This window comes from Rhinatrema bivittatum, chromosome 14 (assembly GCF_901001135.1).
Source record: "Rhinatrema bivittatum chromosome 14, aRhiBiv1.1, whole genome shotgun sequence".
Classification (NCBI taxonomy): Eukaryota; Metazoa; Chordata; class Amphibia; order Gymnophiona; family Rhinatrematidae; genus Rhinatrema; species Rhinatrema bivittatum.
Genome location: NC_042628.1, coordinates 3484595 through 3628773, shown reverse-complemented (window position 1 = coordinate 3628773; position 144179 = coordinate 3484595). Strand labels below are relative to the sequence as shown.

Below are 144179 nucleotides of genomic sequence, written 5' to 3'. Positions count from 1 at the left end.
ATATTGACTACTGTTGTCAATTTCTCTTCTAGTGAGGACACTAGAGTCAGCAGGTATTAAATCAATGTGCAATGATGATTCAGACCATGATTGCATAAATTGTTCGACATCAATATCTGGATACACTGATTTGTTTTCTCTCAACCCTACTGTAGTCATTAATTGCTTTGTTAATCTAAATTTAATTTAAAAAATGGTTGAACCAACCTGCACTTTTCACAACTTAATCCTTAATATATCCCTTGACCTCCCCATTTATCAGGGACAATCAAACAATCCAATGATGTGTTAGTTCAGTTACAATTTTGGTCAAATCATGAGCCTCTATCAAAAATGGAAAATCTTCCATATGAGGGTTCAAAACATCATCCATGTGAATATTCACATCATCTAAAATCATGAAATCCATATATTTCAACCACAATGATGTAACCAATTCCAAAATTTCCAAAAAATTACTCTTAATGTTGGGTGGACGGTAAATTAAAACCAAGGCACAGTAATTTAAACCAACAACTAATCCCTCATATCCCATGATCATATTCAATGGAACTTCTGTAACTGGAGATCGTTCCTGTAAAAAACAGCCTCCCCTCCACTCTTTCTTTTTTCTCTGACAGGTTGCACCCAAATAAACCTGGATTTAATAGAACCATGTCATTCTTATTTTCCATTAGTAATGTGCAAAGCGATTCGATTTTATCCCTCACAGAACACGAATTTAAATAAACCATTTCATATGATGGAATCCCTTTTGACCTGGTCCTTACTAACTTTTGAGTAAACCATATAAGAACATGTAAACCATTGTGATGGCGAAACCGAACCATGGTATATAAAACTCGACAACTAAATACATAAATAAGAACATAAGATCATAAGAACTTGCCATACTGGGTCAGACCAAGGGTCCATCAAGCCCAGCATCCTGTTTCCAACAGTGGCCAATCCAGGCCATAAGAACCTGGCAAGTACCCAAAAACTAAGTCTATTCCATGTAACCATTGCTAATGGCAGTGGCTATTCTCTAAGTGAACTTAATAGCAGGTAATGGACTTCTCCTCCAAGAACGTATTCAATCCTTTTTTAAACACAGCTACACTAACTGCACTAACCACATCCTCTCGCAATAAATTCCAGAGCTTTATTGCACATTGAGTGAAAAAGAACTTTCTCCGATTAGTCTTAAAACTAAACTAAATTCACTCTACCTTCAGTGGTATTTAAAAACACGGGGCTGGCTAAATTATAATATTACCTCCTACCTGTAATTTCCAGAATGGAATTAGTCTCACTCATCATAGTAAGATTTTAATTTACATTAACCTGCTGACCTTACCACCTCCACTCGTAGGCTATTCCAGGCATTGTCATCTAACAAGTCTCATACTTAACCTAACAAATAGGTTCCCTCCCATACCTTACAACCAAGCTTTGTAATAACTCAAACCAGAGCGAAGCCAGCACCAGTGGTAGGTGAGGCTGACACTCGGGGCACGGGCCCCGTATACTCAATGCTAACGACGCACCTGATCTAAACAGCAACAGAGCAGAAAAGCCAACCACAAGGAGAAAAATGATCAGAAAAGACTAGTGACACCAGAATAACAATAAATGTAAGAATGCAAAAGCTAATAATAATAAAAATAAATAAATAAGAAATGGTGAAATAAAGTCATACACAAAAATATGAACATCACCCAAAAATTCTAAAGGAACTCTGAAAACGCACATGGACATGGTTCAGCAAATTCTGCCTGCACCAGGGGTTTAAAACATCTGTCGATATAAATCTAAAAATCTAAGGCTTTTCAAGGATAGAACAGACTCCATTTCTAGAAACCTAGAAGCCATTTAAAACAGTAGAACAAACAGAAATTTTTCTTATGTCATTTTGTACTGTTTCATAAACAGAGAAAAATAAATGGTTTTGTGTAATTTCAGTGGTTGCTATTTGCAAATAATACATGCAAGAAAATATGAAGCACAAAGCAAAGCAAAATAAATTACAAAATGAAACAGGAAAGAAGAAACCGAAAACTAAAGGGAAAGAGATGCAAACTATTCAGCTTGCGTGCCCCCAAGCCCGAATAAAGGTTTCCCAGCAGAAGGAAGCCCTCAGAAGCGGACGCCAGGATTGAGCTATAATTGCTTTACCAGGCAGAGGTGTTTGGGAAAGTTGCTTTGCATTAATGCCACGTACACAGCGTTCAGAAGAAACCGGAAACAGCCGACGAGAGAGTCAGCGCCGGACTTATAGAAGCAAACACTTAGCCACAGACTCTGTCCTGAGCATTCTGGGATTCCCAAAGGGAATGAGAGAAGAGCCCCAGTGCCTTCGGCCCATCTCGTTAGCATCGTGCAGTAATAAATTAGTGGTCTAGTGCTGCAAACATTCAAGGACAGCTCTCAGACCCTGCATTGTGGGCCAATGGGATTCAAGGGGGTACTGATTTTTCTAACGTTTGAGGAACTGAAGGAATCCCAAGCTTTTCCTTTTAGTAAATAAACCCAGAAAAGGAGAAAAATACTTGTACATATATTGGACCAAATAAGAGGTGGAATCTTATGAGCAGTAGCACCATTCATCCAGTCTTCAACCCTGGCTACTGGCCAATAATCCAGGCTTCAACTCTGGCTACTGGCCAATCATCCAGGCTTTAACCCTGGCTACTGACCAATAATTCAGGCTTCAACCCTGGCTACTGGTTAATAATCCAGCCTTCAACCCTGGCTGCCGGCCAATCATCCAGTCTTCAACCCTGGCTGCTGGCCAATCATCCAGTCTTCAACCCTGGCTACTGGCCAATCATCCAGGCTTCAACCCTGGCTACTGGCCAATAATCCAGGCTTCAACCCTGGCTACTGGCCAATCATCCAGGCTTCAACCCTGGCTACTGGCCAATCATCCAGGCTTCAACCCTGGCTACTGGCCAATAATCCAGTCTTCAACCCTGGCTGCTGGCCAATCATCCAGTCTTCAACCCTGGCTACTGGCCAATCATCCAGGCTTCAACCCTGGCTACTGGCCAATAATCCAGTCTTCAACCCTGGCTACTGGCCAATCATCCAGTCTTCAACCCTGGCTACTGGCCAATAATCCAGGCTTCAACCTGAGAAGTATGCCTGAAAAGAAGACCAAAATGGAGAAGGAAATCCCCAGAACCCTCTGCGTGTCTTTGGCCTGCATGGACTGAGTGACTTTCTGAGCATGGATATCTGCAGGCAAGCTAACACCAGACAGGTGATGTCTATTCATAGAGTCACCACAGGGGAGCTTCAGGCACTATTCTCAGGAGTTTGTAATCCACACAGTTACAGACCTGTTGATTGTCTTGACCAGTAAGAGTTTACCAGAACAAAGAAAGTCATGGGAAATGGGCTACACATCCTGGGAAGCCAATCAGGGATAGTTAGGGATGATTTAATCATGCAGTTGACATCACAACTTATGTAAATGATCCTTTGGGCTACTGGCCAATCATCCAGGCTTCAACCCTGGCTACTGATTAATAATCCAGTCTTCAACCCTGGTTCCTGGTTAATAATCCAGTCTTCAACCCTGGTTCCTGGCCAATAATCCAGACTTCAAACCTGGCTGCTGGCCAATCAACCAGGCTTCAACGCAGTGTGCCCTGGTGTGGAGAGCCTGCAGCAGGGTAGTGCTCTCTGCACAGTGAGGTATAATACCACCGGTGTCCCAGTGTGCCCTGGTGTGGAGAGCCTGCAGCAGGGTAGTGCTCTCTGCACAGTGAGGTATAATACCACCGGTGTCCCAGTGTGCCCTGGTGTGGAGAGCCTGCAGCAGGGTAGTGCTCTCTGCACAGTGAGGTATAATAGCGCCGGTGTCCCAGTGTGCCCTGGTGTGGAGAGCCTGCAGCAGGGTAGTGCTCTCTGCACAGTGAGGTATAATAGCGCCGGTGTCCCGGCGTGCCCTGGTGTGGAGAGCCTGCAGCAGGGTAGTGCTCTCTGCACAGTGAGGTATAATAGCGCCGGTGTCCCAGTGTGCCCTGGTGTGGAGAGCCTGCAGCAGGGTAGTGCTCTCTGCACAGTGAGGTATAATACCACCGGTGTCCCAGTGTGCCCTGGTGTGGAGAGCCTGCAGCAGGGTAGTGCTCTCTGCACAGTGAGGTATAATAGCGCCGGTGTCCCAGTGTGCCCTGGTGTGGAGAGCCTGCAGCAGGGTAGTGCTCTCTGCACAGTGAGGTATAATAGCGCCGGTGTCCCAGTGTGCCCTGGTGTGGAGAGCCTGCAGCAGGGTAGTGCTCTCTGCACAGTGAGGTATAATAGCGCCGGTGTCCCAGTGTGCCCTGGTGTGGAGAGCCTGCAGCAGGGTAGTGCTCTCTGCACAGTGAGGTATAATAGCACCGGTGTCCCAGTGTGCCCTGGTGTGGAGAGCCTGCAGCAGGGTAGTGCTCTCTGCACAGTGAGGTATAATAGCGCCGGTGTCCCAGTGTGCCCTGGTGTGGAGAGCCTGCAGCAGGGTAGTGCTCTCTGCACAGTGAGGTATAATAGCACCGGTGTCCCAGTGTGCCCTGGTGTGGAGAGCCTGCAGCAGGGTAGTGCTCTCTGCACAGTGAGGTATAATACCACCGGTGTCCCGGCGTGCCCTGGTGTGGAGAGCCTGCAGCAGGGTAGTGCTCTCTGCACAGTGAGGTATAATAGCGCCGGTGTCCCAGTGTGCCCTGGTGTGGAGAGCCTGCAGCAGGGTAGTGCTCTCTGCACAGTGAGGCCGTGAACCTGCCAGGGACCTGCTGAAGTGAGACATCTGCAATAATAAAAAAAAAACAACAACTTCAGTTTGCTATCCTAGTGCCACTTGAATGATTTCTGCACATCAAGCTCTAACCAGGCCAAGACAGAAACTGACCTTCCATGCAGCAGAGTTATGCTGGGATTCATGAAATCTAAGAATCATGAATTAAAGGTCTAATACCCAAGAGTATGCAGTATTCACGACTTTACAGAAAACAAATAAGAAAAAGGACTTCTAAAGCATTCCTGCATAGCAAAGCAATGTTAACCATCTGGGCCATGACTTTAAAGTCTCATAATTAAAGACGTTTCCTCACATCCTAACCATATCCTGCTGCTACATGCTCTCAGCTCAGTTCACAGCGTTTTCTCCTCGGTAGACCCAATCCCATCTGTCCGCAGCCTGTCCTGAATCGCCGAGCTGGCAGAATTCATCCAGAAATCAGCAGATGTCTGCACGTAGAAGAGGAAGGAGGGTACCAGAACTGGTCCGGGACTTCTGAGGCACAGCAGCTGCTATCCAGCACCAAAGTCAGACACAAGGAAATTGCCCCGAGGCGCTCTCTCACTTTCCACGCGTGTCTGTCTGGGGGCAATATCCATTTTGCAGGAGCAGAGAGTCAGCTGGGATTTAGTGTCAGCGAATTAAACAACCCTACATCAGCTTACAAGTTGTCCTGTATGGGGGTCAAACCATCCCACGACCCCAATTTTAAAATGAGTCAAAAACAGATTTTGAAATCCATTTCTTTTAAATAAATCTCTGTGAGCAAAGTTTTAGGAACTCCTGTCAAATTGTGTTTCAGTGAATGGCTAAGTGTACAGAAGCTGACCCAGGCTCTCCCTGGTACAAAGTTAAACAGCTTCCTATCCTCTCTCCCTTCTCCACCTCATTGTTTACTCTCTTCCACCCCCTTCTGTAGCTAGGGGTAGCCCTGAAACCTTAGCAATTTATCCTGCTTTGTATATTCATAGCCTCCAGACCTCTGCTGCTGACACTTACAAGCTGTCTCATGAAAACATCTGCGCACAAGAACCCTTTACAGTCCATTTCCTGGAAGAGCTCCTGAAAATCTCCCTTAAAGCAGGGCAAAAACTCCCGCTGACCCCGGGTCAGAAAGCAGAGCATGCACGCACTTCCTTCCTATTAGAAATGGATCCACATTAACCTTAAGCGGGCGGGATCCATCGTGGATGTCTGCAGACTGCCAGCCACAGAACAGGGATTCTGCCTCACGTTTCTGAGCCCTGTGCTCCCATCTGACTCTAGAAACAGGGAGCCGGGGTGTGCAAAGTCTTAATTACAAACGCAGAAGGAGCATAAGTGGCAGCTGCACTAAAGCAAACAGCCCAAAAATGACAGAAATAGGCCGGCCGGTTTACGCAAGCACTTGCTGGTTTTCAACTGTGGCTTCAGCATCAGACACACTCCTGTGATGTGTGGGGTTTGCTTGAACTTCTGGTCCTCACAGATCGGGACCTGCCTTTGCTGCTTAGGATGGGAATATATTATTTACAATAGAGCCTCTAGAATTCAAATTCCATATTGTAAGTCCACCTCTACATCGGGAAGATGAATGCTGGCACTGAAACTTCCATATTAAGGCTCCCCATAAATGAAAGCTAGCGGGTCTGGTTGCATTAGTGTCCTCAATACAGAGGTGCTATGCTAAAATAAGCAGTGCACTCACTCCACTGCAGTAGATCTCCCTCCCTGCAGTCAGAGGGTAGGGGGCTGAAGTCCAGTGGATTCGTTTGTGCCTTTACCACTATTTGCAATGTTGTTCAAGCTCCTGAATTGTCCTGGAGAAAGGAACCAGGACGCTTAGATAAACAATAGGAATTCACCTGCAGACACTGTGCACCAAGTCATTGTCAGAGCAGATGGTGATTTAGTGGAATTAGTTGCCCCTTTCACCCTGCACCAGAAAGCACCCAACCCCTCAAACCTCCAGGCCAGCCTAAAACCACCAAATCTAGCACCTGACTAAACCTCTCTAACTTCTGGGACCTTCGCTGTAAGGAGTGGAGGTTCTGCCTGCAGATGAGCTGACGGGCCTTGCCTTATCCTTATTTCGCTATGTGACGGCTCGTGCTGTGCATCTTCTGGACTGCATCCCTTTCATTTCTGGCTGAGAAGACTGGCATTCAGCCTATGTACAAACCCAAAATGTAAAGCTGAAAAGTGCTGCATAATGGAAGGGCAAGAAGGAAAAGTCTGTCGTTTTGCGGATGACACTAAAATTGATTTATTTTAAAAAGCTTATGTCCCGCACATTTCTACACATTCAAGGCAGTTAAGGAAGTTAATAACATTCATAATAAAAGTTCAATAAATGTCTGAAACGATTTCACCATTAGAACACAAAATGCATAGGATGATAGTTCCATAAATCCTAGATATTTCTAGCGGCATCACAAACTTTCTAAAGTGTTACCTCGCTGGCAATCCAGCAGATCATTCAGAAAAAGCTCACTTAAACAGAGAGACGGTAACTTTAAAACAAACGTGCATGCGCTCATACATGCACATAGGAGCACGCAAGCAAACATACGCCCACCGCAACTCCATCATTGCTCTCTGCTTCAATGGCAGGGGGAAAAGAGGAAAAGGGGAATTCGATTCAGTCAGCAACCAATAAGGACATTGAATTGTACAATCTGGGAAAACAAGCATGGGGTACCTTGCTGATATGGCGGTTACTACCCTTAACCAATAAGCCTTAAACTTGTGATGTAACTCCAACATTGCTCTCTGCTTCAACGGCAATGGGGAATTGGATGGTGACTTGTATGGGGCGGCAGATACTACCATAAGCTTGCTGGACAGACTGGATGGACCATTGGTCCTTTCCTGCCGTCATTTCTATGTTTGGTTCAAGGGATGAGCAGTCTCTCAGTAATCACTATCCTGCTGCATCTCTATTTTTAAAAAAGCAGTAAAAACGTACTATTTTGAAAAAGCATTTGGGGACCTGCAGGAACAGATTTTACTTGGAAAGAGGTAGTGATGAGGTGTGCAGGTAATGATGTTCAGGTGATATGATTTGTTTTATCTTCTCAGTTTTTAGACGGCAGTCTCTGGAGGCAAATCAATCATTTGTAATGCTTAATGTTTTTATATGCTTCATTTTAATATTTTTATGCATTTTATTTATTGTATGCTGTTTATTATTGTTCTTGTTATTCACCTTGAGCACATGGATATTTGCGGAATATACGTTTTTTAAGTAAATAATTAATAAATAAATAGTTAACCACTGAGAATAGTTCCCTAGGATCATTACCTGCTGAGTGGATTTTTTTTTTTTAGCTTTATTAACCATTGAGGAATACTGGGATCGAAGTTGTGTATACTTAATCAGGAAAGTTTGGGTGTTTGTAAGCATTTAATTCATTTGAGTGCCAGGGGGCAGATCTGCAGCAGAGTAGAGAGAATGAAAATTGATCTAAGAAAGCTTGAGGCGTGGTCAAGGATTTGACAGCTGGGATTCAAATCCCAGAAGTGCAGAGTCCTGTACTGGGGGTGCGGTAATCCCAAGGAGCTGAACGTGAAGGGGTGGGGGAGGGGGTGTGAACGATTAATGAGCATGGACTGAGAGATTTCAAGGTGGCAAACGAATGTGGTAAGGTGGTGGCTAAGTAAGAAAGAGAGCAATAACAACCATCAGGAAAAGGGAAGTGATAATGCCCCTGTACGGGTCAGTGCTGAGGCAACACCTGGAGTATTGAGTTCAGTTCTGGGCCCCATATCTCAAAAAGCAGAGCGACAGGATGGAAGTAATCCAGAGAGAGGCAACCAAAACGGTGTGGGATCTGCACCAGAAGATTTAGGAGATGAGGCTGAAGGACCTAAATCTGTATTCCCTAGGGGAGAGGAGGGTCAGGGCAGAAATGATACCCGAAGGGTATAAATGATGCATGGGACCCGAGCCTTTTCCAGTGGAAAGAAAGCTGTAGGCTAGGGGACATAAAATGAAGCTCCAAGGGGAATAACTCAGGAACAATGTCAGGAAATATTTCCTCATACGCACAGCATAAATTATATCTCAAAGACCTTCATAATAGGCATAAGCAGCCTTCATTGCCTTATCATTGGTCCAGTCCATGTGATGGTATTATATCATCTTTTTATAATTTTTAATTTTGTGCAAGAAAAACCAGATACTTAGCTTTCAGATTAGTCTCAGGAACCAGTTAAACTGCAATGGTGGCATAGCAGAAAGAAACCCCAACACCATCCATGTTTCGAATAAAAATTCTGCATCGGGGTTAAAAACACAAGAACATAAGAACGTGCCATGCTGGGCCAGACCAAGGGTCCATCAAGCCCAGCATCCTGTTTCCAACAGAGGCCAAACCAGGCCACAAGAACCTGGCAATTACCCAAACACTAAGAAGATCCCATGCTACTGATGCAATTAATAGCAGTGGCTATTCCCTAAGTAAACTTGATTAATAGCCGTTAATGGACTTCTCTTCCAAGAACTTATCCAAACCTTTTTTGAACCCAGCTACACTAACTGCACTAACCACATCCTCTGGCAACAAATTCCAGAGTTTAATTGTGCGTTGAGTGAAAAAGAACTTTCTCCGATTAGTTTTAAATGTGCCCCATGCTAACTTCATGGAGTGCCCCCTAGTCTTTCTATTATCCGAAAGAGTAAATAACCGATTCACATCTACCCGTTCTAGACCTCTCATGATCTTAAACACCTCTATCATATCCCCCCTCAGTCGTCTCTTCTCCAAGCTGAAAAGTCCTAACCTCTTTAGCCTTTCCTCATAGGGGAGCTGTTCCATTCCCCTTATCATTTTGGTCATCCTTCTCTGAACCTTCTCCAGTGCAATTATATCTTTGAAAATATACTTTGGCTATTACAAAATACAAGTAATGATGCAAAGGTGACCAATATCACCACATCAATTAAATCTGAATTTACAAACATGATGGGTTACGTAGAAGTCACGCTTAGCAGATTACATACTGCATTCACATAATGTAGAATTATTATATATTATAGAAATGCTCAGGCCTCCCTCGGGCCCATTGATGTTGGCTTGGCCTCTGTGGGCCCAGGTGGACACTGCTTCCTGGCTGAAGAGACGAAGATGCGGTGACAAGAATTGTACACAGTATTCAAGGTGCGGTCTCACCATGGAGTGATACAGAGGCATTATGACATCCTCTGTTTTATTCATCATTCCTTTTCTAATATTTCCCAACATTCTGTTTGCTTTTTTGACTGCTGCAGCACACTGAGCCGACGATTTCAATGTGTTATCCACTATGACACCTAGTTCACTAGGATTGTCTGCATTTATTAATGATCCAACAACTCACCAATCCATTGCCAAACACCTTCAAAGGCTCATATACCTTGATTGTACTGATCCCGTGGCTTCCCTGAGTTTTGGGTTATATGAGAAGAGAGGTTTGGGAGATAGTGGGTTACAAGGATTTATTTATGTTAGGATGTTATTGATTTTGATTTGTTATATTACTTTTTTTATATATTGTATATTTGACATATTATGTTTTATATATTTATTGTATTTTTGTAGCACATGTTGAGTGCAGGAATTCCTGCAGAAAGTTGTGGCCCAAACCTAACGTAAACCAATGGACGGCAGTGTGAAGTGGCCCGGCCCAGAACCTCCGTAGCATAGCCGTCACCTCCTCTAGTTGTAAATGAGGCGAGTCAAATGACACTCTCATTAAACCCAAGGAATTGTGACTAAGTAGGAGGTCAGGATAATGTGCATCTTCTGCTCCTTTCCCTCTCTTCCTGCAAGTTAATCTCCACTGACAGTGAGCACTGCCCTCTGCCTGCGGGTTTGACAGAGGTCACATGACAAGGGAGGCGGTGATTGACAAGGTCACATGATCTCTCCCTGACCCTGCCACAAAGCCTGACTGAAAGTGATAGGTGTGGGGCCTGCAGGAAGCCCTCTAGGCTTCTGGGAGCTGCAAATCTCTCTTGTGGATTACATAGTAACATAGTAATGTTGGCAGAAAAAGACGAAATGGTCCATCCAGTCTGCCCAGCAAGCTTCTTAGGTAGTAAGTGCCGCTCCATGCAGGCTACCCCCAAGCTTTATGTTACGGTTAGCAATATTAATTATGGTGCAACTCACAGGGCCAAATGAGTTTTCACATTTTGAGTCTATGGTGAATAAGCTGCAACACATCTGGCCCCCAGAGCACCTGCATTTTGGGATTCTTCAGTGAGAGGCAGGGTGCAGCCCTATCTCTGAGGCTTTGCAGGTCATTTCTATCGGTCCTCATAAGCCTGAGTTTGGGTTTCATCACTTATCCCAAGGGGACCTGGTGCCACTGTTTCTAAGATTACTCTGCCGTAAAAACACAACATCACTTTTTCAGAAGCCTGTCATGTAACTTCTTAGGGAACAGATTGCTCTCATGGGATCCCAGCACTGTGTTATTTTTCCTACAGACTAGAGACTTCATCCGGGGAGAAACCTGCAGAAGGCTGCAGCCCTGACTTTCAACAACTGACATTAACACAAGCAAGTGAATCCCACAGTATTTTCCTCTCTGGGGAAATTATTGTGGCTTAGTAAATAAACTCCTAAATGAAGGGTGAAGTAACGTGTCCAAAGCTCTCCTGACGAGATGTCTGCATGGCCTCCAGAGCACGCTGGAATTTACATTGATCCTAAATTACTGTCCCAGATGTGGGGAGCTTCCAGGAGAGAGTGCGCCCTGTTTGGTAAGGTAGATCACTGGTTATAGATCTTCTGTCCCAGATGTACAGTCTCCAGCAGGGAGTGCGTCCTGTTCAGTGAGGTAGACCACTGGTTATAGATCTTCTGTCCCAGATGTACAGAGTCTCCAGCAGGGAGTGCGTCCTGTTCAGTGAGGTAGACCACTGGTTATAGATCTTCTGTCCCAGATGTACAGAGCCTCCAGCAGGGAGTGCATCCTGTTCAGTGAGGTAGACCACTGGTTATAGATCTTCTGTCCCAGATGTGGGGAGCCTCCAGCAGGGAGTGCATCCTGTTCAGTGAGGTAGACCACTGGTTATAGATCTTCTGTCCCAGATGTGGGGAGCCTCCAGCAGGGAGTGCGTCCTGTTCAGTGAGGTAGACCACTGGTTATAGATCTTCTGTCCCAGATGTGGGGAGCCTCCAGCAGGGAGTGCGTCCTGTTCAGTGAGGTAGACCACTGGTTATAGATCTTCTGTCCCAGATGTACAGAGTCTCCAGCAGAGAGTGTGTCCTGTTCGGTGAGTTAGACCACTGGTTATAGATCTTCTGTCCCAGATGTGGGGAGCCTCTAGCAGGGAGTGCATCCTGTTCGGAGAGGTAGACCACTGTTATGGATCTTCTGTCCCAGATGTGGGGAGCCTCCAGCAGGGAGTGCGTCCTGTTTGGTAAGGTAGATCACTGGTTATAGATCTTCTGTCCCAGATGTGGGGAGCCTTCAGGAGGGAGTGCGCCCTGTTTGGTAAGGTAGATCACTGGTTATAGATCTGTCCCAGATGTGGGGAACCTCCAGCAGGGAGTGCGTTCTGTTCAGTGAGGTAGATCACTGGTTATAGATCTGTCCCAGATGTGGGGAACCTCCAGCAGGGAGTGCGTCCTGTTCCGTGAGGTAGACCACTGGTTATAGATCTTCTGTCCCAGATGTGGGGAGGCTCCAGCAGGGAGTGCGTCCTGTTTGGTGAGGTAGACCACTGGTTATAGATCTTCTGTCCCAGATGTGGGGAGCCTCCAGCAGAGAGTGCGTCCTGTTCGGTGAGGTAGACCACTGGTTATAGATCTTCTGTCCCAGATGTGGGGAGCCTCCAGCAGGGAGTGCGTCCTGTTCGGTGAGGTAGACCACTGGTTTTAGATCTTCTGTCCCAGATGTGGGGAGCCTCCAGCAGGGAGTGCGTCCTGTTCGGTGAGGTAGACCACTGGTTATAGATCTTCTGTTCCAGATGTGGGGAGCCTCCAGCAGGGAGTGCGTCCTGTTCGGTGAGGTAGACCACTGGTTAGAGATCTTCTGTCCCAGATGTGGGGAGCCTCCAGCAGGGAATGTATCCTGTTCAGTGAGGTAGACCACTGGTTATAGGTCTTCTGTCCCAGATGTGGGGAGCCTCCAGCAGAGAGTGCGTCCTGTTCAGTGAGGTAGACCACTGGTTATAGGTCTTCTGTCCCAGATGTGGGGAGCCTCCAGCAGGGAGTGCGTCCTGTTCAGTGAGGTAGACCACTGGTTATAGGTCTTCTGTCCCAGATGTGGGGAGCCTCCAGCAGGGAGTGCGTCCTGTTCAGTGAGGTAGACCACTGGTTATAGGTCTTCTGTCCCAGATGTGGAGAGCCTCCAGCAGGGAGTGCGTCCTGTTCAGTGAGGTAGACCACTGGTTATAGGTCTTCTGTCCCAGATGTGGAGAGCCTCCAGCAGAGAGTGCGTCCTGTTCAGTGAGGTAGACCACTGGTTATAGGTCTTCTGTCCCAGATGTGGAGAGCCTCCAGCAGGGAGTGCGTCCTGTTCAGTGAGGTAGACCACTGGTTATAGGTCTTCTGTCCCAGATGTGGAGAGCCTCCAGCAGAGAGTGCGTCCTGTTCAGTGAGGTAGACCACTGGTTATAGGTCTTCTGTCCCAGATGTGGGGAGCCTCCAGCAGGGAGTGCGTCCTGTTCAGTGAGGTAGACCACTGGTTATAGGTCTTCTGTCCCAGATGTGGAGAGCCTCCAGCAGGGAGTGCGTCCTGTTCAGTGAGGTAGACCACTGGTTATAGGTCTTCTGTCCCAGATGTGGAGAGCCTCCAGCAGGGAGTGCGTCCTGTTCAGTGAGGTAGACCACTGGTTATAGGTCTTCTGTCCCAGATGTGGAGAGCCTCCAGCAGAGAGTGCGTCCTGTTCAGTGAGGTAGACCACTGGTTATAGGTCTTCTGTCCCAGATGTGGAGAGCCTCCAGCAGGGAGTGCGTCCTGTTCAGTGAGGTAGACCACTGGTTATAGGTCTTCTGTCCCAGATGTGGAGAGCCTCCAGCAGGGAGTGCGTCCTGTTCAGTGAGGTAGACCACTGGTTATAGGTCTTCTGTCCCAGATGTGGAGAGCCTCCAGCAGAGAGTGCGTCCTGTTCAGTGAGGTAGACCACTGGTTATAGGTCTTCTGTCCCAGATGTGGAGAGCCTCCAGCAGGGAGTGCGTCCTGTTCAGTGAGGTAGACCACTGGTTATAGGTCTTCTGTCCCAGATGTGGAGAGCCTCCAGCAGGGAGTGCGTCCTGTTCAGTGAGGTAGACCACTGATTATAGGTCTTCTGTCCCAGATGTGGAGAGCCTCCAGCAGGGAGTGTGTCCTGTTCAGTGAGGTTGACTGCTGTTTGTGCTCATTATTGTGGGTGCTGTATCCTGGGTAATAACTTGCTGCTTGTTTTCTGCACCTGCAATAATTATCAGTGGTGGAGGAAAATCAGAGTTGAAAGCAAGTTTATTGCCAGGCCTGGATTTCCCCCCAGTAGGCAGAGTAGGCACTGGAGAACTGGCCTGAAAGGGGCACCTCTTCCTCCATCCAGACCAGCAGTCTCTCATGGGACCTGCTCCCTTAAAGGTCAGGAGTGGATCCGTGGCGTTCGGAGCAGCCCTGCACCTTTTTGATGGAGATATTCACCTCAGAAAGAAGCCCCCCCATGGAGCAGGAGGAGATGCCTCTACCTCCACCACATTCCTGACAGGGTGAGACCCCTCTCCCCCACCGGGACACTGACAAGGGAAATCCAAACCTGCCTGATTTAAGGAACTGGAAATATTTTGCTTACTTTTTTTTTTTTTTAAGACCCTGAATGCATTAAAGGGTGATAAACGCTCATCTCTCCTATCCTGATCAATACTGGATCAGATTCTTGTCCCATAGCAACAGAATGGGAAACCGCCCTATGTCCCTTTGAATCACTGGAACTGGGACTCAGCCCAGATTTCAGTAATGGCCGGAGCACAGCGGATTGAAGCAAAATGCTTTTTTTGTATCTAGATATTTGCAATGTGATTGCAGCCTGCATGTCAGTGGTGTGGGAGGCGGGCCAGGGTCTCCCTCCCTTTCTGTCCCTGGAGTGGCTCCCAGGAGCTCATTCTCTGGCCGGCTCTCATGAAGGGCCAGCGTGGGCCGGGTAACCCCACAAGTGGCTCTTCACTAGTGCCATGAATACCAATCTCTGACCTCCAAAGCCAGGATGGCAATTAGTTTTAGCAAGGGTTTGTGTAACACTTCAAAAGTCTTAATCCCCGCGTTGAGCGCTGGCAAAGTGTTTTCCAGGACCTATTCAGCGCCCTTAACGCGACTCCAAAGCCAGCTTTCAATACGTTTCGGATGCTCTAAATGGCAGAGTCTATATGGCATTGTGTGGCTTTCCAAAGCCCGGGCTGACACAGAAACCCAGTGCGGCTCCCATTCAGAAGGCAGACACAGCCCGGCTTCAGACCGGGCCCTTCCGCTTTGCATATCAATATGGCTGCGCCTGAATGTAACCACTCATCTGATAAATGGCCGAGCACTAACAGCCCTTCCCGCTTTCACAGGCACTTGGGAAACTTTAAAGCCCTTTGCAGAGGATAATTTGGTCGAATGTCACGGCTGGAAACAAAACCTAAACAAGTGGTGAGCACTGAGCAGTCCATCACCTCGCGCTGCCTGGGAGGCTGGCGAGAGGCCCCGGCAGCTCGCGCCGCCCCTTCCTGGGGCTCTGGGTCCACGCTGCATTCACACATGAGGTGCGAAAGAGAAAGGGAGTAGCCCAGTTCATTGCAGCAGTGTTGGGGGTGGGGAGGGGAGCTGTATAGAGGGGTTAAACAACGCCGGTGCAAGAGTATTTGGTGCCCTTGCCGAACCTTGAGTCACCCACACCCTCGCCCAACTTACCTACTGGAGGCAGCTTCAGCACAGGGCTCCCTCCTCCAGCACAGCACTCCCTCCTACCAGTGCTCCCAACTCCAGTGCAGTGCTCCCTCCTACAGCACAGTGCTTCCTCCTACCAGCGCTCCCAACTCCAGTGCAGTGCTCCCTCCTACCAGTGCTCCCAACTCCAGTGCAGTGCTCCCTCCTACCAGTGCTCCCAACTCCAGTGCAGTGCTCCCTCCTACCAGAGCTCCCTCCTCCAGCACAGCACTCCCTCCTACCAGTGCTCCCAACTCCAGTGCAGTGCTCCCTCCTACCAGAGCTCCCTCCTCCAGCACAGCATTCCCTCCTACCAGTGCTCCCAACTCCAGTGCAGTGCTCCCTCCTACCAGAGCTCCCTCCTCCAGCACAGCACTCCCTCCTACCAGAGCTCCCTCCTCCAGCACAGCACTCCCTCCTACCAGTGCTCCCAACTCCAGTGCAGTGCTCCCTCCTACCAGTGCTCCCTCCTCCAGCACAGCGCTCTCTTCTTTGGCAGTATTGGCTTTCCCCTCTGGGCCTCCTGCTGGCAGGATTTTGCTGCCTCCAAACTTTTGGCGCACTAGGTGACTGCCTAATGTGCCTAATGGAAGCAGTGGCCCTGGGGTTTAGCTATGTCACTGCATCTGGTGGCCACATGTGAGGGCAGAGCTTTGCCACTGTATCTGCAGCTGTATACAAGGTTTCAGGTTATGTCACCACAGCTATAAGCTGTTTATAGGGGTATGAGCCATGGCACTGCAACTTATTACAGACTGATTGCTTATTTATTTACTTGTTTACTCTTAATTACCGTTCTTTTTGACTATTTTTCACTCAAAGCAGGTTACAGTGCCTTTAGCCAATTTGGGTGCTAAAGGTATTAGACATCCTGAATAGTAATTGTGGAAAAGTAAAAGCAACTTAAATTCTACAGAAGGCACATTTGTGAAAAGTAAATACATTAAACTTTTGAATGCTCAGCTAAAAAGACACTTGATGTGTTGTTTGTGGTCTAGCCATTGATTTCATGTCATTGCGCCCTTTGTTATGCAGTAAACAGATCAGTCTCCTGTCTGAAGCAGGAGGGGCCCTGCAGGAACTCTCGGAAGCAAGGAAAGATGATTCACTGGCAAACAGAGCAATAACAACTCCAATTTCATCATCGGAGAGAGAAATAACAAGTGGGAAACTGTGAAGTGAAAATGTCAAATAGCATTGCAGAGAGTTCAGGGAACACACAGAGTGCCCCCTGTAATGCTGGCTCTGATTATTAACCATGCAGAGTACACAGGGCATGTACAGAGTGCCCCTGTAATGCCTGCTCTGATTATTAACCATGCAGAGTGTGCAGGGCATGCACAGAGTGCCCCCTGTAATGCTGGCTCTGATTATTAACCATGCAGAGTGTACAGGGCATGCACAGAGTGCCCCCTGTAATGCTGGCTCTGATTATTAACCATGCAGAATATACAGGGCATGCACAGAGTGCCCCCTGTAATGCTGGCTCTGATTATTAACCATGCACAGTATACAGGGCATGCACAGAGTGCCCCCTGTAATGCTGGCTCTGATTATTAACCATGCAGAGTATACAGGGCATGCACAGAGTGCCCCCTGTAATGCTGGCTCTGATTATTAACCATGCAGAGTGTACAGGGCATGCACAGAGTGCCCCCTGTAATGCCTGCTCTGATTATTAACCATGCAGAGTGTACAGGGCATGCACAGAGTGCCCCCTGTAATGCTGGCTCTGATTATTAACCATGCAGAGTATACAGGGCATGTACAGAGTGCCCCTGTAATGCCTGCTCTGATTATTAACCATGCAGAGTGTACGGGGCATGCACAGAGTGCCCCTGTAATGCCTGCTCTGATTATTAACCATGCAGAGTGTACGGGGCATGCACAGAGTGCCCCTGTAATGCCTGCTCTGATTATTAACCATGCAGAGTGTACAGGGCATGCACAGAGTGCACCTGTAATGCCTGCTCTGATTGACCGTGCAGAATGTACAGGGCATGCACGATGTGCCCCTGTAATGCTTGCTCTGATTATTGGCCATGCAGAACACTCAAGATGTGCTCTCATAATGTTTGCTCTGGTTATTAAAAGGACAGAGTATATAGGGCATGCAGAGAAAGCCCTTTGTAATGTTTGCTCATGCTGTGCACAGTGTACACAGCATGCATGGTGTGACCTCTGTATTGTTTGCTGTGATTATTAGCAGGGCAGAGTGTACATGGCAGGCATGTTGTGCCCTCTGTAATGTTTGCTTGGATTATTAACCATGCAGAGTGAGCAGAGTACGCATTGTGTGTCCCCTGTAATGTTTGCTCTGATTATTAATAGGACAGAGTATACAGAGCACACAGAGAAAGCCCTCTGCAATGTTTGCTCTGATAGTGCACTGTGTACATGGCATCCACAGTGTGCCCCCTGTATGCTTTGCTCTGATTATTAATGTGCAGAATGTACACGGCATGCATGGTGTGCCCTCTGTAATATTTGCTCTGATTATTAATGTGCAGAATGTACACGGCATGCATGGTGTGCCCTCTGTAATGTTTGCTCTGATTATTAATGTGCAGAATGTACATGGCAGCCATGGTGTGCCCTCTGTAATGTTTGCTTGGATTATTTTCCATGCAGAGTGAGCAGAGAGCGCACTGTTAGGCCGATGCAATATAGTGCGCTCTGCTGAGTGCATGGCTTTACATGCAATTGGATGTGCGTTTTGGACGTGCATCCATAACCCCCCCTATGCAATACGGGGAGTAGCGCATCCATAATGCACGTCCAAAGCACCGCAAAGCTAATGGTGCTCATAACATGTAAATTCCATGTAGATGAGGCTATTAGATAATCCCTGCAATTCAAAAAATTTCCTGTACAGTCAATGCACCCATTGCAACGTGACAAATTTTACACCAGCTCGGGGCTGGAGTAAAGGAATTCAATGCTCAGGGGCTCATTGGAAAAAACAAAAAATCCTGCTTTGTCGTGATACTAAGCAGGAGGAACCACAGAAAACAGATCCAGTTAAAAAAATAAGTCTTGAAAAAAATTCTGGGCGCCCAATATACATGCACAAGATACACAGTCCAGGCGGGAGAAAACGGACACTCGTATTAAGCATTGGTTTTCCAAACCCGCACTGACAGCCACCTCTCCTGTGCACCTGATGCTGAGTGTAATGCCTGCTCTGATTATTAACAGGGCAGAGTGCACGCTGCATGTATAGTGCACCCTCTGTAATGCCTGCTCTGATTATTAACAGGGCAGGGTGCACGCTGCATGTATAGTGCACCCTCTGTAATGCCTCCTCTGATTATTAACAGGGCAGAGTGGACGCTGCATGTATAGTGCGCCCTCTGTAATGCCTGCTCTGATTATTAACAGGGCAGAGTTCACGCTGCATGTATAGTGCATCCTCTGTAATGCCTGCTCTGATTATTAACAGGGCAGAGTGCACACTGCATGTATAGTGCGTCCTCTGTAATGCCTGCTCTGATTTTGGGCCAGAAGGATTCTGCTGCAAGCCCTGTGAATAGATCATCCCCAGAGATGGCTAAGGGGAGAATTGATAGAGGTCTGTAAAATAATAAATGGAACGAGTAAATGTTAATCAGTTGTTTTCTCTTTTGAAAAATACAAAGACCAAGGGACACACCATGAAGTTACTGGGTAATGCATTTAAAACTAATAAGAGAAAATATTTTTTTTACTCAACGCATAATTAAGCTCTGGAATTCATTGCTGGAGGATGTGGTCTTTTTCTGCCATCATTTCCTATCTCTGGGAGTCCCGAGGTTTTCTTCTGGCTCTGGTACAACCAAAGTCCATAATTTTTAAAGGATGGCCTGTAGAGGGCAGTAGCATTGTCATAAGACTCTGGTTTACCCATTTATTTTATTAAAGCCTAAGAAAAATAATGAGAAAATAGTTGTGTTTTTAATTAAAAGTACCACAGAATAGCCTGTGAGAATCCCACAGTTTCTACATATGTTACTGGACACTTTGATCTTCTAATAAAAGAGAATTCATAAAACATCTCATATGCTACCCTTCTAAAGGATAGCCCCCACCCATCCCTTCCCCTCTAAACACTCAACTGGCTTTTGTCATCACAGCTCCTGGGGAAGGAGAGAGGGAGTCATGGTCAGTAAGTACAGACTGCGTGCGTCTGTGCCACTGCAGTGGCTAAAACAGAAAGGAAATCCTCCAGGTAGCTGCAGGCGAAGGTTAAATCCTGACTCAGCTGGGAGATGAAAGGAGCAGAAGGGCTGAAATTAAAAAATACACTCAACCACCTCTGAGATTTTAATCCTCTCATGTAACCTCTCCCTTCCCTTAAATGCTCTGGGGCAAAATGAGGGAGGGCCGATAGCAGAGGCTGTATCTGCTGGTATGCGAGGACCTGAAATAGTAAAAAGCTCATTTTTTGTCCTAAATTTGCATTCGTATTTGTCTATTGAGGTGTGAGGACTGATTTTGCTAGGGGAAAGTGAATGTTTAAAGTTTTGCTAAAAGTGTTTGCTGGATTGACTTAACAGTACGCATGGATAAAACTTAGTTTCAAAAGGGGATTGTTTTGCTGTACGAAGGTGTGAGAGCTGTTTCCTACTGGAGTAGTGGTCAGTGCTGTTTGATTTTAATACCCATGCTCCCCATCACTCACCCAGCCCAGTCACATTTTTTGATTTGCATATTTATTTATTTATTTATTTATTATTTTTATTATACCGAGTTTCATGATAAGAATCACATCAACCCGGTTTACAATTAACATGTGTGTGGAGGCAGGGAGTAACATAGTGATAAACATTTCCCAATTCAACATTAAATATAGTGTGAAACTTAAAAAATATTAAAACAATAATTAGGACGTGAGAAAGTTACAAAAAACAGGGAATAATAACTAGGACCAGAAAGGGGGAGGGAATTAAAAAAGAGAATATTTACATTTCAGCCAACTGTTTCCAAATTAATAAATATGTATAATGTTATAAGCAAAAGATGTGTTGATGGGTTGAAGTGTGGAGAATTTAATCCAGTTCTGGGAAAGCTTTTTTAAAAAGCCAAGTTTTTAGTCTTTTCCTGAAAGTATGAACGCATGGTTCTTGTCTTAAGTCCGGTGGGATAGAGTTCCAAAGGGTTGGACCTGCTGATGAGAGAGCTCTAGAACTGTAGGATTGCTATTCCAATTAGGAGGGAAATTATTCACAAGTAGGGTTTACATCACAAGGTGAGAAATTAACTCTGCCCTTAGCAATTGACTAATTGTAGTCCTATCGCAGGTCACTGAGAAACTAAAATAAAATACATCAAATAAATTTAAGGGACTTTAAATTGGATTAACAACACTGAGATGCAGCAGCAGGATTGGGGCTATCCAGTCTTTTGTACTGAGTGTGACATATATAATTATAGAGAGGAGATTTTCAAAGACACAGTAGAGCAGTTCAGTCAGGAATGTGGATAGCTGGGTGGTTGGTGGGCATGAGGATCGCTTGGTAACTTGCCTGCCTGCTCCAAAGGTGGCGGACCTCACGCATCACCTAGATAGGATTTTAGACAGTGCTGGGGAGGAGCCGGCTGTCGTGGTACTTGTGGGTACCAATGACATAGGAAGGTGCAGAGGGAGGTTCTGGAGGCTAAATGTAGGCTCTTAAGTAGGACATTGAAATCCAGGAGTTCCAGGGTTGCATTTGGAGAGAATGTTATGGAGAGAACAGGCCAGGGTACAGGTTATATCAGCATGACAAGGCCCACAATGGGGAGGAGAGCTGGTAGTGAAAAGGTATTTCGATGGGGAGAAGGCAGGGGGCATGGCAGAAGCAGTGGCAGCAGACGGAGGCAGGAAAGGTGGTAGGGAAGAGGATGCTGGAGATGGGGGAATGGGAGGGTAAGAGGCTGAAGGTGTTGCTCTAGGATCGAGCATTTAGTTTGCAAGGCAATGTTATGGGGCTGAGATCTGAAAGTATTCAAAATGAGAGATGTGCATTTATTCTCTAACAAAATGAAAACTGCATTGGAAAACCTTTTTACTAGAAAATGAAATGGGAAAAAAAAAAGGACAAACGTCAGCCCCCACATTCCCAATACCCCTCAGACATTTTCAAACTGGACCCAGCAGGTGGGAGGGGCTGGGGATTGCTCCTGCCCCATTTGGATTCCTGGAACCCCAGGGTGGGGTAGGTGGTGTCCAGGGAGGGTGGGGGATAGGGGAAGGCACTAGGGGGTGCAGTGAGGTTTCGGGTGGAGGGAGGGTCCTTCCTTTTGATTTTTCCTTTCATTCGCTTATCTCATTTTGAATAAATCAAATGAACAAAAATAATCATCAAATGAAATGATAAAGACAAATGAAAGGAAACCCTTTATCTGTGTAAGAACAGAGAGGGAGGAAGTCTGGGGATATGGGAAAGGCGGGCTTGGTTTTTTATTTTGGAGATTATGCCTTATTGTGTATCTTATTTTAAATGTAATCCACCCTGTGAGGTAACTCATTTTAATAACTCAATAAGAAGTTGGAGAGAGGACCCTCACTATGCACCCCCCACCCCCTGCTTATCCACACAAAGGACTGGGGGCAGGGATAGACACCTTTATCCGTTTTTATCCAGGGCACCATTTGCCCTAGAGCCGGCCCTGTCCTGACCTGTTCTTTCCATCTCCTGGGGGGTTGCTGTCCACTTCAGCTCCATGACCTGATCCCAGCCACAAGGAGAACGGTACCAGCAGCCTGGCGCTTCTTTTAACTCGCTCCTCCTGCTACCGAGGCCCTTCAGCTCTTTCAGCCCCGCAGGGCTCGGTATTGAAGGCGCACCCGGGGCTTGAAACAACTGGTGGCAGGGGCAGCCCCTGCTGGCGGGGGCAGCCATGGAAGAGGCAAGGCAGGTGAGACTGGATAGGGCCAGCAGACCTGTACTAGTAGCGCTGGGGGAGAGGAGGGTGCCAGCAGACCTGTACTAGTAGCGCTGGGGGAGAGGAGGGTGCCAGCAGACCTGTACTAGTAGCGCTGGGGGAGAGGAGGGTGCCAGCAGACCTGTACTAGTAGCGCTGGGGGAGAGGAGGGTGCCAGCAGACCTGTACTAGTAGCGCTGGGGGAGAGGAGGGTGCCAGCAGACCTGTACTAGTAGCGCTGGGGGAGAGGAGGGTGCCAGCAGACCTGTACTAGTAGCGCTGGGGGAGAGGAGGGTGCCAGCAGACCTGTACTAGTAGCGCTGGGGGAGAGGAGGGTGCCAGCAGACCTGTACTAGTAGCGCTGGGGGTGAGGAGGGTGCCAGCAGACCTGTACTAGTAGCGCTGGGGGAGAGGAGGGTGCCAGCAGACCTGTACTAGTAGCGCTGGGGGAGAGGAGGGTGCCAGCAGACCTGTACTAGTAGCGCTGGGGGTGAGGAGGGTGCTTCCGCCGTGGTGATGCCCGGGCGCCCCTCGATCACAGGAAGGTTCCCTTCACTGCGCGAGCCCCAGTGCAGCTGCACCAGTTGCCTTCCTGCCGCAGCCAATGAGAACACTCAATGTCTGTCTAGACAAGGCGAGAAGCTGCAGTAGCAGCAGCGGCCATAAGGCGTCAATAACTTATTAGTGCAAAAGATGATACTGTCACCTTGTGGCCACTTGGGCAGAGACCACAGGAGGATTACTGTAATGGGCATTATACATCGAAGTGCAGATCTGCTGTGGGATCCTGCCAGGTACTTAGGACCTGGATTGATACTGGGCTTCATGGACCCTCGATCTGATCCACTATGGCAACTTCTTCCGTCCTTATGTTGTGCTGATGCAGCCTGTGTGGCCTGACATGTTCAATAGTTGTTACTATTAACATTGCGCCTTGTACAGTGACAGATAACTGATTGGTTCATGTTGTCAAGATACTTTGTAAAGAGATTAAAACTGATTCCTCCTGAAGTTCAATTAAAGTGTGGTGTCTGGGGATCCTGCAGGAGGTGTGAATGGCTAATGAACAAGACAAAGAAAAGCCACTGATCAGATTCTGATGATTAGAGGCTAATGAGGCATTTCTTTTTAATTACAGGGAGCAGGTTAATTAAGATGGAGCTGCTCTCCCCAGTGTCTGCGTTTTGTTGCAGGTGGGTGATAGCTGGAGAGGTAAATTAACCTTGGGCTTTGCACCATATCACAATTAAGGCTGAGTCTGATTTAGGTCCCACTCTATTCTCATCAAGGTCTGTTGGTGCGCAGTGGCTCTGGGAGGGGAGAGATGATATTCGTTAATATACCTCAGACGTTCCTCTGCTTGGAAGCAACCAGAGGGGATTACTCCACTTTTCAGACCCATCCTCTGTGCAGAAATCAATGCCTTTACTTCTTTCCCTTTACAGCAGAAACTGAACTTCAAGCTTTTCAACTTCACAGCCCTACAGCAGAGAGCTGGATACATTTATATTTGATTTGTTTCCATGTATTTACTGTTCATGTATAGGCAGGGCTGGTGAAAGCCTATTTGGCAACCTAGGCAAACCTTGGGTTATTCAACCCCCCTCCCCCAAATTTGTCCATTAGCAGCAGCTCCAGCACAACACTTCCTCCTACCCAAGGCAATGGCTCCAGGACTGCACCTCCTCCTACCCACAGCAGGCACATGCTGTATCCCTGTGACTCTGCATACAATGTACCCATCCCAGACTTGTGCTGTATCCCTGTGACTCTGCATACAATGTACCCATCCCAGACCTGTGCTGTGTACCTGTGACTCTGCATACAAAGCACCCATCCCAGGCACGTGCTGTGTACCTGTGACTCTGCATACAATGTACCCATCCCAGGCACGTGCTGTGTACCTGTGACTCTGCATACAATGTACCCATCCCAGGCACGTGCTGTGTACCTGTGACTCTGCATACAAAGCACCCACCCCAGACATGTGCTGTATACTTGTGACTCTGCATACAATGCATCCACCCCAGACTTGTGCTGTAGACCTGTGACTCTGCATACAATGCATCCACCCCAGGCATGTGCTGTGTACCCATCACAATCTGCAATATACTTATGCCAGGAATGTGCTACCTACTTATGACTGTGTACCGTGTACTCATCCCAGTCACTTGATGTGTCCCCATAACTCTGCAAGCAGTGCAGCCCAGGTGCATACTGTGTACCTGTGACTCTGCACACAATGTACCCATCCCAGGCACATGATGTGTACCTGTAACTCTGCATACAAAGCATCCATCCCAGACTTGTGCTGTAGACCTGTGACTCTGCATACAATGCATCCACCCCAGGCATGTAATGTGTACTTTTGACAGCACACAGTGTTGTCAGTCCAGGCACATGCTTTGTACCCATCACAATCTGCAATATACTTATGCCAGGAATGTGCTACCTACTTATGACTGTGTACTGTGTACCCATCCCAGTCACTTGCTGTGTCCCCATAACTCTGCAAGCAGTGCAGCCCAGGTGCATACTGTGTACCTGTGACTGCATACTCAATCCAGACACATGCTGTGCACCTGTGACAGACCAGATCTCAATGATATACAGTGACTCAGTGGGGAAGGATACAATGTGACCAGGTAGGCAGTATGTAAGCAGAAGTGACAGAAAAGTTAGAGTTTAATCATCAAACTATCATTTCCTGACTGAAAATAATTTGGCTTTGTCCATCAGACCCTCTAAGAAGCTCTAATTCACACTGGAGATACTGGAAAGGAAAATGATTACAGCAGACAAGCATGGACTCTTCTCCTCCACAAATATTTTGTTTATGATGGTAAATGACTCCAGGATATTGATTAGGAAGTTCGAGGTTATGCATGAGATCTCAGCATCGGTGTCAGCCTCGGCGCTCCTCAGAGTTCACCGGCACAGCACAAATGTGGCAATGGTGCGATCACCTCTGCAAAGCACAAAAGTGATCTTATGAACCCAGAGTTAGTTGGAAAATTACCCTAATCCTCCTCCTCACAACGGACCCAATATAAAACTGTGTGTCTGTCGTTGCTGCCCAGGAAACCCTGAAATGAGCAATCCAGGCAATGTCAGTATTTCCATCCAAGTCCTGCGTCCTTGCACTCAGTCTATAAACAGCCACACAAAGTTGTGGGCAAGCAACAGAAAAGCACCCTCAGGACTACCACAGAGCGGGAAGCAGGCAGAGAGGAGGAGAAGTGGGAGGCAGGTTGCTGGGCTATTGCAGCAGGAAGGGAGACGTTCTTCACTCTCCGCTTCTACCGGTCCCTCTTCACCAGTGAGCAGAAGAGCCTGAGCCTGGCAAACGCCCAATGTGCAATGCCAGGTTCAGGCCTGAAATGTGCAATAGCGCCAGCATTGCTCTGCTTGTGCCACTTGCAATAGTGGGGCAGGCGTGAAGAGAGTGAGAGGAGTCCAGGGAGGATGGGGAGAGGGGATTTTAGTTTGGTTTTAAATGAAATTAACAGCATTTTGTTCATTTTCCTTTGTTTTGTTTTCAAAAGAAAATGAAAGAAATGCACGTCCCTAGTTTGCAGAAGGTTTGCTCTTCTTCGGGTCAGGAAATAGGATTCATTTTTACCTGTGGAACATGGTGCATGTGAGTAATAGCCGACGTCCAGCTCCGAGGCAGAGCTTCCTTGTGTAACCACAGAGGCTCAGGCACTGCCACCATGTGCAAAGCGTCGCGCTGAAGCCTGATGAGAGCCACGGGAGGCCTCCCATCCACTGACCGGCCCCTTCTTAGGTTTTCACTGCTATTTTCTTTCTGTTCCATTAAACATAAAACTGCTTCTGTCAGTAAGAGCTTGCCGGACAATTAGCATCTTGAGATATTGCATGAATTATGGAAAAATAAAACATTTCCACCAGCGGGTCAGCTGTGATTTTCCACGGGCATTCTTTCATGGTCAGCACCTGCTGGAACTAACAGCTAAAGGAGCAGTTTAAAAAGTTTCTTTTAAACTTCATTTGCTTAGTGACTGCTAGGTGCTGGGTGATTTCCACTCTCTCATGTTAGAAGCCAATGCCTTTGGCTTAGGCCAGGAGTGGCCAACTCTGGTTCTCGACAGCCACAAGCAGGCCAGGTTTTCAGGATGTCCACAACGAATATGCATGAGATAGATTTGCAGGCACTGCTTCCAATGTATGCAAATCTACCTCATGCATATTCGTTGTGGACATTCTGAAAACCTGGCCTGCTTGTGGCTCTCGAGGACCGGAGTTGGCCACCCCTGGCTTAGGCAATTGCAGGAGAACTTCTGGCAGCAGGTGCTCTTCCCTCCCTCAGCTCCAGCAGCTCCAGTCAGCATCCATCTTTGTAAAGTGCATGGCCAAGGAGCTGCTGATGCACTGAGCAGGAAAGGACGGATTGTGGGCTTGTCCCAGAGCAGCACCACCATATAGAGACTGAAATGTCAGCCATAACAGGTGGTGTTCCTCTCTTGCTCCTGGCCTGGATCCCTTCACTCTCGTACACACACGCACCATTCTGGTTAATGCAAATTAACAGAATTTAAATAAAAGATTATCTGATTTTTTATTTCTTTTTCCATACTTTATCTCTATGTGTTTTAGTGCGCACTGTCTCTGGTTATAACAGTAAGGAAAGGGTCAGAGATACCCCCCGCCATCAGAACCTGCCCTCCAGGGGCCGCCTGGCCAATGCCTCTGCCCCAAGGTCGGAGTCTCTCTCCCGGAATGGACCCATCCCCACCAGGAGCCCCTCAGTCCCACCCAAAGTCCTTCCCAGTCATCTGATAAAACTTCATGTTGAAGGGTCTGTAGAACTCCTGGAGGCGCTGAATGACTTGTTTCTCAATTTTTGGATGTGGTCTCCCTTTGGATTTGCCCAGACAGCGAGGTCTGCTGCTCCCCTCAGGCTTCTTCAGGCAGGGAAAGCCCTTTGTTTCATTGAAGTAGAAATGTTTATCTGTAATGACCCTTTTGAGACCCAGAAACTCTTGAACACGACCCATTTCCCCAGCTGGGTCACTCACCAGTCTCTCCCCGCTGACAAAAAGAAATCTGGAGAGAGGGAAATATTGTAACCAGTTGTCCAGATGCTTGGCATAAATCCCAATGCGAATGGCACTCCAGGAAGTGTCAATGAGGCCCGTACTAACGTTTTTGAAGGCCAGCGCTTGGAAAGTGGGAAGCGTGGGGGTTTTGGAGAGTGTCTGGGTGTAGTCGGATATAGCTCTAGTAACCGGATTCCGTACCACGACTATCAGCTTCGTCTCTCTGGACATGTTGTAAATGCGCTTTGGAGCTTCCTTGGTGACAAAGTAGCTCGGTGTTTTCTCCATGGTAATTTGCCCGTCCAGTGTTCTGGGCATCAGGCTCCTGCAGAAAGGGGGAGGCATGCTTAGAATTACAGGAAGTGGTCCACTTTGATTTATTTCATGCAGCGCTATGATCACATTTAATAAATAACAAGCATTATTCATTGTAATCTTTTCTTTATCTCACGCAGTGTTGTGCACACTCAGAGTACTCTATAAATAATACAAGCTTTATTCATCGCGATCTGTTCTTTATCTCACGCAGTGCTATGCGTACTCAGAGTACTCTATAAATACCAAGCTTTATTCATCGCGATCTGTTCTTTATCTCACGCAGTGTTATGCACACTCAGAGTACTCTATAAATACCAAGCTTTATTCATCGCGCTCTCTTCTTTATCTCACGCAGTGTTATGCACACTCAGAGTACTCTATAAATACCAAGCTTTATTCATCGCGCTCTCTTCTTTATCTCACGCAGTGCTATGCACACTCAGAGTACTCTATAAATACCAAGCTTTATTCATCGCGATCTGTTCTTTATCTCACGCAGTGCTATGCGTACTCAGAGTACTCTATAAATACCAAGCTTTATTCATCGCGATCTGTTCTTTATCTCACGCAGTGATATGCACACTCAGAGTACTCTATAAATACCAAGCTTTATTCATCGCGATCTGTTCTTTATCTCACGCAGTGATATGCACACTCAGATTACTCTATAAATACCAAGCTTTATTCATCGCGCTCTGTTCTTTATGTCACGCAGTGTTATGCACACTCAGATTACTCTATAAATACCAAGCTTTATTCATCGCGCTCTCTTCTTTATCTCTCGCAGTGCTATGCACACTCAGAGTACTCTATAAATACCAAGCTTTATTCATCGCGATCTGTTCTTTATCTCACGCAGTGATATGCACACTCAGATTACTCTATAAATACCAAGCTTTATTCATCGCGCTCTCTTCTTTATCTCACGCAGTGATATGCACACTCAGATTACTCTATAAATACCAAGCTTTATTCATCGCACTCTGTTCTTTATGTCACGCAGTGTTATGCACACTCAGAGTACTCCATAAATACCAAGCTTTATTCATCGCACTCTGTTCTTTATGTCACGCAGTGCTATACACACTCAGAGTACTCCATAAATACCAAGCTTTATTCATCGCACTCTCTTCTTTATCTCACGCAGTGTTATGCACACTCAGAGTACTCTATAAATACCAAGCTTTATTCATCGCACTCTGTTCTTTATGTCACGCAGTGCTATACACACTCAGAGTACTCCATAAATACCAAGCTTTATTCATCGCGCTCTGTTCTTTATCTCACGCAGTGTTATGCACACTCAGAGTACTCTATAAATACCAAGCTTTATTCATCGCGCTCTGTTCTTTATCTCACGAACTCGTGGCTGTCAGTGGGTTCAATAACCGACGCCGGTAAAATTGATCGTCTGCTGTCAAACCCGCTGACAGCCTCCGCTTCTATCAAAAAGGAGGCGCTAGGGACTCACTAGTGTCCCTAGTGCCTCCTTTTACCGCGGGCCCTCATTTGCATACAGGCCAATACTGAATCGCGTGCCCAGGACACTGACCTGTGCATGTGTCGGGAGAGCGGACGCTCGCCAGCTCTCCTGCGACTTTTACTGTTTCGTCCCGTTTGTAAACTAAATGTGCTTCAACATCCTGAAAGCAGAGATCCTCATAAGAACATAAGAAGTTGCCATACTGGGTCAAACCAAGGGTCCATGAAGCCCAGCATCCTGTTTCCAACAGTGGCCAATCCAGGCCATAAGAACCTGGCAAGTACCCAAACACTAAGTCTATTCCATGTTACTGATGCAATTAATAGCAGTGGCTATTCTCTAAGTAAACTTGATTAATAGCAGTTTATGGACTTCTCCTCCAGGAGCTTATCCAAACCTTTTCTAAACGCAGCTACACTTAAGTGCTCTAACCACATTGTCTGGGAATGAATTCCAGAGCTTTTTATTTATAAAAGGGCCGCATATATGTTAGGTGGTTAATAATTGTAGCGTGTGTGTAATAAGCTGCAGTGCATGCGTGGGGGCTGGAGGATTTATGCACTTATCTCACTTATGGATACACTTGTGCCGACTCCAGCCCCTCGCCCAAAAACCGTAGACGCAAGGGAAGTCAGATTTAGTTTCCGTGACTTGATTGGCAGTGGTAAATGTGTGCGTACATGTTTGATGACATTCGCACGCACTCCATTTGTAAAATATGTAAATGTGCGCCTTCTTCCGAACCTCATCCCCGGATGCCCTTTACAGGGGCGGCAGCCAACGTGCACGCGTCTTCCCTCTGTTCCGAAAATTCACTCACCACGCGCAGAGGCTGCCCCCGTGTAAGTGGTTGAAAATCCCCCTCCCCCAGCCGCTGCCGCTGCTCCCCATGACACGCCCCCTGCCTTTCATGTCCGGCCCGAGCTGCTCTCGCTTCTCTCAGTTGCCACAGGATCAAAGGCTTTCCTGCCCACCCTTTTCCTCTCAGCTTTGGGGGCTGTTGCTCTTATTCTGTGAAACTAAGGGCTCGGCCTTTGCTGGGCTTAGGGAGGGTCTTTTCAAAGGCAATTTTTTTGGGAGAACTGTAGAACTCCACACACTCACTGCACGGGTGGGGGCGGGGGCTTTTTCGATTTTATAATGCGCGCAGATAAATTCTCAAGCAGCAGGCGGAACCGTGCGCGCGTAGTTTCGCGTGTAATTGCGTTTGGAAGATTGGTGTCACTGATGGGGGCATCTGCAGTGTTGCAAAATGTCCCCCCCCACCACCTCTGTAAGTGCTGCTAAGTGTGCGAGAGGATGAGCTGTGACCCTGCAGGAGAGCAAGGCTCACAGGCCAAGCTGAAAGTCCTCTGCTGGCCTCAGCCAACTTCTACCTGGGCATAAAGGTTAACAAATCCTAACAGAAGATAGATCCGATGAAAGCTTTGTTGGATTAACTTAAGACAGGTCTGAGCAGCTTCCTTCCTCAGGCTAGGACCCTCACCCACCATTTATTACAAGATAAAGGAGTTTGCAGGGGTGCAGAGTTCCTTTTCCTGTCTCCTCAAAACTAATCACCTAGCTAATGGGAATTAATTGACGAACTTCAGAACCATCGTTGGCACAACATTTTCCCTCTTTTAAAAAGGGGGTTCCTGAAATGTGGCTCTTGTGTAAAGCTTCCCTCTTCAAGTACCTGTCCAGAGCAGAGGGGCCACTGTCACCTCCCTTCCCAGGCCCCATTCTGTGGCGACCCAGCAGGGTGAGCTCCAGGGCTACGGCAGGAAATCCTAGGACAGGTAGCAGCAGCAGCGTCAGTGCCAGCCTGACAATAAGCCTCTCCAGTGATTGGAGCCTTCCCAATTCCTGTGCTTTGTTGCTGGACTGATTTGGGTGGAGCTTCCCGAATAAGAAAAGTGTCCCAAAGTCTCAGGACTTTTTCCATGCACTTTGCAGAGCAGCCTTCTCTCCCTAAATCTCTGGCTACTTTAGAACTGTTTGCAAAACAAGGTCATAACCGTGCAAGTGTCAGAGCCCGCCCTGAGAAATTCTGGGATGCAGAAGGCGGGAAGGGGAGGGCAGGGCTGAAGGATTGCGATGATCGGATATGGCGCAGGCGCTCCTCGGTGCTCTCGCCATTCCCTGTCCCTGGAAAGAACACGAGGGTTGTGGATGCGTTGGAAACGAAACGAAATGAAAGAAAAATGCATGAAGTTTATTTCAAAGGCGGCCTCCACTGGCAATGCTTTTCACTCCCTGTTCTTCATGGGGCAGGGGTCCCCTGCAAAGGGCTCTGGGAGGCTGAGGCCGGCGCCTCTGCTTCATCGCACTCTGTAAATGTTTCATGATTGCGCAGTCGTGTGAGCCACATGGAACATTTGTTTCAGATTTTGCGGAAGGTGCGAAGTTTTAAATAATGAATTAATAACTAAGCGTCTGCCACAGCAAGCGGTGCTGGCCCGAGCAATCTGCACGCCAGCAATGAAGAACGGTGCCAGCCTTGCGCTACCAGCGCCATCGGCAATTGGCTCACCGGTGGGGCAGGAGTGTTTGGGGATCACTCCCGCCCCGTGACGAAAATTTCAAGCAACAAAGAGTGTAAGAGGGCCTGGGTAGGGGCTAAGAGGAAGGGATCGTGGAAGGGGCAGGAGCGAGTTAAAAACAACATTTTCCAGCAGTGGCAGGCATTGCTTTTATTTTGCTTTGATGGCAGCCTCAGCTCAGGTATTTTAGGTGCTTGTGGTACTTGGTACTGCAGGTTGAATAGGACTGCTCCCTATCTCATCCCTGTCGGCACCACAGGCTCATCACCTGGTTTGGGCGTTGGGCTGTGTGGGAAAGGTCTGCAGATGGCCCAGCTGTGTGAGCGCAGGCAGGAATTGCACCAAAATATATTCTGTACCTAGCTTTGCTTCTTGCTGTAACCAAACGCTCTTTCATAAGGTTTTTTTTTCCCCCTCACATACAGAACTGGGAAGAACTGCTGGGAAAATCAGACTCACAGTGTTTAGTATAATGCCAGGGAGTTAGAAAAGGATGCATGTGCTCCACAATCCTCTACAACTACTCAATCAGTGGCATTAAAACATAAGAGAAAAGCGTGGAAGCGAGAGCAAGAAAAGAGTGCTATGTCCATCCCTCGTGCTGCACTAGTGAAGCCCCCGCAGGACCTCCAGCAGGAAGGAGTCTTCTGTCTCCTCTTCCATGCATCCAGCAAGCCCTCCTCCCCCTTCAGCTCCCTTTCATTAGAGGAAGGTGAACATTTCATGCAGGCATTAAACCTTTCGGGTCATGCACTTGCCAGCGCAGTGCACCTCTCTCCGGTCCCTGCGGCTTTCCTAAGTCATTCCTGCCAGAGCAAACAGATCTATAGAGCCCAGTACAATATTTGCTGAAATAATAAGACTTGGATGGATTTTTGTGCCACTGGCAGGAAGGAGAATGTCTCATGTTCAGACTTCCTGCTTTTCAAAGGTAATGGCACTGAAAAGAGACCCCACAAAGAGGAGGTGGGTGAAGCTGGGAAGTGGTGACGGGGGCTTCAGGAAAAATGCAGCACACTTCCTGAATCTCACATCAGCTCCAGGAAGCAAGGTGCAGGCCCAAAGGATGGGAGAAAACGCAGGAGAAAATGGTGGAAAATGAAGAGAAAGAATGAGGCACCTGCCTGGTGCCTTTTCTCTCTCTTGCCTCTCAGTATCTGAAGCAAGCATCACACTTACAACATTTTCCTAATCTGGGGGCCTCCTGTCCTGATCCAGACCCCGACTCTTCCAAACCGAGTCCCTGGTGGTGTTTAACTCCGGATCACACAAAGTATCTCATAAAAAGAAGCGGAATGGCAGCCTCGCCTAAAAGGGGAGTCAGCGCCTAATGACGAATCCTTCCAGCACCTGCTCAGAAGGAAGCGCAGCAGCGTCATCCCAGCACCTGCTCTCTCATCAGCCTCTAACCTGGCTCACAGGGAGCTGGAAACCCTGCACACATTGGGGATTAGTGCTTTACAATCCCCCCCGCCGAGACAAACTTAGTCACCTGTGTTCTGTTTACCTGCAAAATGTGACTGAGTAACCACAGAATGAGCTGGAAACCGAGTCAACATGCGAAGCCACAGGAAGGAGCCCCAGTGTCAGAGAACAGGAGCGAGGTCGCCCAGCGGGGCAGAGGAACATCAGAACGAGTGCGTAAGCCACAAATTGGAAAGGAAGCAGCCCACCAGCTGGTCTGATACTTTGGAAGCTTGTGTGGGCTCCATCCATCAAGCGTCAGAGCTCTTTATCTCCCGGGTTTTCGCAACAAGATATACTGCAGCATTGCAATGCATTCCCTTGCAGAGCAGCCAGGCCAAAGGATGATTAAAAGCTACATCTCCATTTCCCAAACTATCAGCGCAGCTAGTGACAGATACCAAAATATTTCTAGTCTCAGTGTTTCGCTAGGGCTAGGCTTTCCCTTACGATGGGTTGGGCCCCTGAATGGGGTGGCAGGTTCCTCAAGTGGCTATGTTTTCTAAGGATGTGCATTCGTTTCATTCGTTTAATTCATTTCATTCGTTTCGTATTACATGTCATTTGTTTCATTCGTTTAATATTTGTATAGGAAACGAATGAAACAAATGCACATCCCTAGTGTTTTCCAGGTGCCAGCAGCAGCAGTATGATTAGTACAGGTCAGCGCACACTCACAGGCCCTTGCACGAGCTTCTGTACTAACAGCAAGCCCTACACGAGGAAAGATCAGAGCTTGCACTGCATCGCGGGGCCCCGTGCTGACTCTCATTACTAATGCTGTTGCCACTTGCAGATCACCACCCGGCTTGGCACCAGCCACGAGCAGAGAGGAGGTGGAGATTGCCACTGCTCCTACCCTAGAGAAAAATGTTGTCCCCGTCAACAGCCTGTCCTCTCGTCCCACCAGCTGTCATCCAACTTTGGCCCAAGGCCCAAAGGAAATTGTTGCTGCTGACCCTGTCCAGAGGGATTTTTGCAGAAAGGAGGGATGAGATGCAGGAGGTTTTTGATGGTTGGATTAGGTGGACAGGAATTGGCTGTGGAGGATGAGAGGGAGAATGAGAGAAGGTTGACTGAGGGATTTTAAGAGGAACTGGGGGAGTGAGAGGGTATCAGCTGGTGGTGTCTGAGAGAAGGAGGTGAGAGAGGATGAGGAGGGAATGGGGGAGACAGAGGGGAAATGACAAAGGATAATGTGGGGGCTATAAGAAGGATTTGGGAATGAGGGGATCAGTTGGAGGATGCAAGAAGGGCTGGAAGAGAAAGAGGAGCTGTGGGATGTAAGAAAGGATCAGCTGGAGGGGCAGAGGTTTAGAGAAGGGGTGGGTTTGAGAGAAAGGACTAATAGGAGAGGGGGGAGGTTGAGGGTGCAGGGAGGGGGAGAGTGGAGTGATTGTTGGACAGGGACCAGACCCTGATAATGTGTTTTGCTTGTCTTCTGGGGTCGTACTGGCCGTGCATGGGCTCCGCTTGCCTCAGAGTCTGGGAGAGTGTTCCTTCTTCTAGCACACAATGACTTTGCTGCATTTTCTTACACACCCCAGACCATGCACAAGACAAGAACAGCGCTGAACTCCACTGGCAGAGAGGCAGCAGGTTGTCAAAGACAAGACTTCAATTACCCAAGTGGGTGGCTTCAGATGATGTCACGAGAAACATCAGAAAATGTCAACCAATACAGCCATCATATTTCACTAATTCAACACCTAGCAACTATACAAATGGTACTGAGCAAGTTACAGTTCTGAAAGTTTAGTTATGGGTTACCAAGAAAAATACCTGGCCAGTTGCAGCTCCTCAAAAAACAGGGCTAAGTTATTGGTGAATGGAAAATCAAGGGGCCACATGATGCTACTTTTGCAGGAAATCTAGGGGCCACATGATGCTACTTTTGCAGGAAATTGAGGGGCCACATGATGCTAGTATTGGAGGAAATCTAGGGGCCACATGGTGCTACATTTGCAGGAAATCTAGGGGCCACATGATGGTAGTTCTGGAGGAAATCTAGGGGCCACATGATGCTACTTTTGTAGGAAATCTAGGGGCCACATGATGGTAGTTCTGGAGGAAATCTAGGGGCCACATAATGCTACTTTTGCAGGAAATCGAGGGGCCACATGATGCTAGTATTGGAGGAAATCTAGGGGCCACATGGTGCTACATTTGCAGGAAATCTAGGGGCCACATGATGGTAGTTCTGGAGGAAATCTAGGGGCCACATGGTGCTACATTTGCAGGAAATCTAGGGGCCACATGATGGTAGTTCTGGAGGAAATCTAGGGGCCACATGATGCTACTTTTGTAGGAAATCTAGGGGCCATATGATGGTAGTTCTGAAGAGAATCTAGGGGCCACATCATCTAGTTTTGGAGGAAATCTAGGGACCACATGATCTAGTTTTGGAGGAAATCTAGGGGCCACGTGATGCTAGTTTTGGAGGAGCTGCACAGTTGTCTGATGGGCAGAAGAATTCAATTTAAATGACCCGCTACTCCCCTTCACGTATTTTGAGATTGTCTCAGCAAGCGATATTGCCTGATCCAGCTTTAAAGCAGAGCAAGGTGCTGAAGATGAGTAAGAAAGCTTCTTCTCTACTAGAAATGGGATTGCAGCCATGTTGTTTAGTGTTTTGCTTTTCATGCAGTATTGTGGTTGATTGGAGTTTGTGAAGTTATCAGTTTTTCAATATATCCAAGGCTTAAGGGATTTACGCTGGTTACGGATATGGTTTCTGTGCTGTTCTGACAGGTATAATGAGGGATTTTAGATCATGTTCTGGTTCTATGGATTTTATTACTGTTTCTTTCAGGTTTTTATTGTATTATTTATTTTGGCATATTTTTAGTTATTTTCAGGATAAAGAAATATTGTAGAACTGGTTCCTTTTTTTCTTAAATTGAGCATTTGGTCCGTGTATATTCTGAAATGCAATTTGTTGTCATGTATAGGCTTTATTTGTATTTTCATTTTTGGTAACATGCTTAGTGTGAAGTTATATTGAATAAAGCAGAATATTAAACTTAAGTAAATAAACTAGCAGATGATAATAGCAAGGAAAAGCTTCGGTAGTGAAAGGTTTTATATCTAGAGCTCATGATAAAAAAGGAACTCGATTTAATTTTTAGCAGAGGACTTGAGCAGGACTGAAGAACATTTTTCTATTTCTTATAAGATTTTATTTTATAGTCAAACCTGGATTTAGGCACAGGTAACGTAGGCAACTGCTTTCAGCAGCCAATTTTCATAGGTGCCGGAGCACAGCACCTGCCGCCGTGCCTTCATCTGGGCCCTGCTGCCACGGCAGCGCCTCTGGTCCAGAAGAGCAGCACTGGTCCTACAGCAGCAGTAGCACCGTCCAAAGACTGATGCCCTGCCCCCTTGTCCTGCATGGACTTCTCTTTAAACCTGTGCGCCAGAGGACCAGCGGCAGAGGGTAAGCCAGAAAAGGGGAGGATTTGGGTAGGGACAATGGATGGCGAGGTCTCCTCACCTGTTCTATGACTTCTAGTGGAAAACCCCTCCTCCACCCACCTTCCAATTACTCCGGGGACCTGGAGACCCCCTCCCCACTGCCTATGGATGCCCCTGCTTTAAATCTGACCCTGAATATAATACTCTGTTCTATGACACAGAATCATTTTACCATAATGTAAATTATGGTGCAACTGCACTCAGAGTACTGTGTGCAGTTCTGGTCACCGCATCTCAAGAAAGATATAGCAGAATTAGAAAAGGTACAGAGAAGGGCGACCAAGATGATAAAGGGGATGGAACAGCTCCCCTATGAGGAAAGGCTGAAGAGGTTAGGACTCTTCATCTTAGAGAAGAGACGGCTGAGGGGAGATATGACAGAGGTCTATAAAATAATGAGTGGATCAGATAACCAGGGAGCCCTTATTTATCCTTTCCAATAATGCTAGGTCTAGGGGACACGCCATGAAGCTAATAGATATAACACTTTTAAAACAAAGAAAGACATTTTTTCACTCAGTGCACAATTAAGTGGTCAAATTTGTTGCCTGAGACTTTTAAGACAGGTTTGAACAAGTTCCTGGAAGAAAAGTCCATAAACCATTAGCCACTGCTTATCCTTGGAAGTGAGATACAAGGAATGGATTTCCTCTTTGGATCTGCCAGGTGCTTGGGACTTAGACAGGATGCTGGGCTCAATGGACCTTTGATCTGACCCCGCTCAGCACCTCTCATGTTTTTTAATCAGGAATCTTTTATCAAGTGCTGTAAGGCACAGCAGTGCTTTAAAAGTCAGAAGGGGCTTGCTCTGCTTTGACATTATCAATGATTTTCTGGAGACTGAAGATAATCATAAAACCACTTGGGACAATGAAAACCCTAATTTATAGTTTCCAGTCAAATGAAAAGAGTCCCAAGGAAATTAATTTCAGCAGCTACTGAAATGTCTGACATGCAGATGCATTCACTGCTAAAATCAAAACCAAAGGAGCCCTGCATAGAGGATTATTTACGACGCATTTTTCCATGGGTGGTCTGAATGGTTAATGATAACAATGTTCCAACATTCCCCTAAATTCACTCCCATTCCAACAAGAAATGCCGTTCATTTTTAACTCACTGCCAAGCCATCATCTTCCGTAGGGGAAGGGAATCTCTCAGAGGCTCCGCAGAGTCTCCAAGGTGCTGCCAGTGGAATTCAGAACCGGACTCAGTCCGACTCAACAGCGAGGCGGAGAATTAATGCCACACCACAAAAGCAAGAAGAGAAACAGGGCGTGATCCCTGCTGGGCATCTTACCTTCAACCACTCTAATGCTAAAAAAAAAGCACCCATGCTGCTGACACTTTTGTCTGCTGGCCACTGGGCAGCTAGCAACGTTAGCCAGGTAAACATATGTGGCTGACTTTATAGGGATATTCAGCAGCACGGGGTTAAGAACGTAAGAAATTGCCATACAGGGTCAGACCAAGGGTCCATCAAGCCCAGCATCCTGTTTCCAACAGAGGCCAAACCAGGCCACAAGAACCTGGCAATTACCCAAACACTAAGAAGATCCCATGCTACTGATGCAATTAATAGCAATGGCTACTCCCTAAGTCAACTTGATTAATAGCAGGTAATGGACTTCTCCTCCAAGAACTTATCCAAACCTTTTTTAAACCCAGCTACACTAACTGCACTAACCACATCCTCTGGCAACAAATTCCAGAGTTTAATTGGAGTGCGTTGAGTGAAAAAGAATTTTCTCCGATTAGTTTTAAATGTGCAAATGCTAACTTCATGGAGTGCTCCCTTGTCCTTCTATTATCTGAAAGAGTAAATAACCGATTCACATCTACCCATTCTAGACCTCTCATGATTTTAAGGATCTCTATCATATCCCCCCTCAGCCGTCTCTTCTCCAAGCTGAAAAGTCCTAACCTCTTTAGTCTTTCCTCATAGGGGAGCTGTTCCATCCTCTTTATCATTTTAGTCTCCCTTCTCTGAACCTTCTCCAGTGCAACTATATCTTTGAAAATATACTTTGGTTATTACAAAATACAAGTAATGATGCAATGGTGACCAATATCACAACACCAATTAAATCTGAATTTACAAACATGATGGGTAACATAGAAGTCACGCTTAGCAGATTACATACTGCATTCACATAGTGTAGAATTATTATATATTATAGAAATGCTCAGGCCTCCCTCGGGCCCATTGATGTTGGCTTGGCCTCTGTGGGCCCGGATGGACACTGCTTCCTGGCTGAAGAGACGAAGATGTCTTTGATGTAGCAGAGGAGCTGAGTCACGGGGCTGAGTTATTATTATCAGCAACTCCTGAAGTACATTTCTCACTCTCATTTTATCCAGTTTTATACTGCTTTATGCAAGGTAATAGCAGGAACTTTTGCACCATAATGCCACACTTCCATGTAACTATCCAACACTGCACTGTCAGTCTCAAAGTGATGGGCCTTTATTATCTCTGCCTCAATCACACCAAATTCTCAGGTCCTTTATGGATAATTACACTACAGTATTTCACATTTTCATTAACTCTGTAATACTTTCCTCTAAATTACCTCCGTTAATTATTGATAACCCTTTCTCCTCAGATCTAGATTAAACTGGCCAATGAGGGCCAGACTTCCATTATGCTCCACATTAGTGAGAGCCCTGGAAACTTTAATTAAATTTAGTTAATTCTCATTAACCTTAACGGAATGTCTTTGGAATGCTAAACACTGCCTACAGGTACCAAGCTAAAAATCCAAATGCCAGAGCAGCAAGAATTCAGCAAAGAAGGATAATGCCCCCGAGGAAAAGGGAAGCATTTTTACCTCCCTTTTAAGGTGATGAATTTTGATAATTAACAAATAGTAAAATCCTTCTTTCTGGGTTGGCTCCAGACAAGGATTGAGCATGTGATTATCTTTGCAGTCAGGGCCTTTAAGAAGTCTAGAAAATAGTATTGCAATTGTTATGTCCAAGTTATTCTAAAAGAACTGTTTTGTCCTGGATATTTTCTCTGTTGACCTCTGCCTTTCTTGGCATGTTTGCTCTCAGAAGCACTTGGACTGCTGTTATGCTACATAAGAACATAAGAAACTGCCATGCTGGGTCAGACTAAGGGTCCATCAAGCCCAGCATCCTGTTTCCAACAGAGGCCAGAACCAGGCCACAAGAACCTGGCAATTACCCAACACTAAGAAGATCCCATGCTACTGATGCAATTAATAGCACAGGAGAGTGCCTATGACTAGCAGGGGAGAAGAAAAACAACCAATAAGGGCTGAATAACATAGTCTGGGTAAAACAAATAAGCATGGGTGTAGCTTGCTTATTGCGGCGGTTACTTCCCCTACTACCCCTAACTAATCAAGCTTGATATTTCACTTGGATGCACCTCCATCACTGCTCTCTACATTAATGGTGGGGGTGGAAGGGAAATAGAACCAAAGAGCTAAGAGAAACAGATAAGTATGAGAAAAAATGTGTGAAGCTCGCTGGGCAGACTGGATGGGCCGTTTGGTCTTCTTCTGCCGTCATTTCTATGTTTCTATGTTTCTATGGAAATAGACAAGACAGAAATTCATAAGGAAAGAATTGCAGAGCAATTCTTATGAGGCACTTTCTCACAACACTGATTTCTTGGGACCTCCTCATCTGCCTGTACAATCTGCAGTACTTAGAGTGGCCACAAGGTGTCAGTATCATCTATTATAATTAAAAGATACGTCCACCTTTTGGCCAGTCCTGGTACTGCAGCTGAAAAAAAGTGATTCCCCCATCCCCTAATTTTCAGCTATATACAAAAGTTTTCTGAGAAAGCATCATTCCAGTTTCTAACTTTTCTATGCATCTTCCTATCCTGAACATATGGTTGCTGTAGACTGAATAGCTTAAAAGATAATGTGTGCACAGGAAAAAGTGTTTTTCCCCAGTATCTGACTAGATCATCAAGTTTTCTGGGAAACCGTTATTCCAGTTTCTAGCTTTTATGTATTTGTTTTATTATATCTATACCCAAAAGATAGCTCTAAGCAGCTTACAACAATTTTCAAAAGACATGTTATAAAAATAATGAGACCAAAATTCAGCACCATTTGTCAGACCATCCCACCATGCTGTCCAGCCACTTTTTATCTGACGGGGGGGGGGGGGGGGAGAGAGAGAGAGTTTCCAGGGAAGAGTCAACTGCCCAGCTAAGTTAGCCAGATACACGTTGGGTTTCAGCATTATCCAGGTAACTTTAGAACAGCCAAAAAGGTGATCTAAAGTTAGCCAGCTAAAATTATCTGGCTACCTTTACGATAACCAGGGATATTCCACACCTCAGCTGTGCTGCTGAATATCCCTACAAAGTCAGCCACATATGTTTACCTGGCTAACGTTGCTAACTGCCCAGTGGCCAGCGGACAAAAGTGATTGCAGCATGGGTGCTATTTTTTAGATTATTCTTTATGAACCCCAATAAATTCCATAAAATAATGCTTAGCTACACAGTATTCATCAGTCAAATACCTTCTCTCACCAACAAGACAGACCTGAACACATTTATACTTAAATACCTCAAAATAAAATGCGGTGAGATAATCTGCACACAGACAGAAAAAAGCTCCAGAAAATTACTTATTAGCTCCCCTCTAAATGTAGCCTCAATCATTGTGGCCCCTGGGATGAATTATTATGACCGTAATACAGCACCACTTTAGCTGTTTGAGAAAATTCACTGTGTAGGGCATGACAGCATCCACCATGACATAACTTCAGATCTGATGATCCACTAACAGTGTGGAGGGGAAGATTTCAGACAGCAGAGAAAATCGCAAATTATGCTGAGTTAAGTGCCGTATTAATGCGCTTACATTTTCTAAAAGCAAACGATTTGGCAAAGAGGGTGACTGGCCAGAAGTGCGACACATACGATAAGGGCAGTTGCTATTACTACTCATGCATGTTTCATAATTTTCTCACTCCACCAACTTATCTTCAATAATAAGTGAAAGAAAACGTGTTTATTTGCATTGATAAAGGACATTTGGAGAATACGTTTTGCCCCCAGATTTGAACTGGTGGCCCAACCCAGAATCTGTTGCATCAAGGTAGAGAATTGCTGAGCTTGTCAGTCAGGAGGAAGAGAATCCAAGCGTGAAGACCATGAAGCACTGTGCCTTCTGCCTTCAGAAATCTAGCTCGTGTGTGTCTAAGGATGTCCTCACCAAAAGCGTCAGCAGCATGCGTGCTGTATATAGGATCTTATAACAGGAAGTGAGGCCTTATCTGTCATCCTTATCTCTAGTTCTGTGTCCCTGCTCTAACATAAAATTCCGGCGTACAATCGCGCCTAGAAACGTAGAGACATGATGGCAGAAAACGCCCGCGTGGCCCAAATGGTCTGCATTCTGCACACATCTACAGCAGAGAGATTCACGACCATGAAAGAGGGAGCGCAGACAAGAGCAAAGAAACTGAGGAAGGAAGCAAGCCAGAGTGAGCTGGAAGAGAGCAGGAAAGCACAAGAAAAGGAGAGAGTGACTGAGACGAAAGCGCGACCTGTCAAGGCACTTTATTTATTTATTTATTTATAGATTCATCATTATAAAGCCATGTTAAATGACAAAGACAAGGCAGTCAAACAGAAATATTTCTACAATAGAATTACTTAAAAAGGAAAATTACACAACAAAAAAATACATAGCCTTAATCCATACTATCAGGGGGAGGAAATACAGGCATAAAGGCAGCATAGCAAAGAAGAATCTGTACGCAGAAACATAATTGCGATTCTGTGGGCACTGAAGTTAGAGATTTCTTCTGATCTAAGAAAGAACGGAATTGTTCAGGAAAAAAGAAATGATATCTATTACCAGCATAAGTGACAATACATTTACACGGGACTCTAAGCAAAAAGGTAGCTTCCAAAGACAAAACTTCCCGACGCATAGCAAGGAATAATGACCTTCTCTCCTGAGAGATTTAACAACATCTGGATAAATTCAGATGCAGTTCCCATAGAAGAGAGCATGAGCTTTGCAGAAATAAAATTTCAAAATCATATTTAGATCTTGCTCAAAAACAAAAGAAACCAAAAGAGTCTTCAGCCTCTTGGATGGAGCTCTCTAGGATAGCAGACACATCCAGTGGTGAATCAGAAACCAAGGGTCGGCCAGTCCCCTCTCTTCTGCGGGAGTTTACCAATAGGTGGACAGGTTTCATCAGGCAATCCTAGAACTTCAGTAAAATATTTCTTCAGAGTTTCTTTCACTGGAATCCCTGGCAACTTAGGAAAGCTTAGAAAGCGCAAGTTCAGACGCCTTGAAAAATTCTCAAGCTGTTCAGTTGTCTTATGAATAGCATTTTTATCTTGTATTAATGCAGCGTTGACACGTTGGATATCTTGCACTTGCTTTTCTACGTTAGCCACCTTGGGGCCTTTGTGAGTGGACTCCTCGGAGCTCAGAAACTGATTTCACCAACAGACCAATGTCCGAGGCACGGTTAGTTATAGCAGAGCCCACCCGCACCAAAACAGACCGTAGGGTATCTAGAGAAACGTCAGCTGTTCTTCTCAGGGGTTGTAAAGGGCGATTCAGGAAAGAAGAACCAATCTTGAGCTGCAGTGCTCCATGGAGAGAGGTCCAACAGCAACATCTCTCCATTTCCTCCAAAACTGCTGTTACCTGAGCCAGCCAGGTCTGCTCTGCCGACAGCTCCTCCCACCACGGCAACAGCCACATCATCTTCCTGCGACGGCCTCGGTGCTGCACTATCGGAGGCGCCCGGCTGGGGTGGAGGAAGGTGCTCGGGGGGACTAAGAGAAACGTCCAGCGGATCTCCCCCTTCGACCATCAACCAGCTGAAGACCAAATCTAGTGTGTGCTGACCAGGGATAATCAGAGGCTCGGAGGGGGGAACTGCCTGGGCTTTCCTTTTTGCTTAGGTGGCATAACAAAGAGAAAGAAATTGCAAAGGTAAAACGCTGGCACACTCGCAGCCTAGCAAGCTGCCATCTTGGCTCCTCCCCTCATGTCAAGGCTTTTCACATAGACACACAACTGGAGGAAACTCGCTGAGGCCAAATTTCAAAAGCCCAGGCCAGAGAGAGCTTTCTGAAAGTTGCCCACCCGAAACCTTCCTAAAGTACGTGTGGGTTTCCACGGTGCACATTCCTTTCTCCAGGTTAAACGGGAGGAGTTCTGGGCCCATGCACGTTGCATTTTCACATGAATGCTTGCTAGTTTCCAGCACAACGTATGCGGGCTCCACTCCGCCACCACACAATTTTCAAAGGGAAAGTGCGCACAGACGTCCCCCTGGGACAACCTCAGCCGCAGGCTTTGAGAATTCCTCCCTTAGTACCGCGGGCCCAGAGAGAGAAAAAGGCTTCCTGGTTGCAGAATAACCAAGGCGGTAACCACACAGCCACTTTCATATTCAAAACAGTGAACAATTTATTTTCCCAGAAGTCTGCATCAATTGGGTTTCTCAGGGCCAGGAGTTCAGCTCCATTACAAGAACAATTGATTTCACATCACAAAGCCTCATTACTGCTAAAATGCATGGGCCTGCTTTGATGTCTTTTAATGGAATTGTGAAGAATGCCCAGTTTGATAAGGTAAACCCATTTTATTTCTTAAGAGGGGAAAATCACAGTTCCTTCTGTTGTGCCATTTTTGGAAATTAAGCGAGTGAAGCTCTGTAGCAGAATCTGCTCTACAGCAAGGCCAGCCGGGCAGAGGCAGGATTTTGAAACGTTGAGAGCCCGGGGGCACTCAGACTCTTTTTAGTGAGTCCCAGGGGGATTTTCATGTGTTGATGTTCTGCAGCTGACATCAGACAAATGTAAGGATAAGTGCAATCCCTATCCCAACTCCTTCGAAGGGACAGGGACTCATGTGAGAGATCATGGGCCATATTTCAGCTCCCATGCTCCCGGGTTCTTCCCTCACAGGGAAAGGGAAAAGGGGTTGTCTGGAGGCCCTCGGCAGGAAAAATACACCACCACTACAAGTAACCCCTCTTCAAGGGTGTGCTGAGAAGGCAGAGCTTCCAGACAAAGTCTCGCTAGCCCTGATGGGGATTATCTGATGAGACACAGAGTGCAAGAGTTTCTCTGTTCTTCAGTCTTTAAGTGAGCAGTGTCAGAATGAATCAGATGGGACACTCGGGATGGGTGTGAAGAGTTACTGCGAAGCTTTGTCAATGGTTATAAAGAGCAACATCTGGAGAGCTATGCAGAGCCAGAGCCAGGCAATTTGGCACATGTGGTCACCCCCAGACCCACCCACTCTTTTCCAACAGTCTCCTCTTAATCTCTCAATCCCCCACGCAGCAACCTCAGCCCCAGCCACCCTGTCCCAGTAATCCCCACTCTCAAGCTTTCCCCTAGAGAGATCAGTGCACAGTTTCGAGCCAATAACTGAAAAAGTTCTCTTTCTAGTTTCTTGTACATGTAACTCACTAAAAGAAGGAATCACCAAAACATTCTCCTGAGAGGATCTGAGATCCCCAGAAAGGACATTGGCAAACAAATACTGGACAAGATACCTAAGTGTCCAGCTTTGTGCAGACCGGTAAATCTGCATCTCTTCCGGGCAGTATCGGAGCCCTGCGGACCCTTTCCTGCAAATAACACCAAAACGTCTTTTGGCCTCAGCTTTTAGTTGAAACAACAGCTAATGACCGATTTAGGATATTTCCTTCCCCCACCTCCATCCCCGAGAAGGTCAGACAGCAGGGAGCAGAAAGTGGAAACTCAGGGGTAGATTCTGCACAAGAATTAACAAGTTCTGGAGCAGACTGGCAACCCCGCCATCCTTGGAGAAAGCTATCAAATTCCTGGAGGAGATCAGCCGTGGCAAGGAAGAAAGATGCCTTTTCTTGTTCTATAAAGTCAGTGGATAGTACTAGTAGGGAGCTCTTTAGGGTTGTGACTCTCTAATGCTGGGTCAGCAAAAGAAAGAAAGTACAATTGGAATACTGACTTCTTTAGAATTTGTGGATTTCTTCAGGGAGAACTTTGCTGGTCTCAAATTGAATTTAAGAGGTGTTGGAGTATACCAGCCCGTTATGGATCCAGAGAAGAGGGGGTTTGGTGGAATTTAAACAAATTGAAGCATCTGTTGAAGAGTAGGGAGAAGACCAGATCCCTGTCCTCCTGGATCAGTGGCGGATTAGAGTGGTTGGTTAATATGGTCTGCAAGTCCTTGAGTGAGGGTTATCTCCCAGAAAGTCCTAAGCAATCACTAATTACACCATTATTAAAGGATCCGCAATTAGATCCTATGATCTGTGAAACTTGTAGGCCTATTGCTCATTCACCATTTGTGTGAAAATATCTTGGAGAAGTTAGTGGTGACTCAGATCTCTGCTTTTTTGGAAAGTAATGGTAGTTTGACCGATATTCAATCAGGCTTTAGAACAGGACACAAGAGTCCAACAGTGGCAGGATCCCAAATAGTGGACAGATCCCATGCTGCTGACACCCAGGGATAAGCAATGGCTATCCTCAGGTCTACCTGGTTAATAATGGTTTATAGATTTCTCCAGGAATCTGTCTAAACCTTTTTTAAACCTAAACATGTTAACTGCATTTACCATATCCTCCAGCAATGAATTCCAGAGCTTAATTGTACATTAAGTGAAAAAGGGTTTTCTCCAATTTGTTTTAAATGTGCTACTTAGAAACTTCATGGAGTGACCTCTAGTCTTTTCATTCTTTGAAAGAGTAAATAAATTATATGTATTTACCCTTTCTACTCACTCATGATTTTATGGATCTCTGTCACATCAATCCTCAGCCGTCTCTTCTCCAGGCTGAACAGCCCTAACCTCTTCAGCCTTTCCTTATAGGGAAATCATTCCATTCCTTTTTTCAAACATAGACCATATGGCCCATCCAGTCTGCCTATGCACCCCTCCTGCTGAGTTTTATAGTCTCCTTCAGAGATCCCATGCTTTCTTAAACTCAGATCCTGTCCTCATCTCCGCCATCCTCACAGAGCATCTGTTCCATGCATCCACCATTCTCTCTGTAATATTTCCTTAGATAACTCCTGAGTCTGCCCCCTTTCACCATCATCCAATGAACCTAGAGCCTCTTTTCTCTTGAACTTAAGAACATAAGAAATTGCCATGCTGGGTCAGACTAAGGGTCCATCAAGCCCAGCATCCTGTTTCCAACAGTGGCCAAAACCAGGCCTCCTGTGCATGGAAACCTTGGAGATATTTGAATGTCTCTCTCGGATCTCCCTATCTCACCTTTCCTCTAGAGTATACATGTTTAGATCTTTGTGTGTCCCCATCTGCTTTAAAAGGAAGACCACAGACCATTTTAGTAGCCCCCTCTGGACCGACTCCATCCTGTTTATATCGTTTTGAAGGTGCGGTCTCCAGAATTGTAGACAGTAAAGGGAAGGGAAGTATTTCTAAGAAACCTGTTGCTTAATTCCCATCTAATCCACCTGCTAAAACTCTAACAGAGTCCCTTATGAGATGTGGTCTCCAGCAGACTTCCTCGGAGAAGGCCACGTTTGTGGCTTTAATGCTCCACCAAGCCCAGCTCCGAATGTGCGGTGACCTGCATCTGTCGTTCGCACAGCATTGAGCCCTTCAGCAAGCTCCCTCACAGCAAATCAGAGCAAGGGTCTTTTTGGCAACAGGAAATCTTTTTTTTTCTTTCACTTTAATTACTTTAATCTTTGCTTTTTCTTTCTCTAACATTTCTCTTCAAGCCACTTAACAACCCAGCTGGAGCCCTTCAAGCAATGTGTGGATGAATTCTCCTGGCTTTCCCTTCCTGTGTTCCAGTCCCAGATGAGGACAGAAGCTCCCACCAGCCCGACCTGGGCCCTGAGCTAATTGGCTCTAAAAGGAACACGAATATGCTAATATGCCCAATAACAAGGACAAGATCTGCCCGAAATGAAAGCACAATCAAAACACTTCCATTAAGAACAAGGGAACTAATTTAGTAATGTTTCGCCTTTGCCCTTAAAACCTAATTACCGAGCAGAGCAAAAGGAAAATCCCGAGACATCAAGATAGGGGTCCCAATGTCTCTGTAACTCCCACAAAAGTGTCTGTCTGTCTGTCCAAGACAAGCCGTGAGAACAGCCAGCATGTTACAGTCCAATGGAAGAGAAACCTCAGGGCTGAGCTTCTCAGTGCAATGTCTTCCTACAAAGAATGCACCCCAAAACATTGCACCCCTCAATGCCCCCGACTATGGGCTGCTTGCCAGGACGTCTCTTTGACGCTGATTGACATAAATGAGAAATGGAAGCAGAGCGGCCTGAACTGTGGGGAGAGAAAGGTCCTCCAGTGAGCATCTGTGCAATGCATCTCCCTGCACACAGAAGAAGAGGCGCGGAGAAAGCCTTGCCAGATAGCAAATAGTAACCAAATGCTAGCAATTTCATGAGATCGTTCTGAAGCATAACCATTCTGTTCCAGTACGTAGACCCCAAACTGCACATCCCATTGGGTAAATAAGCCCATATGTAACACATAAGTACTTCTAGCATTAAAAGGCAATTACCAAGTTCCTTCAAATAATTGTATCTGTTATGTAGTGATCATGTTACTAGGTAATCATTTATCGTTTTTGTGTGTGTGTGTCCGTGCAAGTGTCTGAATCTGTACTGTCCAACATATATATGTACAAGATGGACAAATGAATCGATCCATTGTGTCACCTGCAGCTTTGAGGTATGTAAGGATGCAATCTGCAGTTGTACTGGTGCTGATCCCGCACAGCAGAGCACTGGAAGGTCCAGTGTTGCCTGCAGTGTAAACCTTCGAGGCCTGGGAGAAAGGGCTTATTCCAATGTTACATTTACAATAGAAGACAATGGCCAGGGCTTGCTCCAGTGCCAGCATCTGACGAGCCGTAGTGGGAGACGTGTGAGGGGGAGCCTGGCAAAAGTCCTTGGTTCTTCTCATTTCCTAAGCTGCTCATATAAGATGCAACCAGATCTGCACCTGCAATGAAATAGTAACTAAACTCCTCCCAAATCCTGCGTATACTGTTTGCCCTTTGACCCCACTACTGGAAGCAGCCCCAGAATATCCTGCACTCCTAAGTGAAATGCAGCCAGCACGGCAGCTAGCACAGGGTGCCCCAACATAGCACATCTGTCTGTGATCATGAGCACATGCCGCTGAGGACAAAAATGGGTCTGGATTTCTGGGCACAACAGTGCACCGTCGTGAAATACACTGGGTTTAAGAATCCGATTAGTTATCATATTTTAATACCTGGCCTGGTTATAAGTTTCTGCTGTAACTTCAGACACTTCATCTTGTGCACACTATTGAAAATGACCCCTGAATGCAGGGAGGCAGGTATTTTATACGTAAATAACTATAAATATTTAATAACGTAGGCACCTACTCCGCTTATGAAAACACTTATGCGTGCACTTTTAATCACCAGTTTGCTGACTCCTCCACCTCTTAAGCCGGACCCCACACCCAAACACTGCAGACAAGAGATAAATGCGAGGCAATAAGCAGGTGGAAAAACGTGCAGAGAAGTTTGGTAATGCATGCACGTTTACCGCTTACAAAATCCTAACTTGTGCTCGAAGAGGCAAACCCCAGCCTGGAACTGACCCCTAGCTTCATTTTAACTTAGATGTGACAAAATATCACTCACACATGCTACTTACACCTGTAACTTCCAATTTTACACTCTAAAACATTTTTTAAAATTCTTATACATTTCCGACAATGGATTTTACCTTTGCAAATACAGGCTGGAAATCTCGATAATGCAGTCTGTAAATACCCCAAGTATATGCCAGGTACTCTTGAGTCTAAGTGGTACATACATATAAGGAAATGTTACTTCCCAGAGCATCTTTCTGGCTGCCTCTTCTAAACTTGTGCTCCCTGTACCAAGAGAGAAATGTCAGAATTACTAATACTGCCAACCCTGGGGAGGAATTAGTGTGGCCTTTTATTAATTCATTGCAGTCATTAGCTGTTTTCACATCATCCATAGTAACATAGTAATGATGGCAGAAAAGGTCCACAAAGGTCCATCCAGTCTGCCATGCTGAGCTATGGGTAAGCCCTGAGTTAAAGGTAGATCAATGCGTCAGCACAATATACGTCAAGCTATGAGAGCTCCTGGGAGTGCCTCCCCGATACACTGAAGAAAGGCAGTAGGAAATGGCATTAAGGGGGAGTCATGCTGGTAATATTCAGGACAGTCCATGAGTCCTTCCTGTCCCGCTCCTCTCACTGACCCTCTCACCTCCTTTCCTTCAGAAAAACAAGTCTTGTGAAATCACAAAAATCTCTTTTTATTGGTATTGAGGGACGGTTCCTGTCCCGGGAGACCTCATTCAGGGAGGGAGTCAGTCGAACCTGCTCTACAGACCCAAGAGTCCAGCTCTGAGCTACCACCATGCTGGCTGACTCGTGTATCAGGGGAGAAAGTAAGATTTCAGGCCACAAAGAGTAAACAAGCAGAAATGATGTTTAAGAGCACGAAATCGACTCTAGCATTTCCTAATATTATGGAATCTCTTTATAGAAATACAGATAAAATCTATCCAAAGTGCAGCCGTTTTCCTCTCCCAAAGGTGTAGTCATAGAAGAGGATGGCCACTGTATTAGCAAGACAGAGCCAAGAGACGGTGCACGACTTATGGGGACCCAGTCAGCCTTCCTGCTGGCGAGAGAGGAAACCTCTCTGTGCTACAGGAGCAATTACAAGCTGTCGTGCTGCTGACGCCCCTCCCTGGGGCCAGTTTGAGTTCTTGCTGTCACTGGGTGGGTCCCATGACAGGCGTCCTGCCCCTGACCCAGGTCCGCTCAGATCTCCCCCCTGACCCTCCCCAGCACCGGCTCTGCCCGCTGCTTCCAACAGCTTGCAGGGCAGCAAAGTGAGGAAGATGTATTCCGGACTGAAAGGTTCACTGCCCCCTCTATAGACAGACAGAGCCTCTCCACTGTCAGCCTTCAGTGCACACAGTCAAAGGCAAGGCAGGGTGCTAAACCAGCGAGAGGCTGCCCTTTCAGAGCCAAATACCCACATCGCTAGCAAATTCACTTTTGTCACCAGCTCCCTTCGGTAGGATTAGGAGAGAGATTGTACTGCGGGGCTCCTGGTGCACTTCTCTGCCACTGCTGGGTAGGAAATCACTTGCTCTGTGCTGTCAGGGAGCAATTAAAAACAGACCAATTTGTACTTTATCGATCTCAGGCCCTGGATACGGCACAATTTTGCCCCACAAACTGCCTGGCCCCATCCATTTTCAGCCTCTTTCATGTCTCCCAGGCATCTGTGGAAAAGAGAATTTGTACTGCATGGGAAGTCATCGTTTTCCCAAAGGTTGAGCGGGTTTGGTGCAGAGGAGTCTGCACATTACAGGAGGAAGACTCCAGGAATATTACGCGTGGTTTCGAGAGCACCACCAGGGGCAGCGTGGAAGTCTGCGAGGAGGCCACTGAAGGCGTTCGAAAGGAATGCAAACAGTGATCTGTCAATAGAGTTTGGTCTTATAGTGTATGCGCCAGCCCTAGGGCGATCTGCAATCTGCTTTGAGTTCCTAAGAAGTGCTGTCCTGGGTCAGACCAAGGTCCATCGAGCCCTGCATCCTGTACATAAGAACATAAGAAGTGCCAGGCTGGGTCAGAGCAAGGTCCATCGAGCCCAGCATCCTGTACATAAGAACATAAGAAGTGCCAGGCTGGGTCAGAGCAAGGTCCATCGAGCCCTGCATCCTGTACATAAGAACATAAGAAGTGCCAGGCTGGGTCAGACCAAGGTCCATCGAGCCCAGCATCCTGTACATAAGAACATAAGAAGTGCCAGGATGGGTCAGACCAAGGTCCATCGAGCCCAGCATCCTGTACATAAGAACATAAGAAGTGCCAGGATGGGTCAGAGCAAGGTCCATCGAGCCCAGCATCCTGTACATAAGAACATAAGAAGTGCCAGGCTGGGTCAGAGCAAGGTCCATCGAGCCCTGCATCCTGTACATAAGAACATAAGAAGTGCCAGGCTGGGTCAGACCAAGGTCCATCGAGCCCAGCATCCTGTACATAAGAACATAAGAAGTGCCAGGCTGGGTCAGACCAAGGTCCATCGAGCCCTGCATCCTGTACATAAGAACATAAGAAGTGCCAGGCTGGGTCAGACCAAGGTCCATCGAGCCCAGCATCCCGTACATAAGAACATAAGAAGTGCCAGGCTGGGTCAGACCAAGGTCCATTGAGCCCAGCATCCCGTACATAAGAACATAAGAAGTGCCAGGCTGGGTCAGACCAAGGTCCATCGAGCCCAGCGTCCTGTACATAAGAACATAAGAAGTGCCAGGCTGGGTCAGACCAAGGTCCATCGAGCCCAGCATCCTGTACATAAGAACATAAGAAGTGCCAGGCCGGGTCAGATCAAGGTCCATCGAGCCCTGCATCCTGTACATAAGAACATAAGAAGTGCCAGGCCGGGTCAGACCAAGGTCCATCGAGCCCAGCATCCTGTACATAAGAACATAAGAAGTGCCAGGCCGGGTCAGAGCAAGGTCCATCGAGCCCAGCATCCTGTACATAAGAACATAAGAAGTGCCAGGCTGGGTCAGACCAAGGTCCATCGAGCCCTGCATCCTGTACATAAGAACATAAGAAGTGCCAGGCTGGGTCAGACCAAGGTCCATCGAGCCCCTCATCCTGTACATAAGAACATAAGAAGTGCCAGGTTGCGTCAGACCAAGGTCCATCGAGCCCTGCATCCTGTACATAAGAACATAAGAAGTGCCAGGCTGGGTCAGACCAGGGTCCATCGAGCCCAGCGTCCTGTACATAAGAACATAAGAAGTGCCAGGCTGGGTCAGACCAAGGACCATCGAGCCCAGCGTCCTGTACATAAGAACATAAGAAGTGCCAGGCTGGGTCAGACCAAGGTCCATCGAGCCCAGCGTCCTGTACATAAGAACATAAGAAGTGCCAGGCTGGGTCAGACCAAGGTCCATCGAGCCCCTCATCCTGTACATAAGAACATAAGAAGTGCCAGGTTGGGTCAGACCAAGGTCCATCGAGCCCAGCATCCTGTACATAAGAACATAAGAAGTGCCAGGTTGGGTCAGACCAAGGTCCATCGAGCCCTGCATCCTGTACATAAGAACATAAGAAGTGCCAGGCTGGGTCAGACCAAGGTCCATCGAGCCCAGCATCCTGTACATAAGAACATAAGAAGTGCCAGGCTGGGTCAGACCAAGGTCCATTGAGCCCAGCATCCTGTACATAAGAACATAAGAAGTGCCAGGCTGGGTCAGACCAAGGTCCATCGAGCCCAGCATCCTGTACATAAGCAGTGCCAGGCTGGGTCAGACCAAGGTCCATCGAGCCCTGCATCCTGTACATAAGAACATAAGAAGTGCCAGGCTGGGTCAGACCAAGGTCCATCCAGCCCAGCATCCTGTACATAAGAACATAAGAAGTGCCAGGCTCGGGCAGAGCAAGGTCCATCGAGCCCTGCATCCTGTACATAAGAACATAAGAAGTGCCAGGCTGGGTCAGACCAAGGACCATTGAGCCCAGCATCCTGTACATAAGAACATAAGAAGTGCCAGGCTCGGGCAGAGCAAGGTCCATCGAGCCCTGCATCCTGTACATAAGAACATAAGAAGTGCCAGGCTGGGTCAGACCAGGGTCCATCGAGCCCAGCATCCTGTACATAAGAACATAAGCGGTGCCAGGCTGGGTCAGACCAAGGTCCATCGAGCCCTGCATCCTGTACATAAGAACATAAGAAGTGCCAGGCTGGGTCAGACCGAGGTCCATCGAGCCCAGCATCCTGTACATAAGAACATAAGAAGTGCCAGGCTGGGTCAGACCGAGGTCCATCGAGCCCAGCATCCTGTACATAAGAACATAAGAAGTGCCAGGCTGGGTCAGACCAAGGTCCATCGAGCCCAGCATCCTGTACATAAGAACATAAGAAGTGCCAGGCTGGGTCAGACCAAGGACCATCGAGCCCAGCATCCTGTACATAAGAACATAAGAAGTGCCAGGCTGGGTCAGACCGAGGTCCATCGAGCCCAGCATCCCGTACATAAGAACATAAGAAGTGCCAGGCTGGGTCAGACCGAGGTCCATCGAGCCCCGCATCCTGTACATAAGAACATAAGAAGTGCCAGGCTGGGTCAGACCAAGGTCCATCGAGCCCAGCATCCTGTACATAAGAACATAAGAAGTGCCAGGCTGGGTCAGACCAAGGTCCATCGAGCCCAGCATCCTGTACATAAGAACATAAGAAGTGCCAGGCTGGGTCAGACCAAGGTCCATCGAGCCCTGCATCCTGTACATAAGAACATAAGAAGTGCCAGGCTGGGTCAGACCAAGGTCCATCGAGCCCAGCATCCTGTACATAAGAACATAAGAAGTGCCAGGCTGGGTCAGACCAAGGTCCATCGAGCCCAGCATCCTGTACATAAGAACATAAGAAGTGCCAGGCTGGGTCAGACCAAGGTCCATCGAGCCCAGCATCCTGTACATAAGAACATAAGAAGTGCCAGGCTGGGTCAGACCAAGGTCCATCGAGCCCAGCATCCTGTTTCCAACAGCGGCCAATCCAGGCTACAGGTACCTGGCAAGTACCCAAAAAGTACGTATATCCCATGCTATTGATACCAGTAATAGCAGTGGCTATTTTCAAAGTCAACTTGATTAATAGCAGGTAATGGACTTCTCCTTCAAGAACTTAGCCAAACCTTTTTTAAACACAACTACACTAACTGCACTAACCACATCATCTGGCAACAAATTCCAGAGTTTAATTGTGCGTTGAGTAAAAAAGAACTTTCTCCGATTAGTTTTAAATGTGCCCCATGCTAACTTCATGGAGTGCCCCCTAGTCCTTCTATTATCCGAAAGAGTAAATAACCGATTCACATCTACCCGTTCTAGACCTCTCATGATTTTAAACACCTCTATCATATCCCCTCTCAGCCGTCTCTTCTCCAAGCTGAAAAGTCCTAACCTCTTTAGCCTTTCCTCATAGGGGAGTTGTTCCATTCCCCTTTATCATTTGGGTCGCCCTTCTCTGTACCTTTTCCATTGCAATTATATCTTTCTTGAGATGCAGTGACCAGAATTGTACACAGTATTCAAGGTGCGGTCTCACCATGGAGCGATACAGAGGCATTATGACATTTTCCGTTTTATTCATCATTCCTTTCCTAATAATTCCTAACATTCTGTTTGCTTTTTTGACTGCCGCAGCACATTGAGCTGATGATTTCAAAGTATTATTCACTATGACACCTAGATCTCTTTCCTGGGCGGTAGCTCCTAAAATGGAACCTAACATTGTGTAACTACAACATGGGTTATTTTTCCCTATATGCATCAACTTACACTTGTCCACATTAAATTTCATCTGCCATTTGGATGCCCAATCTTCCAGTCTTGCAAGGTCCTCCTGTAATGTATCACAAACTGCTTCTGATATTACTACTCTGAATAATTTTGTATCATCTGAAAATTTGATTACCTCACTCATTGTACCCCTTTCCAGATCATTTATATATATATTGAAAAGCACCGGTCCAAGTACAGATCCCTGAGGCACTCCACTGTTTACCCTTTTCCACTGAGAAAATTGACCATTTAATCCTACTCTCTGTTTCCTGTCTTTTAGCCAGTTTGTAATCCACGAAAGGACATCGCCTCCTATCCCAGGACTTTTTACTTTTCCTAGAAGCCTCTCATGAGGAACTTTGTCAAACGCCTTCTGAAAATCCAAGTATACTATATCTACCGGTTCACCTTTATCCACATGTTTATTAACTCCTTCAAAAGATTGAAGCAGATTTGTGAGGCAAGGTAAAGCCTTGGGTAAAGTCAGACTTTAAAACGTTTAAAACCGCTCCTAAATGCATCCAATTTTCGAATGGTATTGCAATTACTCATTTTTGCCAATATTGATTATTGCAACTCACTTTTACTCGGTTTACCATCTTCCACCATTTGTCCATCACAAATCCTACAGAACACTGCAGCCAGAATTCTAATCGGAACAACGAAACATGACCATATAATCCCAATTCTAATATCATTGCATTGGTTACCGTTAAAATCAAACATCGAATAAAAATGAAAAGTTTATATATTCTACATAAAATCATATATGGAGATCAAACTGACCGACTCAATGCTCAGTCCTCAGCATAATCCTCGCTCTGCTAATGAAAGTCTTCTCTCTGTTCCCTTTGTACATTCTGTTCATCTAAGCCAAGTAAGAGATCGCGCACCATCATTGTCAGGCCCCAAGGTTATTCCTTTTTTGGATGTCTCTGTATCTATTGAAAATGGTAGTTTCACCTCCACCATTCAGGCCTGCAGGTCTGGGACTTTATTACCCAAAGCACGAGCATTTGTGTTCAAAGCTTTCCAACTTTTTCCCTTGATTTGATGAGCTTCCTGGTCACCTTCTCTGCTTTTTTTTGAGCTGATTGATTCTATTTTAACCTCCCACTTTCTGTCTGGCTTGGGGATTACTTGCCAGTTTCATTGGCCACTGCCTGCCACCCCACCCTGATAACGTATGCATGGGCTCTGTGGACGATGCCTTGCCCCTTTAATTGGGGTCGGGTTAGGACAATGCTTCCAAGCAGATGTTGAAGTGCAGAGGAATCGCTGGCAGAGTGGGCACAGCCCCACCCTGATAACCTATGCATGGGCTCTGTGGACGATGCCTTGCCCCTTTAATTGGGGTCGGGTTAGGACAATGCTTCCAAGCAGATGTTGAAGTGCAGAGGAATCGCTGGCAGAGTGGGCACAGCCCCACCCTGATAACCTATGCATGGGCTCTGTGGACGATGCCTTGCCCCTTTAATTGGGGTCGGGTTAGGACAATGCTTCCAAGCAGATGTTGAAGTGCAGAGGATCGCTGGCAGAGTGGGCACAGCCCCACCCTGATAACGTATGCATGGGCTCTGTGGACGATGCCTTGCCCCTTTAATTGGGGTCGGGTTAGGACAATGCTTCCAAGCAGATGTTGAAGTGCAGAGGAATCGCTGGCAGAGTGGGCACAGCCCCTCACTGATAAAAACAGATTTCAGAGGCAGTGCACTGGCACCAGGTCTGTCTGATCACAAATTAAGGGGCCTGAGATGAAATGATAACACCAATTACAATTTAAATTTACTATGATTTAAATTTATATAGTGCCTTCATCAATAAAGGATCCTGGCGCACATTATAATTTAATATTGTAATGTAATTTAATATGAGATGACCTGGAGGCATTTTGGTGCCAAGACTACAGGAAAGCCTGGACGAGGGGTAGGGGGAGAGGATGGGGGGGGGGATTCTATCATTAAGATTATTTTATTACCTCATTACACTTAGGTTAAATTAAGAGTAAGGAAGATAAAGCGACCTGAGCAAAGTCACACAGATCATGTGAGAGGGGGGGGGGGGGAGGGGAGGGACCCAGAGCTGGGGATTAAAGCCACCAGCCCAGAGTCTCACGGAGGAATGGGGCACAGCAGGGGATTAGAACTGAGATACAGGAGCACAAATGAATGTGCCCAGTCACCCCGAGCACCAGGGGAAGATGTGGGGATCTATCAGAGTCAGAGCTGGGGATTGGAACTGATACAGGGAGGAGAGAATGTGATCTGCCCATGATTTCAATGTCTTGTTATTTGTAGCCTAATGCTTAGGGAGAGAGATTTTATAACTGCGTGGGTTCAGATAAAGTCTGAGGGGACCTTCCACATGCAGACTGTTCTAACTGATGCACATAAATCTGCTTTGAAAATTCATGGGTAGGTGCCTGGTGCACACAAAGTTACGCCTGCTCTTCTGAGGGTGTGATTTACGCACATGGTTTTTAAAATGGAAATTCCAATTCCAGCCCAACTCTGCCCCTGGAATGATTCTCCCCAGTCTGTAACTGGGTAACACTCGTCCTTTTGTGCAACTGCGTGCTGGGCTATTTTATAACAGCCATGTGCACACATAAAACCATGCTTGGATAACTTCAAAACATTTAAAAACTGAAGAATGTGTTGATTGCTATAACAATCTTTGTTTAAATGTGATGCAGCCCAGGGAGAACCAGCAGTTGCTTGAATGCATCCTTTCAGCTTGGCTGCCCAGGAATATATTAAAGTGACAGCCACAGAGTAAGAGAGGACTTGATGATGCGAAGGCCCGTGGCTGCACAATACTGCATGTCACGAGACCACAAGGAGCATGAGCTATGGCAAGAAGCTGCGAGAAAAGGGATCCATAGAGTCAGTGGGAAAATCCACGCAGAGCATGTGGATCACAAGTAAACGCCTTATGGAAATCAAAGCCGAGGAAGACGGGAATCAAGGGAACTAACGAGCCAGAAGAGTGAAGGGAGCCCAGCCCCTCCCAAAGTATCCACCGAGCCACAGAAAGCAGGAAAGGACCGGACGCAGGTTTACCACGGCTCTGTCCCATATTAAGTCACCAGCTGCTGGCTGCACATCTGCAGCAGAAGAGAGCCTTCCCCTGGAATCAGAGGTGAATGGTCAGCCTCCTCCCCTAATGAGCTTTCAGGATCGTTCCCCCGAAATGTTGACTGTTAACCATTGTGATCATCACATTATCCTCCCTTCCAGAATGATCCTGTAAAAACCATATAATTGGGCATCAGACTTTTAAATATTAAACTTTGTTTCATATATATATATATATATATATATATGAAACAAAGAATAGCTGAAATATTATTAAACTAGCAACAGTATGTACAAGCATCAATCTAATTAGACATGCAGTCAGTTACCTCAAGTGCACATAAACACAGCACATATACAAAGTAAGAATAAACGTTGCTATCATTACAATAATGTTTTATATTCATCGTTAGTGCTTTTCTCCCCCTTTAGTTGGGGGTTTTTAGTGTGTTTTTCCAAGTACTTTATTTTGCATATATTCAGCCTGCATTTGTTTTATATATATATATATATATATATATATAAAACAAATATATATAATAGAGAGAGAGAGAGATGGATAGATATAGATATTTGTTTTATTTATGTTTATAGGCCCATAGCAGTTCACAATTCAAACATTCACAGTAAAAATATGTAAAACAATAAAAACATAGCTATAAAACATAACCAATACATTAACACCAAATAAAATATACACATAATCACTAAGATAAGGTTTAATAAAAATATAATCAGCAACTAAAAATACTAAAATACGAACAACAGTATCTCTAAAATATTTAAACAGACAAACAGGCTAAAACAAAAATCTAATCCGGATGTACAATTAATTGATTAAAAACCTTTTTTAAAAACAGTGGACACCCTATAGGCCTAATTTCCAGCAGAAGGGTATTCCAATAAGTAGGAGCTGCGATGGAGAATGCACATTCCCTGGTTTTACACAGCCTGGCTTGTCTAATAGAAGGGACATCGAGCAATGCCATCTGAGAGGATCTCACAGCTCTTGCTGGGCTTTACACTCATAGCACTGCATTTGCCCATGGCAGAGAATTGGTAGCCAGAAGTTTGTGTTAACATGGCCATCTTGTATTTAATCATCCACTGAACGTTTCAGAAATCATGTCACAGTGTTTGATGAACATATCATCTATGATCTGGGGGATCAGACTGCAAATACAATCAAGAAATACATGCAATTATAAATTAAAAGAAATCCATACCACATTGGCTAAAGGGAATCTCTGAAATGGCTGGCTGGTCGGGACTGGGAAGTTTAGCTTTACTATTGGTGATACAAAAAAAAAAAGTCAAATTCTGGTGTCACCTCAGTACCAGTGATAAAACCTCCCTCCATGACGAGACATGTAGTGAAGCAACACAAAACCTTGCAAAAAGACACTCAGAATCTATGTAGAAAATCTGCCGTACCAAATCACACCTCTTGCATCCTAGGCAACTGCCTAGTTTGGCTACTGGTTAAGCCAGCCATGTAGCCATGCCTTGAATTCAAACCCAAAAAGAGGTCTGCAGCTGCTTGCTGTCAGCACCTGTAACATGAACACGACAGCCTGTCCTATGCAATAGGTTTATGGATTGTGGCCAGTCACTTTCAGGATGGTCGTTCAGCAATGCTTTAATGCCACATTGCTGTGCCAAGTTGTGAGAAGGCATAAAATCCCAATGACATGGATAGACCATCCAGTCCCCAGCAGCCTAAAAGTGCTTCACAGATTGCATTCATTGAGACCCAACAGGACTCTGACAGACTGCAAATGCTGCCTCCCACCCAGCAGTGAACCTCGATTAGACATAAAAGAAGTCAGGAGGAAAATGTATCAGTCTGGTCAGTCATGCAACTTCCTGACAAAAGGTTTGGAACAGGATTTACCTGGCGACTTGTGGAGATCCAAAGCCACATGCAACTTCCAGAGCACATCTGGATGAAAGGGGCAAGGCCATTATTTATTACACACGTGGTAAAGTTCTGGACTATCCAGGGCCAGTGAAAGAGTATTTTGCACCTTAGGTGAACCTTTGGTCATGCACCTGCCCCACCCCCCTTCCTCAACATACTTCCAGAACAGCACTCCCTCCTACCAGCGACAGTGACCAGCTCAGCGCTCCCTCCTACCAGTGGCAGTAACCAGCTCAGCGCTCCCTCCTACCAGCAACAGTGACCAGCACAGCGCTCCCTCCTACCAGTGGCAGTAACCAGCTCAGCGCTCCCTCCTACCAGCGACAGTGACCAGCTCAGCGCTCCCTCCTACCAGCAACAGTGACCAGCTCAGCGCTCCCTCCTACCAGCAACAGTGACCAGCACAGCACTCCCTCCTACCAGCGACAGTGACCAGCTCAGCACTCCCTCCTACCAGCGACAGTGACCAGCACAGCACTCCCTCCTACCAGCGACAGTGACCAGCTCAGCGCTCCCTCCTACCAGCGACAGTGACCAGCACAGCGCTCCCTCCTACCAGCAACAGTGACCAGCACAGTGCTCCCTCCTACCAGCGACAGTGACCAGCTCAGCGCTCCCTCCTACCAGCAACAGTGACCAGCTCAGCGCTCCCTCCTACCAGCGACAGTGACCAGCACAGCGCTCCCTCCTACCAGCGGCAGTGACCAGCTCAGTGCTCCCTCCTACCAGCAACAGTGACCAGCTCAGCGCTCCCTCCTACCAGCAACAGTGACCAGCACAGCGCTCCCTCCTACCAGCGACAGTGACCAGCTCAGCGCTCCCTCCTACCAGCGACAGTGACCAGCACAGCGCTCCCTCCTACCAGCGGCAGTGACCAGCTCAGTGCTCCCTCCTACCAGCAACAGTGACCAGCTCAGTGCTCCCTCCTACCAGCGACAGTGACCAGCACAGCGCTCCCTCCTACCAGCGACAGTGACCAGCTCAGCGCTCCCTCCTACCAGCGACAGTGACCACCTCAGTGCTCCCTTCTACCAGCAACAGTGACCAGCTCAGTGCTCCCTTCTACCAGCGGCAGTGACCAACTCAGTGCTCCCTCCTACCAGCGACAGTGACCAGCTCAGTGCTCCCTCCTACCAGCGACAGTGACCAGCTCAGTGATCCCTTCTACCAGCAACAGTGACCAGCTCAGCGCTCCCTCCTACCAACAACAGTGACCAGCTCAGTGCTCCCTTCTACCAGCGACAGTGACCAGCACAGCACTCCCTCCTAACTATAGCAGTGGCTCCAGCACAGTGCTCCCTCCTACCAGTGGCAGTGACCAGCACAGCGCCCCCTCCTAACTATAGCAGTGGTTCCAGCACAGTGCTTCCTCCTACCATCGACAGTGACCAGCACAGCGCTCCCTCCTGCCAGTGGCAGTGACCAGCACAGCGCTCCCTCCTACCAGCGACAGTAACCAGCACAGCGCTCCCTCCTGCCAGTGGCAGTGACCAGCACAGCGCTCCCTCCTACCAGCGACAGTGACCAGCACAGCACTCCCTCCTACCAGCGACAGTGACCAGCACAGCGCTCCCTCCTGCCAGTGGCAGTGACCAGCACAGCGCTCCCTCCTACCAGTGGCAGTGACCAGCACAGCGCTCCCTCCTATCAGTGGCAGTGACCAGCACAGCGCTCCCTCCTACCAGCAACAGTGACCAGCACAGCACTCCCTCCTACCAGCGACAGTGACCAGCTCAGCACTCCCTCCTACCAGCGACAGTGACCAGCACAGCACTCCCTCCTACCAGCGACAGTGACCAGCTCAGCGCTCCCTCCTACCAGCGACAGTGACCAGCACAGCGCTCCCTCCTACCAGCAACAGTGACCAGCACAGTGCTCCCTCCTACCAGCGACAGTGACCAGCTCAGCGCTCCCTCCTACCAGCAACAGTGACCAGCTCAGCGCTCCCTCCTACCAGCGACAGTGACCAGCACAGCGCTCCCTCCTACCAGCGGCAGTGACCAGCTCAGTGCTCCCTCCTACCAGCAACAGTGACCAGCTCAGCGCTCCCTCCTACCAGCAACAGTGACCAGCACAGCGCTCCCTCCTACCAGCGACAGTGACCAGCTCAGCGCTCCCTCCTACCAGCGACAGTGACCAGCACAGCGCTCCCTCCTACCAGCGGCAGTGACCAGCTCAGTGCTCCCTCCTACCAGCAACAGTGACCAGCTCAGTGCTCCCTCCTACCAGCGACAGTGACCAGCACAGCGCTCCCTCCTACCAGCGACAGTGACCAGCTCAGCGCTCCCTCCTACCAGCGACAGTGACCACCTCAGTGCTCCCTTCTACCAGCAACAGTGACCAGCTCAGTGCTCCCTTCTACCAGCGGCAGTGACCAACTCAGTGCTCCCTCCTAACAGCGACAGTGACCAGCTCAGTGCTCCCTCCTACCAGCGACAGTGACCAGCTCAGTGATCCCTTCTACCAGCAACAGTGACCAGCTCAGCGCTCCCTCCTACCAACAACAGTGACCAGCTCAGTGCTCCCTTCTACCAGCGACAGTGACCAGCACAGCACTCCCTCCTAACTATAGCAGTGGCTCCAGCACAGTGCTCCCTCCTACCAGTGGCAGTGACCAGCACAGCGCCCCCTCCTAACTATAGCAGTGGTTCCAGCACAGTGCTTCCTCCTACCATCGACAGTGACCAGCACAGCGCTCCCTCCTGCCAGTGGCAGTGACCAGCACAGCGCTCCCTCCTACCATCGACAGTAACCAGCACAGCGCTCCCTCCTGCCAGTGGCAGTGACCAGCACAGCGCTCCCTCCTACCAGCGACAGTGACCAGCACAGCACTCCCTCCTACCAGCGACAGTGACCAGCACAGCGCTCCCTCCTGCCAGTGGCAGTGACCAGCACAGCGCTCCCTCCTACCAGTGGCAGTGACCAGCACAGCGCTCCCTCCTATCAGTGGCAGTGACCAGCACAGCGCTCCCTCCTACCAGCAACAGTGACCAGCACAGCGCTCCCTCCTACCAGTGGCAGTGACCAGCACAGCGCTCCCTCCTACCAGCGACAGTGACCAGCACAGCGCTCCCTCCTACCAGTGGCAGTGACCAGCACAGCGCTCCCTCCTATCAGCGACAGTGACCAGCACAGCGCTCCCTCCTACCAGTGGCAGTGACCAGCACAGCGCTCCCTCCTACCAGCGACAGTGACCAGCACAGCGCTCCCTCCTACCAGTGGCAGTGACCAGCACAGCGCTCCCTCCTACCAACGATAGTGACCAGCACAGTGGCTCTCTTCTGTCACTGGTTCCAGCACCATGCTCCCTTCTTTGGCAGTATTGGGTCTTCCCATCCTGGGATTTTTTCCACCCCAAAAAATTTGGCACTGTACGTGACTACCTAGTTTGTCTAATGGAAGCACTGGTCCTGGGACTACCACTGCCCTTTAAGAGCAAAAGTCTCCCAAAGCAAATAAGCAAAGAAATCTAATAAAGAGAGCAGAAAATTCATATTAGCTAAAATCATCTTAAGCTAGAACTTTATTTTGCAATTCCAGATGCCTCCACAGCCAGGTACATAAAGGGAGGGAGCCCTCAGATCCCCCACTAATAAGAACATAAGAACATGCCATACGGGTCAGACCAAGGGTCCATCAAGCCCAGCATCCTGTGTCCAACAGTGGCCAATCCAGGCCACAAGAACCTGGCAAGTACCCAAAAACTAAGTCTATTCCATGTTACCATTGCTAATGGCAGTGGCTATTCTCTAAGTGAACTTAATAGCAGGCAATGGACTTTTCCAAGAACTTATCCAATCCTTTTTTAAACACAGCTATACTAACTGCACTAACCACGTCCTCTGGCAACAAATTCCAGAGTTTAATTGTGCGTTGAGTAAAAAAGAACTTTCTCCGATTAGTTTTAAATGTGCTACTTGCTAACTTCATGGAGTGCCCCCTAGTCTTTCTATTATCCGAAAGAGTAAATAACCTATTCACATCTACCCGTTCTAGACCACTCATGATCTTAAACACCTCTATCATATCCCCCCCTCAGTCGTCTCTTCTCCAAGCTGAAAAGTCCTAACCTCTTTAGTCTTTCCTCATAGGGGAGCTGCTCCATCCCCTTTATCATTTTGGTAGCCCTTCTCTGTACCTTCTCCATCGCAATTATATCTTTTTTGAGATGCGGCGACCAGAATTGTACACAGTATTCAAGGTGGGGTCTCACCATGGAGCGATACAGAGGCATTATGACATTTTCCGTTTTATTCACCGTAGGTGTGCTTAGCATAAGGGTCTTTGCAGAATGTGGAATTCATCAAGGAATATTCCACTAAGTTGATAGAAAGACCCCGGTAAGGGTAAAGGATTCTTTTCCAAGACTTTCCTCTAGCAGCAGGGTCTCTCTCATTGCTCAAGGAGCCCTAGAGAGGAATGGAGGAATTTACCAAGGTATCCAGAAGGGCTCAGCTATGATCCTAGGAGGAGGAGTGTAACCAGGTGCCAGCAGAGAGCAGCATGGTGAGAGGAGAGGAGCTGAGCCAACATGAGACTAAAGAGAAGGAGAGGGATCTTACTCTAGAGGAGAAGCAGGATTCCCAGGTCCCAGCGTATCTGACAAGGAAGTCCCTTAACCAGAGAAAGTGGGATTCACCTCAGAAATGCACTGCATGCAAAGGTGATTGTTTCCAGTAAAGACTTTATTGTAACTTAATCCTACTTTTATATCACATAAAGGGACCCAATCAAATCACCTACCAAATCAGTGCAATTTTAATCAATATAGAAGTACATTCATATTACAAATATAGATATTTCACACACATGTAAACATCAGGCACCTACTAAATCTATCACCAGACACACAATCATCAGTTACCCTTCCTAATCACTAATTATGCTGTTCCAAAACTCTTCGGTGGGTTGACGTTATCACCAGTTGAGTCTCCTGTGATGGTCGCTGAGGCCAGAGCAGCTTTTGCCTCTCCCAAGGTTCCCTAGATATGGCAAAGCTGCCCATGGAGCTTGGACAATGACCAATGGCCCTCCTGAAGAAGTGCTTCCAAGGAACATGAGGTAGCCACTAGCCAAGACCAAGTGGCCTCACCGGGCCAGGAGAGACATGGAATCTTTATAGGCTGTGAGCGACAAGAAAATGTAGCAAAGAAGATTTTAAGTCTCTCCCTCAGGTCTGAAGACTCCTTGCAATGTTTCTGGTAACCTCCAGCAACCAAGCATCTTCTTATGCTCAGTGCCAGCTGAGGCCACCTTTTCAATGCTCCTTTAGATATAAACATTTGGTGCTCAGGCGCTGCAACGTAATTTTTGGGCTTTGTTTTCAGTTCCCATTCCCATGCATCCCGAGCCGGGTCCGTGCGCCACTGTGCAATACCAGCTCGCACCTCTTCCCCTTCATCTGCTCCCAGGAGGAAAGTGAATGAAAGCCACTCGCCCAAAGTTTCCTGCACCTAAGGAGTGTAATTAATTAGATGACAGCAGCAGATGGTCTGATGGGTCCTAGGGCTGTTACTTTCTGACAGGGCCACAATCTGAAGCAACTAAAGAAAGTTGCACTGTGATACTTTTCCATGACTTGTGGAGGACCAACCTTCAATCATTTGCCAGCAGGAAGCACAAGATACCCACTATCAAGAGTGGCAGGAACCCACAGCTGTCAGATACCCACTGTCAAGAGTGGCAGGGACTCACAGCTGTCAGATACCCACTGTCAAGAGTGGCAGGAAACAGAGCTGTCCCATACCCGCTGTCAAGAGTGGCAGGAACCCACAGCTGTCCCATACCCGCTCTCAAGAGTGGCAGGGACTCACAGCTGTCAGATACCCACTGTCAAGAGTGGCAGGGACTCACAGCTGTCAGATACCCACTGTCAAGAGTGGCAGGAACCCACAGCTGTCAGATACCCACTGTCAAGAGTGGCAGGGACTCACAGCTGTCAGATACCCACTGTCAAGAGTGGCAGGAACCCACAGCTGTCAGATACCCACTGTCAAGAGTGGCAGGAACCCACAGCTGTCAGATACCCACTGTCAAGAGTGGCAGGGACTCACAGCTGTCAGATACCCACTGTCAAGAGTGGCAGGAACCCACAGCTGTCCCATACCCGCTGTCAAGAGTGGCAGGAAACAGAGCTGTCCCATACCTGCTGTCAAGAGTGGCAGGAACCCACAGCTGTCCCATACCCGCTGTCAAGAGTGGCAGGAAACAGAGCTGTCCCATACCCGCTGTCAAGAGTGACAGGAACTCACAGCTGTCCCATACCCGCTCTCAAGAGTGGCAGGAACCCACAGCTGTCCCATACCCGCTGTCAAGAGTGACAGGAACCCACAGCTGTCAGATACCCACTGTCAAGAGTGGCAGGGACTCACAGCTGTCAGATACCCACTATCAAGAGTGGCAGGGACTCACAGCTGTCAGATACCCACTGTCAAGAGTGGCAGGAACCCACAGCTGTCAGATACCCACTGTCAAGAGTGGCAGGAACCCACAGCTATCAGATACCCACTGTCAAGAGTGGCAGGGACTCACAGCTATCAGATACCCACTATCAAGAGTGGCAGGAAACAGAGCTGTCCCATACCCGCTGTCAAGAGTGACAGGAACCCACAGCTGTCACATACCCGCTGTCAAGAGTGACAGGAACCCACAGCTGTCAGTTACCCGCTGTCAAGAGTGGCAGGAACCCACAGCTGTCAGATACCCACTGTCAAGAGTGGCAGGAACCCACAGCTGTCAGATACCCACTGTCAAGAGTGGCAGGGACTCACAGCTGTCAGATACCCACTGTCAAGAGTGGCAGGGACTCACAGCTGTCAGATACCCACTGTCAAGAGTGGCAGGAACCCACAGCTGTCACATACCCGCTGTCAAGAGTGACAGGAACCCACAGCTGTCAGTTACCCACTGTCAAGAGTGGCAGGAACCCACAGCTGTCAGATACCCACTGTCAAGAGTGGCAGGGACTCACAGCTGTCAGATACCCACTATCAAGAGTGGCAGGGACTCACAGCTGTCAGATACCCACTGTCAAGAGTGGCAGGGACTCACAGCTGTCAGATACCCACTATCAAGAGTGGCAGGGACTCACAGCTGTCAGATACCCACTGTCAAGAGTGGCAGGGACTCACAGCTGTCAGATACCCACTGTCAAGAGTGGCAGGAACCCACAGCTGTCACATACCCGCTGTCAAGAGTGACAGGAACCCACAGCTGTCAGTTACCCACTGTCAAGAGTGGCAGGAACCCATAGCTGTCAGATACCCACTGTCAAGAGTGGCAGGGACTCACAGCTGTCAGATACCCACTATCAAGAGTGGCAGGGACTCACAGCTGTCAGATACCCACTGTCAAGAGTGGCAGGGACTCACAGCTGTCAGATACCCACTGTCAAGAGTGGCAGGAACCCACAGCTGTCAGTTACCCACTGTCAAGAGTGGCAGGGACTCACAGCTGTCAGATACCCACTGTCAAGAGTGGCAGGAACCCACAGCTGTCAGTTACCCACTGTCAAGAGTGGCAGGGACTCACAGCTGTCAGATACCCACTGTCAAGAGTGGCAGGGAATCACATGTCAGATACCCACTGTCAAGAGTGGCAGGAACCCACAGCTGTCAATAGTGGCAGAAACCCACAGTTTCCTGCCAGCGCTGTACCAGAGAAGATGCAAGGAGTAAGAGTTGCCAGGAAGACCAGATCGAAATTCAGTTTAGAAAGTTTTCATTTTATCATCTGAGATGTGCACAGCTGAATATCAAACACTTAACAATCTATCGCCATAAGAGCAACCTAATCAAATGCAAATCACTACAGCCACCAAGGCCCTGCATTAGTAGCTGGAAGAGAATGAAATCCTGTGGGAACTGTGCTATTTGTTTAGCTTAAGCTGTGGGGCACAGGAAATGAATCACAGCTGTTGGAAGATCTGCCTTATCGTTTGGAGGGACCGCACCGAACACTTCCTGTTGTGACAAGCATCGGAATCTGCTGAGAAAACCCCACCCGGCCCTCATTAGGGGACTGGATCAGATTACAGAGCGAGATTGTTAGGTGCGCACTTTGAAAAGTGCGGGTCTAACACACGAGATATCCACGTATGTTGCATTTGAGTATTGGGTTGTTGATGTGTAATCTCACCCGCAGAAAAGCAATGGCGCAGAACACGTGCGTTAGCTGCACCCTTACTGCATGTGAAATGTTTCAGAACTGTGCATTTGGGTGCAAATTCTGCACATCCTTTGGATGCAGGCTTTCCTCCAGGTCTCAAAAGCTTTCTCTCGGATCTCTCTATGGAAAATGTACCCCCGAGATTTGCACTTCCTTTCCCTGGTGTTTGAACTTTGAAACTGGGAGCATTATTTCATTCGCTGCCCTAAACCCACCCCCAGGAAGCCCCCACTCAGTGCGGAGCAGATAAAAGTCCCTGCGTTGTGGCGCAGAACGCTTCCCATTACCCACACACGGGGCGGGCATTTTTCAAAAAGCCATTTCACGCGGGTCAATGGTTTTGAAGTTTGCCCTCGGGGTATGTCCACGCACACCTCCCATACTGCCTCTTGGCTCAGGTACCCCGCCACCAACCTGAGGCAATCCTTGTCTAACCTTGATTCAGTGTCTCGAGTACTAACTTGAGTTCCTCCTGAACAGATCTTCTGCAGATCCCTTCCTCGCCATGCAGCGCCATACACTCGTAGGTTGCTTAGTTATGGTGAATTTGTCGGCTGCCTGAAAGGGCAAGCCACAGGCTCTGCTTCAGATCCTCTCCTGTCTCCACCTGCAGCCTGGTATGATGTCTGACCAGAACATGGTACTGCAAGGTGGTAACAGCATCGTCAGAAACACCACAGCAGGAAGCTGCATGGGTGCAGCAGGAGTTACCAGAAAGCAGAATCTATGCCTGCATTGGCCATCACTGCCTTAACAATGAATTTCCATCATTAAAGGGAGTAAAGAGGTCATTTCCAGGTGAGCTCTCTGGATATGAAAAGTTATGAATAAGCCTGGGTTTACCTGGGTCCTTGTTGGGTATCACTGTTGGGGAGGGGGGCAGATCATCATCGGTTGGAAAGGCCATAGTAGGAAGAACTAGTGGCTATCCAGCCTAGCTGTTGTTCTGTCACTGATCTTGATTTGTATTGTGCCCTGAGAGGGGATCTGAAAGCCACGCATGAAGCCATCACAGAGGCTGTACATATCCTGCTTCGGGTGGTAAACATCCTGTCCACCTGAACTGGAGAAGGAGCCTTTTCCAAAAAGAGATCAGCACGGTACACGCGATGCACGCACAGCCTGGGCAAAGAAACGCAAAGCAGCTCCACAACTAGACACTAGGGGTGTTCAGGGAAGGTTTGTGTGTGGCGTTAGTGGGTTCATCATGGGTTAAATCATTTTAGTATGCATTAAATGTTTACATGTGTGCTACCAAATGAAAATGTATTATTTTTCCTGTCATTTCATTTTGAAAATAACACAAAACAAACCATAAATGTTGCTGATGTTTTCATCTCATTTCAAAATGAAAGCAACGCTATAAGCAGGATGCAAGCGCCCGGCAGCGGAGCAGGAAGAGATGGACGTCCCTGCAGGGAGACCTCCTTCATCTTCTTCCCATCCATACCTTGGCTTCCCTCAGCCAGGAGTGTCAGGCTACGAGAGAGAGAAGGTGCTGAATGTACCTCAGAGGCTGGAGAGGGGAGGTGGTGCCAGGAGCACCCATGCACCCTGTTATCTCTTCTTCCCATCCATACCTTGGCTTCCCTCAGCCAGGAGTGTCAGGCTACGAGAGAGAGAGAAGGTGCTGAATGTACCTCAGAGGCTGGAGAGGGGAGGCGATGCCAGGAGCACCCATGCACCCTGTTATCTCTTCTTCCCATCCATACCTTGGCTTCCCTCAGCCAGGAGTGTCAGGCTACGAGAGAGAGAGAAGGTGCTGAATGTACCTCAGAGGCTGGAGAGGGGAGGTGGTGCCAGGAGCACCCATGCACCCTGTTATCTCTTCTTCCCATCCATACCTTGGCTTCCCTCAGCCAGGAGTGTCAGGCTACGAGAGAGAGAGAAGGTGCTGAATGTACCTCAGAGGCTGGAGAGGGGAGGTGGTGCCAGGAGCACCCATGCACCCTGTTATCTCTTCTTCCCATCCATACCTTGGCTTCCCTCAGCCAGGAGTGTCAGGCTACGAGAGAGAGAAGGTGCTGAATGAACCTCAGAGGCTGGAGAGGGGAGGCGATGCCAGGAGCACCCATGCACCCTGTTATCTCTTCTTCCCATCCATACCTTGGCTTCCCTCAGCCAGGAGTGTCAGGCTACGAGAGAGAGAAGGTGCTGAATGTACCTCAGAGGCTGGAGAGGGGAGGTGGTGCCAGGAGCACCCATGCACCCTGTTATCTCTTCTTCCCATCCATACCTTGGCTTCCCTCAGCCAGGAGTGTCAGGCTACGAGAGAGAGAGAAGGTGCTGAATGTACCTCAGAGGCTGGAGAGGGGAGGTGGTGCCAGGAGCACCCATGCACCCTGTTATCTCTTCTTCCCATCCATACCTTGGCTTCCCTCAGCCAGGAGTGTCAGGCTACGAGAGAGAGAAGGTGCTGAATGTACCTCAGAGGCTGGAGAGGGGAGGTGGTGCCAGGAGCACCCATGCACCCTGTTATCTCTTCTTCCCATCCATACCTTGGCTTCCCTCAGCCAGGAGTGTCAGGCTACAAGAGAGAGAGAAGGTGCTGAATGTACCTCAGAGGCTGGAGAGGGGAGGCGGTGCCAGGAGCACCCATGCACCCTGTTATCTCTTCTTCCCATCCATACCTTGGCTTCCCTCAGCCAGGAGTGTCAGGCTACGAGAGAGAGAAGGTGCTGAATGTACCTCAGAGGCTGGAGAGGGGAGGTGGTGCCAGGAGCACCCATGCACCCTATTATCTCTTCTTCCCATCCATACCTTGGCTTCCCTCAGCCAGGAGTGTCAGGCTACGAGAGAGAGAGAAGGTGCTGAATGTACCTCAGAGGCTGGAGAGGGGAGGCGGTGCCAGGAGCACCCATGCACCCTGTTATCTCTTCTTCCCATCCATACCTTGGCTTCCCTCAGACAGGAGTGTCAGGCTAAGAGAGAGAGAAGGTGCTGAATGTACCTCAGAGGCTGGAGAGGGGAGGTGGTGCCAGGAGCACCCATGCACCCTGTTATCTCTTCTTCCCATGCACCCTGTTATCTCTTCTTCCCATCCATACCTTGGCTTCCCTCAGCCAGGAGTGTCAGGCTACGAGAGAGAGAGAAGGTGCTGAATGTACCTCAGAGGCTGGAGAGGAGAGGTGGTGCCAGGAGCACCCATGCACCCTGTTATCTCTTCTTCCCATCCATACCTTGGCTTCCCTCAGCCAGGAGTGTCAGGCTACGAGAGAGAGAAGGTGCTGAATGTACCTCAGAGGCTGGAGAGGGGAGGTGGTGCCAGGAGCACCCATGCACCCTATTATCTCTTCTTCCCATCCATACCTTGGCTTCCCTCAGCCAGGAGTGTCAGGCTACGAGAGAGAGAAGGTGCTGAATGTACCTCAGAGGCTGGAGAGGGGAGGCGGTGCCAGGAGCACCCATGCACCCTGTTATCTCTTCTTCCCATGCACCCTGTTATCTCTTCTTCCCATCCATACCTTGGCTTCCCTCAGCCAGGAGTGTCAGGCTACGAGAGAGAGAAGGTGCTGAATGTACCTCAGAGGCTGGAGAGGGGAGGTGGTGCCAGGAGCACCCATGCACCCTGTTATCTCTTCTTCCCATCCATACCTTGGCTTCCCTCAGCCAGGAATGTCAGGCTACGAGAGAGAGAAGGTGCTGAATGTACCTCAGAGGCTGGAGAGGGGAGGCGGTGCCAGGAGCACCCATGCACCCTGTTATCTCTTCTTCCCATCCATACCTTGGCTTCCCTCAGCCAGGAGTGTCAGGCTACGAGAGAGAGAAGGTGCTGAATGTACCTCAGAGGCTGGAGAGGGGAGGTGGTGCCAGGAGCACCCATGCACCCTGTTATCTCTTCTTCCCATCCATACCTTGGCTTCCCTCAGCCAGGAGTGTCAGGCTACGAGAGAGAGAAGGTGCTGAATGTACCTCAGAGGCTGGAGAGGGGAGGTGGTGCCAGGAGCACCCATGCACCCTGTTATCTCTTCTTCCCATCCATACCTTGGCTTCCCTCAGCCAGGAGTGTCAGGCTACGAGAGAGAGAGAAGGTGCTGAATGTACCTCAGAGGCTGGAGAGGGGAGGTGGTGCCAGGAGCACCCATGCACCCTGTTATCTCTTCTTCCCATCCATACCTTGGCTTCCCTCAGCCAGGAGTGTCAGGCTACGAGAGAGAGAAGGTGCTGAATGTACCTCAGAGGCTGGAGAGGGGAGGTGGTGCCAGGAGCACCCATGCACCCTGTTATCTCTTCTTCCCATCCATACCTTGGCTTCCCTCAGCCAGGAGTGTCAGGCTACGAGAGAGAGAAGGTGCTGAATGTACCTCAGAGGCTGGAGAGGGGAGGTGGTGCCAGGAGCACCCATGCACCCTGTTATCTCTTCTTCCCATCCATACCTTGGCTTCCCTCAGCCAGGAGTGTCAGGCTACGAGAGAGAGAAGGTGCTGAATGTACCTCAGAGGCTGGAGAGGGGAGGTGGTGCCAGGAGCACCCATGCACCCTGTTATCTCTTCTTCCCATGCACCCTGTTATCTCTTCTTCCCATCCATACCTTGGCTTCCCTCAGCCAGGAATGTCAGGCTACGAGAGAGAGAAGGTGCTGAATGTACCTCAGAGGCTGGAGAGGGGAGGTGGTGCCAGGAGCACCCATGCACCTTATTATCTCTTCTTCCCATCCATACCTTGGCTTCCCTCAGCCAGGAATGTCAGGCTACGAGAGAGAGAGAAGGTGCTGAATGTACCTCAGAGGCTGGAGAGGGGAGGTGGTGCCAGGAGCACCCATGCACCCTGTTATCTCTTCTTCCCATCCATACCTTGGCTTCCCTCAGCCAGGAGTGTCAGGCTACGAGAGAGAGAGAAGGTGCTGAATGTACCTCAGAGGCTGGAGAGGGGAGGCGGTGCCAGGAGCACCCATGCACCCTGTTATCTCTTCTTCCCATCCATACCTTGGCTTCCCTCAGCCAGGAGTGTCAGGCTACGAGAGAGAGAAGGTGCTGAATGTACCTCAGAGGCTGGAGAGGGGAGGTGGTGCCAGGTGCACCCATGCACCCTATTATCTCTTCTTCCCATCCATACCTTGGCTTCCCTCAGCCAGGAGTGTCAGGCTACGAGAGAGAGAAGGTGCTGAATGTACCTCAGAGGCTGGAGAGGGGAGGCGGTGCCAGGAGCACCCATGCACCCTGTTATCTCTTCTTCCCATCCATACCTTGGCTTCCCTCAGCCAGGAGTGTCAGGCTACGAGAGAGAGAAGGTGCTGAATGTACCTCAGAGGCTGGAGAGGGGAGGTGGTGCCAGGAGCACCCATGCACCCTATTATCTCTTCTTCCCATCCATACCTTGGCTTCCCTCAGCCAGGAGTGTCAGGCTACGAGAGAGAGAAGGTGCTGAATGTACCTCAGAGGCTGGAGAGGGGAGGTGGTGCCAGGAGCACCCATGCACCCTGTTATCTCTTCTTCCCATCCATACCTTGGCTTCCCTCAGCCAGGAGTGTCAGGCTACGAGAGAGAGAAGGTGCTGAATGTACCTCAGAGGCTGGAGAGGGGAGGTGGTGCCAGGAGCACCCATGCACCCTGTTATCTCTTCTTCCCATGCACCCTGTTATCTCTTCTTCCCATCCATACCTTGGCTTCCCTCAGCCAGGAGTGTCAGGCTACGAGAGAGAGAGAAGGTGCTGAATGTACCTCAGAGGCTGGAGAGGGGAGGTGGTGCCAGGAGCACCCATGCACCCTGTTATCTCTTCTTCCCATCCATACCTTGGCTTCCCTCAGCCAGGAGTGTCAGGCTACGAGAGAGAGAAGGTGCTGAATGTACCTCAGAGGCTGGAGAGGGGAGGTGGTGCCAGGAGCACCCATGCACCCTGTTATCTCTTCTTCCCATCCATACCTTGGCTTCCCTCAGCCAGGAGTGTCAGGCTACGAGAGAGAGAGAAGGTGCTGAATGTACCTCAGAGGCTGGAGAGGGGAGGTGGTGCCAGGAGCACCCATGCACCCTGTTATCTCTTCTTCCCATCCATACCTTGGCTTCCCTCAGCCAGGAGTGTCAGGCTACGAGAGAGAGAAGATGCTGAATGTACCTCAGAGGCTGGAGAGGGGAGGCGATGCCAGGAGCACCCATGCACCCTATTATCTCTTCTTCCCATCCATACCTTGGCTTCCCTCAGCCAGGAGTGTCAGGCTACGAGAGAGAGAAGGTGCTGAATGTACCTCAGAGGCTGGAGAGGGGAGGCGGTGCCAGGAGCACCCATGCACCCTATTATCTCTTCTTCCCATGCACCCTTGCCTGCTGCTCCCCGTTTATGCAAAAGAAGAGTCTTCAGAGGACATTGGCTCTTTGAATTTTTGTCTGCAGAACAGGCTCTGCATGATTGGATTAGCTTAAAGTTCTGAAAACATATAAACATTCCTGATTTCCAGACATGACTGCATGACTGCACAGGAAATATCATTCTCCAACATCCCATTATCACTACTCAGGGTGAGCATTTTTGGGAAAAGCCCCATTGGATGTCCACTTGATGGCAACTGAAGTGAACAAGGTTGAAGATCTCCAGCAGAAAAAAAGCATTGAGTTTTTGCATTAATTCCCACTCGTAAGAGACTGCTCTGGTCATTCTCTTGAAGATATGTTGTGGTCACCAAATATTTAGAATACCAAGCATCCCCAAACCAAAATCTGGATTTCATTGTCTGTATGCCACTATGATTCTTGGAAAATTCTCCTTGTCCTTAAAAGTTCATTAGCATATGGTAACGTACTTGCATGCACCCCTAAAAAGCCCAATTTGGCAAACAGCTTTTGTTGCATAAGCAGTGAACAAAGTATGCATGAAATAAAAAGCTACCCGTTTCCATCATTAAGCAGTAAGACACTGGGAGAGGTCTGGGCATATCTGAGAATCAGGAACCACTCTCACAACCGCTCATTAGATCTTTGCCTTTACTTTTTGCAATATCTGAGATTTCCTCTTCAGATATTAAGCATTCCAGTTACTTTTTTTCAGGCTCTCCTCTCCAGTCGAGATGTACATCTTAATTTCCTGAAAATGGTATAAAAGGAGAATGTGGTTCAGACTTGGAAAACAATGAAGGAGAGCCACATCCAGCATCCATCAATCAGCGGCATCAATGCAATGAATAGAGTCGAGGGAGACAGAAAGGGAACGTGGAACTTCGGACAGAGTTTAACTTCTCTTTTGCATAATTGCTGCAAGATGTGAAAGGCACTGACACAGGCTTGGGTTGGTAGACAGCAGCCAAAACCTGCCCTGATTCTATCAGAGTCAGAACTAAATGCTGCTCTGTACACAAGCACAGGGCCAAGATTCAGATTTGTACAGGAATCCTGAGTAAAGTGCTTTCATTACAACTATTGTCAGATGCTGGGCAGAATAATAATAATAGTTTCAGTACCTTACAGACAATCAAGGCCTCAAAGAACATAAAATCTTACAGGTGAATTTTCAAAGGAGTTACGCACGTAAATGAAATATAATATCGTAGCAATTTTCAAAGCTGTAAATGCACTTAATGTGGGAAAAAGCAGTGGACAATTCAATGACATAATATAGCAATTTTCCAAAGCCCACTTACACAGGTAAAATGCATTCAGACATGTAAACCCCAGTTTTAAGTGTGTAAATGCTTCTGAATATCAGGCCTTTAGCAATTAAAGCCTCCTTACTACAGCTCAGAGAAAGCGAGAGGTAATGAGAGGAGATGAACCTCTCAGCTCCCAGTGCCAACCAATTCCAAATTTTACAAGTATGAAACTAGGACTTGTTATAAAATTGTGTGGGGATTCTGCACATAAAGGTTGGCACTTAATCCAATTCCATGCACAAAAAAGTGGGTATCAGAGAGCAGAGTTGGGGTGGAGTTTTGATTCACACACACGCACGCTTTTGATGTTAAAAAGCGTGTGCATAAGATCAAACACCAGTCACAGGGAGCAGGGAGCAGGCATAACTTACAGCATGTGACTCTGTGCATGTACTTCACAGTAATTTTCAAAGTGAACTTATGCGCAGAAGTTGGCTGTGAAAGCTGCTGTATAAGTTATAAAAATCACACTTTTAAAGATCTGGAACTATCCCCATAGCTTACTCTTGGACTTTGCATTTGCGCATGGCTTCTCCCCATCCCTGCAGTGGTTCCCTGGGTCACAAGAAGCGGGTGGGAGATTGGGATTGTCGTTGGGTATAAACGATTTGAGGTGGGGTTTACGGTGTGTGGTATCTCGGGCAGCTAACCAACTTTTGGATCAGGAATTTATTCATTTATCTATTTTTTTCCCCAATTTAAGAATACTTGATTGATATTCTATATAAGCACAATAAGTCAGAAAACACAAAATAGAACAATTCTATGTAAAACAAAAATCACAATAATTAGACTACATTTTAATCCACTTAACTAATAGACACCCTAAGTGAGGCATAACAGTTTCCAAGAATACCTGCAGTACCTGAGTGCAAACTGCTTTGAAGTGTCAAAAAGCAGGATAAAAATAAAAAAATACAATCAAATAAAAAAAATACAATAATAAAACAACTATCACATTTTAAATAAAATATCAGAAAATGCAAAATTCTGTTATTTTAAGGCTGAAAAGTGCTAAAAAGGTTAGGACCTTTCACCCTGGAGAAGAGACGGCTGAAGGGAGATACCATAGAGGTCTATAAAATCACGAGTGCAGTGGAACATGTAAACATTAATTGGTTGTTTACTCTTTCAAATATGCAATGAAGTCACTAGTTAGTACATTGAAAATAAATAGGAGAAAATATTTTTTTTTACTCAATACATAGTTCAGCTGTGGAATTAGTTGCTGGAAGATGTGATGAAAGCTGTTCATGTAGCTGAATTCAAACCTTCTGAGTTGTGGTCACCCTGAGTTTACTGTTGATTAGCAGAGGGTGGGGGAAGGAATGGAATAAAACGTTATCAGCTTTCTCTCTTCCACCGCCCTCCCCCAACTCGTCCACACGTTCTTGTGCTCCCACCCATCACCATCGCCTGTCTCCCTCCCGAGATGACCCAGCATACATCCCCTTCATCTCTCCCTCCCCCTAGAAGTCTCAGCTCCATGACTTATGCATCCTCACACCACCCTTAGCTGAGTGAGTCCCAAGCCCTGGAATCAGCTGCAGACTGTGCAGCCCCTCACCATTTTCTCCCCACATTCTGCTTGCAGCTTGTGCTCCAGGCTCGCCCCACTTCTGTTCCCTGCAGGTTTACTGAGGAAGGGGAGTGGTGAGCTGGATACAGAGAGGCAGAGATTTCTAGTGTTTCCCCAAGACCCTGCAACTGATGCCAATTCCCAGAGTCTCAGGGGGAAATCCCCAGAGTTCCCAGATATGGGTAAGCAGTAGGACTCACTTTTTGATGACTCCTGAAAGAGTAAGGCCAGAGCTGAAATAAAGTTTGCATTAGAAAGGGAGCATGGGCAGACTGGATGACACCGGCAGTCTTCAAATTCAGCAGGCGCCAAGCCACCCAGTCTGTACTGCCTCTTGATCTCAGAGTGAATGTCAGAGCCATGGAAGTGGGCCCTGCCAATTCACTTAGGGAGGCTTCGTTTATTGCCTAAATCTGGGTGAAGCAGAGAGAAGACTTCTCTAGAAACGCATAGGAGTGCAAAGAGGTTTGATGTCTCAAACAAAATATTAAATGTTTCTAAGTTTGGAAATCTGGACTTTGTGGTGTGGGGGTCTGATCTCATTGCCCCCAAAACTGCACACACCCTGGCTCTCAATGTAGCAGTAAGTAAGAGCTGGAATATCTGCTCCATTAGTGCTGTGCTCAGAGGACCAAAACTTCACATTTCCATGTCCCTGAACTCCCTACTAAACCTCAGGACCGAAAGGATGTGACTCTCCGAGCTGTGCCAGAGAGTGCCTGTCTCCGGCAGCTTGTTATCCGCGGCGCGATCTGCATGTGATGAAATCCCTGACAAACCACACAGCTCCTCTGGGGATTTCACATCTTTCCTTGACAGTTTAAAGAATAATTCCAGGAAACCTATTTCTTTGCGGGCAGTTCACCAATATCAAAAGCAGTAGTTGTCTCAAAAAAAAAAAAAAGGGTCCACTGACCTGGCATGATGGAAGCACAGAGAGAGGTGACCACAGCCCCAGACCCTCTCCAGATGGCATCTTAAAACCCTTTTATCCTTAGCCAGGCATGTGAAGAAGGTAAACTTGCCCTCTAACCCTGTCTAGGGTTTCGCTGACAGCTCCCGCCGATCATGGGTACAGCCTGGGCAGACATCTACAAATTATTAGCAGGAGCCGACCAGAAGAGCCAGTGCAGGTATCTGGCCTGTGAGTGATTATTACTCTTCAGTGTATTTAGCTCACATCTTTTCATTGTAACTTAAGGCAAGTTATGTCCAGGTACTGTAGGCTTTTCCCTGACCCCAGAGGGCTTAACCGAGCCAATGGAGGGTGACGTGACTTGCTCAAGGTCCCAAGGAGCAGCCGTGGGACTTCAGCACTGGTTTCCCTGGCTCTCAGCCCCTCTGCTCCAACCACTATACCCCTCCTCGCCAGGAAAAACTGCAAATGTGGCATCAGGAGGTGAACTTCCTCATACAAATCCAGCATTAGCTAAAGAGAGTTTGAGAAATCATTTTGAAATAAGTGAGAAAAATTCAATAGAAGAAACACAGTTAAAGAGACTCTCATCTCACGTGTTTATATAAACATTGCTTTCTATAGCGCTTTTATGTACAAAATCAGTTAGTGCCATCAAAATGTGCAAATCTAATGTTTCCGTTAAAAAGGCTTATGGGGTCCTGTGTCAGAAGGAGAAGCTTCTCCCCGATGGAGGCTTTTTTTGCTGGGTTCCATTCGTGAGCTTTTCGGTTGCCTTTCTTCGCAGTGAGCAGCCTCATACTTCATACGTTACATTACAATTTCATACAAGAAGAGCTTTTTCCTATTCTGTGCCTCTGGCATCTTTGCAGACGCTGAAGAATCTCTTTGCAGTAATGTAAATGCTGAGCACTTTCCAAGTCTAATTAATAATCAGGGCTCATTTTTGCCTGAGATTGCAGAGTCCTGCTTCTTCCATGGGAATTAGCAGGGAATCGCAGTGTGCAGTGCTGCCCATGGAAAAAAAAGTTGGCTGTGGGCATTGTATGGGCAGCGCTGAGGAAGCAGGCACGCAGGATTTGCCCATGGATTGCCCACAGGCACCTTCGGCCGCCTGTGCTCTTTTAGCTTGTCACAGTGAAATGGAAATTTATAACAGGCAATAAAATTCCCCGAGACACAGAAACATAAGAGAACCTGGGGCTCAGGATGGCTCGGCCACGGCTTCCTAGATTTAGCATGACAGAAGCCCAGCTAAGCATTTGGCCCTGTTCATGTTGCCATTGGTTACCTGGCCACTGGATTAGTATCAAACATTAAAAAAAAAAAATCTGGTGGCTCTCCCCCAATAAAACCGGAGGCTAATCAGGTTTGTAATGGTCAGCAGAGGTGCCTGCATCTTCTGAGTTTCGGGATTTGGAATTCCTGCTGACACAGAGGGTCTGGCTGGGTGTCTATGTGGGATGTGGTGGAGCAGCTCACACGGTGTTTATCCTCCAGGGTCAGTGGGAGCCTGGGCAAGAGGCCAGCCAGCTGGCTAGCAGCAAACAAAAGTGCAGGGGAGAAGGGAGCAATTCTGCCCGTTCTGTTTCCCTGCTCCTAGACCCAAATGTCTCTAACACAGGCACTGCCTTGCACACTCACACTGGTGATAAAGGGGAGGAGGCTCAGGTGAGAGGGAGAGACAGATTTCAGTCCTTAGATCAGGCAGAAAAGCCTTTTTCTCAGCAGGAACTGGCATGACATTTTCTCAAGCTGACAACAAGCACAAACCTGGTGAACCACGGTGCCTAATTCTATGAACAGCATTTTCAGATCTGTCCTGAAGATTTGGGAGGGAAGCTGAACAGCCTCAAGCATCTGAAAATAAACATCTTAGGATGAAGGAAGAGCACTGCCCGCTTCTCCACTAAACGATTCAGAAGCAAACTGTTTCCAGCTGTTTGCCTGGTTCCAGTCGTAGGTTCCTGGGAAAAGAGGCAAACGTTCAGCTGTTGACTCTGAGCACGTATGGTCCGTGGGCTTCTTATAGCTCTGGGATGATTCGTGAAAATGCATCAGGGCCCATGCCCTGCCAACGAGAGCGGGTGAGAGGGACAGCAGCGCTGCTCGTGGCCATGCACAATCACTCAGGCGTTGGAGCAAGACCAACACGTTAGTGTGTCAGAACCATGACAGGGGATCTCAGCCGGACATGCACCGAGGCCACCGCTGTGCCACATCTAGAGGCGCGGCAACAGTCCTGCAGGGAAATACATGTTGGTGTGCCAGAACCATGGCAGGGGATCTCAGCCGGACACGCACAGAGGCCACCGCTGTGCCACATCTAGAGGCGTGGCAACAGTCCTGCAGGGAAATACATGTTGGTGTGCCAGAAGCATGACAGGGGATCTCAGCCGGACATGTACAGAGGCCACCGCTGTGCCACATCTAGAGGCGTGGCAACAGTCCTGCAGGGAAAAACATGTTAGAGTGTCAGAACCATGACAGGGGATCTCAGCCGGACATGCACAGAGGCCACCGCTGTGCCACATCTAGAGGCGTGGCAACAGTCCTGCAGGGAAATACATGTTAGAGTGTCAGAACCATGACAGGGGATCTCAGCTGGACACGCACAGAGGCCACCGCTGTGCCACGGCGTGGCAACAGTCCTGCAGGGAAATGCATCTCTCTAAAGGAGAGAGCTGGACACCATGGAACTGGCCCCACACTTTAATGCTGTCTAAGATCAGACTTTGGAAGACAAATATTTCCAAATTATTGGACATTTACATGGCTCAGGAATTTTGCAGATTCAAAGCAGTTGTAATTCAACTTCCCCAACAGACAGGAGAATGAGACGGAAGGAAAAGCAGAATGAGGAACATAAATTTAAATCTGTAGGACAAGAAATAGTCCAGTGACTCGGTCATCCTGTAACAACAGAGACGCAGTCAGGAGCCCTGCATTCGGCAAGATGTACACAAAGTGCCACTGCTATTACCCCACCAGGCTTCATCCACAGCACCCCCTCCCTACATGAGAAAAGTAATCAATGACATGAAAATGCAGCTTTATGATAATATGATATTTCCCATCTCCTGTCCTCCTCTTTTAAATATGCGATAATGCACAGAATGAGTGCGCGTGTCCCAGACTGCAGGAGGCAGAGGGTTTCTTCAGGTCCCATTGCTATGCATGGGAAAGAGAGATAGAAATCCATTGTACATGAGTGGGGGGGAGAGCCAGACAGCAGTCAGCCTGGAAATGAGCTGCGTGCAGTCAGCTCACAATTTATTCTGGCACCAGCGGCTTTTGCTAATAAGGTTCCGCTTTTGAATTCTGCGTTTATCTGTGACTATTCTGCACACATCTGATATCTCCTCACCAGAAATAAATGACAAGAAAACTTTTTGCTTTGTCCTCTGCTCCTCCATTGAAAGCTACAGCACATGCAAGAAGTCAAGTTGGATTTCATAAAAAAAAAAGGAGTCCGCTCCAGCTCCACACTCAGCAGCAGAGTCAGCTCTCACCATCCCCACAAATCAATCCAAGGTTTTTCACTGGAGGACAAGGCAGGCGTTTCATGCTAAGCCTCCTTTCTCAGGCTTCAGCCTCATCCTCAGCCTTCCTTCACAGGCCTTGCCCGGGGTGGAAGGGGCCAGTGAATTGTGGTGGCCATTCCCAGGAAGGTGCAAAAGATTTCCCTGTCCAGTCAGAAGGACCACTGAGAGATATCCCTGGAGCTTGGGCCACTTATCCCATCTGCTCGACCACTATTTTGAGGCCACAGACCAGTGCCAGGATTGGGAATTGCCTTAACAGTGGTTACATAAGGAAACCTTAACTGCACCTTTAGCATGTAATGGGGCAAAAGCCAGGACTGGTTTGGTCGCTTTCACTTGGCAGCTGTGCCTGGCCATCTAATTTTATATATATATATATATATATATATTTTACAAATCAGTTCTGTTCTCAGCTCGGTAACAGTGAAACAACCCCTTCCTTTATCAGGCATTCTGGCAAAGAAGTCACTCAGGACCTACACAGCAAACCTACAATATCAAATCAGCACTAACTCCTAAAACTCAAACAGCAACAACCCTGCCAGTGAACATGCAATACCCTAAATATTACACCTGGGCCTATAATACCAATACTACTGCTATTAAACATTTATATAGCACCACAAGCTGCAGGCAGTAAAGCAGCTCCTGCTTCATGAAGCTTTCAGTCTGGCCAAGACAGACAGACAGACAGACAAGACAAATGTTTGGGGAGAATGAGGAAAATAGGTGCAGTTTAAGTGAAGACAGAGGCCTCTGAAAAACCCTGAACAAGACCCTCATGGCTTATGTAGCAGAGCTGCTATTGAGAGAGCAGCAAGCCAGACTGCTACAGATCCGTACACAGAAAATACACGTTAGCAGAATCCCTCACCTCTGCCACACACGCAGAACACAGACAGGCTAAAGGATCACAAATTAGAAGCAGGAATCTGCAAATAATCTTTCCTCTGCCTCCATTCCAGCCTGCAGCTGCCTGGAGAGGGGGGAAACACCAGAAACTGAGGGGCTGGATTAGGGAGCAAAGCAGCCTCACCCCTTCCCCTCTAAACAGACCCACAGCTCAAATCTGAGAGCTCAGATCCTGTCAGAGATAAAGACACGGAAGAATGAAACCACTTAAACCTAGCGCACCAGAATCCACAAAGCCACGGTGAAAAGCAGGACTTGGGGTGGCGTTTTGTCTGTGCACAGGGAAGATAAGAACATAAGAATATGCCATACTGGGTCAGACCAAGGGTCCATCAAGCCCAGCATCCTGTCTCCAACAGTGGCCAATCCAGGCCATAAGAACCCGGCAAGCACCCAAAAACTAAGTCTATTCCATGTAACCATTGCTAATGGCAGTGGCTATTCTCTAAGTGAACTTAATAGCAGGTAATGGACTTCTCCTCCAAGAACTTATCCAATCCTTTTTTAAACACAGCTATACTAACTGCACTAACCACATCCTCTGGCAACAAATTCCAGAGTTTAATTGTGCGTTGAGTAAAAAAGAACTTTCTCCGATTAGTTTTAAATGTGCCCCATGCTAACTTCATGGAGTGCCCCCTAGTCTTTCTATTATCCGAAAGAGTAAATAACCGATTCACATCTACCCGTTCTAGACCTCTCATGATCTTAAACACCTCTATCATATCCCCCCTCAGTCGTCTCTTCTCCAAGCTGAAAAGTCCTAACCTCTTTAGTCTTTCCTCATAGGGGAGCTGTTCCATCCCCTTTATCATTTTGGTCGCCCTTCTCTGTACCTTCTCCATCGCAATTATATCTTTTTTGAGATGCGGCGACCAGAATTGTACACAGTATTCAATGTGCGGTCTCTCCATGGAGCGATACAGATAAAGTGATTAGAACAAAAGCACTGATGGCTCCGTGAGTTTGTATGGCTGAGAGGACCTGCTGCTTTCCTGTCCTTGCAGCCTCTGCCCTAAGTGATTGCCGGGTCTGCTTAGCGGCCAGGCTCGGCCCGAAAGGTTCTGTTCAAGATTTCATTGTGGAACGTTTATAACTTCAAGTCAGATCTGCAAACAGCTGATTTCTCCACGTCAGCGTAACCCTGAGATTAGTATCTAGTGCTCCAAGTTTTCAAGACATTCATCCTTTTTCCAGTTAGAATTTAGGATTTTGGGGTCCTTGAATACGACTGCCCCTGCGTTTGTGCTGCTCAGAAAGGCGTCAGAGACTCAGACGTTCGGTACAAGTGGCAGATCAGACAGATCTGCCCAGGGAAATGCCCCTCGCCATCTTTCTCGGCACTGATTCCAGCCCGTGCCCTTCTTAGGTCTTGAAGACAGGGCTGGATTTAGGCCTGGGCCAAATTCTAACTGTGCCCCGAAACTTGGATTCCCCTTGCTGCTCTCTGATTTCCAGGAACCCTTGCCACAAGTCCTCTGCCTAGGGGCGCTGTCATCCTAAATCCGGCCCTGCTTGAAGATATAAAAATACGGAGACAGGAAGGAGGGTGGAGGTGAGAGAACGCGGCTTTTCTGTCCCTGGCAGTAGGACAGCGGTGACCAGCATGGCACCAGGGGCCTAGCCAAGGCGCAGGAGGACACGTGCGAAGTGACGGAGAGCAGCAGACTGAGTGGGAATCGGAGACGGCACAGCAGAACCGCTACAGCGGGTATGAAATTTCAGCTCTGCTCCAGCACCAGCAACAGCAGAACGAGTCCATGGGAGATGACGTTCAAGCCCTTGCCCAGAGGGAGTGAGACACTGAGCCACCGTGCACAGCAGAAGACGTGCATGGAGAATGGCCTTTAACCCCTGGTCACGCTCCATCAGGAGACAAAGTCTGCGCTGCCACGTTCCAACAAAGCAGGGTGAGAAGATGCAAGATTTCAGCACTGCTATGCATTGGCGCGTTGTTTAACCATGGCCCTCCTGTTGTCCACCGCCCCCCCCAGAATAACTGTGGGGTCAGGCTGGAGGCCGAGACAGGGCTGCTGCCTTTCTCTCATTTCTCTTTTCTGGGAAAAGGACAAAAACTGAGGAGTTCCTCTTACCGAGAACTGTGAGCAGGAAGGAAAGGTCATTTGTGATTCCTGGTCTGGGTGCCCAGCTGACCTTCCGGGTCTCCCCTCAGCTAAATGTTACTGTGTTTCTGACACATGGAAGGCTGCTTTCCAAAACACAACCCCATGACAGATGTCAAATTCTGCTATAACAAAATCTCTCTATAACGGGGTCCCAGCTCACATGACACACTGCTTCAAGGTGCAAACCTGGAAACCATGCTGATCCTGCTCAGAAATGATTTTGAGAGCACAAGAGTCCAGACTTCAGATGTGACTACAGAATAAAGCAAATGTTGGTGGCTACAGAGCGGATTGGTGACTATGCTTCAGTGCCTGCTGGTCACTCTCAGGAACTTTCTGTATATAAGAACATAAGAAGTGCCAGACTCGGTCAGACCAACGTCCATCGAGCCCAGCATCCCTCACATATGGTCCATCGAGCCCAGAATTCTGTCTATGACAGTGGCCAGTCCAGGTCACAAGTTCTCCAAAAGATCTCCAACAGTTGATCTATTCCATTCTCAAGGCTAAGCGCCGGCTTTCCCAAATCTACCTGGCTGTTTATGGATTTTTCCTTCAGGAACTTGTCCATTCCTCTTTTGAACCTCACTCTGTTAGTTTTCTTGACCACATCCTCTGACAACAGATTCCATAGCTTGATTGTGCGCCGAGTGAAAAAATACTTCCTTTGATTTGTTTTAAATCTGCTGGTTGCTAGTTTAATGGATTGCCACCTAATCCTAGTGTTGTTTGAAAGGGTAACTAACCATTCCCTATTTATCTGTTCCACCCCACTCATGATTTTATAAATTTCAATCACATTACCTCTCAGTACTTTGTACTGTGATAGAAATTAGTGCAGCAGAGAATCACTTATATTACTAGTGTAATTATCTGATATAAGGCCTATAAGTTCTGAGAATGCATATGCCATTTTTCTTAGCCTGGTTGTAACAAGAAACAAGTCAGGCGATCAGATATATTAAAGAGCAGTTACTCAGGAGGCTAACTGTGGAGATATAAGGGAAAACAGGAGAGTAGCCACTTGGCCACACCTAACTGTTTGCTGATGTGGTAAGGACAGACAGTTGGGGCCTCAAGGACCCATGGGAGTAGCCAAGAGAAAGACTGAAACTAGGACGAAGGTCACCAGAATCAACATAAAAAGACCAACTTCAAGTAACTGAAACCAGAGAAAGAACAGATCAGAGCTACGAACTGGGGAGACCAGGGTTTGAATCACACTGTTGCTCCTTGTGACCTTGCACAAGTCACTTTACCCTCCATTGCCTCAGATACAAACTTAAGATTGTAAGCCCTCTGGGGATAGCGAAATACCTAAAGTACCTGAATGTAATCTGCCTTGAAGTGCTGAAAAAGTGTGAAAAGTGGAATATAAAAGTCTAAATAAAGAAATCAGAGGAAAAGCTTTTGAACATTACAGTGTTAATGAAGTGCCTAATGAACTGTTCCTGATTTTCCAACATTGTGTTTCAAATTTTCAAAGATATATAAGACTCACATCGGAAACTGTGAGGGAAAGTATCTTTGATTATATTCTTTAAAGCAAACTCTAATCTTGTATGCTTTTATTGCTTATTCTCAGATTTATAAAGTAAAACTTCTATAGTTATAAATAAATGTGTTGTGAATTCTATGACAAAATAATTACCAATTTTCCTACCCACCTCATTAACCCAGTATGTTCTTATGTTCTTAGGAGAGTGCCCATAGACAGGAAGATGTCTACAGGAAAATCTGTGAGCGCTTTCGTTTTCAAACCTGGAGCAAGCCCGCCAAGGATCCCGGAGTTGACATTGCGGAAATCAATTCCTGAGAGAATCATTAAAAGCCAATTCCTTCCAGTCCTGGCCTAGTTTAGATCATGTCAGGCTCACTGAGCCTCTTAAAATACACACACAATAGAGTCCCAGAAAAATATAAAACTGTCCCAGAAAAGAAACGAAAATCAGAAGCACCATCTGAATTTGCTTGAAAAACTAGATTGTCAAGTCCTTCCTGGAACGCATCAGCTGCCTGCACTTTCTCTGCGGAGGCCATTCTGGGTTTCCCATCCCAAGCAGTGGGATTTTAAGACACACTGACTGTACATTTTGCTTGAGATACAGAAGAGCCCTCCTATAGCTTACTGCAGATTTCATTTACAACTGCCTTTAAACCAGTTTGAAATGTACTCCAGGACTCTTGTACTGTCGTGTTTCTGCAAAGTCTTTGAAAACCATTTGCAAACTCGCTGAGAGATGCAAAAGGTGCTTACTGCTTATTCTCTTGTACCAAAACTTTTTTCTAAATGACACCGAATAAAAAGATTACCTACAATTTTCGAGTGTGAGTTTCCCTGGTATAATAATTAATGCGGTTTTGTGTAACCAGTAAGAGAAGTTTTGCCTGGGATGCAGACTGTATCCTGCAGGAAGAGCTCTGCCTGGGACTCACACTGTAACCAGTAAGAAAAGCTTTGCCTGGGACGCAGACTGTATCCTGCAGGAAGAGCTGTGCCTGGGACTCACACTGTAACCAGTAAGAAAAGCTTTGCCTGGGATGCAGACTGTATCCTGCAGGAAGAGCTGTGCCTGGGACTCACACTGTAACCAGTAAGAAAAGCTTTGCCTGGGACGCAGACTGTATCCTGCAGGAAGAGCTGTGCCTGGGACTCACACTGTAACCAGTAAGAAAAGCTTTGCCTGGGGTGCAGACTGTATCCTGCAGGAAGAGCTGTGCCTGGGACTCACACTGTAACCAGTAAGAAAAGCTTTGCCTGGGACGCAGACTGTATCCTGCAGGAAGAGCTGTGCGCATGAGAGGCAGATTGTAAGACACAAGATGAGTTATTTCTGTGATACACAGACTGTAAGCTTTAGGATCAATTTTATCTTGTTTTGAAAAGCACGCTTCATTCATCCAGGGTAATTATTGACCCTAAATTTCAGAAGATGGTAAACTCAGATTCTGAGTGATTTCAGTCAGTTTTGTAATATCAGCAAAATTGTATAAGGCCACTGTATGGAGTACACCCAAAATTGCAAAGGTTTTCTTTACCTCCAGCAGTTACTCATCAGGAACAAAATGCACTCACCATGTACTCCTGCCTCCCTTTCCCCCCCCCTCCCCCTCAAGAATTATTTAGAAGGTTGGTGGGTGGCAGGAGACACAGTGAGCGCAGTTCTTCCTTGCCAACCTTCCCTGTCAGGTGAACACCACCACCACCAGCAGCACCACCACCAGCAGCACCACCAGCAGCAGCACCACCACCAGCACCACCACCAGCAGCACCACCAGCAGCAGCACCACCAGCAGCAGCACCACCAGCACCACCAGCAGCAGCAGCACCAGCACCAGCAGGCAGCAGCAGCAGCACCACCACCAGCACCACCACCAGCAGCAGCACCACCAGCACCACCAGCAGCAGCACCACCACCAGCAGCACCACCAGCAGCAGCAGCACCAGCACCAGCAGCAGCACCACACCTCTCTCCCTCCTATCCTCGTCCTGGTGTAGTCCTTTCCTCTCTCCCCTACCCAGTCACTCTCAGCCTCTCCCACCCTACTTGATCTCGCTCCCTTTCACTCACCTCTCCACCTGCCTCCTGCTCACTATCCCTGCATCCTGCTCCCCTCCCCTTATCACTGTCTCCTTCTCCCCCATTCCCAGTACTTTCCCTCAGCTCACGGTGATTGCTGCCTCTCTACATATTCATCAGCAATCCCACAAGCATCTTTGCTGGATAAACTTCTTATAAACCAGCTGCCTTGTTTGACACATCCAGTTTGAAAGTATAATTTCCGGCTCTTCTTTGTACCTCTCAAATATCAAATGCCATCTAAATCCATTTGCTGGATTCTCCATTGATACTTGGTCAAAGACAGACAGGACATGACCTGCCTATAATCCCTTCTTTTTGGGGAGAAAGACTGCAAATGGAGCATCCATGCAATTCTATCTGTGTTGCTATTAGTTTAGCATAAGGGCATGGAAGCGCCACGTCAGTGCCTGCGTTCAGGGATGTGTGAGCGAGCCGGGCCTCTGCTCGTGTCACGTTAGCGTGGCAGACACACACGAGCCCTCTAGGACCTGATGCCATCAATAACCCCTGAGGCCTCTGCTTGCCACTTTGGTTCAGCGTGTGGTGTCACTGGACAGGATTATATTGACAGGGGCTGAATGGGCTGCCACTGACACCTTCGCAAGCCCTGAGGATTTATTGACAAGGGTAAGTAATGAAAGATTGCACTGACATGCAGGAGAGCTCATAGCCAAGGAGCCGATCAATTCCCCTTATTGACCCTCTTCATTTCCCTCAACTGCCCGCTGCACTCTCTGCTCTTTCACTGGAGCTGCTTTGAGCCCTCCTTCACAGACCTGTTACGTGGGGAGGCCCGGGTCAGGAGCTCAGATTTTAGGCTCTCATAAACCGTGCCTTTTACAAGAGGGCTGTTCTCTTTCCGCGTGCTTTTCCGAGAACGTAACGTTTAGGGAGACCGTCCGGTGGGTTCTCTCTGGTTTTAATGCCTTGATGAGACGGTAGGTTAGGGCTTTCAAATAATGGAATAGTCAAGGCTGCCACGGGACCGAAACAGTTTCCAATTACACAGAAATGTGCTGACCCACTGCTGTCATGTCAAAAGGACAGAATATGACTTGCCCGAGCTTCCTGATATCAGTGGACCACTGTCCAGGTCAATCCCACGTCCATTTCACGTTGGATTCAAACGTTAAAATGGAACAAAATGTCCCAAAGCCGAGGACATCAAAGCAAGTTTTCCTGCCTTGGTTTCTCATCAGCACCATAGATCTATTTCTTCCTTTTGGGACACCGGGATGTTCTGTTCAAAATGAAAATATCAATTGAGGGGTGAACATTCATTTAGGGCTTTGTTAACTAAAGATTTCTTCCTTAGGCCCAAAGGGTGTGGTTACCATGCTGGAGCACTGGAATGGATGGCAAGATAGGTCTTTTTATTGGACTAATTACCTTTCTTGACGAGCTTTCGGGAGCAAATCCTCCTGAAGTCCAAACCAAAATAGGAAAGCTCATCTCTTGCTCTGACCCTCTGTTTAGACGTCAGGAAGGGAGTTTTCTCTCCTGAAAACTATTGCTAGTCCAATAAACAGGTCTCAGCATACATTTTTGTGTATTGGCCTTTATTTCAGAATGGAAAAGGTCCTCCCTGAATAATGCCCTTCACATTGCCCTGCGTGATTCAGCTCCTTCTATGCCATTTTAGTGACCTTTTGAGGCACCTGATTTTGTCTTCTTGGTTTGCAATGGACCATAATTTTATAAATTATTGTAAAATGTATAATTAAATAAAAAAAAAAGTACCAGCCAATCAAGGAACTCAACTCTTGAATTAGTAAATATTGTGTTTTGTAGCTGAGGGCAGCAGAAATGCCATCTGGCGCAGCCTCCTAGGGAAGCCCCTGAAGCCGGCCAGGCTGAGCCACTCGTGGTTGGGCCCCACTGCACCTGTAGTCCTAGAGATATTGGAACTACAAGTAAATAGATTCAACGGGGCAAACTCAGAACCGGATCAGCCTGTCCAGGATCCACCTCAGAGGCTGGGAGGAGCTATGCAGACTTGAGCTGCAGTTTTCTAAGGAAACAAGGTCATGTCCCTTTTCTTTTTAGTCTTTCCAGAACTCTCCAGGGAATTCAAGCCCCAGACTTCACCACTTTCTCTCTGGCTCTGCATATTCTCTTACAGTTTGAAGACAGAGCATGTGAAACCAGACTTCTTGGACCCTGAACGCTCTTAATATATAATTTTAATTTACACTGAAGAATGTCGCATGACTATTAAACATTCTTCAGTTCCGATGATGCCTCCTGGATTTTTACTGCTGAAATGTCCTAATGTTTTTCTTTAGCCGGAAATGAAACTGAATCTTGATAGTGAAGCAGCAAAAGATATTACGCATAATTAAATGAGCAATAAAACCAAACCATTCAGCATCCTCTTCCTCATTCTGATTCAGGTTTCATTTGTGAAAGGAAATAACAAAGTTCTAGCGAGCTCTCTCCACGTGATACTATCGCCATTAACAACTAGGATGCTGACCTGCAACAAACATCCATACTGGTGTCGCCCAGTTACTGATGCAAAGCAGGAATACAGCACGGAGAGGTGAAGATCAGATCTTCATCAGAGCCCCGTGCAGGGATGCTCCTAAAGCATGAACACAGCACAGACGGCTGAAGAAGACAGGAAGAATCAGAAAATAGGCACTTGACCACATAAGTTGCACACCTTTTATACCACCAAAACAGAGAAATGTAAGAAATAGAATATTTGTGGGCACTAAAAAGAAAAACAAGCTTTCCCTAAAAGAAGTAGCCGAGCCAGCAGGCAGAGAGCATAAATGCCAAGTTGGGTCAGACTAAAGGTCCACCGGGCCCAGCATCCTGCCCCAGCAGACCGGCTCTGATAAGATCTCCTCTCTTTGCATTAAATTGTAGGTCACAGCACTTTCTCCGGTCTCCTGCTGTTGTGTAGTAAATATGTATTCCTTTCATATTTCAGGGATGGGAAGCAGGCCTTGGATTTGGAGTTAATTACATTCTCCTTTGTAAACAGGAGTTCAGGGCGAGTTATACCTTCAGGGACTCGTTACAACGCTTAAGAAGGAGCCAGTTCGCAATATGACTGGACCCTGCGGAAGGAGCTTGCAGTGCCGACTTAGTGCAAAGGGCACCGAATGTGTTGCATGCCAAGGTGGTATTTTAGCCAAACGCGGCCCCAGCCAGCCCAGGCCTCTGGTGGGGGGGGGGAGGGGCGGCGCTGGGGTTTTTTTTTTTAAGGTAAACCGAAGCTCTGAATGTGAGCCCATCGGCTACAAAGCTTGGCTCAGCCTCAGTCGTGGCAGGGAAAGAGAAGGGGTTTTCCTTGCTAATGAATGGGAAGACGCGTACTTTGTGGAGCACTAGAAGTGCGGCGAGAGGGGCACAGTCCCCAGAAGGAGAGCAGAAGGCTCCTTCGGGAGAAGGGATGGGACACCTGTGCCCTGCCAGGAGAATAAAATGCAATGGCAAGCTGGGCAATTTGCTAATGGTTAGAATAAAAGCCAGGACTAGTACATCCTGCACGTTTTTTGCAAAGGTTAAATCAATTGCAAAGCATCAAGGAGGCTAACTGGGACCGGTCTATTAGTGCTGGAAATGCCAATACTTATTAGCCCTAATGGCTAACGGAGCTGTGCGAGCCCTGGGCTCCGCAGAGACTTTGGGGGGGGGGGGGGGCTTATTAGAGGGCGAGACGTCTGTTTTCATTTTACAGACCCTGTTTCAGGATGTGAAAGCCCAGGCTGCAGGTTTCCCCGGAGGCCTCCATGCCCCCCCCCCCCCCCTGCCTGAGGCTCTGTCCCTCCAGGTGATGCATTCGGTGTTCCGCTCCCTCTTTGTAACGGGATTTTAGGGCGGACTTTCACCCCCTTCCCCCCCTGCACATAGGAAGCCCCTTTTCTAAGCCCCGGCTGCGCTCTCTCGCCTCTTTCCCTGCAGATGTTTTTCTTGCGCTCCGGGTTAATGTTCTGAGGAAAATGTTAATTTAGTTTCTGGGGAGGGGACCCGCTTAATTATGCAACCTACGTTTCATTATTCAAAACCAGCGCACTTCCGAGGCATACATTAAAGGTAATGCATGCAAATCAGCAGCTCGCGAAGTAAAGGATTCGCCATGACCCCCGGGCTGCAGCTGCTCGCGCCACATTTATCAAGGGAGCAGGGGGCGCGCAGCGCTCGGCACTGTAATCCCCTGAGGGATGGGCCTGGGAAAGGTCCATGGGTGGCCGGAGGTGCCGGGCCAGCCCGAGAACCGGCCCAATCCGCTAAAACTACAGAGCCCGCACCCAGCAGGAGCGCTTAAATGTCAGCTCTTGGGCGCAGGCACCAGGAAGAGCCTCGGTGCTGCCTGATTGGGGGTAGAGGGGAGGGAGCCGCAGAGCCCGCAATCCCCCTTTGGCCCGGGTGGGAAGCTGGGATTTGTTTTGCACGACCCTCAGCTCCCTCTCTCGGCAGACGGGACCTTTCGGTGACCTGGGAAAGGGGCAGAGCTCGAATCCCTGCTTCGCCTTCCCCTAACCTGGGAGGTGGAAGCTGCAGTCGGGCGCCTTCCCTCTCCCGTGCACCCGATCTGCTGCCCCTCGGGCCCCGGGTAACCCCTGAGGTCGCCCCTCGCTCGCGGCCCGGCTGCGTGCAGACCCCGTCCCCTCTCGTCTGGGGCTGTTTCGTTACGGAGCAGGAGAATCAAATACGCGCCCGAAACTTGCACAACAAACCGAGGTCTCCCCTCTTCTCTCCTGCGTGCATTTTTGGTCAATCCAAGCCCCTGTTTCAGGGTTGCTGTTAATTTAACCTGAAGACGATTTTAAGTGCAAATACGGGGGGGAGATTAAGCTACCTCTCTGTAACTCGCTTGCCTTCCGGAATATTTCGGGGAGGGCTCCTGGGAGTAACCCCCCCCCCCCTGCCTGGAAGTGCCCCGCACTGGGGCAGATTCTGGGCCCAGATTTGCTGAGAATGGTCCTGGCTACAGAGGCTGAACAAAGGCTCGGAGCAGCACAGAGAGGGCGTTAATGTGCTGCTCGGGCGAGGGCTGGGAGCTCAGACGCACCTTGCCCGCGCGTTATTTCCATGGGAAGTAAAAGTAGCGCAGACTCGCTGGCAGGGGCTGCGGGAGCTGCTGCCTGGGGACCCGGCATGAGAGCCCTTTCCAAAACAGCCGGTGCCATCGGGGCTGGCAGCAGCTGCCTCTGGTTATTGCTTCGTTCGGGGCAGGTTTTGGGCTCCGTCTGATTCCCTGCAAAAAAAGCCATTTTTACTCCAGGCAAGAGCAGCGCATTCCTCTGAGAGGTGGCGCGAGGAAAGGCTCCGCAGAGGGAAGGTTAAGCCGACGGCGAAGCAGGGAGGATCTCCCGCGGACGCAGGGCTCAGCGGCAGCGGCAGCAGCGCGGGATGTACCAAGGCGCGGATCGCGCGTTCCCCCCCCCTTACCTGTACCAGTCCAGTCCCCGCTCGTAGCAGCGGTCGAAGAAGTGGGGTTCGGTGCCCAGCGCTCGCACGTCCGGGTGCAGGCGCAGGAACTCCAGCAGCGCGCGGGTGCCCCCCTTCTTCACGCCCACGATGAGGGCCTGCGGCAGCCGCTGCAGGACGGCGGGGGGCGGCGGCGGCGGCGGCTGCTGGCAGCAGGAGCCCGTCAGGCAGTAGAAGCAGTAGGTGAAGAGGACGAGCGCGCCGAGCAGCCCCAAGTTCAGGGGCAGGGCGCGGGGGCTGCACAGGCTGCTACATCCCATGGGGCAGGGGCAAGGGGCGGGGGCGGGCCGGCATGCTGCCCCCGGCCCGGCAGCCTGCTCTCCCGCCGGCTCATAGGGGCCGGCGCCCCCTGCCCCTCCCGGCCGCTCCTCCTCGCATCCGGCGGTGCCCGGGCGAGCCGGCTCCGTTTCCAGGCACTTAACCCCCGAGAGCCTTAGCCCTGCCCCACCTCCCGCTTGCCCTCGTCTGGCTGTTTGCACAGGCTTCCCCGGGCTGGAGTGGGAGGGGGAGGCTTCCCGAGGTCCCTCCCCTTCCAACCGAGCGCCACCTGGACCCCTCCCCGATCCCAGAGCCAAGCGACCGGGCGCCACTGCACCTCTCCCCGATCCCTGAGCCAAGCAACCGGGCACCACTGCACCTCTCCCCCGACCTCTGTGCCAAGGAACTGGGCACCACTGCACCTCTCCCCCGACCTCTGTGCCAAGGAGCTGAGCACCACTGCACCTCTCCCCCGATCCCTGAGCCAAGCGACCGGGCGCCACTGCACCTCTCCCCCGACCTCTGTGCCAAGGAACTGGGCACCACTGCACCTCTCCCCCGACCTCTGTGCCAAGGAACTGGGCACTACTGCACCTCTCCCCCGACCTCTGTGCCAAGGAACTGGGCACTACTGCACCTCTCCCCCGACCTCTGTGCCAAGGAGCTGAGCACCACTGCACCTCTCCCCCGACCTCTGTGCCAAGCAACCGGGCACCACTGCACCTCTCCCCGGATCCCTGAGCCAAGGAGCTGGGCACTACTGCACCTCTCCCCCGACCTCTGTGCCAAGGAGCTGAGCACCACTGCACCTCTCCCCCGATCCCTGAGCCAAGCGACCGGGCGCCACTGCACCTCTCCCCCGATCCCTGAGCCAAGCGACCGGGCGCCACTGCACCTCTCCCCCGACCTCTGTGCCAAGGAACTGGGCACTACTGCACCTCTCCCCTGACCTCTGTGCCAAGGAGCTGAGCACCACTGCACCTCTCCCCCGACCTCTGTGCCAAGGAACTGGGCACTACTGCATCTCTCCCCCGATCCCTGAACCAAGCGACCGGGCACTACTGCACCTCTCCCCCGACCTCTGTGCCAAGGAACTGGGCACTACTGCACCTCTCCCCCGATCCCAGAGCCAAGCGACCGGGAGCCACTGCACCTCTCCCCCGATCCCTGTGCCAAGCAACCGGGCACCACTGCACCTCTCCCCCGATCCCTGTGCCAAGCAACCGGGCACCACTGCACCTCTCCCCGGATCCCTGAGCCAAGGAACTGGGCACTACTGCACCTCTCCCCCGACCTCTGTGCCAAGGAGCTGAGCACCACTGCACCTCTCCCCCGATCCCTGAGCCAAGCGACCGGGCACTACTGCACCTCTCCCCCGACCTCTGTGCCAAGGAGCTGAGCACCACTGCACCTCTCCCCCGATCCCTGAGCCAAGCGACCGGGCACTACTGCACCTCTCCCCCGACCTCTGTGCCAAGGAGCTGAGCACCACTGCACCTCTCCCCCGATCCCTGAGCCAAGCGACCGGGCACTACTGCACCTCTCCCCCGACCTCTGTGCCAAGGAACTGGGCACTACTGCACCTCTCCCCCGATCCCTGAGCCAAGGAACTGGGCACTATTGCACCTCTCCCCCGACCTCTGTGCCAAGGAACTGGGCACTACTGCACCTCTCCCCCGACCTCTGTGCCAAGGAACAGGGCACCACTGCACCTCTCCCCCGACCTCTGTGCCAAGGAACAGGGCACCACTGCACCTCTCCCCCGATCCCTGAGCCAAGGAACTGGGCACCACTGCACCTCTCCCCCGACCTCTGTGCCAAGGAACAGGGCACCACTGCACCTCTCCCCCGATCCCTGAGCCAAGGAACAGGGCACCACTGCACCTCTCCCCTGACCTCTGTGCCAAGGAGCTGAGCACCACTGCACCTCTCCCCCGATTCCTGAGCCAAGCGACCGGGCACCACTGCACCTCTCCCCCGATCCCTGAGCCAAGGAACAGGGCACCACTGCACCTCTCCCCCGACCTCTGTGCCAAGGAACAGGGCACCACTGCACCTCTCCCCCGACCTCTGTGCCAAGGAACAGGGCACCACTGCACCTCTCCCCCCATCCCTGAGCCAAGGAACTGGGCACCACTGCACCTCTCCCCCGACCTCTGTGCCAAGGAACAGGGCACCACTGCACCTCTCCCCTGATCCCTGAGCCAAGGAACAGGGCACCACTGCACCTCTCCCCTGACCTCTGTGCCAAGGAGCTGAGCACCACTGCACCTCTCCCCCGATTCCTGAGCCAAGCGACCGGGCACCACTGCACCTCTCCCCCGATTCCTGAGCCAAGCGACCGGGCACCACTGCACCTCTCCCCCGACCTCTGTGCCAAGGAACTGGGCACTACTGCACCTCTCCCCCGACCTCTGTGCCAAGGAGCTGAGCACCACTGCACCTCTCCCCCGACCTCTGTGCCAAGGAACTGGGCACTACTGCATCTCTCCCCCGATCCCTGAACCAAGCGACCGGGCACTACTGCACCTCTCCCCCGACCTCTGTGCCAAGGAACTGGGCACTACTGCACCTCTCCCCCGATCCCAGAGCCAAGCGACCGGGCGCCACTGCACCTCTCCCCCGATCCCTGTGCCAAGCAACCGGGCACCACTGCACCTCTCCCCGGATCCCTGAGCCAAGGAGCTGGGCACTACTGCACCTCTCCCCCGACCTCTGTGCCAAGGAGCTGAGCACCACTGCACCTCTCCCCCGATCCCTGAGCCAAGGAACAGGGCACCACTGCACCTCTCCCCCGACCTCTGTGCCAAGGAGCTGAGCACCACTGCACCTCTCCCCCGACCTCTGTGCCAAGGAACTGGGCACTACTGCACCTCTCCCCCGATCCCTGAGCCAAGGAACTGGGCACTATTGCACCTCTCCCCCGACCTCTGTGCCAAGGAACTGGGCACTACTGCACCTCTCCCCCGACCTCTGTGCCAAGGAACAGGGCACCACTGCACCTCTCCCCCGACCTCTGTGCCAAGGAACAGGGCACCACTGCACCTCTCCCCTGATCCCTGAGCCAAGGAACAGGGCACCACTGCACCTCTCCCCCGACCTCTGTGCCAAGGAGCTGAGCACCACTGCACCTCTCCCCCGATCCCTGAGCCAAGGAACTGGGCACCACTGCACCTCTCCCCCGACCTCTGTGCCAAGGAGCTGAGCACCACTGCACCTCTCCCCCGATTCCTGAGCCAAGCGACCGGGCACCACTGCACCTCTCCCCCGACCTCTGTGCCAAGGAACTGGGCACCACTGCACCTCCCCCCCCCCCCCCCCCGATCCCTCTGTCATGGCCGGGGAGGTTCCCGGGGGCACTGGCTCGGATACCTCTCCTCTTGCCTCAGTGTCAGGAGGCAGCAGTTCAGACCTTCTCCTGCCTCTCTCTTCCCTCGTCCTGTGCCAGTGCCCGAAGCAGCGGGCGCATCAAAGGTTCTCCGGACCTCATTTCTCAGCAGCTAAGCCCCGCTCTGCCCTTCCCACGCGTCTGCTTTGTGCGTTGGGGGAGGGGGGATTGAGGAGCAGGGCCCGTCCCGGGTGAGTTTGCCCTATAGAAATGGTAGGTAGGAGTAGCAGTGGGGGGTGGAGGATCCTTGAATTCCTGCATCAGACGGGGAAGGGGTTCAGCCCTGCGGATCCACGCAGGAATGTCCTGGTATCAAGTCATCAGCACCTGTGCACCCAGCATAGGCTGAAAATACGGACTTCTGGAAATGCACCATTTCCCGTCCCCTGCTCCGGTCTTCGCGTGGTTCTGGCACCCCCCAGGGTGGGCAGGATCGGGGTGGCCTGCGCTCCCCTCTCGGCCTTCTACCTGCCCCAGCTCGGGTCGGCAGTCCCTGGAGAGCAATTATTGCTGCTGCTGATGAGAAAGCAGCCCTAGCCAGAAAACCAAGACTCACCGGGGGAGCAGGGAAGGCAAAAGTGTGTAACTTATTCTGTACAGAAACAGCAGCAGAAGGCAGCGTCCAGCTGCAGTCCCTCAGTCAGGGACGATTCTTGCTGGATTTCCTTTCTAATTTTAGCCTCCCTACAACATAATTCCAGCTAATTAAAACATTTTTTTTTACTTCTCTCCCAGGGTCCTCCCTCCCTCCCCCCCTCACCTGGACAATCACTTGCTCACCGAGTGCTATCTAACTTTGCGCCGCCTTTGTACATGAGGGATACCGCGCGCGCGATGCTTTGGAGATGACTGAATTGTGAGGGCACCGTAGCCTCCTGAGCAGGTGAGACTAACTCAGCCCCTTTAAGTTTCTGTGACCCCTGTGCGGGAGATAAGCACAAGGCTAAGAAGGGCTGCGACCTGCAGAACTGCCTCCCGTCCCGGAATCAGGTTTGATTTTATTCTGCAGGCTCGGGGAGGCCATGCGAGAGCTTCAGCTCCTGCCACCCGGGCAGAAATCCCCGAACTGCACTTCTGGGCCTTCTTCAGAGGCGGCTGGGCAGCTCCTGCTGACCCCGCCGCCTCTCTCGCTGATGCTTTCTTTACCGCCTGCCTGCCAGGGGGACATAACTGTAAATCAAGATATACATCAGTCCTGGAAAGGGATCAGGGCCCAGGTTGCAGGGTCCCCCGGTCCCACAACAAACAGAGCAGCTGCGTCAGGTAGTGGAGGAAGGGAGGGAGGGAAGGGATCTGCATGAGGAGGGATCCTCTCTCCTTCTCCTTGAACCCCCCTGCCCCTCCCCCAATGCACAATCCCTTCTCATAATCCTTTCTCCCCCTCCCATGCCTCAATCCTCCCCTTCATCTCCTGTCCCCCTTTTCCCTCCCCACCCCCTATCCGCATTCACTGTTCCGCTCCTCCCTTCCCAGCACTAAGCAGGAAGATCCCTTTCCCTTCAAAAAGACCAACCAGATATACCAGAAATGCCAGAAAACAACTTGAATGTTTAAAGTACAATGCAAATTAACATTAACATGCAAATCTATGCACAGGGGCGAGAGCCCGGGAAACTCTGCCCACAGAATCCCCCCTTGAGTTACCGCAGGGACTGGGGGCTGGGCTTAGACCTCTGAGGTACCTGCAGGTGTATTCAGGTTCTTGGATGCTGTCCTGTGCCCAGTCACCTAATTAAACCATCACCCAGAAGATGGACACTTGCAGGTTCCCACCTCTGTGCTGGAGGGTCCAAGAGGGCTCCTTGAGTGCATCCAAATTGTACAAATTAATTAATTACCACCCTAGGGCCAGATTCACTCAGCTTTTTTTCCCCATAGACAAAGAATGGAAGCAAAGCCTCCTTGAATCAGATCCTAAATGTCTACCAAACCATCCCTGCAATCTTCAGTGCGGCTATCCCGAAAGCCAGTCCTGTCTGGGGGCTGGAAGGACCACTGGTCTGCTGCGGCGAGCACCACCTCTTAATTATCTTTATAAAGATAATTACCGAGAGCTGACATTGTCCCTGCTTACCCTGAAAGCAAAGAAAATAGTTTTTGTACAGCTGTTCTCAGATACTGAAACCTCAAATGAAGTTTTAAAAGGAGGCGCACACAGAGGCAGGACATGAGGACACTGCCCCCACCGCTGCTCAGGTTTCATGAATGTGCACGCATGTAAATGTCTACCTCATGCATATTCATTGTGGATCTCCTGAAAACCTCACCGGCAGTGGGGTCACCAGGACAGGTTTGGAAAGCCCTGAAATGCATAAAGCCAGAAATCCCAGAAATATGAACTCAATCAATGCAGATAAAATGGACATTAGGAGGCAGAAGCTACTAAAACTGCATCTTGGGGCCGATGCAGCCGAGCGCGCTGTTTAACCCTTGGCTGGACACGCGTTTTGGACGCATCCACAACTCCTTATGATGTAAGGGGATTAGCACATCCAAAACGCACATCCATCCCCATGAAACTAATAGCACTCATCACATGCAAATGCATCTTAATTAGGAAATTAGCTAATCTCCCCAGATCCAAAAACAAAAAAAATGTGCACCTGACCCATACATTTTTATGCTCAGAAATTAATGCATGCCCAGAGCAGGCATTAATTTTTGTGCGGCCCAAAAAAGTATACAGCAAAGCAGAAAATACTGTCCATCCTCTGACTTAATATCGTGACGATATTAAGTCACAGGAACCAAAAAGACCAGAATGTTTAAAAAAAAAACAAACAATTTTTTAAAGTGTGCTGGTGGTCAGGTTAGGAAAAGGGACGCTGAATTCTGTTTTCCTAACCCGTGGCTGTACACAGGTTAGGAAAATGGACGATGGTAAAATCGATCATCCGTTTTCCTAACCCACTGACAGCCACCTCTCCTGGGCGCACATTTGTCCCTAGCACCTCCTTGGCAGCACAACCTCTCATTTGAATGTTCAATCTCGGGCCCAGGAGAGGTGCTGGGCATGCGTTAGGAAAGCTGGCACTCAACACCGAGCGCCCCTTGTCCACGCTGATATTTTGCATCGGCCCCTTTATGTGTAAATGTAATTAGTTACACATGGTAGTCACTTAAATTGCTTAATCTGTACATGAACCAATTACAAGTGACTAGTCAGTTTACAAGGCTGCTAATGAGTTGGATAGATGAGCGCAGCTGAGCTGAGAAACATCCCATCTTGGGTTCTGGATCTTTGACCCTCTTGGATTCTTGGCTATGGATTAGTCTCTGCGTAGGAGAAGCCAAGTATTGAGGCTACTAAAATGCTTTGGTCTCGGGGATCCAAGATGGCGCGCTACAGGAAGGATGTGCGCCGTCGCTTCAGTGAATATTGCCTGAAGTGCCCCACTCAGGACGCAGACGGAGGGCCCGCCAGAGGCTGAATCCAGAAGCCTCAACGCCAGGTTTGCAAAGAGGGCCGATGGACGCCCATGTCCTCAGAGGGATCGGAGAGCCGTGCGAAGAATCGCTGGAGGTTGGTCATGAAGACGCCATAATATCCGACAACCTCCTAGATTCGTTAACGTCTTTATTCCCGGCTGAAAGAACGGCCCCTGAAAACCCGGCACTAAGTCGAACAACTACCTTGGTCCTACCGGGGAGGTCCCCGGACGGCGCCAGGGAGGAGCCTCCACGATATTCGGAGGGAACCCCGACTGGACTGGGAGCCTCCAGGAGTGGTCGGGCCAGAAGGAGGAGAAACCCACCGAGGAGAGGTTCAATCTCTGGAGGAGATTCTGGCTTGGCAGTCGGAGGGAGAAGATGAAGAGGTTTTCTTTCAGGAAAAGGAACCCGAGTCATTGTCGCTGGTAAGACCAGAACCTTTTACGCTGGGAACTATTTTGTTAGCCATTGAGACAGTAAATAAAAATGTAACAACACAACTAATCTCTGTTACAACTAAAATGGGCCAAATGAGTAAGCAGCTTAAGAAAGTGACGCAAAAAAGGAAATGAATACATTGAAAAATCAATATCAAGAAATGCAAAGGATAATATATAACTCTTAAGAAAATTAGAAAATTTAGAAAATCAACAAAGAGGTAAAAATCTCAGGTTAATTAATTTTCCAAAGAAACTGATGATGTCACGGTCCGAAATGTGGAAAAAATATGCCTTAGAGAACTTGAAGATACCACAGGCGACTTTACCACCGCTTTCAAAAATATATTATTTGCCCACAAGGAAAAAATCACCAACTGGAAATAAAGAAATGCAGCATCTGTCTCCTATAAATGTAAACCTGACTGGGATATTGGAAACATCAACAGAGGAAGAGCCCAATCCTGCAACTTTAATTATAACCTTTCTACTAGATTCGGACAGGGATTGGGTCCTTGGAGTTTATTTTCGGAGACAACGAGAACCTTTTCTTGGTTTCAGAGCACAGATCTTCAGGAGACACAGATCTCAGGAGACAAGAATTTTCAGAATTAAAGCCCAGTGTGTTGAAATTGGGAGCACAATTCTTTATTAAATTTCCATGTAAATGTTTTATAAAATATAGAGATCTCACTTATACTTTCTTTTATACTTTTATACTTATAAACAGTAAATTATAAAATGCTTTGGTCTCACCACCGCTTTTCTAATTGATCAAACCATTCAGTCTCTGGATCGTTATCTTTTCATCCATCCTGGCAGCCTCCCTCTCTTGCAAGGCTGCAGTCTCAGGGGTGGAGGGAGAGGTCGTCTTGGGCTACTCAAGGCTCAGGCTCTTGCCACTTGGGACTGGGAGACTGAACACCTGTGAGCTTTCCTGATGCTGACTGCTCACTTGCTAACTCCAAGAACTGGGCTAGGAGGACCAGCGTTCAGATGCCCAGCGTGACTTCAAGGTGTTAGAGACTGTTCAGTGTTTCTGCCTCTTTCTCCTAACTTCAGCTAAGGATGGTGAAAGATACAGAAGAGGACGTGGCCGGCTGAGGCAGAAAGCTGAGCGTTGAATTTCAGCAGCCTTAATGCAAGCCTTAAAGCTTGCACTCAGCACAGGCCGAGCGGGTGCCGGGGAATGGGCGGCTGTTTTGCTGGGGGCGTGAACACTGACTGCAGACCGAGCCACTTTCAGAAACCCTGTAGCCAGAACCCGGCTGTCAGATTGATCAGGTACCTCTCTTATTTATTCTTTTTTCTGTGCTCCCTGCTCAGAGCATGGGGGCTTCTTTCTTGTCAACGAGCAAAGGTCTTTTGCAGCCTCTTCTCCACATTTTCTACTTCTGGAACATTTGTCGGGACAAGGCAGGAAAAAAACCCCCTTTGATGGCTGTAAATTCCCTCCTCTTTATATTGAGGATTTTTGCAGGCATTTGTTCTGTACCTGAAGTTGATGAAAGGTAAAAGATGTCATAGTTTGCCCTGCAGTACAGTGAGACAGCGTTGCACGCAGGCAAAGGAAGAGAGGGAAGAGTGAATGAGTGCCATGCAATTTACAATCAGCTCCAACCCTGACCAGGAGTAAAGTTTTCAGTGCTAAGAAAAACCAGGGTCAGGCCCGGGCACGTCTGTCCCTGCCAGGGCGCTAAGCAGGATGCACCCACGTAAATGCACATGTCCTGCAGGATGGGCAGCAATGTTTACATGCAGGTAAAACAGTGCATTCACTGTCCTGTAGGTGAAGTCTCAGGAGCCTCATCTTTCAGGGTCACCGCTTCTGTACGCTTATTAAATGCTACCAGCAAGTGAACAGTTGTAGGTTTGATTTTCTCCTCAACATCAAAGGAATGAGTTGCTCCCTGCTACTGCAGAGACACAATCTGTGCAGCGTTAACCAGAATAAGTAAACAGACGTGCACTAAGTGACCACGCGGCCCAGCTTCTTACCTGAAGGGTTGCTGCTGGCTGAGGATGAAGTCCGAGCGTACTGTAATCATTAAACACTATTATCACCTCAGAAATGAATCAGAAATAACATCATTTGGGGGAGGGGGAGGGGTGTTTGCATTCTCTGGCTTGGAGGTAAAACCTGTCAGAAAAGAGACATTTCTTGGTGACAAAATATGCTGAAGTCTCATTTGCGCTGCCATGCAAGCTTGTCAGCAGAATCCCCTTGTCCCAGTCTGGAAGTTCCTGTGAAGGACTCTCTGTGAGAAGGACTCTCTGTGAGAAGGACTCTCTGCTGACATTGGGTCCCCTGGGCAGGGTTAGCAGGGCATCTGATCAGGCTGCCCACTGCCTCCCGCTCCAGTTCCCAGCAACTTTATTTCTGAACCTGGGATGCAAAAGGCGAATATTGCCAGCTTTTTGTATGTGGAAGCTGCCCCAAAAGCTAAACTCTGCCTGAGCTGCAAAATGGGAGAGAGTAAAGGAGGCGGTGGAGAAGGACCAGCTGGGGTAAGTTCGGTTCATTTTGTCCGATATTGTTCAGTATTGTTATGTATTAGGCAGAATAGAAATGATTGTACATAAATAAAATAGATACATATGCCTTGGCCTGTAATCTGCTGCGGGCAATTATTTTAAGATCAGCAGACTGTAAGTGTTTTAAATAAATAAATGCTAATTTAAAAAAAGCGCTATCTTACCTGCAGTCACGCTTTATGGCTGGCAGCTGGGATATGTCCTTCCAATGTGGACAGGCTTTCTCTTTCCTTTGTAACTCGGTTAAGCCTCCTTAGTTTTAAGATGTGAAGGTCCCAAGGACCCAGCCTGCGGCTCCCTCACCCTCGGGGGCTCTGGCTAACATTTAGCTCTGTAGCTGTGTACATTAAAATATTCACAAAGAAAGCTTTCCACAGCAGGGATTTTTAGTAAATTTGTCCTTTAAAATGGGTAAATGCTTTTTTTTTTTTTTTTTTTACTTCCCAAAGCTACAAGTGATTTCAGAGCCTCATATTGTGCAGTATGAGCCTGACAGAGGGGTAAAGGTACCTGAGAGCCACTCACAACCTGTTTCCACTCTCCTCCTATTTAAATACTTGGCAGAGTTTGAATAGAAAGCAGATTTCCCTGCGTGTGTGTGTGTGTCCGTGTGTCCCAAATGCCTCTGGATGCTGCTAAAGCTTAAGGAGAGACTGCTTGAAGTGTCAGTCTGGGATGCCCTAATCCCCTCTGATATTCAGGCCTCAGCGGAGCGCAGCTTTCTCACCCCGAGGACGAGCATCGAGCTGCAGGCCGCCACAAAGACACCCACCTATTGTGCACGTGCCGGCCACAGGGCACAGTCACCTTAACACTCAGGATTTGTTTGCATAAGTGAAAATGATGCACAAAGCAGTTTGTTAATAATTAACTTCCTCGAAGGCACCGTGGAAAGAAGTTTCTCATTAAGGGGGGGAGAATATAGATCTCGTCAACAGTGAAGGAAGTGAGGGCACGCAGTGCTATAGTTTGGCAAGTTATTTAGACGACAAGAAGAAGTCGTAGCAGAGCTCTCCCCTCTGCTTCCTGACCTTGCTCTTCATCACATTACCAGGGCTGCCCTCCCTCCTTCCTTTGCTGCTTCCCAAAGGCGCAGGACTTCTCAGGAAGACTTCTCCCCTGCACCCGTGTTTCCTCCCCGCCTCCTGCACCCAGAGCTAAGTTCTCTGCTGAAGCAGAACTTTCCTTGGCTGTTTGAATCAGCTACAGACCCTTCTGACAGCAGCTAAGGGGCTGGGCCTCGCGCTTCTCGCCCTTTGCCAGCTTCCTTGCACCCCGGGGTCAAAGGACTAATTAAAGTGACATTTTTCAACCTTACATTCAAAAGAACTTTCTCTTTTTTTGTTTCCTTGGAACAATAATCATTGTAAGAGAGAGAGCGATGTTGTTCTTTGCTTTTAAAATCTTAAGCATTGGTCCCCAGTTGGATTAATGCTGCGCAACCCCAGCTTCGACAATCAGCTGTGAGTGACATCACAGAGGCAGGTGCTTGTGACATCACAGAGGCAGGTGCTTGTGACATCACAGAGGCAGGTACTTGTGACATCACAGAGGCAGGTGCTTGTGACATCACAGAGGCACCGAGAGCCTGAAATAAACACATAAGAACTTCATTTACCTTCTAAGAGAAAATAACCAGAAGTCCACAGGAAGACCTCTCATTAGCACTCTCATCCACACCTACAGCACAAACACATTGTTAATTCAACATCGCTTCCCAGTGTTTATGAGTTTAAAAGTTGCAGCTTTAGACAGTTGTGGGGGGTTTTTTTGTAGCAGTTCAGTGCCTCAGGCATTCTTACAAACATAGGAGAGCTTGTAAAACCAAGGCATTAAGTAGCCTGATCAGCTGAACTGAAGATATTGATTTCGCCAAATCCTAATTCTGGGTCCTTTGGAGTGAGCAATAAAATAAAATTAATGGCATTAACGTTTATTAAAGAGAAATTTCCCCAGTAACTACTCTGGGCTTTGCACATATCAGGAGCTGAAGGCAGTAGGGGCCTTATAGAAATATATTACGCTTATAGAGCTGTTACTATAGGCCTCCAGACCCACCTAACAGCATCAAGAGACCGAAATACTCAAATAGTGCTGAAGAATGAATGTGAACAGCCACAGTCGGTCTCCATCCTTAAACCTGAACAAGCATTCTGCGCAACAAGGAAAAGGACATTTACTGTATTTAAAAAGATTTATTACCCATCTTATGCATAGTGAAAAGCAAAGCACATCAACATAGTCATAAATGCAAAACAAAAGTCATAAGGACAAGAAATACTACAGTACATACAAAGTCAGACAGCACAAAAGCAGTGAGTGAGAATCCACCAGCACAGGTAGGGAAAGAGGTGACAGAATTTGCAAAACAAAATATAAAATCAGATCAGCGAGCAAGGAAAAAGAATTAGCAAGAGCACGAATACAGTGGGAAAAACACAGAGTTACTTCAATGAAAACCCGACACACGAATGGCTAAGGAGAGGTGAGAGGGGAGAGTGATTACTGCAGCACAGGACAGTGGCCTGCAGACAAGAAGGTTCCCAGCCTGCAAAGAATGAAAACCCGATACACGAATGGCTAAGGAGAGGGGAGAGTGATCACTGCAGCACAGGACAGTGGCCTGCAGAGAAGAAGGTTCCCAGCCTGCAAAGAATGAAAACCCGACACACGAATGGCTAAGGAGAGGTGAGAGGGGAGAGTGATCACTGCAGCACAGGACAGAGACCTGCAGACAAGAAGGTTCCCAGCCTGCAAAGAATGAAAACCCGATACACGAATGGCTAAGGAGACGTGCGAGGGGAGAGTGATCACTGCAGCACAGGACAGTGGCCTGCAGAGAAGAAGGTTCCCAGCCTGCAAAGAATGAAAACCCGACACACGAATGGCTAAGGAGAGGTGAGAGGGGAGAGTGATCACTGCAGCACAGGACAGTGGCCCTGCAGACAAGAAGGATCCCAGCCTGCAAAGAAAAAAATGGTAAAATGAGAAATGCAGATTCTGTAGAACAGAACTGGAAACGGTCACTGGGTGTCACGTGCTGAGGTCAGAAGGCCTGGCTCAGGCACTGGAAACTGGGCAGACACTATAACAGCAGATGAAGAGTGGGATCCTGACCCTGAGGGGACTGTAGGCTGTGCGGAGAACGAAGAAGTTGTGATCCCATCCCAACCAATAAAAAGCTGGGTGCTAGAAAACCAGACTTTGAGGTAAAGGGAGAAAAGCACAAGAAGAGCACTGCTGTCAGTACCAAGCAATGATTCTGGGGATCAAGGGAGAGAGAGGGAGAGAGACAGCAAAAGACGTAATCAGAGAGCAAGAAAGCTTGGCCCAGGGACACAGGACGAGCAGCACCAAGAACTTCCAGGCTCACCTTGATATGTTACCTGTACACATTACCCCCTGATCCCCAGGAGGAAGCTCTCTGAGGCCCAGGAACACAGGACGAGCAGCACCAAGAACTTCCAGGCTCACCTTGATATGTTACCTGTACACATTACCCCCTGATCCCCAGGAGGAAGCTCTCTGAGGCCCAGAGACACAGGACGAGCAGCACCAAGAACTTCCAGGCTCATCTTGATATGTTACCTGTACACATTACCCCCTGATCCCCAGGAGGAAGCTCTCTGAGGCCCAGAGACACAGGACGAGCAGCACCAAGAACTTCAGGCTCACCTTGATATGTTACCTGTACACATTACCCCCTGATCCCCAGGAGGAAGCTCTCTGAGGCCCAGGAACACAGGACGAGCAGCACCAAGAACTTCCAGGCTCACCTTGATATGTTACCTGTACACATTACCCCCTGACCCCCAGGAGGAAGCTCTCTGAGGCCCAGGAACACAGGACGAGCAGCACCAAGAACTTCCAGGCTCATCTTGATATGTTACCTGTACACATTACCCCCTGATCCCCAGGAGGAAGCTCTCTGAGGCCCAGAGACACAGGACGAGCAGCACCAAGAACTTCCAGGCTCACCTTGATATGTTACCTGTACACATTACCCCCTGATCCCCAGGAGGAAGCTCTCTGAGGCCCAGAGACACAGGACGAGCAGCACCAAGAACTTCCAGGCTCACCTTGATATGTTACCTGTACACATTACCCCCTGATCCCCAGGAGGAAGCTCTCTGAGGCCCAGAGACACAGGACGAGCAGCACCAAGAACTTCCAGGCTCACCTTGATATGTTACCTGTACACATTACCCCCTGACCCCCAGGAGGAAGCTCTCTGAGGCCCAGAGGCACAGGACGAGCAGCACCAAGAACTTCCAGGCTCACCTTGATATGTTACCTGTACACATTACCCCCTGATCCCCAGGAGGAAGCTCTCTGAGGCCCAGAGACACAGGACGAGCAGCACCAAGAACTTCCAGGCTCACCTTGATATGTTACCTGTACACATTACCCCCTGATCCCCAGGAGGGAAGCTCTCTGAGGCCCAGAGACACAGGACGAGCAGCACCAAGAACTTCCAGGCTCACCTTGATATGTTACCTGTACACATTACCCCCTGATCCCCAGGAGGAAGCTCTCTGAGGCCCAGAGACACAGGACGAGCAGCACCAAGAACTTCCAGGCTCACCTTGATATGTTACCTGTACACATTACCCCCTGATCCCCAGGAGGAAGCTCTCTGAGGCACAATGGAAGTACTAAGAAGGGCATGAGCAGTACATTTGAGCAACTGAGATCAGACCCGACAGATCCCAGCTCATGAGTGAGGTTCATTCCTGTCATGGCTTCCAGTTCCATCAAGGATCGTACATAGGATCGCAATATTGGTACATAAATTACTACCATTGGACTCTTGCCCTTGGGTGAATGCCCATTTACACTCAGGGCTTAATTTGTAGACAGAAAGGAAGTGGGGGTGAGATGGCCGGGCCCAGGGCCAGATTTGACTTGTGCAAGGGGGCGGGACCAGGGACAGGTGTGAAACTCTCTCTCTCTCTCTCACACACACACCATGTGGCCGCCCTTGTCTCAGGGTAAGCAGCTCTGCTTCCTCCAAGTCATCCATGCAACTACTTGGCCTGTTCCGTTTCCACAGGGGAGCCAGAACTGACAAACACTGCCGGCTCCGCTTTCTCGGGTCCCAGAAAAAAGGTGGCAGAACGGGGTTCAGGGTTGTTCTGCCAGAAATTAAGCCCTCGGTAGTGGCCACAAAAAGTGACTGAATTAGCACAAGTTAGAAAGTTAGGGGCAGCAGTGCCAGTCATCTGCTCACAACTTTCAAACTTGTGCGAATTCAAACCTTTTATTGTGCCCGTTCTCTGCTCCGCAGCGCCTGCCTCAGAACTGCCCCTTCCCCTTCTGATCGGGTGGGGGCTGCTCTCGTCTCTCTGTGCTTCAGGCTCACCCCCTCCCTCTCTTTCCTGTAGGCTGCCTGGAGGGGAGGGGCTGCGGCAGAGCAACCCCTGCTGCTCTGCCTCCTAAATCTGAAAAGAAGGGCCCCCAACTGCGTTTCCCCCGCAAATTCAGCCCCGTTTACAATCCCAGGCGAGCGCTGCGCTCTTCGCAAAGGGACTGCTGGGATTTCCAGACTAGACTGTCCGTAAGGAAAGAGCGTGCGTTGTGTGGAGGAGTCGCGTAACAAGCTGCGTAAAGACCCAACCGTTTCACCATTTGTATTCATGGTGAGCAGGGCTTCCCGACTTCTGGAGTTTGCTCTGCATTGTTTGAAAGTCGCTGCGTGTTCCCTGTCGATGCTTGCTCAATACGTTTATTCAGTAAACCGCCTCAGGCCGGGCATTGGAGATATACACGTTTCATAAATGAAATGCACGAAACGAACCCATTTGGAGGAACGATTCCTGCAACAGAGAGCTTTGCTTGTCTTGCTGAGCGGCGCGCGATGGGAATGTGCAGTGCCCTCTAGTGGTGACCGCTCTAACGGTGGGAGTTTGCTCCAATTTTCAGAAATGCAAAGTGGACTCATTTGCTTCTTTGCCTGCAAGGTTTCTAAGAGTGAGGCGCATCAGACAGCACCATTAGCAGTCATTTCAGTGTCAGACGAAGTATAAATGAGTCCCTCATTACTAACACAGACGAGAAAGCTACAAATCAGTGGATATTGGGAAAAGGTCCCTAAGAACAATGATTTGCAATTGCAATAAGACTCGATCATTTAAGGCCATTAGACGAGGGAGGCTAAACTTTGCATGACCCCTACGGATTGCAGCCTTCAGACTCAAGCTGGAAAACGCTGAGGAGTCCATGCATGAACCCGGGTGTTGAGACACCGAGGAGCCGATGCAGTAAGACGCGCGCTGGTTTTCCTAACACGCACGCACGCTCCCACCTCCCCTGGGCGCTCGATGCGGTATTTAAATGAGAGGCTGCGCATAAAAGGGGCGTGCGAGGGGGGCTTTGTGCATCCATAGTGCTCATCGCAGAGGGCACCCGTTGTTATCCGGCTTTTTTTCCGGACGATTTCCGAGTTATTCTGCTGAGGTTGCTGAAGACGCCCATAGCTCACTGCTCCTTGCTATGGGCGTCCAAACTGTGCATCCGGAAGAATTTTCTTTTCTTTTTTTTTAAATCAAGCCAACTTATTTCTCAACACCTCAAGCAGTTACTTTAAGTGTCACAACCATACTAAGTAGGAGAACACCCAGAGCTCCGTAGCTTTTTATTTTTCATGAGGCCCTTTGCTCATGAATTGACTTTACGGCACCTCGGGGCTGGAGTAAAATTTGCGGCATTAAAAAGAATGTGTTGGGCGCCCTGCAATTTCCCGCATTGGGGATAATAGCGTAACAGCCTCACCGTCATGTGATGGGCGCTGTCAGCACTGCGTTTGCTCGGGGGAGCGTTTTGGATGCGCTAATCTCGGGTGCTAGTCCAGCATGTCCAAAACGTGCGCCCAACTGCATGTAGAGCTGTCCGCTAGGCTGAAAGCACTTTATTGCATTGGCCCCCTGGGTGCTGGATTTCAGCGCAGTTTTAATGCTAAAATTCATTTTTTTTTTAAACTCCCGATGCAGCAAGCTAATGATACGTTAATGCATCGGGAGTTTAATAAAGCTGGTTGTCTTTAAAAGGTGAGTTCTGCAAGGCTGAAAGCAAAGCACATCTTAAGTCAGGAAGGCAGGGGCGTCCCTGACAGGCAAATCATGCAGAAGCAGCCATCACTTTTTATCCAGATACATACTGACTTATCTGGCAAGGAGCCTCATTCCCTCTTACCCGGATAAGTCAGAACTTATCCACAAAGTGTATTTGACTTATTTTGTACTTTTCTTCTGTATTCTTTTACAGGCTTTAAGTGCCAGCGCAGTAGTGCCGGAAACCTGCCTCATCTCTGACCCTGGAATTAAGTTTCCAGTGGTAAGAAAATCCTGGCCGGGCCAACGCACCTCTCTGCATTGCGGAGTACTGCTTAATGCCCTCATCTGCATGGGATTTCCATGCGAGGGTGCTAAACAGTTCTCCTATTTTAGAAGGTTCATTTTGTGAGCATAAAACTCCTTGCTGCATCGGCAGTGCTCATAAAATGAGCATTCAAAGCTGCTCGTTGGCCGGAACGCACCTCTCTGCAGTGACCTGTGGGAATGGTGCATGCTGGCTGAAGTTGGGATCCCGTCTGAGCTTTTTCAGCAGTCTTAAACCCACTAAACAGGGTCCCAGACTTGGTAGTCAAGTTTCTGACTGTGGAAATGAGTTTGATGCAGACACTGTTATGGAGAAAACTCATTATCCCCAACACAAGCAATATGCTGAAAGACCACAAAGCCTTCATATTCCAGCACAGATCTGATTCCTTCTCAGACAGATTAGAGGTGAGACAAGCAAAAATGTCCCAGGAGTTCAGCATTTCCTGACAAATTCAGGGGTTTATTTTTCAAGCAATTAGGGGTTTTTGATGGCTATCAAAAATAGGTGTTTAATGGTGTTTTCATGGCATGAATTAACATTTTTGGTACATTTTTAGGTGGAATCAATTTAAAAAGGTGTAAATCCATTTATTTTTAATTTTTTACATCCTGTGTTGTGCAGTGTGTATATGTGGCAAGGGAGGGGGTGGTAGGGGGTATGTGTGGCTAGAGGGGATGGCAGAGTGTGTGTGTGTGGCTGGAGGAAGTGGCAGAGTGTGTGTGGTTGGAAGAGGGTGGCAGAGAGAGAGTGAGTGTGTGTGTGTGGCTGGAGGAAGTGGCAGAGTGTGTGTGGTTGGAAGAGGTGGCAGAGAGAGAGTGAGTGTGTGTGTGTGGCTGGAGGAAGTGGCAGAGTGTGTGTGGTTGGAAGAGGTGGCAGAGAGAGAGTGAGTGTGTGTGTGTGGCTGGAGGAAGTGGCAGAGAGAGTGAGAGAGTGAGTGAGTGACTGAGTAGTTCCCTCCCCATTGCACTCCCATCCTTTCATCTCCCCTCCCCCTTCTCTATTGCTCACATTAACTGAATGATGTCATCAGAGCGCCTTGACATAGGTCTATTTTTGGGGGTTTATGGTTAACACCGAAAATCCCAATTTCCCCATCAGGGACGTTTTATCAGGATTTTTCAGTTTTAACCGAAAATCAGAAGTGCTACCTATGCCAGAGCCCCAGCCCCCTGTGATTGTGCATCCATGAGAAAACCCGCATAATTAGCTTATTGCCGCATATTTTATAATCCACCACAGAATCCACCTTCCTGAAAGCTGTCACACCTCTTAATTCAATCTCACCTCTTCTCCTGCTTCAGCTTCTCCCCTCCTAAATAGCCTGCAGGGAACCTTCTACTGTTGTTCCCCCCCCCCCCGAAGTGAAGGGAGGGAGGTGAAAGTGGAGTGGACAGGAAAAACAGATGTTCGGTCCCTCAGAGATCTCTTAAATCCTTATCAAGCCAGAGATGATTTATAGATAATTGCAGGATGGCCTCTTTGTGCAAAGGTTCTTGCACCTGCCTGTGTGCCCACTCATACACCAGGTACACAGACCTGGATGTGTTTTGTGAGTCTGCAAGAGCTGCTGGAGAAGGCGTTTCATTTCAATCCAGAGAAACCCGGATAACTGGCAAGGTGCAATTTGTGTTAAATCATCCTCTCTGTGTCTGTTACCGAGTGTCCAGTACTTGCAGGCATTACCAGCAGGACACAGTGCTGATGTGTGGGGCATATTTAGCCTACAGAAGCTCCTATATTAGGAAAAACGACGAGGACTTTCTTAAGGAAATATGAAAAGGATGGTTGCACTACTTCAATTCAAAACAAAAGGGACATCTCACAGTTAAGTTTGTCACTCCTTTGTCTTGTCTTGATAAATTGTTGATGTTTGGATTTGCTACAATATTCATACCTCGTTTAAATATTATTTAAAAACAAATACAAATGGTTTTCAATTAAAATATTTACTTTTTTTTTGCATAGTCAAAGGTATTAATCTTTATGCTAAATTATGGAAATTTGCCACATAATTGCCACAGAAGTTTGAAAAATCTACAACAGAATTTGTTAACTTATCGCAGAATCATGAAAAACCTGCTGTGGGACACCAGGGCTTCTGCCTATATTTAGCACGCAGTCTGTAGGAAAACTGCTCCTGGACATCTTAAATACCTGATCCCGACATTCCTTTCCTCCTGGGCCTCATCTCAGATGTGTTCTCTGCCTTTGATGGAGACAGAACGGTCCTGGAAGTTCAGGCAGCCATGAAGGCTTGTCCTTATGAGAGAGGGAAATGACATTTATTTCGTTTTGTACAATTGTGAATCAAGAGCTTGGAGAAGAACGTGATCTGTGACTGCCGTGGTCAGTGTGCAGGCCCGTGGTAGGGTGGTCAGGACACAGGCACGGGGTGCATAGCATAGAACGGCAAGGGAAAGGTCATCAGCCCGAACCCAAAGAGTTTCCATCTGTGCTGTTAATAATGTCCGTGGCATTTATTGATGACAGGCATGCCGAAGCTTTCCTTCTAATTGCAGTGCAGCCACCGAAATGTCAGCGTGCACGTGGCAAGCTTTCTAATCTGCTTCCAAACAATTTTCTTTTCATGGCACACCTGCCCCGTTCCCTGTCCTGGGAAGGTAAACCTTTCAGCTCTGTGTCCTGTTCTAAGGGTGGTGATGCATCTATCAGCCAACAGCTGGACAAAGGGGGAACCATCCTGGGACATGATTCGCACTCGAAGCCCAGGTGAAGGAAACCAACAGCTCCCAGAATGAGGTATAGGCACATTATCCTCTGTGAAAGAAGCCTTCTATGCAGCCACATCCACCTCATTTTACTCTACAATAAACACCAGTAAACAGAAATAACCAACATACAGAATAACCAGCCATAAGAAAGAGCTTCCCAGGATGTCTCCTCCCCAACTAAAGCAGCTGAGGTCCCATCCGGACTCACTTCATGAATCTCAATGTCCAGTGGTCACTAGTAGACCTTCTCCTCAAGCCAAGCTTCCCTGCAGGGTACAGAAGCCAAAAACCAGTACCAGGCTCTCTCTGACCTCCTAAATCCATCTCTTTGTGTCTCTGCAAAGCCCTCCTGTCTGGGTTAATTCAAGCTGCCTTTCAGCTTGTCGACCTATCTCCAGCCCCTGTGGAGTCCTTGAAAAGAGTCAGTTCTCCCCTTTCTGCATGCATTTAAATCACACAACAAAATAACAGAATAGTCCAAAGCAGTTTAAGAAAAGCTTTGTAAGCTCCCTGAGCTTTATTAAATCTGGCAGTGCTGTTTGAAGTCAGAGGCAGTGTTTGGGTGATGCATGGATTCCTCTGCCATCAGAAGGATTGTGGTGACAGCTGAGGAGCGCATGTGCTGCCCAGAGCGCATGTGCTGCCCAGAGGCAGACCTGGGGCAGCAGAAAGCAGAGCGCCCCCTGCTGGCCTGGTGGCACAAACTCAGGTGATACTCTTTCAAGGGAAAACAGCTGCACTTTTTGTCAAATAAAATACCGAACATTGCTTACATCTAGATTCTGGATTCTTCATCCTAAGCAATCCAGCTAAAGGAAGGTAAGAAACAGCTCTTACCTCTCTTCTCAATGAGATTGGTCTTCATTTGGACAGAGGTGCATGCAGCTCGTCTTGCTTGTTACCCTTGGTGCTGCCTTTGAGACAGTAGATTATCAACTCCTACTGAATCGACTGTTTGATTGTGGCGTCAGGGAAAATTTGTTGCGATGGTTCAACATTTCTTGCACTTATAGTGTAAAGCTGGAATTCTAAGCCTCTGCTTCAGTCCTCCCACTTCTTGGTGGTGTCCCTCAAGTCTCCATGTTTCTCCCATACTTTTCCATCTATATCTCTCTAATTCAGAGTTTGGGTTTCTCGGGGTACTTTGATGCTGATGTTATTCAGACTCTTGCTGATGATAACCCTCATCTACTGACAATCTGTCAGAATTCAATAACTGTCTTTGTAAAGTCTCAGACTGGTTACGCTCCTCTAACGTGAAGGTCAAGCCTTCAAAGTCGGGAGCCATTTGGTTCACTCGCACTTCTCTTTCTACTGCAATGGTGGCAGCTTGTGCTATTGCATTGGGCTTCACTTTTCACAACCAACTCAATTTTTCTCAACCTGTTTCCAAGGTGCTTGAGTCTGTTTATTTTTTCTCAGATTTATAAGTCATCTGCAGCCATTTTGGGATAGGTTTGATTACTGTAACACGTTATTACAAGATCTTTCTACAAGTGAACTTATACCACTTCAATTGGCACAAAACACAGTCATTTTTCACAAATCTAAATGTGATCATGTCACCCCTCTGCTGTTTAATTTACATTGGCTTCCAATATCTTTTCGTATCTTATTTAAAATTGGATACCTTACTTGTAAGGCTTTGAGGTGGGACACTCCCTTATCTTGCCTCTGCGACTTCTCCCTACCTTCCTTCTTGATAATTACTGAACTTTTAATGCTACCTTCTATTCATAATATTCATTTTGAAAGTAATTTGTTTTTCTTACCTATTTCCTCACCTTTGGAATTCTTTACCTCTTAATATTTGTCTTGAGAAAGATTTTTTAAAATGTAGGAAGGCACTAAAATCTTATTTGTTTGTACAAGCTTTTTCACAATGGATTGTTAACTAAATCAACCAGTATATGTTTATTTGATATTTTCTCATTTGAATTGTATCTGTATTTAATTATTCTTTATTGTACATCTACTAGATAAATGAAGCTTGACAGAAGTGCCGCAAATGCGCAGTAGAGAGCAGCTCTACCACGCATGCGTGGGCGAGCACGTCGGTCAGAGCTTGCCTGTAAACAAAAATGGCGGCTGGGAAGAGCAATAGACGGCGGCGGGCGGGCGGCGAGGGAGGGGACCTCCCCTGGAGATCGTCCCATTTGTTGCCATCCGAAGGGGTTGAGAGAGGGGGAGTGGACCTGAGGGGAGAGGGGAGAGAGTAGATGGAGTGACTGATGGGGAGGGGGGGAGGGAGGACGGAGAGGGAGGGGAGGGGGAAGGTGAGAGGGGAGGGCGGGAGACTAGGAAGGGGGGAGGTGGGAGGACGACTAGAGGGCGAGGGGAGACTTACTGGGGGAGGGGGTCGGGGGAGAGGGGGGAAGGAACTGGACCGAAAACAACCATTTTTACTGTCGCCCTTTGTTACGTGCTTAAACGGCAGTTTTTAATATTTGATTTGTAGTTTTTATTACTAATTTTGTTTATCTGTATATTGCTTTGTTAGCTTTGCCTATTTTATTTGTACATCGCTTTGTTTTTATTTTGTAATTAATTGTGATTAATCGAGTATTAATAAACACAAACAAACATTTTATAGCCTAACCTGGAATGTTGTGAGCAATTAATGAATATTTAAAGTTTATGTAATGATGGTTATAAGAACATCTCAGGTAAATTGCTACATTTCCAGAACAGGGCATCAGCTCTTCAGACCTGCAATCAGGAAATACCCTGAGCTATAGATAAGTAATAAACCCTGACAAGCACTGCAAGGAGACTCTCAAATGAAAGAACATTTTTACCACGTCTGTCATATTTCTAGCCATGAAAACTGTGCAGCACTTGGAAACATCCGTTTGAAGATCTCCAGTATAAGAATTACTTCTTTGGAAAGGATCTACCTTTATTCAACATAAGCGATGGTTTGTGTTATAAGAACATAAGAACATAAGAAAATGCCATACTGTGTCAGACCAAGAGTCCATCAAACCCAACATCCTGTTTCCAACAGTGGCCAATCCAGGCCATAAGAACCTGGCAAGTACCCAAAAACTAAGTCTATGCCCCTTTCAACAAGGAAAAGTCCTGGAGGATGGTGCCTCCATACACCCCAAATTGCAGGGCTAGAAGGGCCACTTCCTCCAAATCCAAACTGAAATTTGGATTTCATCAATGATTACCCAGGATCTAATGTCCAAGATAGGATTGGTAAGGAGAGTTTTGGTGCAGGAGCTGCTTCTTTCCATCAGGTGGCTGAAGACAGGCTCAGGAAATATTTGTATTTATTATTTGCCACTTGCCATAGGTCCAAGGCAAATTTACATAAATTACAACATAAAGTACATCAACTACACATAAAACAACCCAACCATATAATCATTAAACAAACAAATAGTAAATCAATATAACCAAATCTATAACTATAATTATAAATTAATATTTAATAAATGAAATATCATATACAATTTAAATTTCTCTTGTAAATAGACAAAAATCATCTAATATACACCTTAAATATCAGGAAAGGCCAAATCAAATAGCCAGGTCTTTGCATACTTCCTAAAGCAAGAATATCTGTTAAGTTTCGCAGATATCTGGGTAAGGGATCCCATAATCTATGATCGGCTAATCATTCACACGATAAACGTCACCTCCAACTATTACGAATAGTTAATTTCTTTATAACTGACGATATACCCAATCTGTTGCTATATAAGCTATTATATATAACCAATTTGTATCCGTTGTTATAACCTTTCCATATCTGTTGTTATACCAGTTGTGTTTTCACTTGTAATTCATTGTTGTACCTGTAAACCGGAGTGAAGGCTTTTAGCTAAACTTCGGTATATAAGAGCTTACAAATAAATAAGTAAATAAATAAATAACTTTGTAGTGGCCCAGAAGAAAGCTTTTTGAGGTTTCCACATATTTTTCTCTTATAACAGAAGGGATAGAAATCTTCCTGTGATGAACACAATTATTGTGTCGGAATATAAGAATGTAAATGATCATAGAACTATTTTGAACTTCTCATTCTTAAAGTTCTGAAAATCCAAGAAAGTGTCTTAAATTTAGATCAAAACTCAAGAGGAAGCCAGCAAAGGCTGCTCAGGGCAGGGGAGATGTCATTATGTAGATGCAAGTTGAAAAGAGTTTTGAATGAATTTTAGCTCCTGAAGCTGCGTTTTTGGAATGCCAAACAAAGGGCATTACAGTGGTCATATTGTGACATCGCCAACACATAAGCAAAAACTGCCAAAGCCTTCTGAGAAAGAGAAGATGCAAGCTTTGTAATATCCATAGATAGTAAAAAGAGATCTGTGTTTCAAAGATAGTTCAGAATTGATATCACCTCCAAGATTTTTACTTACCTTGGATCTCAAGTATCACATTATCTATCATCAACAAAAGTGGTTTGAAGAAAACTTTGCTTTCTTCACTTATACAGCTTCAGTCTTAGTTGTATTCAGTTTTGGTTTATTACAGCTAAGCCAATACAGAACTAACTGCAGACCTTCATTCAGTTTCTGACAACATTCTCATTAGGGGCCCTGGGACAGGAGATGCTTCTTCCCATCAGATGCCCTATGGCAGGTTCAGGAGATGCTTCTTCTCATCGGGTGTTCTCTGCAGGTTCAGGAGATGCTTCTTCCCATCAGATGCCCTTTGGCAGGCTCAGGAAATGCTTCTTCCCAACAGGTGCTCTATGGCAGGCTCAGGAGATCTTTCTTCCCATCAGGTGCTCTACAACAGGTTCAGGAGATGCTTCTTCCTATCAGGTGCTCTATGGCAGGCTCAGGAGATGCTTCTTCCCATCAGGTGCCCTTTTGCAGGCTCAGGAGATGTTTCTTCCCATCAGGTGCCCTTTGGCAGGCTCAGGAGATCTTTCTTCCCATTGAGTGCCCTTTAGCAGGCTCAGGAGATGCCTCTTCCTGTCATGTACTCTATGGCAGGCTCAGGAGATGCTTCTTCCTGTCAGATGCCCTTTGGCAGGCTCAGGAGATGCTTCTTCCTGTCAGGTACTCTATGGCAGGCTCAGGAGATGCTTCTTCCTGTCAGGTACTCTATGGCAGGCTCAGGAGATGCTTCTTCCTGTCAGGTACTCTATGGCAAGCTCAGGAGATGCTTCTTCCTGTCAGATACTCTATGGCAGGCTCAGGAGATGCTTCTTCCTGTCAGGTACTCTATGGCAAGCTCAGGAGATGCTTCTTCCTGTCAGGTACTCTATGGCAGGCTCAGGAGATGCCTCTTCCTGTCATGTACTCTATGGCAGGCTCAGGAGATGCTTCTTCCTGTCAGGTACTCTATGGCAGGCTCAGGAGATGCCTCTTCCTGTCATGTACTCTATGGCAGGCTCAGGAGATGCTTCTTCCTGTCAGGTGCTCTATGGCAGGCTCAGGAGATGCTTCTTCCTGTCAGGTACTCTATGGCAGGCTCAGGAGATGCTTCTTCCTGTCAGGTACTCTATGGCAGGCTCAGGAGATGCTTCTTCCTGTCAGGTACTCTATGGCAGGCTCAGGAGATGCTTCTTCCTGTCAGGTACTCTATGGCAGGCTCAGGAGATGCCTCTTCCTGTCATGTACTCTATGGCAGGCTCAGGAGATGCTTCTTCCTGTCAGGTGCTCTATGGCAGGCTCAGGAGATGCTTCTTCCTGTCAGGTGCTCTATGGCAGGCTCAGGAGATGCTTCTTCCTGTCAGGTACTCTATGGCAGGCTCTAGCACCTGGACTGATTCTATGGATACAAAGTCCCTATCTTTCTTCTCTTTTTTGTTTGGTGTTTATAGCTTCATTGTTACCAAGAAGTCTTGGGTATAACCTCTGCCTCCTCTGTCACAGCTGCAGGGAGATTGAAAGAAAGAGCCCATGAAAATGGCTGAGCTCCCACCCAGCCACATCTGCACATTCAAACTGCATGCTAGTCCTATTATAAACTGTCCTAGTCACAGTCTCTTTGGTTTCACCGAGTCCTTGAAGTTGTCTGTTTTGATTTAACTTGAGTTAAATGCACAATAAAACAGAGCAACTAACCCCAAGCCTTGGAATGGAAGTCACCAAGAAGGTATGTTGGAAGGATGCCTTTGGGTATTTTCTCAAGCCAGATCTCTGAAGAGATATTAGTAACAAAAGTCCGGGTCTCTCTCTTATCCAGAGGGATATTCATCACAACCACCACATAGCTCCTTCCCCCAAGACGTGAGTCCCAGCTGCAGAACCGTTCACAAGCACAGCTTCCACTTCAGCCCTTGTGTTGAGCGGCATCGGGTTTATTGTTTGCATCTGGCATTCCAGAATCTCGGGACCCTCCCCTCCCCGCTGAATGCACGTCAGCCACATCTGGATGCTGTTTCACATTACACAGCGGATAGAAACCTATTAAGCAGCCTGTAATAAAATTCGTTTTACAACATGCATTGTCCATGCTATCTCAAGAAGGCGACTTGTCGACATGTTTGTTTATGGAGAGGTTAATGTCCCTGCAGGAGAAGGCCAGGAGATAATGTGATGCTGGGAAACAGGCAATTTATTCTTCCAGCAGAAGAAGGAAAGGAAACCTAGCAAGGACACATTTCAAAGACATTTCTGGGGTTAAAATGTGTTTTACTGGCACAACTTGTCTGAAAATCTGCCCTCCCTCAATGTGGTTAAACGTGCAGACAGTGCTCCACTATTCACAGGATTTAGGTCAGAAGAGGGGGACAAATTATGCATGGAGGTTGCCACTTTCAGCTGCAGAGGAGTCATCCTGAAGGGCTGTCTTGGTCATTGTTGGAGAACAAATCTGCACTCATTATTTTCAATAAAAGAAAGTGTAAATGTCCACCTGTGCCTTGTGCCTGCTGCAAGTTCCACTTTCTTTGGCTTTGAAAAATGGTGCAAAGTGCAAAGGACTTTCTCCTAATGCTGAGAGTTTGGAGAGGGACTGAGGGAACCTGTCATGGGGGTGGGGAGATGGGGAGCAGTCCACGCATGGAGTCCTCATTTTCAAATCTACATACATTGTTCTACTTTAAAAATCTGGTGCAAAATGCCCGGGTAACTTTGTACCCAGTGCTGGTATTCAAAAGGAGAGTACCTGACCTGGATAAATTAGCCTACAAGGTCAGAGGGTGCAAAGTATCCCTGCCCAGTGCAGCATCCGCGGGCGGATTATCCTGAATCTCCTACAGGTGGTCGCCAGGTCTGATGTCCTCCTGGAAGCCTCTGAGCTGTGAAAATGCTTTTGCCTTTGCCAGCCTAGGTAGAAGGGTCCTAGCAGGACAGAGCCATGCACGGATTCTTAAAGATCACAGCTCTGCGCAAACAGGGATGGGAAGCAGTTCACTGAACTCTGAACCAGGACTTTTCTTGGATAATGGGAAGATTATGGTGTCAATGTTAGAAAAGCAGTACAAAAAAAGAAAAAGAAACATTAAGAGGGTAATTTTCAAAAGGAATTCCACAGGACAAACAGGAATAGGATTCAGACAACAGCTAATCCTGGGCCCTGACTTTTATAGTCCAGGGTACTGCTACGCAGACATTAGGGAAAAAGCACAGGGCTGCTTCTATGGCCAAGTCCAAAAGCAAAGCACATTCAAGCAGCAGCATTGTCTGAATTATCAAGTCTGCTGAGCCTGTAAAAATGTTGCTAGCAGTAATTTTGTTATGGGTTTGATGGTTGCTTGGCTTTGTTAACATTACTACCCTTAACATAAGGCATGGGGGTAACCTGCATGGAGCGGCAGATACTACCATTAACATAAGGCATGGGGTAACCTGCACGGAGCGGCAGATACTACCATTAACAGAAACATGGGAGTGAGCTGCATGGAGCGGCAGTTACTATCATAAGAGCCTTGCTGGACAGACTGGATGGACCATTTGGTCTTTTTCTGCTGCCGTTACTATGTTACTATATAAAGTAGTGCATTTGCATGTCAGATGACAGATGAGATATGGACAGTATATTCTTGGATATGGGGATGTGCTAAATTCAGTGCTATCTTGCTAGAAGAAGGGGGAAATAGGACCAGGTGTAATGGCTTGGATATTGCAAAGAAAAGTGTTCAAAATCCCTACAAGGCCACTTTAAAGCAATGTTTTTGTTAAAACACAAAGAATATTATGGAAGGAAAATAAGGATTGTTTTCTGTCTTTCCCATTGGCGGGAAACATAGATTGTTTTACTGGAATGAAATATGCAGAAATGAGGATCGACACACAGCTTGCAGCTGAGACCTTTTTATTGGACTAACTCAACACATCTGTGACCAGTTTTTGACATAATGGAAATGTAAGACTTGATTGAAACTGCAGCTCACCAGGGCCGGTGGAAGCGCTAGACAGGACCTCTATGGCCGGAAGCAGACGTCATCTTGTATGGGCAGTGAGGGAGAGAAGAAGGAGGCCCAAAGGAACAGGAGGGCCATTGGCCCTGCAAGGCTGAAAAGACTCCAGAGGTGGAGCAATGCTGGACGACCCATGCAATGGCAGCAGAAGAGAGGAGCAGCATCGGCCGGACCTGCATGGTGACAGCAGCAATGTCGGCCGGGGCGGTATGGGTTCCAAGTGTCTCTTTTGCAGGTTTTCCGGTTGGTGCAACAATAGTACATTAAATATAAAATTCATGCTACCAGCGATATTTGTACTGCAATATCTTTTTTCATCTGCACTTTTGTTATACATGCATAACTTTTAATTGTATGAGGGGAGGATGGGGGGGTGCAAAGCTTGAAGGTTCGCCTTGCATGAACCCTACAACTCATGCAGTTAAATCAATCCAACAGATACAGGAAGGTACAGGTGCAATTCAATCTTCCAGAGCAATGCTTCTTTGCCTGTTTTCAAGCCATTATGTACACACAATGATAATAGTAGGGTGAGCAAAAATAAAAGGGACTCCATTAGAGAAAACAGTTAGACAGATAGGGCAGAAAATTAATTCAATTGCAGCTTGGTACACATTTCTTCATAATAGTAAATCCAGTTCAAATATCAATACATTGTGCATTAAATGGGAAAATAAGCTGGATGCCTCAATTATGCAAGATGATATTAGAGGACTTTAGAGGCAGTCAAATAATATATCAAAAGATGTGACACTCAAAGAAATGCTATACAAAATTATTGATCAAGCGTTTATTGATCCAGCACATGGTCATAAAATGAGATACTTACATTCTCCCAATTTGTCCCAGGTGAAACACATCTGCAGGACCAACTTCAGGATTCTTCATTCTTTAAGATGTAGTTTTCTTATCACATTCTGGAAAAAAAAATGTGGTAGTTATAAAAGCTAACAAGAATACATAATCCTCGTCCTTCCTGGGCAAAACTTATCAAAGCAGATTATTTCACTGTGGATCTTAGTTAAGTGGCTTGAGAAGCCTGTGCTGGGCATCATTTCTCTGCTCCAACCTGAAGCAAGATTTGCTAGATGTAGACAGAGCTAACCTATGGCATGCAAATAGCTCCAACAGTACATTTGTTGATGGCTGCCTGGAGAGGCAAGACAGATGATAACATAATATACTTCTGGGACTTAACAGGAGAGAACAATGGACAGCTCATGCCAGCAAACAGATACCTAACGACTGTGGAGTGACTGGGATGTCAGTTTCAGTTTTTGGTGGCCATTATATGTTTAATGAAACAAAACCGATTGGTGTGTAGTATGGCTTAACTGACTCATGTGTTTCGTGGAAACCTAAGCTAGCAGAACAAAGCGCAGAGCCACAGAATTAAGGCCTTTATGCCAATAAAAGGATTGAGGAATTATTGTTTTATGCAATTTCAAATTCCATTTCACAGGAAAGCCTTGCTAAAGAAAACATGAGTTTCCAGACAAGAGAGCAAGGAGATTGAAACAAAGAACAAAAAAACAGGATAAAGCTTCATTGCCAAGACAAAGCTACATTACACCCCAAAGCACAGCAGGGAAGGAGAACTAAAAACTTAAAGGGGAATTTTCTAAGACGTTACACACTTAAATGCAACATACTATCACAGCAATTTTCAAAAACTATTTATGTGCATAAAGTGCACTTATCAAGTACATCCTATGGACAATTCAATGGCATACATTGTAGCAATTTTCAAAAGCCCACTTACATGCTTTTGAAAGTCAGGTCTTTAAGCGTCTGGCCCCCATCTGGCTTCCAAATGTTTGTATAGGTCGCACCAAAACAGTGATTCCAGCAGGGCCCATTGAACCTCAGAGCTGATTGAAGACCAGAAAGATGACTTTTCCCACTATTTATCCCAACTTACGTTGACAGTTATAGATCATGGAGGGAAGGGGACTGTGAACATTGAATCACAAAGAACAGTCCTGGATTTTTACATTGAGGACAGTGGTGCCCCAGAGACTGCATGGGATACAATGCGCTGAAATGATTGATTCTGATAATGCATGGTATACAATGCGCTGAAATGATTGATTCTGATAATGCATGGGATACAATGCGCTGAAATGATTGATTCTGATAATGCATGGGATACAATGCGCTGAAATGATTGATTCTGATAATGCATGGTATACAATGCGCTGAAATGATTGATTCTGATAATGCATGGGATACAATGCGCTGAAATGATTGATTCTGATAATGCATGGTATACAATGCGCTGAAATGATTGATTCTGATAATGCATGGTATACAGTGCGCTGAAATGATTGATTCTGATAATGCATGGGATACAATGCGCTGAAATGATTGATTCTGATAATGCATGGGATACAATGCGCTGAAATGATTGATTCTGATAATGCATGGTATACAGTGCGCTGAAATGATTGATTCTGATAATGCATGGTATACAATGCGCTGAAATGATTGATTCTGATAATGCATGGTATACAATGCGCTGAAATGATTGATTCTGATAATGCATGGGATACAATGCGCTGAAATGATTGATTCTGATAATGCATGGGATACAGTGCGCTGAAATGATTGATTCTGATAATGCATGGGATACAATGCGCTGAAATGATTGATTCTGATAATGCATGGGATACAATGTGCTGAAATGATTGATTCTGATAATGCATGGTATACAGTGTGCTGAAATGATTGATTCTGATAATTCTTTTTGATTGGATGAGTACTGGATGAGAAACTGCAGTGGCCTTTTTGCTCATTGGTGGTTTTGGTCACATGACCGTGGTATAAAATGGCGGTCACTTTTTGTGCTGGATCACTACTGGAGACTCATAATGGCTGAAAGTAACCCCTGGAGCAGATTCTTTCAAAATATGGATCCGCGTCAGGACAAGCACATTAAGCCCTGCATCCTGTTTCCAGCAGTGACCAATACGTATTGGACAAGAACAGACTTAGGGTGACTGATGCTTATGTGAAAGCACTCATATCACATTGTGTGGTAGCCATATATGAAGATCCCCAAAATCATCATTTTTGGAATTATAAAGTGGATAATTTCTTTAGGAGGTTGTATGGTTCTATCTCGCGTGGTATTTCACCAGAAAGGTGCCATTTGGTAAAATGTAGAACTTTGCAGTGGTGAGCGGTTTAGGGAGGTGCCCAGCAATGCTGAGTGATGGTGACAGGAGGAAGGGAAGAGAAAGGAAGCCTGTGAGGACAGCAAGGTTCTCAGTGTAGACGATTCCTGGGTTGCTGGAGAAGCAAAGGGAGCTCCTTTCGGCCCAGACTGGAGAGCCAGCTGGGGGGATGAGGAGGACCCTCAGAGCACAAGGACACCTGGGGAAGCCACGGCCTGAGTGTGAGAAGAGAGAGGCTTTTCCTGCTCTTCACTGGGGCTTGAGAGTCTTCACTTGGACTGTACTCAAGTGACCTGAGACATGAGTACCTGTTTACGGTACTTTTGGACTGAGACTGAATTCCTGCCTTTCTCTGGACTGTGATCTGTTTTGGGGTTTTTAATAAATTCCTTTTTTCTGATCTGGAACACAACCTGGATGTGGCCGGTCTCTTTGTCTAGTGTGAGTCTCCCCTTGGTTTGTTATTCCCTAAAGGAGAGGACCCTGACCATGGCCGCAGAAAGGATTTTCCCACCCCGCAGTCACCGAAGCAGGATGGGCAAGGGGGAGCATTTATCAAAAATAAAAGAAGAAAAAACATCCAAATCACCATTTCCTCTCTCAGCCACATCTGGACCAGGTCCAAGGAGCTTTTCAGAAAAAAGTTTAACTGGGCAGGTAAGAAGAAAACCTTTTTCATTTTGTAATATTTAAAATGCAATTATATGGCTAATGCAGAAAAAATATAGCTCCAAGAGCACGACTCTCCTGGCACATAGGAACCCTTCCTACACATTTGTGTTGTTTTTAGCCAGAATCTGGAAAAATCCAGATTCTTGGGCCCAATAATAAAGTTGGAACTTTCCAAAAATAGAGTTGCATAGCTGCACTCAAGCCCCCCTTAAAGAGGAAAGGGTTCTTTGTCCAGGGTACGCTGGGCCACTCCACGCTCTCCTACCTGCCTCCTGCCTTCACATCTTCCCCCAGGTAAATAGAAGCGGAATAGGCTCAGACCTTCACAAGATATTCCTTGAAGGGCCCTCGTCTCTATGTGGCCAGGTATCTTGGGGAAGCTTTTCTAATTTGCGCTGTCATTGTACCTTATCCTGGATCCGATCCCATATCCTTACCATATGAAGCTCCAACCCTCCCTTAAACTCCTGTAAGCAGGATTTGTGACTGCCTGCACCAGGTCACTGAGGTATCGCATCTCTCCAAGGCTGCCCAGAGAGCATCAAGAGAAACTACCAGAGGTTTCACGAGGGGAGAAGACGCTCCATTAACTGACAACGATGTCACCATCTCTGGCAAACATTTCTCCAAACTCCCTGCCGGGTCCCTGGTAGCCTCTAGCTTTTCTGGTAAGCCATCTTGCAGCCTCTCGTCCTCCTCTGAAACGGATGTTGTTCACCCTCCATGGAGGCTCCAGTGCTGACATTATCCGTGTTTTACCCTCCATGGAAGGGCTAAGTGAGATTTCTTCCTCGAGGTGATTGAGTTCATCCTCAACCTGCACCAACAGCAGGGCTGCTGCCTGCCACAGCTCCAGGTCCTCGACTGGCAAAGCCATCATCATTTGCTATACCAGGGGTGGAACCGCAGTCTTGCAGGGAAAGGCACACACCTTCCCTTTCTTCTTCACAGGCTTAGCCAAAGTAATACGTTTAAAGGCTCCAATCACGCCCAGTTTTTACTGCTTTTCTGTGCACTTCCCCAGCGCCGGCAGAAATTAGCGCCTTCCTTTGGGTAGGCGCTGTAAAATGTGTGGCTTGGCTGCACATTTTACTTAGTGAATCGCGCGGGAATACCTAATAGGGCCATCAACATGCATTTGCATGTTGCGGGTGCTGTTAGTTTCGGGGGGGGGGGGGGGTGGGAGCGTGTTTTCGACGCGCTATTACCTCTTACTGAATAAGGGGTAAAGCTAGTGCGTCAAAAACGCGCTTCCAAATGCGGGGGTAACAGTGCGCTCCACTGGAGCGCTCCACTGGAGCGCCTGTACTGTATCGGCCTGTTAATTAGTTGCCTGCTAACTACATCCAGCTAACTTTAGGACAGCTCTTTGACTTGATCAGACTTAGCCGGATAACTGAATACTGGAGTTAGCCACTTAACATAGGCAGCAAACTCAACTCGTCCCAGTTCCACCCCTGGACCACCCCTAACTTATCCGGATAAATTCTAGCTCCCTAACTATTACGTTATCTGTCTAAATGGCTTTTGAATATGGAGCTCCTAATATTTAAGGAAAGGTAAGGAATTCCTGGCTCTCGGCAGAGGAAGTTTGTTGATCTCCGTCTGAAGTTGTGCCCTGCTGGTTTGAAGGTTTCTTGCTTAGGAAGTGGCAGGATTCGGGGGAGGTGGCCTCTGTTAACCCCTCTGTCTTTATTAGAGCTGAAGGCGTCTTCCAGTTCCAATAAATAATGTATTACAACGGGACGTTTCTAATTCTTTTCTTTCTTCACTTGCCTGGTAACTAGTTTGTAATGATTTACCATCTTGGATCCCTGTATTTGTGATCCTGCCATTACAGGAGGATTAATTTGCCTTCTTGGCAGAGGAGAATCACTGCCGATAAGCCATGCCCTGGTTTGCCTGTCTTGGATAGAATTAGATTGTGAATCTTTATTAAAGATAAGAAGCTACCTAGGACTTTCTCGCTTACATGCAGGATACCTCTTGCTCATATCTTCCATGCTAATGACTTCCTGCACAGACCTTGGGATGATGGCTCTTCAGAGGAATCTTTGCAGTAATAACACAGAGCCTCTATTAAGATTTAAGGACCTGAGAAGGCAGTTTGAGGGTATTTTTTTTTCATCAAGGAATTATTGCTTAATCTTCCTCCCCACTGTTTTTTCTATCTTAGATTTGGGGCAAATGCTAAACCATCGGTATTAAAAATTGAAAACATCTGTCAAATGTCAAGAAAGTATCAGAGAGGGCTGAGGACCTACACTCTTTTCCTTGGATTGGCATCTAATATAATCGCCACCTGCCCACAGCTGGCATGTTGGAGAAACCCTTTCTCTGGGAACGAGAGATTCAGGAGGCAAGGAGGTGCAGATCATACTGAGCAACCGCTGCTGTCGGCTTCTCCTTGTGACTTTCACATTTAAATTCTCATCAGAAGAGGCTCTTGCATGCTGTGCAAGCAGAAATGATATCTGGGTCTTTATTTTCCAACGCTGCCAGCACCTCCAGCATATTAGTGACTGGTAAGAAGCCAGGGGCACAAGTTACCTGCAGAAGCAAGATTCCCATGCCTGGGGTCAAGGACAGGCTCTGCACCTAGCAACGTCAGGACAGCTTCCCCCCAGACCCTGAACTCAGCCGACTGACGACTGAGAGAATTTCCCTGCTAAGTTTACTCGGAGATTCAGCAGCACTTACCTAAATAACTCTTCTGCTGAACATATCTGGATAGAGTTATCCACATTGCTTGAGGACACAATTACTAAGCTAACTCTAGCCAGATAGCTCTGAATATGAGTGCTAAAATGTAACCCCTCAATGGCCCAGGACAAAGCCTTTGAATATCAACCTCACAAAGGATCAGGTGCAGCTCAGAGCATGGAGAGAGCTGTAGGACACAGGTACATGCTGGATCAGGTGCAGCTCAGAGCATGGAGAGAGCTGTAGGACACAGGTACATGCTGGATCAGGTGCAGCTCAGAGCATGGAGAGAGCTGTAGGACACAGGTACATGCGGGATCAGGTGCAGCTCAGAGCATGGAGAGAGCTGTAGGACACAGGTACATGCGGGATCAGGTGCAGCTCAGAGCATGGAGAGAGCTGTAGGACACAGGTACATGCTGGATCAGGTGCAGCTCAGAGCATGGAGAGAGCTGTAGGACACAGGTACATGCAGGATCAGGTGCAGCTCAGAGCATGGAGAGAGCTGTAGGACACAGGTACATGCAGGATCAGGTGCAGCTCAGAGCATGGAGAGAGCTGTAGGACACAGGTACATGCTGGATCAGGTGCAGCTCAGAGCATGGAGAGAGCTGTAGGACACAGGTACATGCTGGATCAGGTGCAGCTCAGAGCATGGAGAGAGCTGTAGGACACAGGTACATGCTGGATCAGGTGCAGCTCAGAGCATGGAGAGAGCTGTAGGACACAGGTACATGCTGGACTGGCTGCACAGGCTCTTAATAGAAACTTAGAAACATGATGGCAGAAAAAGATCACTAGTCCTTATCTAGTTTGCCCATCCAAATTAACTGTTCAGTTTTTCAATCCTTACCATTCCCTGTGATTATGTCTTTCTTATTAGAATTCAGATCCTGTCCTTGTCCTCACCACCTCTAAGGAGAGGTTGTTCCACACATCCACCACCTCCTCTGTAATGAAATATTTCCTTATATTACTCCTGACTCTACCTCTTTTCATTCTCATCCCATGACCCCTCCTCATTCTAGAGTCTCCTTTCCATTATAAAAGGCTCACCTGCCGTGCATGGAAACCTTTGAGATATTTGAATGTCTCTCTCACATCTCCCCATCTCACCTTTCCTCTAGGGGTGTACATGTTTAGATCTTTAAGTCTGTCCCCATATGCTTTAGAAGGAAGACCACTGGCCATGTTAGTAGCCACCCTCTGGACCTGCTCCATCTCTCATTTAATAACTTGCATGTCCCTGTCTTTAGACCGAACAGAAGAATCCTTCTTGGCCTCTTTTTTGACTGAGATCCAAGTGCAAGATCCGAGTTGTGAGCTGAGAACTGTTTCTTATCGGCCTGTTGACTGCCTCGGAAAACCTGCATAACATTGGGCGAGGGGAGTGTTAATGCCCTGCCACCCAACCCCACTAGACACCTTGATGTAATAACCATTGGCAAAGGAGGATTAAAGCTCCTGCTAAAATAAAAACATTATTTGTATGATATTTACTGCAACATTTTATACAAAGCATTGGGGGGTTTTCCTCCTGTACCTTTGCACTTCCAACTCAATCAGATGTTGCCCTGACTGGGATAAGGCACCAGGAGCCTTCATTCATAGCTACCACTAGTGTTGCCCCAACCATCCAGCCCAGTCATCACAGCAAGAGTCCTCCAGTGTAAGTTCACACTCTAACCAGCAGGGGTCACTGTGGAGCAACGGCTGAGACTCCCCCAGCCAAGGGCTGTGTAGCAACCTCCAGAGGTTAATGAGAAAGGACTCTGTTAAACTGAAGCAGCAGCAGGTTTAAATGTAACCGGTTAGCCTCTTGGTCACGCTGCTCCTGAGTTCTCTCAGGATCCCAGTCACTCCTCTTCAAGCCTTTGGCATGGTTCCAGTTTCTTCCACTTCAAAATCAAATGTTCCCACGTGATGAGCGGTTTTATAACCTGTGCGGTGCTCATGATAATGAAGAACAGATCGAAACAAATTATAGTTACAGGGGGCTAAAGTGAGCTGCTCCCCTGAGCACCAAGCACTACCAGCAGTAGCTCTTCAGTATCCGCCCTGCCTGTCACCATATCCAGGCACCAAGAATGGAGAGTTAGCAGTCAGGGTAAGAAGAAGTGAGGGACCCTGACGCCTCTGCCTCCATCCAGAAAAGGTCTCCAGCAGAGCATCCCACAGGGCCACATGGTCCTCGAGTCACTGAACGGGCTGTTACAGACCAGGTACAGGGATTTCTGGAGAAGTCAGGAGGTTTATATCAGGGCAGTCATCTAGTGGATCATCCTATGCTACTGGATTGAGCAGAGAAACTGGGAATCAGGAAGCACCTGTGAACTGGTTCCTGTACAATCATTTTTGACACACAGATGGTATCAGATACAAACTGGATATAAGATGTCTATACCTCACACTATTAAATGCAGAGTCCTGTAGGGAGATATCCCATTTTCTACCACTGAAAGCACCAAATATGAATCCTATTAACCAAGAAATATGCAAACCAAATACTGACAGGCCCAGACTCTGTCTCAGTGGAAAAAGAAGAGACCTTGCCCTGATGAGAACTTTACATTGAAGGATACTTTATCAAGATCTGCCTGTTTGTAGGTGCCTGTGTAAATAGGACCAAGGCAGAGGGACAATGCAACAACTTGTGCATAAGCAGGAGTCATGGACCGGACAAGCAGGTCCAGAGGTCAGAATGATCTCCACCCTTGGAAGAGAGGGGAGGGGGCAGTCTGAGATGGAGAAAACCACTGACTGGGGCATAACAGTTTGGCATACAGATGTGGCACTACTCCCCCCGAAGAAATGGGGAGGGGGAAAAAGATATGAAATGTGGCAAAGACCCTCCACCCACCACGTGGTTATGCATGAGCTTATGCATATTTATCAGCTGGAAAGTATAAGACAGGGAGCAAATAAGGAGAGAGGCGACCCTGAGAGGGAAACCAAAAAAGCAACCCTGAAAGTGACCCCAAATCCAGAGAAGGGACCAGAAGAGTGAAAGGGAAGCCCGAAGCAGACCAGCACCCCCTGCTATCGAGAAGGGAGAAGACTAGGTGTGGCCAGGAGACTGGAGAGAGGAGAAACCCTGCTCAGGTGTGGAGAATGACACGGAGTCTGAGATGGTGAGGGGTGAGAGCAACCCCAGACAGCCCAGCAAGTACCAGAGCCAGAAGCAAGTCTGCTTCTTAGACCACCGCCAGCTCTGCCGGTACCAAACCCAGGAAGCAAGTCTCCTTCGCTGCACACATTCTCCAGACCTCCAGCCAATATCTGCTTCAGAGGTGAACAGAGGGGCCATCGCCTGAAGTTGGGACCAGGGATAAAAAAGTTAGCCATAAGTATTAATATATTAAGCAGGCTAAGGTTTCTGGCATGTTTGTAACTTTGTTTTCAGGGAAAACTGGTGCTTAATGGCCAGGATGTCAGAGACAGGAATTGTTATTTTCTAAATGGTATATCCTGCCAAATCTGATAAACAAAAGTCTATTTCTGAGGAGAACACGTTGTCTTTTTCCTGAGCTTAGGATTGTGAAGTGGGAGGTGAACTGGAAGGTCCCTGCACCCCTAAACTTGCTTTCAGTCCCAAGATCTGTGCAGGACGTCCTTAGCATGGAAGATAGGAATGTAAGCAGGCCCCCTCTCTCTCCAGTCTTATGTAATATCTTCAGGGGCCCCTTTGTAATATCATCCAGAATTTTGTTTTTCAGTTTTTTTTAATTATTTATCAATTTTCAATCAAACAGAATTAACAGTAATAGTGCTGACAAGAAATATATCCTGGGGCTTAATAATTTAAATACCTGATATACTAAATCATTAAGTGAAAAATATAAATTAACCTCCATGAAATTAAGGTCCACAAATAGGGGAACAGAGTCAAGAAAGCAATAACAGAAAAGGAAAAAAAACAAACAAGATCTTAAGCTGACTGTGAGAAAACAAACTTAAAAATAACTCCCATCCCCCCAACCAGTAATTCAAGAGGTAATGATAGCTTTGATTCCACCTGCTCCATGATCTTCCTCATCTGATCCAACCAGAGAAAGAGAAGCCCTTACCACCATACTGAATAATATATTTAACAGGAAATAAAACAAAAATCAGGCTCCAAGGGAATCACCTCATCAGGAGCCTCGAGACTGGTGGAAATGCTTCGGCATGGAACCAGATTAAGATGGCGCCTGCCTAACGTCTTGGCGGTATTGATTGTTATCCTTCGCCTTTCTTGAAAGATTTAAGGATAACATCCCTTGATGTACAACCCTATGGGAAGAACCGGGAAGCAGGCTATTTATTTATTGATTGATTGATTGATTGCTTTTTATATACCATCGTTCATATGGAATTTCACAATTGAAGTATTAGTTGGTATAATTTTGAATTTGTTATATTCATGAAAAAAAATCTTATATCGTGGTGAATTGAATTTTCACATATTTCTTCGTGGACAAAAATATTTTCCGATATCATTTATACAATTTGAATGTTTCCTGAAAGAAAAGATTTTTTGTGAGAGACAATATTCAAATCCCCTGAAGAAACTTTTACTTATACGAAACATGTTGGGCAGGAAATGATGTAAAAAAAAGAATATTGTATTGGGAATGATATATAAAAAGAATATTGTATTTTTAATTGCGTGTGTGTGTGTGTGGTGTGTGAATGGTTTATTTATGTTTTGTTTTTGGATGTGATAGGAAGGGAATGTTTTTTTTGTATGCTTGATAATTGGATAGATGTTTATAAGGGGTTAACCTTTTTATGTATCCCATGGATAAATCAGGCAGTGGAATGGGTATAGTATAGAAAAGGAAAACTCTGCAAACACAGATAGTTCACCCTGTTCCTCTTCCAGATCTAAGATGGCTGCCACCATCTGAGTTTGTTCCTATATCAGGATGCATGGAGAATGATGTAGGTTTCTGCCACCATCTGTTCCTTCACATGATGTAGAAGATTCCCCATCGGCTGCAGCAAACCTGGCGTCCAACAAGTCTCCCAGTGCTATGGTCGTGTCATCCAGCAGTGCTCCGGGGAGCCTCAAAACTCTGCATCAATGCCACCAGAATCTCCATCATCAATGAAGCTTTGTCTGGGACGCCAATCGCCTTCCAGATACTGCAAATGCCTTGGCCCTGGGAGGTTGCATTTGTGTATGGAATCTGAGAGAATGTGAGAAAGGGTGGGAGCAGTTAGTGGTAGAAGGCAGGCAAAAACAGAATTAGACTTAATGCAGAGAGACTCCTTGGATGAGAAGCGAGATTAAAGGTGGAGCTCAGGTGTTCCCTACAGTGTTGCAGTAGGTAGGGAAATGGATAGAAGAGCTGAGTCTGGCAGCCTTTAGGTGACACGAGTTACTGAGTTTCGATATTTCCAGGGAACTCAAATTTTCATTCCGCACACATTGTCCTTGTGTGGTCCCATCCAAGGTACTGAATGATCTTGAAATCTCGTTACTGATGCACTAAGTCTTAGCCTATACGATACCCAAAATGAAGCTCTGAGGAGAGGAACGTCCAGTCTGCTCGGGTTGATCAGAAGCTGAGATCGCACGCCTGGAAGAGTGAAATTGCTGGTGAGCTGAGCAGAGGAAGCAGAATTCCTCTTAGGACATGCGTTAGGAAGAGTGTGCATGCATTACCAGGAAAGAGAGTCTCTAAGGGCATTCGCTGAAGCCAACTGGTCCAAGGTTATTGGATAAGGAATAAAAGGCGAGTCTTGCTAATTTTGTCGTGTAGCATGGTTTGCAATACAAAGTCTAATCTCCTCTTACAAACAGAAACACTCTTTTGCGCTTTGTCTTCACATAAGGTCAGGAGTTGTGTGAGATGGTCAGAGTCTGTTCAGAGGGATAAGGGTGAGAAACGAATGATTAATCATGAACTGAGAAAGTAAGAGAGGAAAGATCTGGATGAGAAATCCACTCCAAGTCCAAGACAAACAAAAAATCTGAACTTAGGAATTGTTTGCTGCAAGAATAGCTTCTGGTGGCCTCTCAAGTTACTGAATCTCAGTGCGGAGGCTTCGGCAGGAAAGGAATGTAACCAGCCCCGGCGCTGAGCTGCCACAGGGGAACCCAAGCCTAATGCCGTCAAGATGGGCTTAACGTAGAGACTGCAGGTGCTGCTGCCAAGCAGTAAACTGCAGAGAGCCCAATGTACATCAATCCAAGGAGAAAATATTCACCCAGGACCCAGCATTTCTCTCTGCAAAATAACAAGTCAGACCCTACCACTCATAGCCGCGGTGACTTAGTCCAGTGCAGGTTCTGTTTAAATCTTTGCTGTCTTTAAAGTTTGTCTTAGGCTTTGATGTTTAAAGAAAAACATGGCAAATGGCTTTTTCTATAAGATGAAACTTGATAAGACCTGAAACGAGAAGGAGGAAGTGCAGTTAATCACTGGGCTTTCACCAGTCACAAACCATTACTTTTGGCAGAAAACTGTACAACTGCAAGACAAATCTCCAAGCCAGACCTGATCTCCTGCAATTGTTCGGGTTAGGGTTATTCACAGGCCCCCGGATTTGCTAAAACTGGAGTAGGCCTTTTCAATCGTACCCATGGCCTTTCCAGAGCTAGCAGCTCTAGGCAGATTAGTACTGTCTAATTTGGGATGATGAGATGGGCCTTATGGACCTTAACCTGCTGTTAGATTCTGTTTGTTTCCATGTCTCCGCGATGTCCATCACATCAAATGGTTTCCATATTCTGCTGCAGCAAAGCCATCAGCGAGGCCTACATTAAGTAATAACCTGTGGCATGTAGGATGCTATCCCAGTCAGCACATTAATGCAGAGCAAACAACACAGTAACATAGCAAAGGCAACGGAAAAAGACCACATGGTCCATCCAGCCTGCACAGCAAGCTTCTTACGATAGTAACTGCCGCTCCGTGCAGGTTACCCTCATGTTTCTGTTATGGGTAGTATCTGCCGCTCCGTGCAGGTTACCCCCATGCCTTATGTTAAGGATAGTAACTGCCACTCCATGCAGGTTACCCCCATGCCTTATGTTAAGGGTAGTAACTGCCACTCCATGCAGGTTACCCCCATGCCTTATGTTAAGGGTAGTAACTGCCACTCCATGCAGGTTACCCCCATGCCTTCTGGTAAGGGCAGTAACTGCCGCTCTGTGCAGGTTACCCCATGCCTTATGTTAAGGGTAGTAACTGTCACTCTATGCAGGTTACCCCCATGTTTCTCTTAAAGGTAGTAACTGCCACTCTGTGCAGGTTACCCCCATGCCTTATGTTAAGAGTAGTAACAGCCGCTCCATTCAGGTTACTCCATACCTTATGTTAAGGGTAGTAACTGCCGCTCTATGCAGGTTACCTCCATGCCTTCGGTTAAGGGTAGTAACTGCCACTCTGTGCAGGTTACCCCCATGCCTTATGTTAAGAGTAGTAACAGCCGCTCCATTCAGGTTACTCCATACCTTATGTTAAGGTTAATAACTGCCATCCCGTGTAGGTTACCCCCATGTTTCTGTTAAGGGTAGTAATTGCCGCTCCATGCAGCTTACCCCATGCCTTATGTTAAGGGTAGTAATAGTTACTATACCAAGCAACTGTCAAACCCATAACAAAACTACTTCTAGCAACATTTTTACAGAGTGAGCTGCCTTCTTGATAATTCATACAATGCTGCTGCTTGAACGTGCTTTGCTTCTGGACTTGGCCTTAGAAGCAGTCCTGCGGTTTTTCCCTAATGTCTGCGTATCAGTACCCCAGACCATAAAAGTCAGGGCCCAGCATTCTAAAAGCACAGTCCAGATGTATTCCACACATTAAAAAAAGTGGAAAGAAGGCAAAACGATTACCGGCATGGTTAAAAGGGGAGGTGAAAGAAGCTATTTTAGCCAAAAGATCTTCATTCAAAAATTGGAAGAAGGATCCAACAGAAGAAAATAGGATAATGCATAAGCGTTGGCAAGTTAAATGTAAGACATTGATAAGACAGGCAAGAGAGAATTTGAAAAAAAGTTGGCTGTAGAGGCAAAATCTCACAGTAAAAACTTTTTTAAATATATCTGAAGTAGAAAGCCTGTGAGGGAGTCAGTTGGACCGTTAGATGATCGAGGGGTTAAAGGGGCACATAGAGAAGATAAGGCCATCACGGAAAGATTAAATGATTTCTTTACTTCAGTGTTTACTGAAGAGGATATTGGGGAGGTACCCGTTCTGGAGAAGGTTTTCATGGGTAATGATTCAGATGGAGTGAACCAAATCACGGTGAACCTAGAAGATGTGGTAGGCCTGATTGACAAACTGAAGAGTAGTAAATCACCTGGACCGGATGGTATACACCCCAGAGTTCTGAAGGAACCGAAAAATTAAATTTCAGACCTATTAGTAAAAATTTGTAACCTATCATTAAAATCATCCATTGTACCTGAAGACTGGAGAATAGCTAAATTAACCCCAATATTTAAAAAGGGCTCCAGGGGCGATCCAGGAAACTTCAGACCGGTTAGCCTGACTTCAGTGCCAGGAAAAATAGTGGAAAGTGTTCTAAACATCAAAATCACAGAACATATAGAAAGACATGGTTTAATGGAACAAAGTCAGCATGGCTTTACCCAGGGCAAGTCTTGCCTCACAAATCTGCTTCACTTTTTTGAAGGAGTTAATAGACATGTGGATAAAGGTGAACCGGTAGATGTAGTATACTTGGATTTTCAGAAGGCGTTTGACAAAGTTCCTCATGAGAGGCTTCTAGGAAAAGTAAAAAGTCATGGGATAGGTGGCGATGTCCTTTCGTGGATTGCAAACTGGCTAAAAGACAGGAAACAGAGAGTAGGATTAAATGGGCAATTTTCTCAGTGGAAGGGAGTGGACAGTGGAGTGCCTCAGGGATCTGTATTGGGACCCTTACTTTTCAATATATTTATAAATGATCTGGAAAGAAATACGACGAGTGAGATAATCAAATTTGCAGATGATACAAAATTGTTCAGAGTAGTTAAATCACAAGCAGATTGTGATAAATTGCAGGAAGACCTTGTGAGACTGGAAAATTGGGCATCCAAATGGCAGATGAAATTTAATGTGGATAAAGATACAGAGAAGGGCGACCCAAATGATAAAGGGGATGGAACTGCTCCCCTATGAAGAAAGACTAAATAGGTTAGGGCTGTTCAGCTTGGTGAAGAGACGGCTGAGGGGGGATATGATAGAGGTGTTTAAAATCATGAGAGGTCTAGAATGGGTAGATGTGAATCGGTTATTTACTCTTTCGGATAGTAGAAAGACTAGGGGCCACTCCATGAAGTTAGCATGGGGCACATTTAAAACTAATCGGAGAAAGTTCTTTTTTACTCAACGCACAATTAAACTCTGGAACTTTGTATGCAGATAGGAAGGAGGTGCTCCTGGGGAGGAGTTACCAATAACAGTACCACTACATATGTAACTTTGCACGCAGATAGGAGGGAGGTATTCCTGGGGAGGAGTTACCAATAACAGTACCACTACATATGTAACTTTGCACGCAGATAGGAGGGAGGTGCTCCTGGGGAGGAGTTACCAATAACAGTACCACTACATATGTAACTTTGCACGCAGATAGGAAGGAGGTATTCCTGGGGAGGAGTTAGCACTTACCGTACCACTACATATGTAACTTTGCACGCAGATAGGAGGGAGGTGCTCCTGGGGAGGAGTTACCAATAACAGTACCACTACATATGTAACTTTGCACGCAGATAGGAGGGAGGTGCTCCTGGGGAGGAGTTACCAATAACAGTACCACTACATATGTAACTTTGCACGCAGATAGGAAGGAGGTATTCCTGGGGAGGAGTTAGCACTTACCGTACCACTACATATGTAACTTTGCACGCAGATAGGAGGGAGGTGCTCCTGGGGAGGAGTTACCAATAACAGTACCACTACATATGTAACTTTGCACGCAGATAGGAAGGAGGTATTCCTGGGGAGGAGTTACCAATAACAGTACCACTACATATGTAACTTTGCACGCAGATAGGAGGGAGGTGCTCCTGGGGAGGAGTTACCAATAACAGTACCACTACATATGTAACTTTGCACGCAGATAGGAGGGAGGTGCTCCTGGGAAGGAGTTACCAATAACAGTACCACTACATATGTAACTTTGCACGCAGATAGGAGGGAGGTGCTCCTGGGGAGGAGTTACCAATAACAGTACCACTACATATGTAACTTTGCATGCAGATAGGAGGGAGGTGCTCCTGGTGAGGAGTTACCAATAACAGTACCACTACATATGTAACTTTGCACGCAGATAGGAGGGAGGTGCTCCTGGGGAGGAGTTACCAATAACAGTACCACTACATATGTAACTTTGCACGCAGATAGGAGGGAGGTGCTCCTGGGGAGGAGTTACCAATAACAGTACCACTACATATGTAACTTTGCACGCAGATAGGAAGGAGGTATTCCTGGGGAGGAGTTACCAATAACAGTACCACTACATATGTAACTTTGCACGCAGATAGGAAGGAGGTATTCCTGGGGAGGAGTTACCAATAACAGTACCACTACATATGTAACTTTGCACGCAGATAGGAAGGAGGTATTCCTGGGGAGGAGTTACCAATAACAGTACCACTACATATGTAACTTTGCACGCAGATAGGAAGGAGGTATTCCTGGGGAGGAGATAGCACTTACCATTTGTACCAGAAGAAATAGAGAGCACGGACACAAGGAGTGACAGCAGGCCTCAAACCCTGGTCTCCTGGTTCACAGCCAACTGCTCTGACCACTAGGCTACTCCTCCACTGTACACTAGGAGATTGTCTTCTCTCTGCCTATGGTGGAGTACATTTTACTCACATTCCCTTTGAAAGTTATCCCAGGAAAGCCCCCACACATACTGACAGCTGCTGATGTGTTTTTTTCAGGAAAGTTTACTTTAAAAATACAGATGTGTGTGGATAATTTCACACCCCTTCCCAGCTCGGCTCCCTGCAGGTAAAGGTATCTGCAGACAGGTCTCCATTTTTCTAAAGCACTGTTTGACCTGTGGAAATAACTTATAAAATTATCCTCCCTATTTAACGTCTAAAGCTGGGGTAGTGCAGCCGACCCGCAGGATGATTGCAGGCTAGAGGTCAGCACCTCTAATTCTAACCAGCCTGAGATCTGGCTGAGACAGGTCTCAGGACACAGACCGCTCTGTTCACCACCCAGCAGCCCTCCTGGAAATTACCAGCAGTGGCTGGGTCAGAAAAGAACCGGTCACACCAGAGCCTTCTGAGAGCCTGAACTGCTTCCCTCTGTTTTTCAAAGGCAAACAGAAGAGAAGGAATTGGAAATGCGAACTCATTCAAGCTGACGTCATTGTATGGGGATCATTTTCTCACTGCCTGCACTGGTGCAAGGTCTGCAGGTCCCTCGCACTCTGCCCCAGATTTCAAAGAACTTTGCTTTTGAAAATCATCCCAGAAAACTCCCTATGCACAGTCGCACTTGCTAATTTGTTCAGGTACACACTTCTAAAAATATAAACGGCAGTGTGAAAGGGCAAATCCCTCCTCAGCCTTGTTCCAGGAACCCTTCCTCTCATAAGAACATAAGAACATGCCATTCTGGGTCAGACCCAAGGGCCCAGCAAGCCCAGCATCCTGTTTCCATCAGTGGCCAATCCAGGTCACAGGTACCTGGCAGGATCCCAAGGGGTAGAGCGATTCCAAGCTGCTTATCCCAAGAACAAGCAGTGGATTTCTGCAGCTCCGCCTTAATATTGGTTAATGGACTTTTCCTCCAGGAACTTGCCCAAACCTTTTTTATATGCAGCTACTCTAACAGCTTTCACCACATCCTCCGGCAACGAATTCCAGAGCTTAATTATGCGTTGAGTAAAAAAATATTTTCTCTGATTAGTTGTAAGCGTATTACCCAGTAACGTCATTGTGTGTCCCTTGACCTTTGTACTTTTCAAAAACCTAAATAACTGATTAATATTGTCTGCTAAATGCAGTTCAACTGGCAAAGTGTTCCACAAAACAGGTGCCGCAACAGAAAAAGCACTGCCCCTGCTATTTATAGCTCTTCTGTGCAGAACCGGGTCAAAGCCCTCACTGACATCCAAGAGCACTACGTCTAGTGCTCTCCCCTGATCCAACTCTCTGATCACTTAATCGAGAAATTGATCAGATTCGCCTGGCAAGACTTCTCTCTGCTAAAGCCAGGCTGCCTCGCATCTTGCAATGTTTCGGAGTTCCCTTGAGTCGCACTGCAATTTCCATCTTTTGATCTAAAGCTCAGCATCCCCAGTTCACTCTGTTTAGTGCCACAAAAAGGTCACACAAGGGTTAGTGAGAAATAAATTAACGATTAAAAAAAAAACCAAACCAAGTGAAGTTCACCTATGCCTGTTAGCACTATTCAGTTTCTATGGTAAGAAACCCATTATAGCGTTTCATTCCACTTGTTTTGTGGTTAAAAGAAAAATATTTGTATTAAGTCAGGATTTTGGTTTTCCAGGTCCTAAATGGAGGCAATTTAAACCCTTGCAATTGTAATGCATCAGTTATTAGCATTAATTTAACATCACAATCTGCAGGTGTCTGATACACAGGTCCTTGCAATAACCTGTGCAGGAAAATGTGCGCGGAAATCCACCACAGAATTCCCGAATGGACAGATACAAAAATCTTAACCTCCTGATGCCTTAAGCTAATACTATCCTAATGCATTGGCAGGCTGATGCAATAAAGCGCGCCTAGCCCAGCGCAGAGATTCACGCATGCTTTGCCTAGACTAGCACCCGACGCAATAAGGAGATTAGCGCGTCCAACACGTGAACCCAAACAAACACGTATCCGATAGCGCACATCTCATAGCCATTAGCTATTACCCCCCAGATGCAGAAAATCGCTGGGCGCCCAATGCACGCTTTTTAATACGGCAAATTTAACTCCAGCCCCAGAGCTGGCATTAAGTCAATGCACGAGTCAAGGGCTCAGGAGAAATTTTAAAAAAATAGTCCTCTGGGTTTCCTCCTGTTTGGCATCGTTGTGATACTTAAATCAACAGCTTGCAGTGCTTAAGAATAATGGTATAAAGCAATGGCTTGATGGACACACAATATGCACAGACAATAGACGCACTCCGGGCCAATTTCGCCCCTTGCTATTGTGCGTCCAGAAATATTTTTGTCATCAAGCCGTTGCAATATATGACCCGAAGCGGGACAAAATGGATGCTCGTATTGAGCGCCTGTTGCAGTTGTGGGCCCCTGATTCATTTGAGCACTAGGGAGGTGCAATACTTCCCTAGCGCAGCAGCTCATTTACATACTGCACCGTGCGCCCGGGAGATCTGGCTCTGCCCGCATCCTATTGCATCGGCCCGCGGGAGTTTTAAACAGCAGGTAGATCAGAAAATGTGCATTCGGTACAGGCTGAACGCGCATTTTACCTGGGGGAGGGGAGCATGAGGTGACGGCGGCAGAGCAGAGCAACCATTGCCACAAGCCAGAGGATTAAACCTCTTGCAAATTTGAAACTTTTTCCCCACTGGCGTCCCCAGCATTTTCAGCCCTTGAAATTCCTTTTGGAGTGACCGTCAAAATCTCCTGTGGAGGTGGAGATCAGGCCACCCCAGATTCCTCTTCTCTGGAGCTGACTTGCCCCTCCAGGCCCACTCCTCTTGTGCTGTCCCTTTAAGAACAGACGTGATGAATCTCACAGACCTAGCCTAGCAGGCCTGGGTGCCACTGAATGCAGAACATCAGCTCCTCAGAGAGATATCAGGACCTTACAGAGCACCCTCTGACATCCCAGCACTGGCTCAGGAGGCAGAGCGAGTCCTAAACGTTGGATTGCTTTATCTTTACTTTTATTTATATACCACTGTACCCCGAAGCCCTAGGCGGTTTACAAAAAAAAACCCCAAAGCCATATATATAATTAAAACAAAACAGCCTAGACCAAAATTGAAATGGTTTCAGTCTCTGTACAGTAAAACGCCTTAACTTATCAATTCATTGCAAGCTCGATTGTGTTTTGAGCATTACTTTAATGGTTTTAGTGCAGCTTGTAAAATGTAATGCCACAGGAAGAGAATACGAAAGGTCTGGACCACGACCTAGAATGCTCCTCTCGCCTCTCCCTGCATGGCCCTGGCAGACTCTGGGACCCCCAATAACCCTCTCTCAGAGGGCTGCAAAAGTGCGTTGATCCAAGGAAGAAAGTTAATTGAAAGAAGTGTGTGAACTTGCAATAGTGGGGCGCATATTCAGCCACTGAGCGTCGAGGTACGAGAGCCAGATACACCTATCCTGCTAACTTAAGCAGGGTGCTGAATATGTCTGGCTATGTTAAAGTTAGCTGGATATGCATGGCCCAGCCCTAGGGTACAGCTAACTCTGAATATTGGAATCAGCAGGTTAACCTTTCCTGTTAACTTTGCTCCTCCCCAGGAACGCCCCCGACTTACCCAGCTAAATTCTAACTGGATAAGCTATTTAATATCATGGCTAAGCCATTTAGACAGATAACTTTTCAGTTATCCGTCTAAATGGCTTTTGAATATCTGCCCCAGTATTTAATACATCACTCGCAAATGGACTGGCAGCCAATGCAACTCCTTAAGCCTAGGAGAGATATTGTCCGCATTGAGTGGCCTGCTATCAGCCTTCAATATTGGTGCTGGGAGGCCAATATACAAAGCTTTACAGGAATCTAATAGGGGCAATTTCAACGCTTGCACAACAGAATGAAAGTCCGCTGGGAATAATAAGGATTTTACTGAGAATATGTTGAACCACTGATGACGAATCCTGCGCCTGTGCAAACGTTTGTGAAGAGCACATACATCAGCTTGTGCTGATGTATGTGCCTTTTAGTAAAAGGCACATACATCAGCACAAGCTGGTGAGTGCTAGCACCAATGCTGCAAGTGAAGTGAGAAGTGTTGAGGATTTGCAGCCAAGGCTCACAAGTTTGAAAGCTGCTAATTCGGCCTCCTCTCGCTTGCACGTGTGAATAAGTCTAAAGCAACCGCGCCACCCGGTGGTCACTCAAGACATTGCAAGCGCATTAGCAGGTGACCTTGAAGCTCTAATGTCTCCTGCGTGTTGCA

At 47.6% G+C, this 144179-nt stretch overlaps 1 protein-coding gene across 1 annotated transcript; it reads right to left on the bottom strand.

The window, feature by feature from the left end:
- Window positions 1–27079: 27079 nt before the first annotated feature.
- HS3ST6 (heparan sulfate-glucosamine 3-sulfotransferase 6) lies at window positions 27080–94555 on the bottom strand. The gene is made up of 2 exons (XM_029577578.1): window positions 94019–94555; window positions 27080–27904 (listed from the first exon to the last, which is right to left on the bottom strand). The coding sequence occupies exons 1-2, from the start codon at window positions 94315–94317 to the stop codon at window positions 27286–27288; spliced, it is 918 nt and encodes a 305-aa protein (XP_029433438.1). The 5' UTR covers window positions 94318–94555; the 3' UTR covers window positions 27080–27285.
- Between the last annotated feature and the right edge of the window lie 49624 nt (window positions 94556–144179).

What these genes read in the sequence shown, in the direction of transcription:
- HS3ST6 (XM_029577578.1), bottom strand. Translation starts at nt 94,317, where the DNA reads ATGGGATGTAGCAGCCTGTGCAGCCCCCGCGCCCTGCCCCTGAACTTG. An exon ending in CGGGGACTGGACTGGTACAG is followed by an intron (nt 27,905 to 94,018) that starts GTAAGGGGGGGG and finishes CCCTTTCTGCAG; the next exon opens with GAGCCTGATGCCCAGAACAC.